Source organism: Gymnoscopelus microlampas (assembly GCF_963454915.1).
Source record: "Gymnoscopelus microlampas genome assembly, chromosome: 13".
Classification (NCBI taxonomy): Eukaryota; Metazoa; Chordata; class Actinopteri; order Myctophiformes; family Myctophidae; genus Gymnoscopelus; species Gymnoscopelus microlampas.
Window position 1 is genome coordinate 39,031,347 of NC_139950.1, and position 144,179 is coordinate 39,175,525.

At 42.4% G+C, this 144,179-nt stretch overlaps 2 protein-coding genes across 2 annotated transcripts in view; one reads left to right on the forward strand and one right to left on the reverse strand.

Annotated features, from left to right (window-relative positions):
- Positions 1 to 10,024: 10,024 nt before the first annotated feature.
- Positions 10,025 to 96,492, reverse strand: plpp4 (phospholipid phosphatase 4; the record flags this gene model as incomplete). Its single annotated transcript, XM_084076602.1, has 7 exons — positions 10,025 to 10,239; positions 14,490 to 14,660; positions 33,237 to 33,361; positions 34,664 to 34,727; positions 37,637 to 37,727; positions 43,156 to 43,264; positions 96,404 to 96,492. The coding sequence occupies 7 exons, from the start codon at positions 96,490 to 96,492 to the stop codon at positions 10,025 to 10,027; spliced, it is 864 nt and encodes a 287-aa protein (XP_083932728.1).
- A 39,556-nt stretch (positions 96,493 to 136,048) lies between these two features.
- cdh23 (cadherin-related 23) overlaps positions 136,049 to 144,179 on the forward strand; it is a 306,429-nt gene continuing 298,298 nt past the window's right edge. The window contains exon 1 of the mRNA XM_084076986.1: positions 136,049 to 136,123. The gene's annotated coding sequence lies outside the window, so the exon portion shown is untranslated. The remainder of the gene's footprint in view (positions 136,124 to 144,179) is intronic.

The following is a 144,179-nucleotide window of genomic DNA, read 5'->3' on the forward strand; positions in this document are numbered from 1 at the left end:
CTGAGATGCGAGAGGCCCAAGGGACCGGATGGGGCGGATGTTGCTATTGGTTCAACGACTCTCAAGATGGGGTCTCTGAGAGGGAACATCTCAGCACTCGTGTTGGGCCCTGACAAAACTTGTTCAGTTCTACTACGTACCGTATGTAGCACAGGGCCCTGGAGGAATTTCCAGGAACATGAATTAAGCATCTAATAGACTGCTTGATGCCATTGATCCATTATGAATGTTACTTTCGCTGTAATTTATGTCAAGTTGGAGGCGTAGTGCATGTGGCTGTCTGTCATATACTGTATGTTTGTAAAAAAAATATGTGTATTGCAGTTAATTTGAGAAAATGCCCATTTTTATTAGATTACTATCATTAGTCTAGTCATAAACATAGCCCCTCTATGTAGCAGTGAGGATCTTAGTGTGATTTAATTCATTAATTGTAGTTACGGTTAGGGTACTGTTAGTGTGGTTACGTTTAGGTATGAGTATGGTGTGGTTAATATTAGGTTTAGAATGTTCTGAGAGCAGTTTCTACATAGCGCAATAAAGGCCATTGAGCGGACAATACATGTCATTGCCTATTTGCAGATTTGGCCATATATAATCTTAGATTACTTTTCTCTTAATGTCTTCATTGTTAGATTTTGTGTCAAACGTCAGTGAAACGTTACCCAACTAACCGGAATAATTGAGTCAATATTGGCAAAAAAATAATTGCTTGGCTAATAAGTCATAGATGTTTGAAATTCTCTAGGGACTATTTGTGGCTATAGTTGTCAGACAATAATTTTAAATTGCACTATATTGCAATAATAACGTAATTTTATTACAAAAACATTACCACACAATGGAATTAGAGCAAGTGAGTCTGATATCCTCAGACAGTGCGCCATGCTCTGACTCAATACGGAGCCCCATAGATTCTGAACACTTAAAAAACAAAAACAAACTAAACGTTTTCACCATGTTATGCTCCACATGACGGGTAAACAGATTCCAATTTCTAAAATTAAAACAGTGATTTTACATCACATGGTTCAGGGGTACTTTGAATAGGATTTTTCACATTATTGTAATAATTAGTCCCGTAGCTATTTGTAATGAGGCCTGACCAAGTCATTAGCCAGCACTCTGCATTTACATTTACTATGTGAAGGGAATGAATTAGACTTGCAAAGTTGCAATTATACTTCTTTTGCCCCGAAGTAACGATTTAAGGAAGAGGCACTAATGCACCCAGAGTAATGGGAAATGTAAATATGCAAATAACATACAGAAGCTAAAACAAGCACACAAACACAAAACTTTCCCTTTAGTGTTTATTTTTGTTCTTTATTTTAGTGAGTCAGGTGAACTCAGCAGAAATCATTTGTTTTTTTCCCTCTTTGCATCATCTGTCATTTATATCCCTGTTCAGCACGCTTGTCAGTTGAAACTCTGAAAAGAGGATTCTGGCTCTGCTAAACAAATCCATAGTTACGGTTCATTCTGATGACTCGTTTATTTGCTGCTTGCTTCAGACTTCATCAATAATGCAGACATCACTGTTTTTCAAGAAATATACCAATTAAAAAGAATAGAAGAAAAGTCATTAATTATGAAAAGCTTGAGTTGCAATGCATTGAAAAGTTGTGCTGTTCAAAGGTAATACACATTAATTCCTCTAATCCTGTCGGTGATGAGGGGTGAAGGAAAATATCTTCAAACGATCCATTAATGATATTTAATCACTGGGGTTTCTAAATGTCAGGGACATTACCTTACAGTATGTTGGTACAATTCCAAGTTATTCCATGTGCCTCAACAGTGCAAAAGCTAAGTGCACATCTCTTATGGTAACATCTATCCCACTGGGGATAGTGGGCACTATTTTTAATGCAGGTTTATGAGATCTCCATTGAAATGCGATTGGGAGCAGTAGGTGGTTGAAAAGTACTGCGGGCGATGGAGTGTGGTGTGAGCACTTGAAGGTTATTGCAATGTTAAGTGATATTAGATGCCTGTTGAATGTCTCTGTATTACGTAGCTTCCATATCTGTAGCACTCATCTCGACCCAGGGTAACTTGTCCTTCAAGGGTGGTTTGCGGCATGAAAGGCATGGCTGTGATACAGCATGACAACCACTTGCGTTCTTCAAGGAAAATACCCCTTTTTTCTGTTGTAAACATGTTGATAACAAAGAGAAAATATAATTCTTAACTATGTTTAGGGGTGTCACGATTAACTTACCTCACGATTCGATTAAAATTGCGATTCTGCGATTAATTGATATTCGATTCGATTCTGCGATTTATTGAGATTTTCTACCCCTAATCACTTTGCTTTAATTATACTAGAACATTTTAAAACAATTCTGAACAATATAAACCATGAAAAGTTGAATCATACACTTCAATGCAGCCAGATCATGTCAGTCAATCTTTCTGACATTGATTTCAGACAAAGTGCCAGTGAAAAAGGTACTACCTTATAAAAATTAAAAAAAATCGATTTTGAACATTTTGAAACGATTTTAAAATCGTGGCATTAAGAATCGCGATTTATTCATGAATCGATTGTTTTTGACAGGCCTAACTATGTTGGTAATGTGCACTGGTACTTGGCTGCGTTTTAGCAGTCTCTGTTGTGGTAACAGCTTGAGTGATAATTATTACGTTCACTCCATGACACTATGGTTGCAGTAAGTAAATTTAATTTAGTTTAATGAGTAAATAGGGCAATTAACCACTTAAACCCTATATACTCCATTGACAGGGGTCCTCCGGGGGTCTATACTTGGCCCCCTCCTTTTTTTCCTCTACACCAGATTTCTTCATCAAAATTTGCAGCGCATTGTGAGCTTGTAGACATGCTATTTTTGCTGAATGTTTGTAATTTGGGGGGGAAAGTGAAATCGATATACCTACTGATCCACACCGAGTTCCTAATTGAGCAGATAATTCATTTGGTTTCCAAAGCGTATCAAGAGTTTTGACTCTACATTTGTAGGAAGGACTTAAGCATAATTCACTTAAGGCCCTGTATCAAAAGCATTACAATGCTCCACATGTCCTAGATTCTTCTCTCTCCTGGCTCCCAAACTGTGAAATAAACTCCCCATTGCAGTCAGAACTGCAGACTCACTCCCAATTTTCCACTCCATCTCATCCCCTAGCACTCCTCTCTTCTTATCCCTTCTTGTCAACCTTTCTTCAATAGATGCTAGTTTACTATGCAGATATACAGTATTTTTGTCACTTGTTCTCATGTTTTCTTACATTTGTTTTAGACCACAAATGTTAAGAATGTTATTTAGATAGCATGTTATGTTACAGATGCAAGGCTCATTGTTTACCTGGTATCCTAATTTCTTTGAGGCACTGCATTATTCTCTTTGCACTTTACTTATGCAGCAATTTACCCTGTTGTTTGTTGACTAGAGTTCATGCTTAATCTGCTTATTCCTATCTTGCTCGCAGCTCTTGTAAATCACTCTGTACAAGAGTGTCTGCTAAATGCCCAAATGGTAAAATTGTAAATTGCATGACACCAAAGTTGTTACAATTTCAAATTTCTTAAAATGTACCTGCCATTTGATTTAACAGTCTCTTGTTCAAAATATTCACTAATATTCATATATTTTCTATCCTCCTTTTTGTTTTTATAATTATTTCCTCAGGAGGAGAATTTTTCTTACCCTTTTCCCTTTCGACTTCTTGTCCTTGTGCTCTTTACCAAGTGTCATTGGCCCATAAATACGCTTTGAAAAAGACACATAATTGATGAAAGCTAAATACCACCTTAGGTCTTTGGTTTCTGCATGATTCGCTTTTCATTACTTAAAGTGTCAAGGACCCAACATTAAAGCTTTTGGCTATTTCATTTCCAGCCTTTCAAAAATAACTGGGATATAATCATAGAAACAATAGCCAATTTACAAGCTCACAACACGTCGCATCACCAAATGTCTGAGCTTGTAGATCTGCTATTTTCTGTACTTTTTTTTAACAAGGGGGATGCCCATTCGGAATGATGCCCACATATGCAATACCCACGGTACCCTTTCACGCGTTGTCACAGTACCCTTTCTCATAGTACTTGGAGGCAAATCTATGACGTCAGTAGGCAGTACTATGATGACATATTGGTAATGTCAGCGATCTCCATACATGGGCATAAATGGGACAACGAGAGATAGTACTTCGCTGGTATTGGATGCCAAACTATGATGTCATATAGCTCCATATATGGACATAGAAGGACACAGACAGATTGATGACATCAGGGATCTGCATACATGGGGGATTTGCATATTTATAGACGTGTTTTGGAGAACCTCTGATCTGACCAACTCCACACCGACCAGCGCACTCCCTCGGGTTCTTGGCAACACGCATGGTGAGGTTGTAGATCGGTCGGACAGTTCTCGAGATGCGCAAAGGACAGATATACAGATCACAGATATACAGAGATTCCGTGCATCTATAGAAGGATTTTTTTTTTAAATAAAAACAAAAATAATAAATTAATTAATGTAAACTGCCTATAATGACATGTCCAAAATAGGACATCAGGTTGAAAGTGGGTAGAATGTGTTTATTTTAGGATATAGAATTTTCCTCTGTATTGGAAAATGATGTGCACATTCATAACTATTTGTATTGTTGTATACAGTATATTGCAACAATAACTGGTTATCACAAAATCCCAAGGCACATCTGGACTTGTCTCATGGCACACAATTGTGCCTTTGCACATTCACAGCCTGGAACCACTGATATAATGGACTGGTGAGATTTCAATGGCAAAAAAAGTATGACAGGCATCCTCAAGCATATTCACAAGTTTATTGGAAACACGCTAAACAAGAATGCAGCACAACTGATGTACAACAGCACAACACACACCTTCACTGAGAACAGAGCAATACGCACACACCCAGCTGATAAGGTAGTTCTGCCTGCACTGACAGGTAGTCCATTGAAAGTATAAGTTTGTTGAGCAGGGAAATTTACCTCTCAAACATCTGCTGCTACGTAATAAGGGTGCTCATTTGCATATAGTAAGTTATGGTAATAATATCTATCTTCGAAACACAAGATATATCAGCTTAATATGGACATCATCAAACTTTGGAGCTTGATGCCTAATTTATGCTCCGTTTTATGATGGTGTCACGAGCCAAAAATAGGAGATCTGCTATTTTTGGTGAACGACACCACCCTACGATGAAGTATAAATCGGGCTTAATGGTATTGAATCCATGGCAACGGCTTGCGCTTGTGTGGCGAACAGTTCCATTTTACAGCCACGGATGCAGCTTTCAAATAGCAAGATTTTCACAAGGGACACAATGCTCCTTTGTTGTTGTCACGGATGGTTTTCACACAGCTGCAGTCTTTTGTTGTACATAAAATATATAAACAGCAAAACACAGTTCAAAGTGCTCTCAAGGCCAGACATGCTTATCCATAAAAAAAGTCTTTTTTTCCACAAATGGGACTGGCATGCCATGGACAATGATAAGTAAGCATCTACTACACTCTTTGTTCTCCAAAGAAAATACATCTATTCATTATTTTATTTTTTCATTTGTTTTCCCTCAATTCATGTAATGATAATATTAAAAAAATATAATAATAATGATAATAGTAAGCACTGGTCACCCTTAAGCATCGTAATTTGAAGAATGAGAAATATCCATCGACAGTAAACTTATATATCTATAATCTTTTTCTTCAGTTATGGTAACTGTATTATGTACCAAGTGACACAGTTTAAAAAAATAATGTTATGGTTAATTTTTGGTGGCTCAGTCAGGCAAACCATAGGTCTGTGGAATATAATGTAGTATCTGATAGATTAAACATCATCTGATCAGCCCATGTATTTAAAAATGAAAGAGTTACATATTGTAACCTGATAGACATTGAGCCATGTAGGCTACTGTTAACCACTTAAGCCCTATTAATACTTATATATGATGAATAGCTGAAATAGCCAATCGACAAGCTCACGGAGTGCCACATTGCAACACGTTGTGAGCTTGTAGATCTGCTATTTAGCAAATTTGTCAAATTTCCAATCTAATTTAACTTATTGAAAATACATATATTTTTTTAAATCTTTGAATTTGTATTTCTTTTATTTTATTAATGATGATAAAGTCTTTGAAAATCGTCACTCATATTCACATACCCAAAATAGGGATGCCAGAGCAAAAGTGTTTAACAGGCTACAATTCACTTGCAAGCCAACTTTCAAGATGATGCCTTGGAGCTGCTGGCAATCTTGGCACCGCATGTAATTCCATAGGGCTGATGGTCCATTCTCTGTCTCATATCAAGTGTGAGAAGAGTGTGATGCCCAGAGTCTAGCACCTTTGTCAACGGTCCTCCATCAAATATGACAGGAAAGGCTATGCCTCTTACTTATTTTGTATTGCACAAGTGATATAGTCCTCCCCTAACGTACAAGGGGACACACATTGAATACACTCAATCTAACACACACACACACACACACACACACACACACACACACACACACACACACACACACATTTATGAAGCTGCCAATGGATCGCAGATTGTGATAGAGGCTTGCGTGTGACTGAAGTGACGATGAAAAGAATGTTAGTCTTTTCTCATCCTTTAGAACAGCGTAGAGCGTACTGAGCCCATTTTCTTTGTACACATAAGACCATCCAGGCACTTGTGGGGTACAGCTAACTCATTAGCATGCAGCCAGACTCTCGTTCTTCCTAACGAGAGTTGTTAATTTATACTAATTTCAGTCCATTGACACTAAAGATAGTCAAATACGTCAAAGCGGACTTACTTAAAAATCACAACGAAAACTACAGATTTTGTTATTTGGTTAAATGTGAATTTACGAGTGCGTACCCCACCAAAAGTGTTCTGCCGCAGTAGTATTTACCCTCCTGCACTTTTGGTTTGTTAGTTTCTAGGTATGGTGAGGTGTGATGCCATCCCAATTATGTCACAGAAACCAGACAACAACAGCAACAGTAACCAAGGGTACAAAAATCCATCAGTGCACACACAGCTGATAAAAGGTCACAAATTGTTTGACTCTAAATAGAACCTATTATATGAATACATGTCTTGTGTCCTATAGAAAACAAGCACCATGGGGTGCATACAATCTATTTTGTTGAATAATCTTTGGTATGTGCTACTGTTCAATCCTTTTTTTTCTTCTTTTTTTTTTAACCCAAGATATCATCATCTGAAGATTTGCAGCTCCATCCACTCCTTGTTTAACTTATAACTTAAAAAGGCTGTATCTCGCTTCCTAAGCACTTTTTTTTACTTTGAAAAAAGAAAAGATTTTTTTTTTGTAATGGCCAGAAATAGATAATAATAATTTGGGCACTCAATGAGTTAAATAATAAATAAGATGTTTGATTTATTATACCACAGTAGGCTTAGACCCATTTACAATGCTCAAGCAGTGTTGCCATGTTTGCTTATTATACACGACTTTGGGCTTGTTTTTCTGTAAAGTCGCTTGTAAATATTGGTAGCGTTTTTTTGGGCTTGTTTCTGAAGTTGCTTATTTTGACTTGTTTCCTAATGTCCTTCAAACTAATGGTTCTCAAACATTTTCATGTCAAGAACCCCCAAATTAATGTATTTGTCCACCGACCCCCCCATCTTAAAAATATTTTGTGCCAGGGACTTACAAGATTTGTGTTCTTAAAATGTTTCCAAAAATATACAAAATGTTTCCCAAGATTCTCTTTAGAATATAGCAGATCTACAAGCTCTCAAGTGTGAGCTTGTAGAACGGCTATTTTCAAATAGCCAATATATTATATTTGAAATGCTCATGTGGCCTATTAGTCGCTTCTTTTGGGCTTGTTTTCATAGACCTCGTTGCTTATTTCTCTTGCGAAATCTAAAAATGGCCAAACTACAAGCTGACAACTGTGGCACGTTGTGAGCTTTTACTGTGAGTTTAGCCTGCCCAGACTTGCTTTCACCATGCCTATTCTACATGCTTGTTATTTATTGCACTCATTGAGCATCAATTTGAATACAGAGAGAGAGAGACAGAGACAGAAACAGAGACAGAGAGAGTAGGTGATAATGTGTGTAGGGGGATTATAAGAGCTAGAGATACAGTAGGTGGAGAATATTTGTCAAGGGAGGATGACATTACGCTATACGTTCCCAGGAGAAGGGAAGAGATGGAAAATAAGAAATGGGGGAATGGAGTGTAGGAACCTATCTGGGGGAGATTGTCCTTGTCATGGGCCAATGCTTCTCTCCAATAATGCATTGTTCTATATTTATCATGATGTTACCATGGACAACCAGGGACTTTTAGAAGCAGGAAGGCAGAATATAGCATTTATATCTAGTCTTAGAACAAGTCGTTAGCTTCCACTCAAACTGCAGCTTTCGACCAAAAAACGACCATACTGGCATCTACGTTTCACTGTCTACTCACATCTCCGGTCATATATAATACTGTACATAAACATAGACCATTTCCCTGTTAATGGCTTCATTCTTAGACGTCAAGTTTGTTTACATTTTGACCAAAGTCAAATGCTACCAAACGTACCTGAATGTTTGAGTCAATGTTTAGTCATATATAACTGTGGTTAGTAAGTTGTTGCTGTTTGAATTTCATTCATAACCAGTGTTCATTTTGAAAGCACGTTTTTGTTTAGTTTTAGTCATATTTTAGTCACCTGAAATGTCTAGTTTTAGTTGACTAAATATTATAAGATTTGAACTAAAACTACAGTTGATTTAGTCAACCAAAATGGCAGGCCTTGATGGCGTCGTAATGCCTGATTTATACTTGTGTATAAAAACGAAAATAGCCAATCTACATGCTCACAACGTGTCTGCGACGTGTTTCTTAGTCTTAGATCTCTTGTCCACTAGTCCTCTCCAACATTTTCGTCTTGTTTTTATTTGTTTGACGAAATTGTCAGTGTATTTAATCATAGTTTTTGTCATCATAGCTTAGTTTTTATTTAGTTTTCGTCAGTGAAAAAAGGTAGTCGACAAACATTTTCCGTAGTTTTGGTCTATGGAATTACCACTGTTCATAACTCTATCTTTTCTCCAGGACCTAAGGCTTTTCAAATTGGTCCACACTTAAAATACCTGCAGTTATATTTAGTCTGTTGTAGTACTGTACCTACAGTATCTCAAGAACGTTACTACCAGTTACTGCAAGTAGATTTTCATACCTTAGTGAAAATTAACTGAATCCAGTGGCTTCTTTGAAAATCAAACTATAGTATGTTCTGGAAAATGGTTGACAGTAATGTCAAGTGTACCGTGAGTCAAAGACAACATGGGCTAAACATGCCACACCACTGGTATGCTCCTTTCCAATGTAGTTGGATTTCTTGCACCAGTTTTAAATTAGTTAGATGATTTAAAAACTGACCCCTGTAACATAACGCGATGTGTGTGTGTGATGGTTCAGTTGCTGTGCATCATGGATTGTTTGCTGTGACATCTCATGGGATTCTATGGGGCCGCTCCCCACTCCACAACCCTCCGGAAACCGAACATCAAACAGACTGCAGTGATGGAATACCAGCTAACCCCATTTCCTGCTAAGCCATAGTGATACAGTACAACTTCAACAACGCCCCACGACATTTTTTGCTGTCTATCCAACAATGCTTTTGTTCATTCATTCACAGCCACTGAGTGTATACCCTCAAACATAAAAACTTTTCTCAACATGTTTTTTTTTTTTACCTGTTTTCCCTCAGCAGTGGTGGTGTCCCATATCCCTGGAATCCTCTCATACATAATTTCTAAATATAGACTAGCATCGCTGCTGATTCAGGAAGGGAATAACAACGAAAAGAAAATGATGCACAGTAGGTGTGAAATGGATGGAGAGAGAGGGGGAGGGAGGGAGGGGACGCTAGTGTTCACTGGAATGTGTATAAGTTGTTGTCACTCAGTCAGTCATTGGGGATGGGGTGGGAGGGCTTGTGGCTGGCTGGGTGAGGGTTCTAAGGGTGGTCTGGCTGCTGGCCGTTAGTCATACTGGCCCCTCAGTTAGCCCTTCCAGGGGCAGGCTGGTTGCGTTGTCAGTGGGCTGCTGGGGGTCATCCTGCGGGTGGGAGCGTAGTATGTGGGTTGCAGCAGTAAGACTGGCGTAAGGCAGGTGGCAGTCTGTGTGCAGAAATGGTGGGTAGTGCTGCCGGTAGCAGATATAAGCAAACAGCAACCCGATCACTCCTCCAACGAAGGCATCTGTGAAGTTTCAAATACACACGTTCAGTACACACACGTTTTCATTTGCGACCATATTTGCCAAGGTTTAGTATTATCGAGGCTTTCTGTCTGACAACAATGCCAGCAACAGTGAACGTTCTTTGTACGTCCACAAGGAGACAATTATTGTCAAAAACAACTTTTTGAAAGCACTCTCTAGTGCATCAATGAGACTGACCCTTGCCTTGTGATTTCCCTGACAGTTATCGGGACATAAACAGGAGGAGCTTTCAAGAGTATTTATTCAATTGTTAGGCAACGTTTCGACCGTAACCGGTCTTCATCAGGTCTTAATACATTACAAGGCAAGGCGTGTTTAAATACAGGAAGGAGAGGCACAATCAATGGCAGCTGTGGTATTAACCTACAAACACACCCACCAAATCTGCAGGCTCAGGCTGAATACAGTGATGCCATATAGAGAGCTTGTAGATCTAGGGAAGAGCAATACAGGGGCGGTAACGCCATTACAAAAAAAGGAAAAACATATTTCCAAATAAGGGCATTCAGGGTGGACAAGTTAAAAGGGCCAACACTAAAAAGTTCATGTGCAATACATTTACCATTCATAGCTCAAATGGACACATGAAAATTAAAAGTAACTCTATAATAAAAACGCCTAAAAGTAACGACCACTAACAAAGTATGTGTGCAGCAGAAGCAATGCAAAGAGTAGATAAGTAATAAAGAGGACAAAACAGAACCAATGCAAAATGTCAGGTATACAGAGAAATAATAAAAATAGAAAAATAACTAGAAAAAGTGCTCCTCGGAGCACAGGTCTCCGCCAGGTCAGGTAGGTTATTGCAGCCTCCTGGTGGCGCTATAATAGGCCAATGTTTAAAGGGTGCCATTTGTTCTTAGGCATTGCACGGCAATCGGACACAGCATTCATGGTTTAAAAAAAGTTTTTCTAAATTAGACCTGCTGGTGGTGCTATAACAGGCCAATGTTAAAAGGGTGGCATTTGTTCCTCAACATAGTGTGAATGTGTGTGCAAAAAACGCAATCGGACGGTGCGTTCATGATTTTGTTCAAAACAAGGCACTACTGCAAACTTTAGATGTCAATCTTAGCCAATTAGGATGGAATATGAAAAATCAAACACATCCGTCTTGATCACATGACTATGGAGATCATGTGTACCGATTTGCGTGAAATTTGGATAAAATCGGAAGGAGTAATATAAAAAAAAAAGTTTTACATAAGTCTGCAGGGCAAAATGCAGGGCAAAGGTTTTATCTTGACCTCTAGGGAGTGCGCATACAAAGTTTTACACAGATCGGTGCAGTTATAGGTAAAAACATGAATCGGCCTTTTATAGCGCCACCATGAGGCTGATTTGAAAATGTTCAAGTGGCATTTCTTCCTCGGCATAGTGGAAATATGTGTGCAAAATTTCACGGAAATTGCATCCTGTGTTCATGATTTGAGGCATTTCGTTGAAAACGAAGCACTCCTGCAAACTTTGGAAGCCATTTTTAGCCAATCAGGATGGAATATGAATATGTTTAATGACTATAGAGATACTGTGTACCGATTTGCGAGATTTTGGGACAAAATCTGTAGGAGTACTGTCAAAAAATATGTTTTGCACAAATCGGCCTCCTGGTGGCGCTATAAAAGGCCCAGGTGAAAAATTTGGGGCAGAAGTTCGGAATTGGCATCCAGGGAGTGTGTTTGCACAGTTTCGCTGCGATCAAGGCAACGGTGGCGGAGATTAGCTGGTCACACACACACACACACACACACACACACACACACACACACACGGATGGACGGGGACGGGGACGGACGGAGGGTAAAACATACTCTCTCGTGTGTACCAAATGGACCCTTACAGGGCTGTAACTCTGAGAGTCATGGGGGTCTGTGAAATGAAAAAGTTTGAGAACCACTGTAGTCTATGAAAACACCGTTATACTGTCAGGGATACAGTAAGCTAGTGCACTGAAGCCGTTTCCATGGTTACCATGCACAGTACGCCCATGGTGTTTACTCGCGGAGCGCTTGTTTGCCTGTCTTTTCATATAAAGACGCTTCAGATGCAATCATATACGCAGGCAGTGTCAGTCTGCCTCTGAAAAGACCTCTAAGGAGTGGGTGAAAGTATTTTGTGCTGGCTTCCTACAGCTGTAGTTACAATGTAAAAAACAAAAAGTAGTATGTAGAATGACATGATAACATTAAATCAACAGCCAACCAGAGTTTTGGCCAGTCTCCTGGCAACATGAGATACTTTTTACTTGGGTTGTTGAGAGAGTGATGCAACCAAACTGAAAGTCCAGGCTATGAATGTGTTCTACTGAGTGCTGGGCTCATGTTGCAGTGCAGACAGTACTTTGGACAGGCCCTCTAGCTCAGTGGATCTGGACAGGCCCTCTCGTGAGTGGGTTTGGACAGACCCTCTGGGACAGTAAGGACAGGCCCTCTGCGTCAATACAGTAGTATGTTATGACTCACAGGGGGGGTGGTGGATATGATCCAGACTCAAATGTTACGTATGCATCAAAATGCGGTTGCCTGATGATGTACTGTATATTGCATGTCAGCTGAAATAGAGACGTGAGAGTTGTATAGAGTTGTAAATCAAAACAACTGATTGTTTCCTGCTTGTGGGTGAATTGAATTACAATAGAGCATTGATATTGATTTCTACAAATAAGTAAAACCCTGCTACGTACAGTTGTAAAATGTTCATTGACTTCTGTCAACTTAAGTTAATACCCTGTAACCTGGAGCTGTATATTATGGTGCCATCATCCAGATAGTGACTGGAGCACCAGCACCGACTCCCAACCCCCCCACCCCGCCACGCCCCTGCCTCCTCACTCCCGAGACCAGAGTATGTATTAAGGGGAAAGTGAGTGTATTAGTATCCATCAAGCATGGCTCAGTAGTCAGGCTAATGGGGGCCCACTTGAGTTTAATGGGCCAAACTGCTGCAGCTTACTTACTGTACAGGGATTTGCTGAAGGATTCTTTTGTGTTCCATTAATGAAAACAAAAAGAATGGGTACAACTTGAGCAAAGAGGTTGTGGGCTCAAGAACTTTACAGGGACACACAGGGAGTTCATTTTGTGTCTGGAAATAGTTATGTGCCCAATTCTTGTGATAGTGGAATCCTGGTCGTTTAGAAAGGTTTTCTACGCTGTCGCCTTACAGCTAGAAGGTCCTGGGTTCGATTCCCGCCGGGGACACTGTGGACACTGGGGGCGTGTCCTCTCCTCACGCTTCATCAGTGCCCCTACCGTAGGTGGGGTTGGTGAAAGGGCCTCTCTGTGTGGAGTTCTCCCCATGTCCCCTAGGGTAGGTACCCTCATAAAAAACATGCAGTAATCCTGGTTGCTATACCGCCTCTCCCATGACAGCCGGGGCGCCTGATGGAGGGGAAAGGAACTGGTTGGAATAACGTGTTCCAATTCCAGGTGCTATGTCCTACCGGGGAATCTCCCCCCTGTCAGGTGATAAGAAGCGGCTTTCTAGCTCCTCATGCATTGAAGGAGGCATGAGCTCAGTTCTGGGCTCTCCCTAGGCTGGCAGAGCCCAGGATTACATACTATAGGCAATTGGCACTGCATGGTGGAAAAGTGGGTTTCAAAATCATGGGGGAAAAAAGAAAGAAAAGTTTTCTGTCTACTCTATTCCATATGGTATTCTAAGCATAATCAGTAGAGCATTACATGACTGTTGTCACGTCATGTTACTAATCCCCGATCCCATCCCTGTCTCTGCCTCCCTTCTTACCTCTCTCTCTCCAGCTCTTTCTGATGTGATGTGAGAAACAGATGGTTGGAATCATTCTCTGCCTTCAAGCCCTGATAGCTCATAATGCCACCTCATCCGTGGCAGCTTTCATTAAATCAGACCCACATACCCTATAGCTTATAGCATTATTAGCAGCACATTTTCACTTTAACACCATGGTGTTTTGGTTAAACAAGTGCATGGTCTGCCCAGCAAGACTGAGGCTCTTATTGTGTACTGTTTTATATACGTACATACATTTTGTTTTAGCAGTATGATGTGTGTGATGTGTTCATCATACCCATCGTAACTTTTTAAGTTTGAACAACCTTTTGGACAGCCAACCTCCACAAGCAGATTGAAATGTGAATTATGTTGAGTGGTCATTGAAATAATTTTTCATTGAGTCATTGAAATAAAACATTATACTCAAATCTAGATCCATTTCTCCTGTTCTGATGAAGTGAGTTGTGGAACAAACCTTGCCAGTGGTGTTTGTAGTCACACGTGCGGGACAAAGCGATCATCATGGCACTGTAGAGGGGCAGCACCATGGCACAAAGACGCCAACTACGCCCCCGACCTTGGTCCGTAAAACACTGCAGCTTCCCTGCCAGGTAGAAGGAGGTGAATCCAAGGCCAGAGAATGCAACTGGAAAAGAGAGATGATAGCAGAAAGGGAGAGAGGGAGGGGGAGATAGATCAAAGGATTGAGCATCAAATAGTATATCCTTTTAAAGCAGTGGCTCTCAAACATGTTTATGTCTAGGACACCCAAATTGATATATATTAAGCCACAGACCCTTGTTTGAAAATATGTTGTGCCAGCCAGGGACCACAGAACATCTTTGTTGTTTTATTAGATTTAGTCAGAATTCTACTACTGTCATGCTGTAGGTGGATAGAGTGAAACCTATATGATCTGAAGTGTCATTCTCATACATTCTCTCATTGGGCTAACTTTGAAATAATAGTGAAATTAAACCGTTCATCTTTTTTTCTGTGGAGCCACTGGAACCCCTTCAAGGACCCCTGCGGGTCTTCGGGCCCCACTTTGAGATGCTTTGTTTTAAAGACGGAAGCCGACCATGTCACAGAAAAAATATATTACTGTATCAGCATAATGCCAAGACCTACACTGTAATATAAAATCCAATCAGCAGAATGTCGTGACTAGACTGTATGACACACTTTCCCCGAACAGGGCCAACTACAGTATGTTCTTTTATAGATGCTTGGTAAGTGGGATGCACCATGGTGGATTCAAACCCCTGCAAACTCTGCAGTGGTAGGATTCAGATATTTTAATGAAGATTCGTTCACACTTTTTTTAATCGACATTATAGGCAAAGCGTTTCTGTTGTGCTGTAGAGTAATTTTTACATCGCACAAATCAGCATCTGTCTGTTTTCATAGGTTAAGTCAACATTGTGGCTGTTCCTGTGTGGAATAATGATGCAATAGTTCTGGTTTTGGTCTCAACACCCTTAATCGCCTACTAGTTGCTTACTATACAGTGTATGTGGTAACGGTGGTCTAACGCAGTTGTTTTATGCATGCCCCCCATGTGAAAACCTTAGGCTCAGCCTTCAGATTTGTTCTGGCATTGTTTCTCAGGGTGAAACACGGATGTAATGATCATTGCGTGTCAGCTACTGTCAATCAATTACCTGCACAATACAATACTGGGCTGATGAAGAGAGCTGGTGTGATTATAATAGACCCCACACAGCCCAGCAGCCATACCTCTTTGCTAAACTGCCATCTCAGAGTTGGCACAGGTCCATTCCCACATGTTATACCGTAAATGCCACGTCCGCAGCTTCTTTCCTGAAGCTATCAGGCTGCTCATTAACCCTTCCTCCCAATATGTATTGTCTGCGTGATTCATTGTTGTTTATTTTGTAAACTGTTGCTGTCCTACGTTTCATGTTGTACTTTAGCCAGGCCTAATTCCTGTGTATATCCTACATACTATACAGCACTGGCAATAAAGGGCTTCTGAGTTCTGAGTAAACAGAGCTACAGTATGTAGACAATACAAACATAGTGGAATGATGCAGTATTAAAAATTGGCACGCAATGGTAGACGCATATTGAAGCAATGAGTTCAATGACTTCAAGGAATTACAATAAACTAGAACAGTTCAGTAAATCAGCATCGTTTGCCCTTTCCGGAAGTGATGGATAACATAAACAATGTGTACGTATTTACTCGTGTAGTGATTGATAGTCTACTGTACTATGCTGTACTGTACTTTTCATTCAGGCTGAGATGTTACAGTGTGCTGGTGTAGTAGTATCTTGTGCTGTAGTCGGCTGGTTTCCCATAGATTTACAGTGATATAAAGGAAAACCTATCAAGGCCATTGCTGTCTCTTTCCATGTCCCTAGAAGCTCTAGCTCCCCTACAATGGAAATGAAGGGTATGTTGAGTGCCTTAATGGACCTCGAAAGTGAGGTTCCGGAAGTAAACATAAAAGTATTTTCAGCTATAATTTAGATTTACACGAGGTTCCTGGCTGTAAAATGTGTTCCTTTTGAAGTTGAAGCTTCACGTCTGTATGCAATCAATCTAAACAAAAACCTGTTTAATTTGCGATGTCATGGAGAAAAACTTCACAACCTACACCTCTAAGCAACAGTGTGGCATCTCTTTTTGGTGGAGTTCACACTACTATGGGAATGCCCATCAAACATTTCCCCCCAAATTGACATGTATTTGGCTGTAGACCCCCATCTGAAAATATTTTCTGCCAGCGAAAATAGGCGATCTACAAGCTCAAAGTAATGGGACGCGTTGTTTCTCAAACAAAGTATAAAATAAGGTAAAAACTGTAAAAACTGTTCCTCGTTTTGTTGTGGATCCCCTGGAACTTCCTCAAGCACCCCTTGGGGTCCCCAGAACACACTTTGAGAACCACTGCTCTAAAGATATGATAAAAAATATTATTGGAATTTAAATCCTATATTATGCAATTGTAGAATTGAGAAAACAGAAGAAACAGTTAATTTGCGCAAACATATCAGCACTCAAATAGTGCCTAAGAGTGCTCTTCAGTGTGCGTAGATTCTGTTCTTACCAAAGAACAGATCACAGCTAAGAAAATGTTGGAGTCTACCAAAATCTTCTTCAGAACTGCGTAAGTGGGTCCTATGAACAAATGTCCTCTTAAAGATGGAGTGCCATGATATTTTTCAACCCTAAAACCTGATCATAAGGTATTATTATTATGTAAGGATTTTTTTTCAAAAAAAAAAAGTGTACAGAAATTGTTTAAAAAAATGTTTTTATGTGGACACGCCTCCAGTTCATTAAGTATGCCTGGTTCTCACCTTAGCACCTCCTCCACCACCTTAGCACCACCCACCTGTCCTAGTCCCTCCTCCTCCTCATGCCCACACCTGTTGTGTTATGATAATGAGGGGGAGGGTATGTTTTTTGGGGGCTCTGTGATGTCACTAAAGGGCTGTTTCTCTATTGGCACGTTTGACCCTCAAGATTTCAGCCTCCAGGAAGAAACTCCAAATAATCAGAGAAGACATAAAACAACATAAAACCACCACCGGGGGGCTTAATGAAGTTCTATCAACCTCATAGACACATGAAAAACAGAAAAAGTGCAAAAACATGGCACCACCTCTTTAAGAACGGTTGGTGAATGAGGCCCAATGATTTGTTCCATGGATAAGGAAGCTGTATGGTTCAGAACCATGGACAGAGCTCACCTGTCCAGTGTCCACTGTACTACTCAACACCATGGACAGCTCACAGTTCATGTGGTTCAGAACCATGGACAGTACAGAGCTCCTCTCCAGCACTACTCGGCACCATGGACAGCTCCACTCTCATCAAACCTAGCATTGCAACCCACAGCTTACTGTATTATCGTGATTAGAAAAAAAAGCCCCTTCCTCTGCTAATTAGACTGTAATATTGTGTGTGTGTGTGTGTGTGTGTGTGTGTGTGTGTGTGTGTGTGTGTGTGTGTGTGTGTGTGTGTGTGTGTAATACGTCTATATAAATATATATTAACGTGTTATTGACGCGTTGACACATGACCGAAGTAATGGTGTTAATATTGTTAGCGCATTAACCTCCCATTTAAAAAATAGTCTCTTTTGACCCTTTGAAGCATCCGTAGGTCTAAGATCCACATGGCTTCCTGATCTGAACACTCCCTCTGCGCATCTAATCCAATCACAGCAGTTCAGGATTTGCTTATACGGCCATTTCAACCAATCACAGTGACTTCAGAACGCGTACATTTCTGCCTCTCACTGGGTCTGTCACCACTCCCCAGCCAGAGCGCACGGCCAGCGAGAGACAGCTGACACTCTATGTTCTGCGAAGCTCATTTCCCGGTCACAAGCATTTGGAAGTTGTCTTGTGTCTCTTCCAAAGTACCAGTGTTTCCTTGGCTTCACAGCCGACAAAATTTGACACCAACATTGGTCTCAAATGCAGAAGAAGAGTGTACTTCCGGGTGCTTCATGCGCTGCGAGCCTGCGTGAGCAACTTCATTGAAATGAATAGACCATTCTCCAGTTCTTATACACTCTATGGCGTGCACGGGTGTACGCTTCTTCTTGTTTGGAGTTTAACGGCAGGTTAATCCATCCTTAAGGCCTTTGCAGACAGGATGCGATTAGTCAATCAGTTTTTACCGCATGTGAAAAGACGCACAAATCGAACTGGGTTTGATTGGAAAAAAAACGCAGCGTCGCTTTGCATCGCCGCGCGGTAAATTCGGAGCCGGTGTGCATGAGGTCATTGAGATTCAAGTGTTAATTAAAAAAATTATGTTGTCCGTTTTTTTCGTTCGAAAGATCGCACCCTGTCTGCAAAGGCCTTTACTGTTGCATTGCTGCCACCTACTGTGGCAGTAATGCACATGTGGCAAGTGTATAGGATTCATTGGTGCACGCATGTGCAGTAGGGCCGCCACCTACTGGGCAAAATCAGGGGCAAAATTTCAGTTTGAATCAAAATGTAAAAACAAATACGATACTTAAATGCATGAAGGGCCTATTAAATGTCTGGACTCATGACTTGTGCAAAGATTGTAGACAATTGCATTACTGGTGTGCTGTGAGGAGGCGAATAAATAAATACAGGACTTGTTACAAATTAAGATATACGTGTAAAGGTCACACCCACGTTCGTCCTTAAGCCTGCCTATCTAATGCTGTACTGCAGTCACAAGTTGCTACCAAAGAGCTTGGTGGCAAAGTCACAGCTTAAAAAGCTGGAAAAAAATAAAAAGCCCTGTGTGTGTAAAAATGGATTAGATTAGATGTCCTTTATTGTCCACAAGGGAAATGAATTCTGCTCAGGTCAGTACAGTACAGACAAGACGATAAATACATATAGTAAATCATTTAGATAAACACCACAGTAAAAAGGCACCACAGTAAAATGTGTAATAGCAGGAGCTAAATTCTAAAATATACATTCCATTTTTGAAAGATTCAGTGAAGTCAAGAACTTCAATGCCCTCTACACACTCAGGTTGTGTGTGTGTGTGTGTGTGTGTGTGTGTGTGTGTGTGTGTGTGTGTGTGTGTGTGTGTGTGTGTGTGCACGTGCGCGTGTGCATGTGCATGCGTGCGTGCGTGCGTTCGCGTGTGTGCGTGCCTGTGTGTGTGTTAGTGTTTCGCGGGCTGACCGTGGCCCGCAGGTCCCGCAGGTTGAACCGCAGGGCGAGCGGACGGGTTTATAGATTACGACGCAATTATCGCAGGCGGGTGAAGCTGGTCAACCCACGGAAAACCCCCACCAAAACACACCTTCACGCTCTCTCTCTCTCTCCCTCCCTCTGTCCTCCCCTCTCTCTTTCTCTCTGGAAAGCAATTGAATGGACTTGCTTGTGTGTTGTTTTTTTTTGCCGGGTTGCGGGACAGGCTGGGTCGTTGATTTATATTCATTTTTGCGGGACGGGTTGGGGCAGGTTGGCTTTCTTCACCACCCTCTGTTTGTAGAGCCGTTGGAGGGGTGGAGCACTTCTCAGAGCTTGGACCCCAAGGTGTTCACACTCTGCAGGTTGGCCTTGTTGGTCTCTGAGAGCACCCTATACCAAGCCAGAGAAAAAGGTTATTAGGCTTTCTATATGGAAGATATAGAAGGTCTGGAGGATGGGAGGGCCAATGTCCATTCAGTACGCCTCAGGAGGTATGTCCGCAAAGATGGCCTGTGTGTTGTTGTTGTTGAAGGTCAGCCCACTGTTGATGGTGGTCCCGAGGTCCTACTAGCTGCTAACCCTCTCCACAACAAGAGCCTACAAGGATCTCCTTTGTCTTTTTCATATTCATCCAGAGAATAGCTTCTCTGCCTCCCCCCTCGAAAGGGTCAGGACTCTTGGAGGTGTTGACTAGTTCACACTGTCCAAGCCCCTTAGGTATCGTTAAAACAGGGCTGTTGTTTAGCTTACAGAGCACATAGAAGCTTTCTTTCCCAATCCGGTCAGTGCACATTGAACAGTCAACAAGACTATAACGACAGACAGATCTCTGTGCAATCAAAAAGTGCATTTTGTCTCAGCCAGTTAGTTCACAGATCATATGCTCCTAGTTAGCACGAGGACTGTCTTCCTGTCTTGTCTCATATCTCTCCTCTCTTCCTGTGCATTGTCCTGTCCTAAATAAATCATATGCCAAGAAATAATACTTTACAAAAGTGCAAACGTATGATGTATGATGGTATGATTTAAGTACCAATAACTGAGCTTAAGAAAAGACAGAGTAAAGAGTACAATGATGATTGAGGCGGGCTTTATAGTTTGTGATATGCAGTTCATATTGTGCAAGTAATGTACAAATGCATTCATATACCTGTACAACAGATCACCATGGTCAATTAGGCTACCAGTTAGAAGAAAACAGGACTGAAATAAAACTCTAGCTTCATGCGTAGATTTGTAAGAACCTGAGGTTTAAAAGAACCCCCCGAAAAGTAATAATATCCATTCCAAAGTTTCCTCATGCTTCCTCCAACATTTTATCAGCATTTAAATCTGGATTTAGTTGTAAAAGTTCAGTCTGAATAATATGAACCCAGCCTGCAATTTGGCAAGAGCTTCTGTAATGAAGGAACCAGCACATTAAATCACTGTATCATTTGCATAAAAATGACGGTTGGTGCGATCCACATTTTGACCATTTTGATATGAATTGAAAACTAGAAAAAGTGCTCCTCGGAGCACAGGTCTCCGCCAGGTCAGGTAGGTTATTGTGGCCTCCTGGTGGCGCTATAATAGGCCAATGTGAAAAGGGTGCCATTTCTTATTAGGCCTTGTGCAAATTTTTTTTGTGCTAAATTAGACCTGCTGGTGGCGCTATAACAGGCCAATGTTAAAAGGATGGCATTTGTTCCTCAACATAGTGTGAAGGTGCGTGCAAAGTTTGACCACAATTGGACGGTGCATTCATGATTTGCGGAGTTTTGTTCAAAACAAGCCACTACTGCAAACTTTAGATGTCAATCTTAGCCAATGAGAATGGCATATGAAAAATCAAACACATTCGTCTTGATCACATGACTATGGAGATCATGTGTACCGTTATGTGTGAAATTTGGATAAAATCGGAAGGAGTAATATAATAAGAAAATGTGTTTTACGTAAGTCGGCCTCCTGGTGGCGCTATAAAAGGCAGATGTGAAAAATGCAGGACAAAGGTTTTTCCTTGACCTCTAGGGAGTGCGCATACAGAGTTTTACACAGATCGGTGCAGTTATAGGTACAAACATGAATCCGCCTGTTATAGCGCCACCATGAGGCAGATTTGAAAATGTTCAAGTGCCAAATCTTCCTCGGCATAGTGGAAATATTCGTGCAAAATTTCACGGAAATTGTTCATGATTTGAGGCATTTTGTTCAAAACAGAGTACTCCTGCAAACTTTGGAAGCCATTTTTAGCAAATCAGGATGGAATATGAAAAATCTGAATGACCCGTTTTGTTTAATGACTATAGAGATACTGTGTACCGATTTGCGAGATTTTTGGACAAAATCTGTAGGAGTACTGTCAAAAAAAATGTTTTGCACAAATTGGCCTCCTGGTGGCGCTATAAAAGGCCCATGTGAGTGGGTTGAAGTTCGGAATTGGCATCCAGGGAGTGTGTGTGATCAGTTTCGCTGCGATCAAGGCAACGGTGGCGGAGATTAGCTGGTCACAGACGGACGGACGGACGGACGGACGGACGGACGGACGGACGGACGGACGGACAGGGGGTAAAACATACTCTCTCGCCATGCCTTTCGGCCTGGCAGAGACAATAATAGCAGACATAAGACTCTGGGGTACACGATTAAGAATATTTAGCCAACCACAGATGGGCCAATAAAATTGGATTCCCAACCACCCCACAGATATACCAATACTACAGAAAAAGAGTATCACTGCCACAGTATCAAAAGCTTTGGACCGGAATATAGAGGTATTTTCAGTGGTAACTGAAAAATATGTTTGAGATTTTCAGCACTTAGTTGATGTTAGGTTGCATGAATAAGAGCAGCGCTGGTGTTCTAATATTGAATGAATGAAAGGCAGCGTGACAGAGCTGGTGAAGGCAGTGCAGACTCAAGGTGATTAGTTTGCTGCCATGGCGGGCCAAACAGCACCCATCAGCACCCATCAGCTGGCCATTTGTCACTCGATCCCAAAACAGGCAGCGAATACTAAGGATGCTGAGATGTGTGTGTGCAGCCCTGCAGAGAGCGCAGCCAGGAGAAAGAGGAGAGTGAGGAAGAAAAGAACAATGGAATGGATGAGAGGGCTGAGAGAGAGTCCAGCTGTTCCTTTGGGCATCCTGCTGGCAGAGGACGATTTGGTTCCATTAAGAATGAAGCCTTTTCCCCAGTTCCTAAGTTGTTTTGATGACCTTCACAGTATAAATCTCTGGAATAACTTTCCAAGTTATTACTACGTTATTACTTAAATGTTTTATTATATTGTGCTGTACTTTCTTTTACCTTCTTTTTACCTTGTGTTCTATTATATCTGGCTGCACTAATTTTACCTCACTGTTTTTAATATATTTTCTTTCCTTTTTTCTTTTACAAAAGCCCTTCTAGGGATGGGTGTTGCAAATTAGCATAAGCTCTAAACACTATGATACTATCTCAGTTTGACTGTGTACACTGTGTGACTATCTAACCCAATCAAATAAACCAGAAGGAAAGAAACAAAGAATGGATGATACTGCTGATACTCTGGTTTTTCCATTTCCACAAAAGTGTAATGTCATGCACCTCAGGCTCCTATGCATATATTACCTCCGCCCCTGTCAGGCTCTCAGGACAAGCTAAGGAAATGCAGAGGAAGATGCTCAGGAGGCAGGAGTGAAACCAGAATGAGACTTTACTTTAGAGCAGGGGTTCTCATACATTCTTATACCAGGACCCCATTTTATGGGGGGAAATTCTTTGGCGAACCCATACTTGATTTATAGTGCATTGGTTCTCAAAGTGGGGTCCGGGGACCCCCAGGGGTACTTGAGGGGGTTCCAGGGGGTCCCCAGCTAGATGATGGACAGGAACCAAATGGACCCTTATGGGTCTGTAACTCTGAGAGTGTACAAATGGAACCAAATGGACCCGCGGGTCCATTTGGTTCCATTTGTACACTCTCAGAGTTAAATTAACATTGGTTTTACAATGTGAATTGGGGTCCCAGAGGTATAAATGCCATTAAATTGGGGTCCGTAGCCTAATGCATGTCAAAATGGGGGTCCTTGAAAGTAAAATGGTTGAGAATCACTGCTAGAGAGCCGTAAAAACCTTCTCTTATTGGGGTCCCTGGCTTATCTTTTCAAATGGGGGTCCGCGGGGTAATAAGTGTCAATTAGGGGGTCCTTGACATGAAAAAGTTTGAGAACCACTGCTATAGTGCATATTAAAAAATTAAGTGTATTTCAAAATGAGCATACGTTGACTTTCGGTGCGTCTGATGAAGATGTCTGACCGGGGCTTAACAGCCTCAATTTAAAGCAGAAAGTGCCTGTGTGGTCTGGTGGCTCAGCCAGTTGAGTCATGGACCCTGCGCTCCCTGCTAGCTGGGTTCAAATCCTACCCCCTTTGTGTCTCTCATGGCTGTCCTCTATATGCCCTTGGTTTTGTGGTTTCTGAACAACAAAGAATAAAATGCTGAAAAGCCTTTAAAAAGAAAGTAGCTTTAGTCCCAAAAAGAAGATGTGAAGGCCCAGAAAGGCCATTATGGTAATTATTCCACATGGATATTAAAGGCTTTGAAAAGTTATTCCCACAAAACAAAACAGGAGGGCGTCTAATGACAGTGAGCTTGTGGGCAGCACTTGAGTCATCTTCAAGATTATAGTAAAAAGTTCACTGGAGCCAAGTGATGCAGTTCTTAACCTCTCTGAAATGAATGGGTAATCTTCTGGCACAATGCAAGAACAAAGACTGATAAGAGTCAGAACATTAGAAGAGGATGATGACAATGAAGATGGGTTTCACAGTGTGCTGACAATGTTATCTAAAAGTTATCTAATGCTATCTAATCTGTTGTTTGTTTCTGAGTCGAGGCTGAAGCCAAAGGGTGACCGTGCCTTTGCTGTCAGGGCTCTCTGACTCTGGAATGGCCTGCCTGATAAATTAGGCAGCCTTCTTTTAAATCCCTTCTTAAAATGGAATTTTAATGAAAGGCCTATCCATAATTTAACATTAACATTTTTGACTGTTTAATTCTTAATGTTTTATTTCTGACTGCACTTTATATTTTATACATGTCGTCATGTTTCTTTTAACTATTTAATTTGTAACCCTTGGAGTTATTTTATTGTCATTTAATTGAGTTATTGTTTGCAAGGGGAATGTGTTGGATATAGTTTACAGTATGTGATTTGTGTTTTCGGTTACATCATGAATGATGTTGGTAAATACAAGGATTTGAGTTGGGTTGATGGTTGGTGTGTTATAAAGGAAAGATTGTTCCTGTCGAAAGCCATTGTCATGGCTCTTCCTCATCAGAGGAATCCACCCGTCATTACATTGGTGTCAGACTGCATCTAACCTAAAAGAGTCTCCAGGAGACAGCCATGACTCCCCACCATTCATCATCTCCGTTGACGACACGCTAAAGGGCTGGGCTTTAAGCTATCAGCCTCAACATCATCAGGCTTTGATGACAGCATACTACCCAGGGGATGGGCAAAGCTGCCTTATGGAGATGGAGGACTTCCAAGTGTCTACCTTGCCCGTGTCCAGACAGTGGCTCAATTCAACAGATGTATGGACAGCTTCATTGTCATTTTATATGGCAGTGGAGGGGCTGGGAGTGCAAGTGCACTCTTTCCTTTGTGGAAGGGGACGAGCTTCACAGTACACTGACTGCTCTCATGGCCGATTGGAATTGTTACGAATCGATGCAGTCATAACAAACCAACAAGAGGAAGTGGTGCTGTATGCCATTATGCATGCACATTGGCCCGGCAGGTGAGCCAGTAGGATACAACAGCAGTGACAACACAGAGAAATGTGTATGGGAGGTATCAATTGGCATAACAACTAAATTGGGGAGGGAAAAAAAAGTTAAAAAAAACAGAACAAAAAAAAAAAGCACACCACCACCACCCAAAAGGGGCAAAAACAGGCTCGGGAGTACAAATGATGTGGGGGAACACTTTGCCTCAGACGCACAGGGGTGGGCTTTTGACCCATTTGGGAAGAAGAGCCTTTCCACACTAGGTGACCCTCATGCTGGGGCCTCGGCGCCTCTGGGTCCTACTGTAGATAAGCAATGCTTGTGTTGGGTGTGTGGGTTACTGGAGACAGTTCAACCCCTCAGGTGGGGGCTGTGTACAGTAGGTCAATCATATTGACGATGGGGGTAAATGCAGGAAGCACACCTCTTGCCATGTATTTCAGTTAGGTTCGTACTTTGTGGGTTATAAATAAAAGTGTTCCTATCAAAAAACATTATCATGGCTCTTCTTCATGCTTTTTTCTAGTTATCCTACTATAATTCTAGTAACGTCTGTAGTGGTGAGTAGGTAGGTGAAGCTACCCGGTTCTCCTCAGTGGCTGGAGCAATTGCTCTGATTTTGCACACAGCCATTGACCATTACCATCTGAACTTAACTGTGAAGCCCGTTTTTCAATTTCATCAAATCTCAGCTTCTTATTAGCGTTTTTGTGTCAAACACTGTCGCCATGGTTACGGGGCTGCCCAGCTATGGGACGAACTGCCTCCCTGGTTGCCAGATCATGTGCGCATATCCCAAAAAAACAATCAAGAGTGAGAAGAACCCTTCTCTCGCAGAAGATATTCATTAATCTTACTGTGGAGCCACAAGTTACTGCATAAACGGAATATGAAATAGGCTGCCAAGTAAGCGAAAAAGAAAATATCAATCCAATAGTAATGTGTTTATTCAGATTGAGGGTGCAGGTTAATGTTTCATTCACAATTGTCTCAACAGGAAAATCTGCTTCATGACGTGAGGCTATACCTCTGAGCTGGACTAGATTACTGCATGGCTCATCACCTGTCACAAAACCCCCCCACAAAAAACATCCTAATTAAATTATAATTACATTTATGCATAATCAAAAGTGCTTACAGAGCAAGAGGACAACAGAAGAGGGAACACATTAAAACAGAAGGTGAACAAATAATGATGGCGCGTGCGTGCGTGCGTGCATGCGTGTGGGAAATTTTACAGTAATCATACCCTACTTAGAGAAGAAGAAAGGAAATGTGGCTATTAAGACGAGAACAATGTTTTTTAGGCCATTGAAAATGGCCTAAAAAAATCTCTACTTGTCTGATTCTCAGGCATGAACGATATTTTATTTTTAAACTAAATAATCACATTCGAGCTACACGGATACGATATACTACAATATTCGTTATACATTGGTTAAAGTAGACGATCTGCGGCGCATTGTGAGCTTGAATCTTTTAAAAAATTGAAAAATGTTCGTCGATGACAAATAGGGATGCCAGGGCTAACATGGTTAAGCAGTACAGTAGGTTGGGTAATAAATGCATGCTTGTGACTCATTAGCAATGTATCCATGCAAAGGCTACAGAAAAGCTCTTTTAAAAGTACTTTCAATTACCTAACTGAGCAGAGACAGAATTTTGCATTAAGCCAAACAAAATTTGCATTTTCCTGAACATTTCCTCCATTTCACTTCTTTCTGAAGTGGCCCCTTGACCCCTGCATGCACCATTGGGAGAACCCTCCAACTATGTCAGAAGCGTTGCATATTAACCAGCCACCTGCACTGAGTCTAACTGACAGGAAATCTTCATTAGCATTCTGTTATTGTACCTCAAGCTTTGGATATTACAGGCAGACTGGAATGCACAGTCATGGCCACCTGAGCAGGTGGGCAATTGAGTCTTGTACAAATCCCTAGATGAATCTGATTCAAATAATGGAAAAACGAATTATTTAATCAATCAATCAAATTTCACTGTCATAACACAAATACAGGGTAAAAGTAAGGTGAAATTCTTTGTTTAAAAGAACGGAGAATAAAAGCGAAGAGCATAAAAAAGCATGAAAGATCCCATTGGTGCGCCGTTTGGTGCGCCATCCAGAATAACAAATGTGCCGGTGCCTTCCCCTCTGAGCTGCCAGTAGCTCAATTGGTGCTAGTGTTAGCAGCATATAGATTGTTTACTGATTGACACAACAGAGCGAAGTCATTCCAGCTCTTAATGTGCAATCTCACAGCCTGTCAGAAAGTTTTTAGTTGAGAAACGATCCGAGCCGGCAGCGGAGAGAAAGAGAAACTCAGCTGTGTGTGTGTGTGTGTGTGTGTGTGTGTGTGTGTGTGTGTGTGTGTGTGTGTGTGTGTGTGTGTGTGTGTGTGTGTGTGTGTGTGTGTGTGTGTGTGTGTGTGTGTGTGTGTGTGTGTGTGTGTGTGTGTGTGTGTGTGTGTGTCGCGTATGCGTGGCTTGTTTTCATAGACCTGGTTCCTGATTTGTCTCGCAGAATCTGGCAACACTGCTAGTGGCTCCCCATTGGCTTAGACCTGTTGCTTATTTCTCTTGCAGAATCTGGCAACACTGCTAGGCCGCCATAGCTTAGGAGGACGAGACCGCCTGTTCAGAGTATGGGAAAGTATCGCTTAACCCATTTAGGGCGGGAACCCCTATTTGTAACTATACCTTTCAAGACGAGAACCCCTTTTGGGGTTGTTGTTGCTATGTTCAGCATTGCAACATATGTATGTCATTTTTGAATGAATATATGAAGTTTTTCAGAAAACGTCAGGATTTAGAAGCCGTTTTTAGGATCGGCCTCAGGTCTAAATGGGTTAAAGGACAGCCAATGATAGAAAACATGTCGACAATCTGTTGAGAATCTGTTGAGAATCTGTCGAACACATGTTGTCTCTTCTTAGACCAGCTCGCAAGCTGGTAAAAACCTGATCTATGTGCACATTAGAAGTGAGTAGGCTACAGTGTCTGTATATGCAATAATATGGCCAATGTCATGACATAGACCATGTTATATTTACATTGCATTTTGTGTGATTGGAATCAGTATAGAGAGTCCTCCTCCCCTCAGTAAAGAGATGGATGGATGAGGGTCAGAGAGTGGGGACAATTTTAAATTCATTCGGTGTATACATTTTAAATCCTAGCCCCAGACTATATTGCATAAAGCCCCAGTGGTGGCCTACTATGTATTTTTAAGGCGACTTTCACCATTTTATGTTAGTTGCAAACTGCTCTGTTATATTGTTGTTTATATTCATTACAAATCCTTACATTTTGGTGGGTGCTCCTAATTTTTTTTCTGGTGCTCCTACGTTTTTTTAATGGGAGCACCAGTTCTACCAAGTGAAAAAGTTCATTTTGAGCCCTGTCATTGTATACACTATTTATACTGTCCTTGACATAGATTAGCACACCACCGCCCGACCATCAGCCCTGTTTTGTGCCTGTGTACATATCATAGCCACGTACATTTAATTTATCTGAAGGGAAGTTTTCAATTTGCGGCCAAGTCTCTGTAAGCTGGACTTTATAAAGTCCAGATTTGATTCATATAGAAGATGTAGATTTAGATATAGTTTCCACTTTTGGGAATAGCCCTTTGAGTATTCAAATATCTGTCTAATAGCATGGTTTAGCCCAAGGATCCTATACAATGACGTATGACATGGTTCACTGACAAATTTGAAACTATGGTGCTATGAAAGCCAGGTTTATCTGCCTTTTTGAATACTTTGATGATACAGTTTATCCATTGTGCATCAGGTTTTATACTCCCAGTTGGCCAAAGAAGAACGTCTGCCCCAAATCTCTGCTTATAACTCTTGAACCTGTACTGTAGGTTGTACAATCAAAATATTTTTTTCCAAATGGATTTCTTAGAACTCCCCCATATAGGTCCAGTCCATTTGTGCCAGACTTTTCCCGCTACTTTGTGTTTTCTTCAGAACACACTTTTTGCTACTACTCCTAAAAAAAAAATCCAAAACTCACACAAATCGTTACACATTATCTCTGGAGTCATGTGATCAAGATGTATCATTCAGATTTGTTCAGATTACATTCTTATTGGCTATGACTGCCATCCAATTATTGCAGACCCTGGATACGCAACGCGGAGTGGCGGAGATCTGCGCTCCAAGGAGCACACTAGTGTTCACTTTATCTGTAGTCAGGCCAAAAAGAAGAGAATACAGGGTTTATGGTTTACAAAATATCTACTTTGCAATAGTTTTTAATGGCTGCTCAGAGAGAAAGCTTTAATGTTTGTTGTGTTGAGTATGAATAATAAGTAGGTGGTTACGACTGTCTGTCCCAGCTGAAGCTTATTGGTACCTGCTTGGTTTATTGCTGTCTGGTTACGGGTACACTGAGTCTGGGTGGGTTTGTTTTTATCTGTTTGTTTTTCACTTTTTGGATCCTGTCTTATCCAATTTCTGTTACTCACACGCACTTACCTACAGGGAGAAATACAAAATCTAATCTAAAAAAAACGAATCTGCTGTAAGAGTTTTGGAATGCAATATCTCTCGGTAAAAAAGGCCGATATAAAATACAACAGCCCAAGATATACAATTTTGTCTTGGCTGCCTAAGAAACCTGTTTGTGTCATACTGTGTATAACCTACTCACAATCACATAAGAGCGTAAATAAAAAAGTGGGACATGCTCATTATTGTACTGTATGTCCTTCTAAGTGAGGGCACTCACAAGCTCACAACTGGTAAACTGACATGAAGCGCAGTCAGTGTCTGTCGCCAAACCTCACCCACCATCCCACTGGGATGGTGGGTGAGGTTTGGCGACAGACATTTGGTATTTTCTGGACTGGAGAAGTGGCTTAGTTGGTTTGATTAGGCTGAATATAAAAAAGGATGTGATGCAGGTGGATCAAAACATCTTCACAGCTTTGAGTGCACTGGACTATGAAAGGCAAAAGCTTGATACTAGTCCACTGCACTCTATCTGCATACATGTCTGCTCCCGGTTTTAAACCCTACATAAGAAATTAATCGCATTTCCAGCTTGAGGGAGTCATACCAAAGTGAAACAGACGATCATCATTTATAAAACAAGTCTGTGATTTTGAAGTGTGGCTCCACCAGCTGAAGTGTGCTGAAAAGAGAACTGGACCGGCATGTGACTTGCTATACACCGGTAGACCTGGTCCAAGCAGGTGGGCAGTGGCTGGTGCAAATTGTAGTCCTTAGACAGACCCCCTACTGCGCCAATCCATACAATAGAGTCCTCAGATGAGTCCGGTGCTCTAGTTAAAAGCCTAAGCCTTCTAAAGAAGTGGCTCTTTAGACGATTTTTAAAAGTGGCCAGAGAGGTAGCCTGTCTAACTTCCAGAGGAAGATTGTTCCACAAAAGTGGAGCCCTAACGACAAAATGCTCGATCCCCTTCTGTAACAAGACATGACAAATCACAGGTTTACAGAAGTAAAAAAAGTGGGTGAAATTCGTTTTGTTCAAGTTCTATCCTTTTTGTTATTTCCATAGGAAAAAAAGGAAAGGGAAGAAGAAGAAGGGGGGAGAGATTAATCAAAGAAACAAACAAATGATCTACATATTTACACATAGTACCTGAGGTAAGATATAAAGATGCGTGAGCATAGCAGCATCTATCATTAAATGATCTGTCTGTCATTAAATGTTTCGATGAATTGAGTACACAGGACCCCAAGGGACACAAGCCATAGCGCTTTCTTGGGTATAATCCTCTTAGCTCTTAACTGTACTTTCCTGTGCTTTTTGGGGCAAACTGATAATAAAGTATTCAATCAATCAATCAATATTCAAGGACCCCAATGGAAACAAGCCATATAGTGCTTTCCTCTTAACAGACCTTGTATTGAACTGTACTTCCCTGTGTTTATCTTTGCAAACGGTTAGTAATAAAGAATTCAATGAATCATGTATAGCTGGTAGTGTGGCCGTAAGATACCGTTTAGGGACAGACAGTGCCAGCTACCTTGTGCGTAATTCACAGGTAGCGGGTAAGGCTAACGAGTAAGATAGGGCCCTAGGTCTTCCTTTAAGACTGTCTGCCTCCATTCTCTGAAGCATAATGTGTGGGCATACTCTGTCATACATACTGGAAGGGGGACACAGACAGGAAATTGGATATGGGTGCTCCCTGTCCCCACTGTACAGCTCTGTCAATCACAGGCCAACTGACTAACTACACAACACCATGAGGCCATTAGAGCTGGCTTGTCGCAATATACTGTGTGTGTGTGTGTGTGTGTGTGCGTGTGCGCGCGCATGCGTATTTATATTTACAGTATAATAAATATAAGTAACACTGCGGTAAAGAGAGACGTCCACAACAGCTGTAGTGCTAATAAAAAGTTGACTGTGCAATTATCAGGTACACAACATTTCGCTTCACTGTTATTTATTTTGTCTTGCACCATCGACTACTGGATATGCACAACATAGCTCTTTGATACAGTTGCATTGCACTTAGAACTGTATGTATTCCTACACACAGTCTGCAGTCTGATGGATTGTCGTCAATTAAAATAAGCAGTCTGCCATCATTTAGTTCTCTTAACTAAATTGCTCATTGCTCATTGCTTTTAATGCTAAAAAAAAAGGGAAGTCTTGCACGCACACTCCCACTAAGCCAAGGAAGAATCTCCACCAGCGCCACCATGAGGCAGATTTTTGCTACACACATTTTTTGCTACTACTCCTACTACTCACACGAATCTGTATACATTATCTCTGTTATCATGTGATAAAGATGTATTTCTCATATTCCATTCCGATTGGCTATGATTGGCATCCAAAGTTTGCGGGTTGGCTTGTTTTGCACAACAAATTATTAACGCTACGCCCGATTGCTGTGCAACTTTTCACGCACATTCACAGTAGGCCAAGGAAGAACCTTCGGCCCACATTTTTTCACATCTGAAAATTATATTCAAGTACAGTACTTGAGTACATGTACTTAGTTACTTTCCACCACTGTCAGCATTAGATTAATTGCTTACTCACCTTCTGCAAAGATGACGAAAGAGAACACACTTTTGTTCCATAGGCCCACATTGTCTTGGTTTCAGAGAGCATGGTGGTAAATATGAACTTTTGCCCCAAAGTCTTTATATTCCATATAATGTCCGATGTCCACGTCCGTGTTGTTTACTTTTTACTGATGGGACAACATACGTTTGACGCAAGTCGTCAAGGGGCCTTCATGGAAATCTGTTTCCTTTCAAAACGATGCGCATTTCAAAATAAGAGTTTTTTAAACTAAGAAAGATTGTCATTTTTGCAAAATATTTTATACAAATATACAAATGATCCTTATTTTTTTTATATGCTGTCCAAACACAATGGCTAGAGACTGTGATGTTCAATACAGTACTGTAGGTAGGAGTGGGTATGTATTATGCAAAAAGATCTCTTTTCTTCACTGCAGTCTCAGTTTCACTATAGGTGAGTATTTTATTGGAGGTCAAGGACCTCTCTCTCCACAGCATACACCTCCACATAGTACCAAGCAAGTAGCTGTTGGACAAAAGCAAAACCAGCATGTTGAATTATTCAACACGCTGCAGGACTCAAGATGGATCAGTTGTTTGGTGAGATGCTCTGAAACACACACACGCCGCTCCCAGATAAAGCTAGGCAAATAGCAACGGCCATTACGCAGTTAACGTGTCAGCTCTGATGTGTGTCTCAATGTGTGGCAATGTGTTCTCACTGCTGGCAGTGGTGCAGTTTGAATGGATGACTGTTACTCACAGGAGGAATGGCTGCTTGGGAAGCTCTTGCGTCCCTCGGCCACAAGATCTGGTTCTCCGGTACAAAGCATCTTAGCGTTCACCTGTCCATCTGGGAAGCAACGCTGGAAATAGTCTGGCCTGGGCCTGAGAGATAAAAAAAAAACAGAAAATAGAGGAAAAGCAAAAAGGAAACATGACATACAGTTCCAATGTAATAAGACTTAAATTATGTTTGACACCAATTGGTCCCTTCAGTTCATATTTATGAATAAAACATGAGATGGTGTTTTCCAATGCTCGGCCATACGTGTAGTCTGTCAGAGCTGGGAAGTCTGAGGTGGAACTCTGCACAGCCAGTAACTCAGGGCCGGACTGGGACCCAAATTCAGCCCTGGCATTTTGGTCCGGACCGGCCCACCACCCCCTGGGCCGTTTTGTCAACGGGGGGGGGGGGAGCGTTTCACTGCGTCAGCCCAGCCCTGCACATGAACTCTGCAGCCGCACTGGGGCCCCTGCTGGAAAGCATCCCAGCCCAAACATTAACGTAACTAATAATTGGGCCGCGCCACCCGGAAATGACCGTAATATTTCCTAAAACAGGAGCGAAAATATTTTTTCCCAAAAAAAAAAGTCCGCCGCTGCAGTAACTGGGCATTGAGTGTGACTGTTTGAGGCTAGTGGTTCTGTCCATGTCGCCTACCCATTTATTAAGCAATCGAACCTACTGTATAGTAGTCTCTCTATTATGGGGTGAACATTTGGAGAAAATAGCAGATCTACGCGTTGTGAGCTTGTATTCTGGATATTTTCAGTGGTTATGAAGTATTAAGTGGTCATGCCGTTAGTCTGATATCTGCTGCCTATTAATCAACTGTTTGAATGCATGCAATGTCCTATGCTAGTGGTTTACAAACCTTTTGGGCAAATCCAAAGGCACACCTAGCGAAAACAAGCTCACAACACGTTGCATCTTGAGACATTGTGAGCTTGTTGTACTGCGATTTTGGATATTTGTGAAATTGTGTGAAGATATTTTGTAAATGCAAAACAAAAATAAAAATGTCACAAATTGGGGTGGCAGGTTGAAAGTGGTTAAAATATATTTTTTTTAGGCTATACAATGTCCCTATACCTGCATACTCTAATCACCTCTGCGCTGATTTATTGAAAAAGGTCGATGTTTTGGTCGCAAGGACCTTTCACAAGAGAAGAGAAAGAGAGCGAGAAAGGTCCTTTGGGCCCGAAATGTCGACCTTTTTCAATAAATCAAACATCGACCTTTTTCAATAAATCAGTGCAGAGGTTAGAGATCAGTGTGTGTGGAGGAATGTACTTTTTTCTGTAGACATTGGATCTTTGGGGGATTAGATTCCCTGCACCACAGAAGAGCCAGAGCAAATGGTGTGTGTGTGTGTGTTGCCTTCAATTATTCTGTGCATACTGTACCTTCCAACAATCAACTTGATGGTGTTTGTGAAGACTCCATTCAAAGCCAGAGCCAGGGACACAGCTGGATGGGAAGGACAGATTAACACAATGTCATTTTACAAACGTCAGTGGCTTCAGAATTATCGTTGTGGAACGGCGGATGAGGCTGACGCTGCATTTTACCGCACATTAATTTGTTTCACAGATAACGCATGAAATGCTGCTGGCCAAAACGTTTAGCTCAGTTGTACCATCCATGCAATGAAGTTTCTGGTTCCGTACCCACTCTTCTGACATAATGAGCAAATAAAACAGACAATTACAGGCTTCACGGGATTCGTCACGGCAACGGCGAGGATTGGAATTTAGTCACGATTGACGTGTAAAATCACTCTCATTATTTCTCAGCGTTTACGGGACAGCAGCATGGCGGCTGACGCCTTAAGGCTGATTTAGAAGGGGTTTGCGTTGTGTTGCGCACAAAACACCCGACCTACAGGCTCACAACACGTTGTGCTGTGCCACAATGTGAGCTTGTAGATCTGCTATTTTCTGTGTGAGACACGATGCACGCCCAAGTATAATTCAGGCTTTTGGATCATGGTGGAGGAGTCACGTACAAGCCCTCCTCCCTTTGCACAGGGGATTACTGTCTCCCATGGTGCCTAATGCTGCCTATTCATAACCCGCTCTAAATTAGATCCCACTGAGAGTGAACTGTGAACATCAACCAAGAATGATGAGAGTGAGGTGATAATTTTCCTCATTAGCAACTTCTCCCTGCTGGTTATAGGAAAGGGAAAGTGTCCAGGAAGTGTCCTCTCAGCGGTGCTAGAATCAGACGACTACCATATTAGAGCCCACTCTCACTTCACGCCAAGTGCTGCTTTATCAAAGAATAAATCTCCATTCATACTCGGTCTGTACTTAACCTTGTCTGTCGCTGGTTGATAGCTTGGTGTTGCATTGAAAGTGTACAGGGCATTTAATTAGCAATGCAACTACACCCACTGTGACTTATCATCAGACAGCGTCTGCCCTCCAGATTCAAACCCAGTAGCCTGCAGTAGAAACTGCATTCGCCCTTATGTCCCCGGCACTCAGCCGAGCAGTGTTTGGTTACAGAGCAGCTTGTTAATTTGTGCAAATTCAATGCCGTTGAAATGAAAGCGCAGAATGAGATGTGTTCAATTTGAGCAGTTAGCCCATGAACTGAAATAGAGCATCAGCTCACGCAGCGTTTTCCCTTTCTCAGCCCCCCGTACAATAAGCTCTATTGTGACAGACTTATAGGGACTTTAACTCAACTGGTTTTGTTTCCTCACATAATACTGTAGACCAGCGAGTCATTAACAGTGACACAGTATGGATAGGGGTAGAAAACAGAAAAAAACGTTCTCTTTTAAATCAGTAGTAGGCCTATATAATAAATACGTCCAATCTGAATAGACCCCAGCCTGTGACCCTGTCTGGCAAGCTGGGGGAAATGAGGACTGCTAATGTGTTATTAATAACTTCAGTAATGGAACATATTGTCTACTCTATAGGAAAACAAAGCAAGATCAAATATTGCACTGTATACTGTATATATTTAGACCGGGAACCCCTATACGTAACTATACCTTTCAATCCGGGAAACCCTTTTGGGGTAGTTGTTGCTATGTACAGTACTAGAGGTGCGGGCCGCTGCTCGGCCCTTCCGTCTAGCCGCGACGCGGGGCTCCCGTCTAGTAGCCTGTACGTTCATTGCAACAGCTGTGCGCAGAGGCGAAAGCGAAACGTAACGTTGGCTTGACGCAGAGAGCATGGTCGAGTGACCATCAGTTTGTATTGAGAGAGAGAACGGAGAGAGCATGGTCGAGTGACCATCAGTTTGTATTGAGAGAGAGAGAGCATGAGGACCCGTATGAAGCCAGACAGACCCACAAACAGCTTGGCAAGGCAGACGCACAAACAGCCACGCATGCGAGCGACTCTTGTATATTAGGATATAGCAACATATATATTTTTTGTAATCTTTGAATAATTTTTTTTAAGTTTTTTCAGAAAACTTCCAAAAATCTAGAAGGCGTTTTTAGAATCGGCCTCAGGTCTAAATGGGTTAAAACGTTCAATGCACAATATCAGCGACGCTAACCCTGGCCTGTTGCAATATTGGCTTGTTACAGATCTTGGTCTGTCAAAGTATTGAATCGTGGCAGATGACTCAGCACATTAATGGTCACTTTTTATCAGCCGTGTGATTTTAAACTAGACAATAGCACAAACATTGATGAAAAACAATGTTCTGTGAAGCCATCATTTGAAACACGGCTGTAAATGAATGCAACTTGTTCAGAAGAGTAGACTCCTCTATCTTGTTCTGACTAATGCTGTTTTCCCTCATTGCAATAAAGCCTTGTAGTAGCAGCAACTCTGCAGGCTGTAATGGGTCTGTTAAGTACTACACAGGATTGTAATCTCTACCCCGATGCACTGAGCCATTCCCTCTCTCCCCTGCCCTCCTCATCTTTCTATGTCTCTTTAATTGGATTTGTGCTAAACTTTCTTAATGTTCCCAGGCACAGACCTCCCCACCTAACAGGAAAGGGGGTAAAAGCAGCATAAAAGGAGTGCCTGGACCACTGGTTGAAAGGCACAACAAATTGCACGACATTTTAAAGGGATTTAAATGCTCACTGTTGCCACGGTTTTAAATACTCTAGCTCTCTGCATGGTGCCATATTGACTATAACCCAATGACCTGTGTCATGAAGCGCACATTCAACAGTAAAGTGGATGTACAATTATCTCTTTCCTCTAGATATAATGGAGGAAATATCAGCAAAAAAATAAGCTCTCTGAAGATTTGTTTGAATAACTTTACAGAGATTCTAACAGCAACTGAGTTGTAGTAATTTGTGTGGTATGCTGACCTTGTAATATGCAGAAAATGTATAGTGAACAACAATAAAGGAATAAGTCATGATGCAAGATATTGGATACACTTACCTAAACACGCCTCCTTGATCTCTGTCTTATCTGTCCTCCGAATAATCTTCACCACAAATATTACTGCTAGAGGGGTGAGGAAAGAAATAGCCTGAGAAGAAAATAAAGAAGAAGTATTTTCAATGATCCCATCAATAAGATAATATGCTAGTGGATTCCAGAGGCCCTTCAATATGTCTTCCAGGTTTGTTCTAAAAAACCTCAGGGGAGTAACATGTCAGTAGCTATTATTATGTCAGTATGATACATTCAGAATGTATCATATACTGTGTGTGTGAGTGTGTGCGTGTGCGTGTGCGTGTGTGTGTGTGTGTGTGTGTGTGTGTGTGTGTGTGTGTGTGTGTGTGCGTATATGTGAATGCGTGCTTCATGACACTGCTTATAGGCCTACAATAATAAGCAGGACTTTAAATATTACAATAATTTCTGCAAAGAGGGGTTCACAGAGTTGCAGTTTCAGTAGAACTAGCGAGAGAAATGCTATATGAACACATTTCTTGTCACATTGCATTCTCCTCAGAAAACACTACGTAGATTTTAGAAATAGAATTACTTGTTTTCATAACATCAGCGTCAGTGCTAAGTTTGATAAACAGGTACACTGAATAGTTACTTTTAACGGACCACGGGGGAAAAAACCCTGCCTTGTTAAAGTTTGTTTTCTTCCACTCTGCAACCAGCAGCTTTGAGTTCTGTGTGAGGGGGTGGAGTTAGCTGCTTTGGCCGACAGTTTGAAGAACCAATGGAGTGAGCTGGTTTTGTCAGAAGCGCTTTTTAATACTTTTCATTGATTCAATATTGTTTTAACCAACACACAGATGTAAAGGGTGTCTAATACCGTTAATTTATGAAAAAAAATCAAAAGCTGAAAAATGGAGTTAGCTGGTTTCTGCCCGACAGCGACGATACATTATGTATATGGGTAATTCTTCATGTCTCGGAAAATGTTAATTATTTTCAAGCCAGATTCAATCAATTTTCTCTGCCTTAAGCAACAGCAGCCGGGAATATAAAGAGCAGGTCTCTGTTATTGTGTCACTAAACATTGAATTTCCCATGAGTACAAGATCCCTAGTTCATTTGTGCTAAATCATTTTTATCGGTTCAACTATCTGTGCCCTTGAGGATTTATTTCTTCTGCCAACTATGAAACTTTTACTTTCCTTTCCACTCTGAAGTAGCTGGACTGTATGCACCCACGATTCTTCTCATTGACACTCGCAATCATGTTTACTGTCAAAATGGAAATTTGAATGAGCACTATTGTATTTGTTGAGTGCAGGTACAAGTGAAGTAGTTCTAGGGGACACAAGTAAGAAAATATATACTAGACACAACCCAACTTACTCATACCAGAGTTCCACAGTGCATACTGACACATGTAACAGTATGCCCCTGAGAACACTGGACACCATTTTTGAAATATGTTTTTATTTTTTTATTGGATTTTATATCTACATTTATTTTTCAAATGAGAGGCCAAATACATATAATAATTTCTTGATTGCATTTAAGGCCCAATATTTCTACAAATGCTACAAATTGCTACCAAACCTTTGACCGACATTCATTTTGGGGATAAACAAGAATTGAAGGGTAAATCTAGGTCTGATAATGATGTACCGTACATGTTACTTTACATTATTTATGGCCATTTTCCAAAGATTACATTTATTCTTTATTTTTTTTTACATTTTGAAAAACAAAAACAGCCAATTTAACGTTGAGGTGCCTATAATGCTTTCGTGCCCACTGGACCTTTATCCCTGACACTATAGTGCATATAGCTCCACTCCAATTATAGTAGGCTAATGTGCAACACAGGTGTGGGACTAATAGTGCTTTGGATTAAAGCACACCTTGAGGAAATTACACGGATAGAAATTACAGCTTGAATAAAGTACATTCTCAAGTCGTGCTCCAACTCATTCTTAAAGACAAAAGCTCTTACAATCTGAACACTCCTACAGAGATACATGCTCAACATGACTCAAACCAAGCTCACATATATTATTCTATCTGTATGTTACGCCCCTGCTCAAAGCTGGTCTCATAGCGAGGTTTACATTAAAAGGCTTAAATATAGTTTCACTTTGACTCACTCCAAGGGTAGCCTGCCCTACATGGTAATACATAATGTAAAGCAATCTGTTAGGTAACAGATAAGCACATCTCCAAGCAACACATGACAAAGTGAGTGATGTCGTTCAGGCAATAACATGTTGGTTATCATAATATACCACAACATATCACTGTATCCCTGTGCTTCAATTCAATTTCATCTTTTTTATTTGTACTCAGTAACGATGCAAGGGAATTTACTAAATCAAGCTTAGGCTTGGGTTGCCATGGAAATCAATTGGCTAATTGGGCCACGGCCAAAGCCTTTTCTGGCGGTTCTGGACAACGGTCACAACACTTTACATGTAGAGCAGGTACCTTACTCTGTAATTTACAGAGGCCCCACAATCCCTCGTGAGCAATAAAAATGTATAACGGAGAGGAACCTTGAAACTAGAACCTGGCTCTTGGTGGGTGCGGCCACTTGGCCTGGCCTTGAGAGGTTGAGATACTGCAGCCCTGTATAACTCACTTAATGAAAAACAGTGTTCAGATTGTTGGGATGTTGTAATGAAATCACACCACTGTTTGCCTCAATCTGACATCAGTGCTTCCACATACAAAACAGAATTTATGGGAGTGATGAAAAACACTACGATAGTGTGTGTACTGTGTAATAGCGTGATAGTGTTATCAGGTACCGCTTCGAGAACTTAAACCACTGCACAGGCGTCCTTAGGGTTTTAATTATAATTTTCTGTCAAGTTTCAAGTTTAGGATGTGAGTCATGGGGGAAGCAGTGGTTAGCGTAAGATGATGGTGGCCATAGACTGCTTGCTGGATCTTAGTTGCCATGGAAACATGTTTCGGTCCTTGGAAAACATCAGTGGGGAAAGTTTTGTTGCTCTGAGGTGGGTCTCCCCTCTGATGGTGCTAAAATAATTGGGATGAAATTGCCTTGTTTTCATGCTGGTAGAAAGAGACCCAGAGACATGACTAATGATTTAAACATGGAAGCTTTGAATGAAAATGTCATTACACAAAATGGTCCCTTTGTCGAGGGAGGTGCCTGGCCCTAAGACCAATTTCACATTTGCGTCACCCGGTGACATTATCACAGATGTTGGAGTATGAAAGAGTGTGTGTGTGTGTGTGTGTGTGTGTGTGTGTGTGTGTGTGTGTGTGTGTGTGTGTGTGTGTGTGTGTGTGTGTGTGTGTGTGTGTGTGTGTGTGTGTGTGTGTGTGTGTGTGTGTGTGTGTGTGTGTGCGTGCGTGCGTGCGTGCGTGCGTGCGTGAGTGCACCAATTTACAGGCATTGAGCAATCGAATTGGAGAGGTCAATTTGCCTGACTCTGGTTGCTGTGTGAAGCTGAATTTATAACTTTCTCTCTTTGCCCCAGTATAAATAATACATTCCATAAAGCAGGCTCTAACACAGTAAGTAGCACGCTAATCCTATGTATCACTAACTTGTAATGGTCCCAAGGATAAATGAAAAAGTGTAACATCTACAATAATAAACAATACATATTTTGTAGTATACAATAAGTTATAGCAAGCCCTCATTTGCACATTTCATTTCTGTACTTTACAGTTTTGCTCAGCACCAAAGAAAAGGGGATGTGCGTAAAAAAAATCAATAATGAATGTGTACTATGAAAATGAGAAACTCTTGGGGCTGGATCCAGGCTGGTACAGCTTAATGAAAGTCTTAGTGAAATGTCACGTGTCACGTTACTGGAAATCACTCCTGATTATTTTTATTCCCTGATAAATTTCAACCATTTCAATTTTCAGGCAAATGACATGGATGAGGAGCGTCTGCCACGTGTCAGCATTAAGTACACTTAACTCAAAGATTCATATCATCACCAGGGGTGCCTTTTCTCTGCCACTGACATTTCAGCAGCCTGTCATTGCAAGACTTTCATTGGCATTCAAGTTTGTGACTTCTGTCATTATTCTTTATGGAAGACACTGAAATGTTAATTAAAAATAATTGAACATACTGTACTAGCAGTGCATTCATGTGTCGCTATACTGGTTAGGCCATCGGGTGACTAAATGATTGTTAAGGGAAGCATGGTTAACAATATTCATATTAATGTGAATATCCTGAGAAAAGGATCCTGAGGTCCACTTGAAGTATGTTTGGCTGTCAAAGTAGAACGGTTATCAATTAGTCTGATAATTAGTCAGTACTCAAATACTTTTTTATGATTAATTCAAAATTCAGTTTGTGAGAAAATACAGTTATTTCATTAATACATATTCAATTTTACGAGTCATTTAATAGTATTCAGCTCATGGAGAGTGATGGCTGCTTGCTTGATGCAGTGGAGAACCGTTGTTTATCCATGTAAAAGTTCTGTATACGATCAGCCTCATCCACATCATTAACATCCCATTTGTTCCCAGGGCAACCAGTGTAATTAGGTTGTACTATGTCAGGCCTTCACCTTATACTGTATAGCTGTTAGAAAAGTCAATTTTGCTGTAACATTGTGCTCATTCAGCTGTGCCATTTTAGATGGTGTATCTTCCTATAAACCGTTTGTCATAGAAGGGTGCAGCTTTGTTTTTGTGCATTTAAGTGCATTATGTTTGAGAGGCTGGAACATCTGGTTTGGTTTTTGTCATTAATTTGCAAAGCCAATATGATCCTGTAAACTTCATAGCTGTCCTCAAAATATAAGTGGGCTAAGAAAATGTTATCCCCTAATAGCTTGCCCCCAGAGATGCAAACAACGCACTCCCTCAGCGAGCTCCGCGGCAGGAGACCTATTTCGGTGGCACTGGCATCCTCTAAAGTAATAGAAGTGTGTTCTGACTCCATCTATTGCAATACTTTCCATCCACAGCCAGGTTTTGGTGATGCTGCCTCTTAGATATTAAAGTATGTGTACAACCAGCAGCAGTGAAACTCGTTAAGTGTTAGTGTAGTTATCTATGCACATAAAAGAATCATTTTCAGCAAATCATAACACAAACATTATTCTTGTGAAGCAGCTTTGTACTTATAGTTGAAGTATTTATAGAGATTGCTATTTTCATTTGGATCTATCTCGATTTGTCCTCTATAGAGGGCCCGTGCCACTGACACAAACATGGCAATTTGTGCAGCTTCAATCACAAATTGCACACTTGCTATTGATAGCACACACAAAAAAATGACAGCAATGCCACGATCAGCGTGAGACTTACAGTAGCTCTGTAACGTGTTTCCCATAGCCTATTTATTGGAAAAGACCTACTTAAGCAGTGACAAAAAGGGGTTTTAGAATATTGATCTACCAAAATGATTTCTGAGCATTACTGATTGCTAAGACTTCAAAAAAAGCTCAGGGGCAGTGACAATAATATCGCCGATGGGGAGGTCTCTGACAGTATTGATGATAAACTTGTGAGAATTGAATTTCTGTAATAGGAGAAAATGTGTAATCAGAGAGGCTACTTACGAACATAACCCTTTTGGGTATGTGATCTGACTCCACCAGAGGGTTTTTGTACAGCCAAAGCTCTTCTGGTTGGATAACTCTCTCAAAAGGCTCCAGGAACTCTGTGAATCTGTGGCACAACATAATAAACATTGATTACTGGTGCTGTTTGCATAATGTTTTCAAAGCTAATCTTTATTTTACTGTACCATAATGTTGTGTTGACATAAAACATAAAATCAATAATCATCAGTATCATTGAGTTCTGCTGTTGTTCTCTACTTGTTTTGCCCAGGGATCCAAATGTTAACAAATATTAACATTAAGTCAAGACAGAATATGCAAATAACACCATATGCTCTGATCAAGGCTCTGGCCAAAACGTGTTAGCAGCCTGAAGAAGCAGCTTTAAGAAGCAGCTTTAAAAAAAAGTGCACACAAATAAAATGCAAGGCTGAGCCTTGCATTTGTTTTCTATTGGAGTACCACTATTTCCCCGTTGTTGGTATTTTCTTTCATACAGAAGGAACACAATATTCCTCCGATAACAAATGTTGTTTGTCCATTACCCTGTCAGAACACATCAAAGCCAAGTTTTGGTCTCAACCTATAGGGGCTGAAAATCATTGCAGTACAATCAGAATCGGAGACGGTGGTTGTAGTTGTAGTCCCAGGGTCAGTGAGGGGCAGGGGGCTTGTTTGTGGAAAACTGTTCAAGTGGTTCAAGGTTTCTTCTAGATAGACTGGTAACTCTTGCTGGATTGCGTGTCTTTAAAGTGTTGTCTGGGATGAGTTGGGTCAGCAATTATCTGGACATTCCTAAAGTCTACCACCATCTCTGCAGTATGTAGTTCAGTGCAGAGGAGAGCGCACTGGAGAGGTCTGGAGTGCCGAGATACATTTACCCGGACGCAGTTGCTGCTTCCTGTCTGTAAAGGAAGTGAGCGCAGTCAGGGATGCTCAGCTGGATGAGCTGGTCTTGGAGCAAGAGTTGGGAAAATAATGATGAATGCTGAGCTGAAAACAGGATTCTGGCGTAGATTCTAGGGAATCCGTGAACAATACAGTGCAATGCGATGATATTTTTTTATTCTGCTTAGAGGGGCAAGGAAAGGCAAGGCTCTTTCACCTAGATAACCTAGATTAAAGAGCCCTACTGTTTACAACAACAAATTAGCATGCCCCTGCGTTCTCTAGCTTTTTCCTGGCCACTCAGCGATGTGCCAGATGTGACCTTATTCTGTGCGTTAAGGTTTTGTTCACTCCACTATAACATATTTCAACCCCTTGTGAGTTAAGAATATTCCCCTTGTGGAATATTAAATATTCCACAAATTGGAATTGGAAGAACCTAGTATAAATATGGAGGTAAGAGAGGCATGTGGTCAAACGGTCACCAAATCTCCGGATTACATACTACAATTTTGGTGGATAGGACCTGAAATTATTTTTACAAAATGGGGGGAATCCCCCTTAAAATGCTTCACATATAGGGGGAATTTATACACTTAGGGGGATACCACTTGTGAAGGTCTTACATTGTCCGTCTCAGGTTGCATTTCGTTGCTCTGCTCCAACTTAACCATAACCATAATTGTGTTCTTATTCTGGGATGAACATTTGACAAAAAATAGCAGATCTAGAAGCTCAGGGGGCGGGGTAGATTTGTGTTCATACAGCAACATGACCCATCGTGCATGTCTATCATTGGCCTGTCCTGACAGACTGGAGTGTTGTGATCACGTGGCAAGGGAGAGCTCTTGAAATTGAAGCTCACACAGAACAAAATTACCTGCAGTTCCCATTAGTGGCCCCGCAGATGTCACTATTTCACCTCCTTCGGGCTGCAGAAGCAATTCAAGTGAACAAGGTTTTGAGACAGACACACACACGCATGGGCGCGCGCACACACACACACACACACGCACACACACACACACACACACACACACACACACACACATATATATATATATATATATATATATGTCTATATATTGTAATAGGCCTATTTGCTGAATGATTAACATATTGTAAACCGCAGCAAAAGCTTGAAATTGAATGAAAATAAAGTGCCAGATACTGAAAAGTACTGTTAAAATAAGGGTGCCAGTATAGAGGAAAGGCCATTGGGTCACCAAAATCTGTACATTTCACTGCAAAGTAGGTAGAGGAAATGCCGTAAGGTCATTGAAATTGTTAGGTTATATCCTCCAGGGAGCATGAATGTGCTCAGTAACTTTCATGGCAATCTGCCCATTAACCCATTAACCCTTCCATTGTGTTAAGGTCATTTTTGACCCATTTTCAAGTTTAAATAGGTAAAAAGTACCCTTTACATTTCTGTATTGGAACAAGGCTTCCTGATATCCTCAGAAACAGCTATTTTAACGCAACAAAATTAATTGCCACCATTTTTGGTAATTCTGATGGTCTTAAAAAAAAAAGTGACACTTGTGGTGTTAGCGGGTCAAATTTGACCCGGCAGAGAAGTGTGGCTGAATTCCCCCCAAATTGTCAATATTCAATATTTACATGTTTCAAAGTGAGAGAGACTTGTCCTCAATTAGCATTTGCTATCAGGAGTAAAATAAAGTTTGAGTTTATGAAAAATAAATGACTTTTTACCTTCTATGGTATATGGGTCAATTTTGACCCTTTAACACCACAGGTGTCACTATTTTGAATAATATTTTTTTAAGTTAAAAAACTAAAACAAGTTTTTTTTTTTATGTGTGTTCTAATTATTCTTAATTGTTCTATTATAGCTAGATAACATCATTATCCATTGTCGTCATTATAGGAAATGTAATGAGTGAATTTTAACCTTTTTACAATTGAAAACGACATATATTGAAAGATGAAACCCTAACCCAACATAATATTTTAAAAAGTGTTTACATGGATATAAATGCATTACAACACAATGCAGCCTAAGGTTCCGATTCTACAAAATGTCTTCTAAATCCTAACAGTTTGTTTCATGTCGAGGACCCCAAAATGTATGTATTTGGCCGCGGACCCCCATCTCAAAATATTTTGTTCCAGGGACCCCCACAAGCAAAGATTTTACAAATGTTAGCTTTAAAACAATATATATTCAAAGACTTGCACACATTTTCTCGATTTTTCAAAAATAGATCTACAAGCTCATAGCGCGGCACTCGCTAGTCATAATGTTAAAACATACATGGTCAACTGGCAGCCCGGGGGCCTCATGCGGCCCCCACCTTTACTTAGTGCGGCCCACAGGTTAATATCGGAATACTGATGTATTATTGATTTCAGCTGTTACAATTCCAAACATGCAAACACGACCCGCTTTAATTACTTCAGTCTATATTAGTTGTTGTCTTTTTTTTTGGTCCAATGTATTCGTATTGAAGTTCATAAAGTTAACATAAGTATAACTAAATGCATTTGAAATTAAATTAAAATAAACATTTTCAGGATTCCAATTAGAAAATAGCTAAATAAAATCTGAATTCCAATTCAAAAACAGCAAAAATAGTAGATCTACAGTACAAGCTCAAAACGTGTCGCACTGTGACGCGTTTGGAGCTTGTATATCTGCTATTTTTGCGTGACATAAAATGGCCCGACAGTATGCAATGTGGCCCTCTGGAGTGAGTATGGAAATATAGTGGCCCTCCATCATCAAAGTTGCCCACCCCTGTGTTAGAACAAGGATATCTTCATATGCATGTTTGCAATACAAGTAGCTGATTACAAATGAAACAAAGGAAAACCTTGTAGAAGAACAAAACAACATTCTAGCAGTATCTCAGCTGATCAGTATGCAACATGTAGGAGAACAGACTGATCAATGCCTCATTTTACACCTTGCTGAGTCTCCGCGCACGATTCACCTCAGCCGCATTACATTTACCCTAAACATCACCAAATAAATTACACTGTGTGCTAATGACACTATTTGCTTCATGAATAACTCATCCCTCCCGTCCCTACCCGGCTCATCTGCTCCGTTGCTCAGACTCACTGAGAATGTTATTAAAGTCCCAGAGGATTAGGAGCTGATACTGAGATATATAGTCAGTGAAGACATATCCATGCCTGCCCATCCAACACACACGCAAACACACGCACACAAACGCAGAGCCTCCGCTGCATCCTAAGTCATTAACTACTGCCTGCATTTATCCAAAAAATAATAATATTAATAATGATTGAACACACTCACACACACACACAGGCTAAGCAGAAAAAAATGAAGAGTGATCTGTGGAGGATGTCTACATGGGTTGGTTTCATTTTGCTGCCCACACAATCACTGCAATTTAAGTAAATTAAAGTTATATCAAAGCTCAAACCAAAGTGGAAATTGTATTAGAGTCTCTGGGCTACATTCTGGGCTACATGAAAGTTGTGTACAATAGTACACCCCTACCCTTGCCCCGTTCAAGGCCTCCCTCAAAACCCACCTTCTCAGACTTGCTTTCCCCGCCTAACTCATTTAAAATCTCCTTTTCTGTCTTTTAGTCTTAACTTAAAGGGCAAGACCACTTTGGTAGAGGTTTGGGTTGTGTAGTTACCTTGCCATGATGTAACTCCAAAGGTGGAGAAGAAATCAAAAATAATTGCTAAAATGCTAACTTCCTGTTGATTTTGCTATTTTTATTAAGAAGAAAACCGGGACTGGATCCGTGGATCCGGATCCTGATCTTCAAATAGTAAAATCAGCAGGAAGTTGACATTTTTATTAAAAAAATAAACAGTACTGGGTTTGGTGATGCTCTATATTGTCTGAATTAGCTTTGATTGTGTTCGTTTACATGCTAAAATAGTGACTTTGAGAGCTGTTTCAGTGTACAATGTAAGTCAATGAGGAGCATATTTTGAATTATCAATTTCTAATCAATGGAGCAATTATTTTTGATTTCTTGTCCACCTTTGGAGTTACATCATGGCAAGGTAAATACACAACACAAACCTCTACCAAAGTGGTCTTGCCCTTTAATGTCTCTTTGCTAAATTCTTAGCCTTTTAACTATTTCTCTCCTAATAAAGTGTTTTGTAAAAGACAGGTAATTTTATGTTTGGTTGCGCTCTGGTGTTGCACTCTGAAAATAGCCGATCTACAAGCTCACAACGTGTCGCGCTGCGATGCGTTGTGTGCTTGTAGATCGCCTATTTTCAGCATGCAACCAAGTGTAAAATCAGCCATTACGACGCCATCAAGGCACCGCCAAAATACATTTTAGTCTTTAGTCATCAACTAGTCGACTATAATCTTATGATATTTAGTCGACTGAAACTAGACAAAAACAAAAACATTTCAGGTGACTAAAATATGACTAAAACTAAAGTGTTGTAAAGCGACTTTGGGTACTATAAAAAGCACTATTTGATGTATTATTATGGTTGAATATAAATGGCCAATTATAAATGGATAGCATTGAAATAACACTTATTCTAGTCTTAAAAAAAAAAAAAAAAGGCCATGAAAAGTACCGACCTGCTCATCAGGAGAAGTGTCAGTGTCTTGCTCAAGGACTCTTTGACACATAACCAGGAAGAGGCGCGGGCATCGAACTTGGAACCTTCCTGCTCCTAGACTGGCACTTAACCTCCTGTATACCACTGCCTCCACCAAAGCAAAGTGATTAACAAAACGAAACCATATTAGTTTAAAATAATAGAAAATATTAAAGTTAAATAAATTAGTGAATTAGTTAATTGAGCAGGAGGAAGCAAAAACAACAGCAACCCCAAATCATGTCATGGAAACATGTAGCCGGTTTAAGAGCAACACTATGCATGAAATACCCCACAAAGTGGAATCAATCAATCAAGTAACCGTCATGGACATGGGAAAATAACCTTCCTGTTGGAGAAATAGTATCAGAATCACCTCCAATGGATCAATGCGTCCCACACATTCTTCTTCTTGGCTTAGCATTCAGATTGGATTTTCGCCTCACGTTCCCTAATTCATACTTATAAAACTTCATCAAAAGAGACTGCAATGGGCCCAGAGCCAAACACAGCCAGTATTAATCATCATGTTGTTATTCCTGCAAGAGGTGCCTGTCCCGTCGCTGAAATTAATGTTATTTCTATTGTGATTTAGGGGACCAATATCTCAGCAATAAAAAGCACCTCCTTTCCACACGGAGACAGGGGATACATTTGTCAGTGTGAAGGTGAAAGGACAGTGTTGATCATCATCCCATTAGTGGAGCTAATATCAGATCTGCTGACGCTAATGACAGACTCCGGATGCACCGCAATCTAACATGCTGTGCAGTAATTGGATGTGCTTCGGTTCAAAGCACTCCCACTCTGTGTGTGTGTGTGTGTGTGTGTGTGTGTGTGTGTGTGTGTGTGTGTGTGTGTGTGTGTGTGTGTGTGTGTGTGTGTGTGTGTGTGTGTTCTTTTTTTCAAGGTTCAAGGTGTCTTTATTGCGACGTCTTGTTTACAGGTACATAAAAGTACAATAGTGCGTGCATGCATGCTGTGTGCTGTAGTTGAAAATAAATCATAAACGTCCATGCAGAAGGAGAATGCATACGCCTAACCTTGATTATAATGTAGCAAGCAGATCACAGCTGATTCCATCATTTGCTGTTCTTTGACAAACAGCTTAAAGGGTTCTCAGTTGATTCAATCCGGGTGCAACTGAGCATGTTCATAGCAGAGGCACAGATCACTGTTTTTGTACAGAGGCTAACTTTCATCAGAGTTGCATCAAGATGCTGGGCCCCCCTGACAGCTCATAGCAGAACCCCAGGGTAGGCCTACCTGTTGGCTCAGCCAGTTAGTGTACAGGTGATATGCTCCTACTAGTGAGTGTGAGGACCCAAGTTTGAATAAGACCCCCATCTTGTCTCGCATGTCTCTCCTCTCTTTGCCCTTGGTTTGATGTCTCTCTACACTCTCCTGACTGAAATATAGCCTAAATATAACAATAAATAAATAAATAATAAAATGATAAAAAGAGCCACACAGTTTTTGAAAACGTTAGACTACTGTATGTCCAATGTTGAAATGCCGTCTCAGGTAATGGTCCTCTTATTAAGGTGTTGTTAACATTCAATTACGGTAGCCTCGGGTACCATGCGTTGTTTTTTTTTACATTCAATGGACAGAGGGTATACCATAAGTCCACGTTCATTAAAGGACCATTTGTTGGAGTGGAATGTTTAGCTCACTGACTATGGCTCACGGTACAACTGACATTACCGACCATTTCCATAGCATGCTGTGGTTTGTTTTATTTTTCAGTTTTATATTGTACATACAGTATGAAAAACAACTTGCAAAGAATGGAAACTTGCAATCCATCACACTAATATCATTGTATTTTTAAAAAAAAATAGAAAATAAGAAAACTAATAATAAAAAACTAATAATAAAGAAAAATCTATTTTTGTTGTTAAAGCCATGTTATTGCGTTTTAATGCATTTTAAAGCACAGATTTATTTGAAAAGTCTAGCTAAGAATTTTCCCTGGATAAAAGATTGAAGGAAGATATTCAAACATCCATGACTTATTAACTGTGCAATGATGTTTAGCCAACAATGACTCAATTATTCAAGTAAGTTCATTAACTTGAGATGATAGAGAACAAAGGAGTGCTTTGGGATATGGAAGCTGTGAGTGCAATATTGAAGGTGCTCTTTCTCGAAATGGTGTATTTAATTATCCTGGTAAACCCCTCCCTCCGGAAATCTCATTTCCATTTGATATCATATCAGGAAGGAGTCTGGCCTGAGCGCCTGTCTGGGTGTTTCTGCGGAGTTCATAACATGATCTCTCCTATCACAGTGTCCTCACTCATTTTTCTATGATTGACAGCGCATGTTGGCCAATCAGGTGGAACCCGAGTGACCCCGAATGGAGGCGAGTGCAGCCTAGCGAAATGGAACGGCGGCCATTAACAGCTTTAAAATTAAAGCTGTTTTGTCTGCTGTTTTAAAACTTCGAAACGCTCTCAAACTTATTTTTAGTGGCACGGAATTTACTTTTAAGATATTTTTGTGATAGCATTTAGTTGTTTAACTTCATATATGTGGTCAATTAATCATGACAGAGCCTATTTGAAAATAAACTGTCAGGGGCGGGCAGTGACACTCATGTATCCGACCAAAATAACCTATTTTTGGCATGGCCCTTTGCGTCAAGTTGCTCTGTGGTGGTGGTGGAACGAACTGCTGTTTGGCTGAAGGGGTGGTGGTGGAATGAACTGCTGATTGGCTGAAGGGGTTGTCAGTCAACAGCATTTCTCCCGCCCAGCTCCCGCCCACAGCCAAAAAGCCAAACAGGCCCCCATAGTCCATATTCACACGGCGGGCCATTTTGGAATTTAACATTGCGTTGCTGTGGCATCTGGGGTGGCATTTCATTGACTTAATGGCAATATGGCCGCCGTGTGAATATGGTCTATGCCAGACTCACTCCGGGTTTACCAGGCTAGTATTTGATACCTTACTGAAGTAAAGATTCAAGGCATTCTTATCTTAGACAGACGTAAACAAAAAAGAGTAATAACTAGAAAAAGTGCTCCTCGGAGCACAAGTCTCCGCCAGAATTGGCATCCAGGGAGTGTGTGTGCACAGTTTCGCAGCAGCCGGGCCAACGGTGCCGGAGATTAGCTGCTAACGGACGGACAGGACACACACACGAACGGACACGCGGACGGACGGACGGACGGACGGACGGACAGGGGGTAAAACATACTCTTTCACCATGCCTTTCCGCCTGGGGGAGACAATTAAGCATACGTACATACAAATAATACATAATTGTACAAAGAGAAAAGGAGATAAATGTTGTCAGATTGTTTCTGGCATGAAGACTCACATTCACTTTGTTCACTTATTATTTCATTACTCACAATAAACACATGCAAAGTTGTTGGGATATTAACATTTCATGAACTAAAAGAAGAATCAAATGAATACACCTTAACTCTGCAGGGAACACGAGTACATCAAAAATGAGATAAATCATTTCCAGTACACATTCGGAAATAACATCGTAACGATTTCCATGCATACGTCCATAATATTGGGCATATCGTCGGATTGGCGGTTCACACACATATATATATATATTTTTGTATATTTATATATTTCCATTTAGTGACAATCTCAGCTGCTGAGCCGCTTCCAAGTTCAATAAAGTGATGTCAAGGATTTTTCTCCGACTGCACAAATCGGCATCGCCAGGCACGCATGGCAACATGTGTTGTGTGTGTGACGTAGGCTGGTCTCTTATCAGCCTATATAAGGTGTGAAGATGTCTTTACACATTCACTTTATCCATACAGCCGACTGCCACTAGAGTGAAGAGCCAGTGATAGAGACAAAGAGACACAAAGATAGATGTCCCAGTGTTGCCAGACTGAGGTATTTTGTTCTGTCGTTTTGTCAATGTGCCTCCGTCTCTCAGGTCCTCCATAAACAAGTGAAGAGGAGCCACAACGACCTCTGCCAAATGATGAAGAACGGACAGATTCCTTCAACAGCAGGTCATCAAATAACCAGATCTGCAACCAGCCAAAATCAAGGAGACACAGATGAACCAAGATCTCCCCGAAATCATCAGTATACAGTTGTTGTAACTCCACCAGAAGTAAATACTCATCCACTGACAGGAAAGAAAACCCACATCTGTAAAATGTGTGACAAACGTTTCAGTACTTTAACTAAACTGACTATACACCGCCATGTCCACACCGGAGAAAAACCTTTTGTTTGTAAACAGTGTGACAAGAGTTTCAGTCAATTAGGTAATCTGAAGACACACCTCCGTATCCACACTGGAGAAAAACCTTTAAGCTGTAAATGGTGTTCTAAGAGATTCATTGAGTTACGTGATCTAAAGAGACACCACCGTATCCACACAGGAGAAAAACCTTTCCACTGCAAACAGTGTGACAAGAGTTTCAGTGACTCAGGTTCTCTGAAGACACACCTGCGTATCCACACTGGAGAAAAACCTTTCCACTGTAAATGGTGTGACAAGAGTTTCAATCAGTCAGGTGACATGAAGAAGCACCAGGGTATCCACACTGGAGAAAAACCTTTCCACTGTACACAGTGTTCCATGAGTTTCATTGCGTTAAATAGTCTAGTGAGACACCAGCGTACCCACACAGGAGAAAAACCTTTCCACTGTAAACAGTGTGGCAAAAGTTTCAATATCATAGGTAGTCTGAATGCACACCAGCGTATCCACACTGGAGAAAAGCCTTTTGCCTGTAAATGTTGTGACAAGAGTTTTAGTCACATAGGTAATCTGAAGAGACACCTGCGTATCCACACTGGAGAAAAACCTTTCCACTGTAAAGAGTGCGACAAGAGTTTTAATGAGATAGGTAAACTGAAGATACACCTGCGTATCCACACTGGAGAAAAACCTTTCCACTGTAAAGAGTGCGACAAGAGTTTTAATGAGTCATGTAAACTGAAGTTACACCAGCGTATCCATACTGGAGAAAAACCATTCCACTGTAACGGGTGTGACAAGAGTTTTAGTCACTCAAATAGTCTGACGGCACACCAGCGTATCCACACTGGAGAAAAACCTTATGCCTGTAAACAGTGTGACAAGAGTTTCCGTCAATTAACTGACCTGAAGAGACACCAGCGTATCCACACTGGAGAAAAACCTTTTGTTTGTAAACAGTGTGACAAGAGTTTCAGTCAATTAGGTAATCTGAAGACACACCAGCGTATCCACACTGTAGAAGAACCGGGCCCATTTTGATCGTCGCCCCATGCCAAATGCCCAATGGTCAGTCCGGCTCTGGAGGCAGAGGCAATTAAATCAAGCATAGGTATAAAAGCACGTTCTAGACAGGCAGACAGCCTCCAATATTTTGGGCCTCACAAGCTGACACCGGTTACATCTTGTGAGTAAAGTCTGCAAAATGGGTCTGTACTGTTGCTGAGTGACAGTGCAAGGTGGGTTGTCCTCCGGGAGTGTATGTGTGTACAGACAAGCTACAGTTGGTCCATTGCCGGTCAGTTTAACTGTATAAAAGCCATTGATTGAGAGCCTTTTAGTGCAGCAGTTAGTGAAACAATCGTTCACTTTGTGATACAAGCACCGAATTTGCCATGAATAACACCTAGGACCTACTTTTTCAGAAAGGTCTGAAAGACACCTAAAAATCCAAGATGGTGGCCATTTGTTTGTTTTTTTTATGTTTTTTTGGGGGCTTTTATGCCCTTATTGACAGGACAGGAGGCTGACAGGAAATGGGGAGAGAGAGATGGGGAGTGACAGCAAAGGCTGTCGGGATCGGGACTTGAACCCGCGACACCCTGTCAGGTTGCACTGATCCTAGGTGCCTGGACAGTCAGCTGCATCAAAAGCATCAAAAGTAGCAGTTCTGCAAGCTTGAAACAAGGCACAAAGCGACGTGTTTTGCGCTTGCAGATCTGCTACTTGTGCTAATTTTGAATCCTGAAACAGTTTTGGACATATGAGGTCTCCACCCGATAGAGACGATATATACCCTGTTGAAAATAGCAGATCTACAAACTCAGAACTACAAAACTCATTACTATGATACCATTTTTTTTGCCTTCCTGAATGCCTGCATATTCACCTTGTCTAGACGAAGGCAGCAGAACGGAACTTTCTGTGGGAGGAGGTGGCACAGGGTTCACGAAACTGAGAGGAAACTACAAAAAGTGCTCCTCGGAGCACAGGTCTCCGCCAGGTCGGGTAGGTTATTGTGGCCTCCTGGTGGCGCTATAATAGGCCAATGTGAAAAGGGTGCCATTTCTTATCAGGCCTTGCACGGCAATCGGACACTGCATTCATGGCTTGAGGCATTTGTGCAAAAAATGTGTTTTGCTAAATTAGACCTGCTGGTGGCGCTATAACATGCCAATGTTAAAAGGGTGGCATTTGATCCTCAACATAGTGTGAAGGTGCGTGTAAAGTTTGACCGCAATCGGACGGTGCGTTCATGATTTGCGGAGTTTCGTTCAAAACAAGCCACTACTGCAAACTTTAGATGTCAATCTTAGCCAATGAGAATGGAATATGAAAAATCAAACACAACTGCCTTGATCACATGACTATAGAGATCATGTGTACCGATTTGCGTGAAATTTGAATTAAATCGGACGGAGTAATATAAAAAAATGTGTTTTACGTAAGTCTGCCTCCTGGTGGCGCTATAAAAGGCAGATGTGAAAAATGCAGGGCAAAGGTTTTTCCTTGACCTCTAGGGAGTGCGCATACAAATTTTTACATATATCGGTGCAGTTATAGGTACAAACATGAATCCGCCTGTTATAGCGCCACCATGAGGCTGATTTGAAAGTTTTCAAGTGCCATTTCTTCCTTGGCATAGTGAAAATATGCGTGCAAAATTTCACGGAAATTGCATGCTGTGTTCATGATTTGAGGCATTTTGTTCAAAACGGAGTACTCCTGCAAACTTTGGAAGCCATTTTTAGCCAATCAGGATGGAATATGAAAGATTTGAAATACGCGTTTCCTTTAATGACTATAGAGATACTGTGTACCGATTTGCAGGGTTTTTTTGGACAAAATCTGTAGGAATACTGTCAAAAAATATGTTTTGCACAAATCGGCCTCCTGGTGGCACTATAAAAGGCCCATGTACAAAATGTGGGGCAGAAGTTAGGAATTGGCATCCAGGGAGTGTGTGTGCTCAGTTTCGTTGCGATCAATGCAACGGTGGAAGAGATTAGCTGGTGACGGACTGACGGACGGACGGACACACGGACGGACGGACAGGGGGTAAAACATACTCTCTCGCCATGCCGGAGACAATAATAATATTTCTTCTTCTTCGTAATCTAATGGACCAGAGGAAGGTAAATTAAGGAAGGGACACCGACAGCATTTTCTCTATCCAGCAATTCCAGCTGGCAGATTGCAGTTCCGGCTGCAGCCGGGAGTTCGATGGAATGCAGATGGCAGTCAATGAGAGCCAGGTGTACCGGCTTATAAATAATCACCATTTCTGAATGATTGAGACATTTGTAAAATACTCGGCCCAGGAAAATAAAAGACGACATATCACACATTGTTTTCTGCTGTATTGCTTTTCGATGTGTACACTGTATAATTGTATAGAGGTATCTAAAGAGGAAAAAGTAAGTTTATGAACGTGCCAAAGTATCGCAAGACTGTCCATCATTGCCAGTCTGACAACCAAATCTTGTGATACTACCGAGGCTGAAACGATACCTGCCGTTGTTGCCTCAAAAATCGAAAAACTAGTGATAATAAAACAACCTGTGATATGTCTTAGTTTATATTCCTGAACCGATTATATGACAAACGTGGCAATCGTTCAGAAATTGAGTTTGTCCATAAGCTGGTCCAGCCAGGCTCTCATTTACTGCAATGCAGTGAGTTTGCTACCCATGAGCGTCATGGCGCATGCCCGGCGTCCAGCACGTCCCTTCCTTAATTTAACTTCTTTGGACAAACCTATGCTATTTTTGTATGTTTCAGGTTAACATATTTTTAACAAATAAATAAATCACGATTTAATACATCGCTTGTGCAGGGTCAAGTGAGGGGGTTGTCAAGGGGCAAGGAGTGAAAACTGAGATTAATATGGTTTCTGAGTGCTTAAATGACTGCAATGACAGCCAGATCAAGTCATTGCAATGCAAGGATTGTGCCTTCTATGGTAAAATATTCTGGACAAGAAAATCCAACATGTATCCACATGTAAGTTTATACACACAGGACAAATTCATATTTTTTTAATTTGAATGCATTTCATGAAACGGAAATGATGTTTGTAAATTAACTGATATCAGAACGCTATAAAAACTTAGCATTTGTTAGTGTACGTGTAGGTGCATGGAGAAACGATGGAAGTGAGGCAGTATCTCAACAGCATACCACAATCAAGCAGCACTGACAGGGTGCACAACTGTTGAATGCTAATTCCTAAAGACCTGGTGAAATGAAAAATACATTTTTCACACTTTTAGAGCCTATCCGTGGTTATAATATGGACATACCTAACAATAGATGGCAACAAAAAAGTTTTTTTTTATATCAAAAGTCCCTATAAGGTCAATCCTAATTACTTCCTGAAAAAGGCAAACATACTGCATGATGACATGGACTCTTATGAATATAAATGAATCAGTTTGATTCACATAGCTCACGTTCCTCCAAACACACCTGATTGTAATTACAGAGCTGCTCCGTTTTGAATCTCATTCCAGATGACGTCCAGACGGTGCATTATTCATTTTAAACGTTATCAGCACACTGAAATGTGTCTGATAAAATGATAGGTTAGAAATAAGCAAGGTAATTACAAACATGCGTCACACAGTCCCTCCATCTCTCCAAGTGTGGGAAGTGTGAGCCGAGAAGTTAAAACACTTGCCTCTGCGACCAGAGATGCAGGAAGTGGGATTTCACCATATGCCAAAGCTATAACGGACGGGACCATCTTATTAACAGCGAGGCCGTAATGGAATGGAACTGAATACAATACCCAATTTACCATTACACCATAATTTAGACTTATTAAGAATGTATACCATTTTGTCCCAAAATTATCATAGCGTGATTTTTGTGACTAGCCTTTACGGTTGCGGTTTGGACCAAATTATGTTATTATTAGGCAAGAAAGAGGCAAGAATTCAGTATCTGCCAGTTTGTTTAGGAGTAATAAAGTTTGGAATCCTGAGATTACCAAGTGTCTTGGCGAGTATATGCAAATGAATGCCAATTAAGGCAATTAAGTCTATTATCTTTAGTATGGTCTTTTGTGAGGTTGAGATTAATGTTGGATATTGAAGAGAACGGTTTAAGGAACCCATTGGTGAAACAAGTATTGAGATATCTCAGTCGTTGAGGAGTAATTCATGTTTTTAGGAATTTCCCATGATGCTTTTAGACATTAGCAGTACTTCTTGATCCATAGAAGAATTGTCAGTGCAAAGAGTTAGGATGCCTGTTAAAATTGTCATCAATAAGAACCGGGATGGATACAATCAAGTGCAAGAACAAAGAGCAGATCAATAAGGCATTGAACATTATGTCTTTTAGAGAGCGGCTAGGGAGTTTTCATCTCGATGAAAGAGAAAGGAATAGTGTAATGATCAGTGGAGTACCTCTGACAGTGACGGAAGACACATTTCTGGATGCTGTTGGTGTGTGTCAATTGAGAAGGCTAACTCGGTTTAGAGAAGGTTAACGGGAGAAAACAAAGTCTGTACATATGACATTTGAAGGGAAGGTATTACCGGAGAGAGTGTCCTTGGATTATGACTGTTATTGGGTCAGGCCATTTGAGAGAGCACCACTGACCAATTAGATGTTTTAAATGTCAGGGGTATGGACATGTTGCTGCCGTATGGGGGGGAAACAGAAGGTGTGGGAGACCACTGCGAGGAGAAGTGTAAAGGAGATGAACAAGCTACTGTAGGTGTTTATATTATAGTGGGGAACATTATGCCGGATCAGCACAGTGGGGAATAACTACATTTTATAACTGAAGGACATAACACGTAGCACTGGTCCTATAAGTGACTGAAACACATCACTGGGGGTAGATTTACAAGCTGTCAATACATCTCGTTAGATATGCATTCTTCCACACGTGAAACAGATAAAGTATATTACACATGTCAGGGAGTGTTGTTGCGATAAATGCGCAAAACCCTGCCACATTTCCATTCAAGAAAGGGTATAACAGATAGACATCACACTCATGGTGTTATACCAAAAAACATATATCAACATAAACTACCAAAATTAACAACATGACATTACACTACACATAAAGGCCCACCACATAATCCCCCAATGCATTCCCATAGTTAAACTAGAAAAAGTGCTCCTCGGAGTACAGGTCTCCACCAGGTCAGGTAGGTTATTGTGGGCCAGAAATGTTCGGAATTCGCCAATTAGGAGGGAATGTGTGCGCAATATTGCATGTAAATCGCATGCTGCATTCGTGATAGAGACAAAGAGACACAAAGATAGATGTCCCAGTGTTGCCAGACTGAGGTATTTTGTTCTGTCGTTTTGTCAATGTGCCTCCGTCTCTCAGGTCCTCCATAAACAAGTGAAGAGGAGCCACAACGACCTCTGCCAAATGATGAAGAACGGACAGATTCCTTCAACAGCAGGTCATCAAATAACCAGCTCTGCAACCAGCCAAAATCAAGGAGACACAGATGAACCAAGATCTCCCCGAAATCATCAGTATACAGTTGTTGTAACTCCGCCAGAAGTAAATACTCATCCACTGACAGTCTGTACTGTTGCTGAGTGACAGTGCAAGGTGGGTTGTCCTCCGGGAGTGTATGTGTGTACAGACAAGCTACAGTTGGTCCATTGCCGGTCAGTTTAACTGTATAAAAGCCATTGATTGAGAGCCTTTTAGTGCAGCAGTTAGTGAAACAATCGTTCACTTTGTGATACAAGCACCGAATTTGCCATGAATAACACCTAGGACCTACTTTTTCAGAAAGGTCTGAAAGCCACCTAAAAATCCAAGATGGTGGCCATTTGTTTTTTTTTTTAATGTTTTTTTGGGGGCTTTTATGCCCTTATTGACAGGACAGGAGGCTGACAGGAAATGGGGAGAGAGAGATGGGGAGTGACATGCAGCAAAGGCTGTCGGGATCGGGACTTGAACCCGCGACACCCTGTCAGGTTGCACTGATCCTAGGTGCCTGGACAGTCAGCTGCATCAAAAGCATCAAAAGTAGCAGTTCTGCAAGCTTGAAACAAGGCACAAAGCGACGTGTTTTGCGCTTGCAGATCTGCTACTTGTGCTAATTTTGAATCCTGAAATAGTTTTGGACATATGAGGTCTCCACCCGATAGAGACGATATATACCCTGTTGAAAATAGCAGATCTACAAACTCAGAAGTCAGAACTACAAAACTCATTACTATGATACCATTTTTTTTGCCTTCCTGAATGCCTGCATATTCACCTTGTCTAGACGAAGGCAGCAGAACGGAACTTTCTGTGGGAGGAGGTGGCACAGGGTTCACGAAACTGAGAGGAAACTACAAAAAGTGCTCCTCGGAGCACAGGTCTCCGCCAGGTCGGGTAGGTTATTGTGGCCTCCTGGTGGCGCTATAATAGGCCAATGTGAAAAGGGTGCCATTTCTTATCAGGCCTTGCACGGCAATCGGACACTGCATTCATGGCTTGAGGCATTTGTGCAAAAAATGTGTTTTGCTAAATTAGACCTGCTGGTGGCGCTATAACATGCCAATGTTAAAAGGGTGGCATTTGATCCTCAACATAGTGTGAAGGTGCGTGTAAAGTTTGACCGCAATCGGACGGTGCGTTCATGATTTGCGGAGTTTCGTTCAAAACAAGCCACTACTGCAAACTTTAGATGTCAATCTTAGCCAATGAGAATGGAATATGAAAAATCAAACACAACTGTCTTGATCACATGACTATAGAGATCATGTGTACCGATTTGCGTGAAATTTGAATAAAATCGGACGGAGTAATATAAAAAAATGTGTTTTACGTAAGTCTGCCTCCTGGTGGCGCTATAAAAGGCAGATGTGAAAAATGCAGGGCAAAGGTTTTTCCTTGACCTCTAGGGAGTGCGCATACAAAGTTTTACATAGATCGGTGCAGTTATAGGTACAAACATGAATCCGCCTGTTATAGCGCCACCATGAGGCTGATTTGAAAGTTTTCAAGTGCCATTTCTTCCTTGGCATAGTGAAAATATGCGTGCAAAATTTCACGGAAATTGCATGCTGTGTTCATGATTTGAGGCATTTTGTTCAAAACGGAGTACTCCTGCAAACTTTGGAAGCCATTTTTAGCCAATCAGGATGGAATATGAAAGATTTGAAATACGCATTTCCTTTAATGACTATAGAGATACTGTGTACCGATTTGCAGGTTTTTTTTGGACAAAATCTGTAGGAATACTGTCAAAAAATATGTTTTGCACAAATCGGCCTCCTGGTGGCACTATAAAAGGCCCATGTACAAAATGTGGGGCAGAAGTTCGGAATTGGCATCCAGGGAGTGTGTGTGCTCAGTTTCGTTGCGATCAAGGCAACGGTGGAAGAGATTAGCTGGTGACGGACGGACGGACGGACAGGGGGTAAAACATACTCTCTCGCCATGCCTTTCGGCCTGGCGGAGACAATAATAATATTTCTTCTTCTTCTTCTTCTTCTTCTTCTTCTTCTTCTTCTTCTTCTTCTTCTTCTTCTTCTTCTTCTTCTTCTTCTTCTTCTTCTTCTTCTTCTTCTTCTTCTTCTTCTTCTTCTTCTTCTTAATTCGTAATCTAATGGACCAGAGGTCTGGGGGGAGACAAACCCAAGGAAGGTAAATTAAGGAAGGGACACCGACAGCATTTTCTCTATCCAGCAATTCCAGCTGGCAGATTGCAGTTCCGGCTGCAGCCGGGAGTTCGATGGAATGCAGATGGCAGTCAATGAGAGCCAGGTGTACCGGCTTATAAATAATCACCATTTCTGAATGATTGAGACATTTGTAAAATACTCGGCCCAGGAAAATAAAAGACGACATATCACACATTGTTTTCTGCTGTATTGCTTTTCGATGTGTACACTGTATAATTGTATAGAGGTATCTAAAGAGGAAAAAGTAAGTTTATGAACGTGCCAAAGTATCGCGAGACTGTCCATCATTGCCAGTCTGACAACCAAATCTTGTGATACTACCGAGGCTGAAACGATACCTGCCGTTGTTGCCTCAAAAATCGAAAAACTAGTGATAATAAAACAACCTGTGATATGTCTTAGTTTATATTCCTGAACCGATTATATGACAAACGTGGCAATCGTTCAGAAATTGAGTTTGTCCATAAGCTGGTCCAGCCAGGCTCTCATTTACTGCAATGCAGTGAGTTTGCTACCCATGAGCGTCATGGCGCATGCCCGGCGTCCAGCACGTCCCTTCCTTAATTTAACTTCTTTGGACAAACCTATGCTATTTTTGTATGTTTCAGGTTAACATATTGTTAACAAATAAATAAATCACGATTTAATACATCGCTTGTGCAGGGTCAAGTGAGGGGGTTGTCAAGGGGCAAGGAGTGAAAACTGAGATTAATATGGTTTCTGAGTGCTTAAATGACTGCAATGACAGCCAGATCAAGTCATTGCAATGCAAGGATTGTGCCTTCTATGGTAAAATATTCTGGACAAGAAAATCCAACATGTATCCACATGTAAGTTTATACACACAGGACAAATTCATATTTTTTTAATTTGAATGCATTTCATGAAACGGAAATGATGTTTGTAAATTAACTGATATCAGAACGCTATAAAAACTTAGCATTTGTTAGTGTACGTGTAGGTGCATGGAGAAACGATGGAGAAGTGAGGCAGTATCTCAACAGCATACCACAATCAAGCAGCACTGACAGGGTGCACAACTGTTGAATGCTAATTCCTAAAGACCTGGTGAAATGAAAAATACATTTTTCACACTTTTAGAGCCTATCCGTGGTTATAATATGGACATACCTAACAATAGATGGCAACAAAAAAGTATTTTTTATATCAAAAGTCCCTATAAGGTCAATCTTAATTACTTCCTGAAAAAGGCAAACATACTGCATGATGACATGGACTCTTATGAATATAAATGAATCAGTTTGATTCACATAGCTCACGTTCCTCCAAACACACCTGATTGTAATTACAGAGCTGCTCCGTTTTGAATCTCATTCCAGATGACGTCCAGACGGTGCATTATTCATTTTAAACGTTATCAGCACACTGAAATGTGTCTGATAAAATGATAGGTTAGAAATAAGCAAGGTAATTACAAACATGCTTCACACAGTCCCTCCATCTCTCCAAGTGTGGGAAGTGTGAGCCGAGAAGTTAAAACACTTGCCTCTGAGACCAGAGATGCAGAAAGTGGGATTTCACCATATGCCAAAGCTATAACGGACGGGACCATCTTATTAACAGCGAGGCCGTAATGGAATGGAACTGAATACAATACCGAATTTACCATTACACCATAATTTAGACTTATTAAGAATGTATACCATTTTGTCCCAAAATTATCATAGCGTGATTTTTGTGACCAGCCTTTACGGTTGCGGTTTGGACCAAATTATTATTATTATTATTATTATTATTATTAGGCAAGAAAGAGGCAAGAATTCAGTATCTGCCAGTTTGTTTAGGAGTGATAAAGTTTGGAATCCTGAGATTACCAAGTGTCTTGGCGAGTATATGCAAATGAATGCCAATTAAGGCAATTAAGTCTATTATCTTTAGTATGGTCTTTTGTGAGGTTGAGATTAATGTTGGATATTGAAGAGAACGGTTTAAAGGAGACACACCATGAATTTCACTTTTTTTTATTTTTTTTGTATTTTTTTGGCTCCCCAGTGTCTCTTGTACCCCAAAAAATATTTTCTTTTAACATTCAGTCATTCATTCTCATTTCAGAGATTTTCAGAATGGGCGTGTCTGAACAGGCCATCTCAGAATGGCAAGTTTGCTTACCTCACCAAACTTTCTGCCCATGTATTTTGACAGACAGAATTGCTCAGTACCGCAGTACAGCACCCCCCTAGCCAACTGGACGTTTTGGTATTGCAGCTGAAAGTGCTTTATAAGCCTGAGAGAATTGACTTGGGATGAGTATATCTGAGTGTTGATTTAGGCTCAAACCTTTTGAAAATGGTTTGAGGGACATACACCATATGATATTAAATATCAAATATTTTTTTTAAATTCATGGTGTGTCTCCTTTAAGGAACCCATTGGTGAAACAAGTATTGATATATCTCAGTCGTTGAGGAGTAATTCATGTTTTTAGGAATTTCCCATGATGCTTTGAGACATTAGCAGTACTTCTTGATCCATAGAAGAATTGTCAGTGCAAAGAGTTAGGATGCCTGTTAAAATTGTCATCAATAAGAACCGGGATGGATACAATCAAGTGCAAGAACAAAGAGCAGATCAATAAGGCATTTAACATTATGTCTTTTAGAGAGCGGCTAGGGAGTTTTCATCTCGATGAAAGAGAAAGGAATAGTGTAATGATCAGTGGGGTACCTCTGACAGTGACGGAAGACACATTTCTGGATGCTGTTGGTGTGTGTCAATTGAGAAGGCTAACTCGGTTTAGAGAAGGTTAACGGGAGAAAACAAAGTCTGTACATATGACATTTGAAGGGAAGGTATTACCGGAGAGAGTGTCCTTGGATTATGACTGTTATTGGGTCAGGCCATTTGAGAGAGCACCACTGACCAATTAGATGTTTTAAATGTCAGGGGTATGGACATGTTGCTGCCGTATGGGGGGGAAACAGAAGGTGTGGGAGACCACTGCGAGGAGAAGTGTAAAGGAGATGAACAAGCTACTGTAGGTGTTTATATTATAGTGGGGAACATTATGCCGGATCAGCACAGTGGGGAATAACTACATTTTATAACTGAAGGACATAACACGTAGCACTGGTCCTATAAGTGACTGAAACACATCACTGGGGGTAGATTTACAAGCTGTCAATACATCTCGTTAGATATGCATTCTTCCACACGTGAAACAGATAAAGTATATTACACATGTCAGGGAGTGTTGTTGCGATAAATGCGCAAAACCCTGCCACATTTCCATTCAAGAAAGGGTATAACAGATAGACATCACACTCATGGTGTTATACCAAAAAACATATATCAACATAAACTACCAAAATTAACAACATGACATTACACTACACATAAAGGCCCACCACATAATCCCCCAATGCATTCCCATAGTTAAACTAGAAAAAGTGCTCCTCGGAGCACAGGTCTCCACCAGGTCAGGTAGGTTATTGTGGGCCAGCAATGTTCGGAATTCGCCAATTAGGAGGGAATGTGTGCGCAATATTGCATGTAAATCGCATGCTGCATTCGTGATTTGAGGCATTTTGTTCAAAAAGGATCAATCCTGCAAACTTTGGAAGCCAATGTTAGCCAATCAGGACGGTATATGAAAAATCTGACAGATCTTTCTTGATCACATGACATATTGATAATGTGTACCGTTTTGCGTGAGGTTTGGACAAAATCTGTAAAAGCTATATAAAAAAAGAGTTTTACAAAAATCCGCCTCCTGGTGGCGCTTCAACAGGCCGATCTGAAAAATTTGAAGAAGGGGCTCTGCTCTGGCATCCAGGGAGTGTGTGTGCACAGTTTCGCTGTGATCGGGCCAACGGTGCCGGAGAGTAGCTCCTCACAGACAGACGGACACACGGACGGACAGGGTGCAAAACATACTGTAGTCTCGGCCAAGCCTTCGGCCTGGCGGAAGGCTTGGCCTTACAGCATTCAAGTGTACGGATATTTGCATCACGGATGCAAATATCGGAAAATCAACAGAGATTCAGCAGGCATGCCCCGAGCATATTATTGGAATGCAACTACATTCAGCGAGGCCCGCCTCTGTCGCATCATCAGTGTGCCTGGCCCGACAGATGATTGGCTGTGGGTATACAGCAATCATCCCATCTATCAGCCTGATTGGTTCATGGATTTCAACCACTGTGGATCAGCCAGAGAACCTCCCATCTACCAGTGGCCCCTGATTGGTGCATTCCAAGCCACTGTGGACCAATCAAGTTGTATCTGCTCCTTTGCTAGTCATAAGTCACCCTACTGTGGGCTATGGGCCATGGGGCCCATACGGCACAAGCCTAGTTCCTGTTTCTGTAGTGTGAGGCGGCTTGATGTACAAGCTCATCCCCCATCCATGATGAAAAAGTACACTCCCTGGACATACTGTAACACTAGTACAGTATGTCTCAGGGGCTTTCTGTACCCCAATCCAACCCTTGATGCTGAGTGTCAAGCAGGGACGCATTGGTTCCCATTTCTTATAGTCTTCGTTATGACCTAGCCGGGGAATTGAACCCCGACCTCCCAATCTCCAGGGTGGATACTGTTACCACAAGGTCACTGAGCTGGTGCCTTGAATATTTTCTTCAATTTGGTAGTTTTTAATGACCAGAGATTAACACTAAATCTAAAAATAAAGCTGTTAACAAGAAAATGGTCTATGTCTAGTGACCAAAGTTATCAATAAACAATAGCCTCGCGTGGCCAGACAATATCACACGACACACTGCGTGGATATTAGTCTGGTCCCTATCAACGATAGATTTCTTTCCAAGGGGCGGTTACAAAAAACATCCAAACGGACTCTATTGGTTAGACCTAAACCAATCAGAGCGGTGCTTCATTGTACGAACCAATCAGAGCAGTGCTTCCTTGTACGTCATTGCTCCAAATAAGGTGATAAACCCGCCCACATTTGGATACTGGGCCCTGATTGGCCCCTCACGACTTCGGAGGGAGAGAAATTAAATCTCTGTTGAGGGGGGCCAGACCTAATCTGCCGAGGGCTAAAGTGCAATGCAATTTTGCAAAGGCAGATTCGTCTGGAACCAGGCTAAATAAACAATGACGTGTTGACACTGGTATGGTTCTTTAAATGGTTCTGCAAATTTCAAAAAAACGATTTTTAGCAGCCTCTGCTGGTCATTACCGTCACTGCAGGCCGTTTGTTTATTACTGCGTTACCCAGAATTCCATTCGTTTTCACCGGAAGACGGAAGTGTTTCAAAAAGCGTTCTTTTAATTGTTTTATACGATCTGTGGATCGTTTCTCTTAGCCAGTGGATCTTTAGTTACCGTGCGCTGTGTTTTCTTTTTCTGTTTTTTTTTCGTTCTTCAAATCATACAATCTCTTAAAATCAGCGTGAGTTTCCTTTTGTTATTAGCGCGGTAGTTCCAGGCCAAACAGGAAACCGGTGCAGTAGTTCCTGGCCAAACAGGAAACCGGTGCATTTCCGCTTCCATTTTCCGGCAAGATGACGTCATTATCGCGGGAACGTCAACGCCGACCCCGTTCAATAGAAAATATATAAATAAAAGGCTTTCGGGGGTGAAATTCATGGAGTGGGTGTTGTGAAACATTTGCCACTCACAAAAGATATACAATTTAACTTTAGTTTTATTGAAAAAGTTACCTAGCATTACTTTAACATAGATATAGATTACATTACCCTAGTGCTGGAGTTAAAGCTCTAAGCCTGACCTTTTCTGTCCCGATGGACAAACTTTTTTATCACTTTGCAGCTCTCCTCTACTGGGGATGTGCAAGTGCACGCCAATTTCTCGCCAATTTTAACGATCCATCTGGTTCCATTTGTACATGCTCCGAGTTAAATTAACACTCCTGTGTGGGTGCTTTCATCATCACTGCACCGTATCTGTCTGCTAGATTGATTTGCCAAACCCGGTAAGGCACACAAATTGGATGGGCATAAAAGTGAGTTATCTGTTGAGATTGCAGCTCTCCCCGACAGTAACACATAGCCTACTGTACTAAGTACTAAATAAATCGGGCCTTGTACCACCAAGAGCATCCAGACTGGCTGCATCACTGCCTGGTGTGGGAACTGTACTGACCACAGCAATGCAGAGGGCCCTGCGGACAGCCAAGCGCATCAGTAGATGTGAGCTTCCCTCCATTCAGGACATCCACGACGGACATTGTTGTCAGCAAAGCTAGCATGCAGGGTAATCAAAGATCCTAGCCATCCATCCCAGCCACAGACTGTTTCAGATGCAACCAAGCGGCAAGTGGCTTTGTAACCACAGAACCAAGGGCAGTAGATTGCTAAATGGCTACTTCCCCCTGACAATCAGTGTTGTGAACAAACGAGTCAGGGAAAATAAAATAAATACGCTTGGGAAATGCTAATATATTGAAATCAGGCAACAGAGTCGTACGGTGTAGCACATGACAATGATGGGAGAGTATACAGCCATGGGACTAAAAGTTTTAAGTTTTGCTACATTGTAAAAGGTTTAAATTGATTAATTAGATAAGCAGCTGATTTGGATTGAACTATTATTCTATAGGTGAGGTAAAAGCTTCCCTATCCCCAAAAAGTCTGAAAGTGATTGTTTGGGTTTCATTGTGTGTGTGTGTGTGTGTGTGTGTGTGTGTGTGTGTGTGTGTGTGCGTGTGCGTGTGTGCGTGTGTGCGTGTGCGTGTGCGTGTGCGTGCGCGTGCGCGTGCGCGTGTGTGTGTGTGTGAGAGAGAGAGAGAGAGAGAGAGACAGAGAAACACAGAGAGAGATAACACATGTGCAGTGTGTGTGCATGCACATACACGTCCTTATGAGCATGCATGTGTGTACAGTGTGTTTGTACTTTTTTTATGAACACAATGGCTATAAAGCCAAACACAGATGCAGAGTAATTTCATCAGTATTGATCGTGTTACACAGCCTCCTGCCAGCAGGGGTGGTTACTGGCAGCTCCCACTGCTCTTATTAACCCATTAAGACCGGGAACGCATCTGTGTCAGTTTAAGATTTCAGCTATAACCATTATTTTATACTTTGGCTATTCAAAAATAGCAGATATACAAGCTCATGAGCTTGTATATCTGCAAATCTTTGAATATCCAGTTTTTAAAGCGAACATTTGTACAGTAACTGTCAAATGTCTCAACAAATGACTGAAAAACTATTGTTGCTATATCAGTGGTTCTCAAACTTTTTCCATGTCAAGGACCCCCAAAATGATATGTATTTGTTCCAGGGACCCCCAGAAGCTAATATTTGAGTTAAAAATGTTCGCTTGAAAAATATATATTGTATTCAAAGATTTGCACAAATTTTCACAATTTTTCAAAAATAGCAGATATACAAGCTCATAGCACTATGAACTTGCATATCTGCTATTTTTGAATAGCCAAAGTATAAAATAATGGTTAAAGTGGTTACACAAATGCGTTCCCGGGTTTTAACGGGTTAAACTACAGTCACACAGAATTTATCTGCAGGTGCAGAAGGTGTCTGGAGCAGCCGTTACTGTACGTTACAGAGTCCACTTTAGTAGTCAGGGCTGTGACCTTGGGGGAAGTACTGTAAGTAGCAGGTGGCGATAATGTCCAATGGCACGGTGCCATACTGTAGCTGTCATTCTAGCTCATTCTCAGTCGACAATGAGCTTGTCCTTTCTCTGTGTATTATGCTTGCCTACTTGGTTGCGCGTCGTGACTCGTGTTGTTGTTGTTGTTGTGCACGGAAAATAGCACAAGCTCACGACGCGTAGCATCCGCAACAAACGCTAATTTTGGCAAGAAACACCGTCATACGACAAAATATAAAAACCTGTAGACTCAGGCTCTGGCTCGCCGAGCATGTTTTTGTTTTCTGAGCACGGAACACACAGCTCTGTACGGAAACGTCAGGCTGTTGTCAAGTCATAATAAAGACAGCTTTTATTTATCTTCATCAATCCAGGGTAGCGTGGTAGTCATACGGTGTTGTTTTCTGACTGTGTGTACTACCCACGCAACACAACACACGCTTGATTGCCATATCTGAGCATATGGGGCACAGCAGGGGGATTGGCTAAGATTCGGAAGACCCAGTTGTGTGTGTGTGTGTGTGTGTGTGTGTGTGTGTGTGTGTGTGTGTGTGTGTGTGTGTGTGTGTGTGTGTGTGTGTGCGTGTGTGTGTGTGTGTGTGTGTGTGTGCGTTGCGCGTGTATGTGCGCATGCGCGCGTGCGTTGCAGTGAGCGGAAGGGAAGCGTCCAGCTCTGGGGTGTAAGACATTTTTTTTCCCCCTGTGGGAAACTACTTCATACTTCGTATTATACTGCCTTCCATTCAGAGCATGATGGGTCCCGAGTGCCACTCACCCAACTCATTACACCCATGGTTCCGTCTTAGGACAGGGAGTAAGTCAGAAGTCGGCATGTGTGAGATTTACAGGCTAAGAGGGGCAGAGGCCGTGCTTAGTCCTGAGGGAAATTCCCCACTTCTCCTCCTTTCTTCAGTGAATCTCGGTTCTTCAGTGAATCTCGGTTCATTTGCTGCCGGTAACTCCCCATTTGGCCTCTTAAAGACCATCAAATCCAATTTGCGAACTTGGCTCTCCGAGGCATCAGTGGTGGAACACAACAACCAGGGTAGTAGAATACTTAGGTAAGATTATAAAGAGACCGTGTAGAGGCCATGATGGAACTGTATCCTTTTATACGATCCACCAAGGTTAACGTCCTTGTGATTCCGGATCTCTTCATCATTGCTACTGTATGGCAGGCAAAGATTGTGACATTTTCTGTCATAAAACCCATATTAGACCTACAGTAGATGCTAGAGGGTCACAGAAATGGGAGAATTGTTGCAAGGAAGGTACATAGAGAGGTGAGATGGGAGCTGGCAGCTGGAATTAAAGAGATAAGAGAGAGGAAGAGTGTGAATGTGAGAAGGCGACATGATGGAAACTATTGTCACTTAATTTGATTCCTGACAGAGTGCTATCTCTATAGTGTCACACACATCCAGACAGCATTGGACTGGATGTTTGACATGTTCACACATGGACAGACACACACACACACACACACACACATACACGCACGCACGCACGCACGCACGCACACACACACACACACACACACACACACACACACACACACACACACACACACACACACACACACACACACACACACACACACACACACACACACACATTTTCTATGCATGTCTTTAAACAGAGTTTATTTTAGAAAAGTGTTGGGAACTCTGGTGGCTGAACAATTTGGAAACAACATGGTACAAATCACAGCAATGGTTTTGGCTCAAGGCCTCTGTCGCTAATCATCATCCTTCTCGACCACGTCTTCATGCCTTCACTTCACTAGCTAATATGTTAAATGGTCAGAATCAAAATCTGAATGTATTTATTGTCATAAGTCATAACACAACGGAATTGAGTAGCAGTGCTGACAGTGCATTCACACATAACAAGCCTGTCACGCCCATGCCCGCATGGGAGCTCACACACTCACACACCTGTGCCCACTTCCACACCTGTGCCTGTTTCCACTGAGTAGCCAAGCTTATTTAAGGCCTCACTCTTGCCACTGTTCTATGCCTGCTGATCAGACCAGGGTTACTTTAGTCTAGCTCGCTCTAAACCCTTTATTCGGAACCATGTATTCTCTGCCTGTTTTGACCCCTGCCTGTATCTGGATTGACCCCTGCTTAACCCTTCTGTACTTCAGCCTGTTAGGACGGATAACCTGTGTTTGGATTTGGATCGGACCCACGGACTACGGCTAAGCTTTACCCCTTTTGGAGCAGACGCCACGCTGACTGACCCCTCAGAACTCCGACCCACGCTGCCCCTTTGACTACTCTCTGCTTGGCCCCCTTTGCCCCTGGTTGCCTTCTTCAAGAATGCGACCAAAACAATTCAAGGCTTCATGGGGTGAGTAATTGATAGAGAATATGTAATTTTTTGGGGAGAAGTATTCCTTTTAAGTTTGACTTGATGAACCTGAAGCATCTACCATAGGGCAGTAGGTCAAACAGATAATGCCTACATTGGGATGACTCTTTCAGGATGTTGATTGTTCTACAGAGGCAGCGAGAAGATGAATATGTCATCTATATCAGTGGTTCTCAAACCTTTTCATGTCAAGGACCCCCATATGTACTTGGCCGCGCTTTGAGCTTGTAGATCTGCTATTTTTGAATAGCCAAACTATGGTTAAAGTGGTTAAAATGATTGTGACGCTTTATTAACTAATTTGGCTGGGTACCCCCTGGTACCCCCACAAGGACCCCTTGGGGTCCCCGGACCCCATTTGAGAACCAAGGATCTAATAGAGAAGGACAGTGAGCACTCAATGATCTTCTGGGCGGTACAAGGACCCCTGGAGGGCTCTCCTGTCCACTGCTGAGCAGCTGGCATACCAGCTGCTCAGCCAAAACCTTGCCTTTATGTCTATCTTCACTGTCTTGTCTATAGAAAAACTATAGAAGAGAAACTAATCTCATGAAGTAGATTTATTAATTCCAGTCTGAGGCTGTATATATTAATGCATTTTGATGCCATTTTGTCACCATCAGGAGGCTGTCCGGAGCTTGTGGGTCCGTGTAATGTGCTGTCAAAATTATTTAAATTGCGTACAAATCGGAAAAGGAACATTTCCATGATTGATGGCCATGTGTCACAGCAGGCATTTCACGTGTATAAAACCAACACACTGAATTGATGTCATGAAAGAGTAGAGCACACAGAACGTTTCCCTGCAACTTACGCTATCAGTTCTATCAGTTCACGGTAAAAAAACAACAAACAAGCCAGCGGTCTGCTGCGGAGCCAAATCGTGTACATTTATCATGGCTGGATTCAATCAAGGACACCTGAGTGTCCTTGATCTAATAAAGCATCGATATGGCCATTTTGATTCAACGTGGCCACAGTGGTGGAGCAGACTTAGGATTTGCCTTTATTTAATTACACTGTTTTATTCCTTTCTTCTTATCGAACACGTCGCCCAGAGGATGGTTCTGCTGCCTTGACAATCGATTGTGTTTATCTGCAGGGTGTTGGTGGTGAAGAGTATAGAGGGGAGAGGTGTGCTTTGAAGTACAAGTTTCCCTCTGAAATATTTTAGAAGCAATGACCAGCTGTTTCCCACGGGCCTCACCCAGGACAGAAACACCATCAACACAAGGTGCCCAGAGTTATGAGACTGCTGGTTAAGGGAGAAAACAGACAGATGGAGCAGAGCTCCTGGGGGACAGCAGGTATCAAGTCTGAAAGTGAGGCTCAGCAGGGGTTTGAGGTGTAGATATACCATAACTGGTGCTGGTAGCTGGAGTAATGTTATGCCTTTGAAGATAAGACGCATGGCAGTTCTCACAGTATGAGGCCAAATGGACTTATTTACTGGCCAATTATTTGTATTCAAAATGTTAGCTAAACATTGCACCCTCTATAAGTGGACGTTTGAATTTCAATAGCAAAGCAAAAAAGCCTACTGATTTTTTTTCCCGGCTACATTTCGCAAATCAATTTGCACTTTAAAATGGATGGGGAAATGCAGGCAGTAAGTTAACTTTGACAAAAAAAAAATACATTAAATAAATCACTACCTACTGTATGGGTTGGATTACTGATTATCTCAAGCCATTTTTAAGCCATGAACTGAATCCAGCGGCTTCCTCGAAAATCAAACATACCACACAGTATGAGAACAGTTTTGTTCTCATTAATTCTGCTGCATTAATTCTGCATGTGTGAATGGGTGAATGTGAAATACATTGTAAAGCGCTTTTGGAGAAAAGTGCTATATAAATGCAGTCCATTTACCATTTACCACGTTTATTACAGGGAGTGATCGAGTGTCTTCATGCTGTGTTCACACTGTTGCCCAGTCGGCCATTGAAGTGTTGTAAAGAGCTCTATTGAAAAGTGGGCGTACCCGCAAAGATGACCCTGTACTTGTGCAGTAGTAACCAACATACATCTGGATAACATAACAGCATCTACCGTATTTAAAACAGATCTCTGGCATGGTCCTTTAAAGTCAAACTAAGTGAAGTGGGAAACATTGGCTTTTAGCCATGCAGGTCAAACAGGAAGCTCAAGAGAAAGTTCATTAAGGATCCCTTCTTAAATATACCAAAAGACTGAGGAAACAACACAGTCATTACCAAGCTTAGTTAATTAATGCAATTGATTGGTTGAGCTGAAAGCAGACAGCCAAGAAAGTCTGATACTGGCTTTGTATGATCAGATCGTTAATTTTCCGGTGTAGTGGCAAACACTCAGAATTCATCAACTAAATGTCAATATTCTGACCTGGCATTTCTGCATTTCTCTCTGTCCTGACGTGTGTGTGTGTGTGTGTGTGTGTGTGTGTGTGTGTGTGTGTGTGTGTGTGTGTGTGTGTGTGTGTGTGTGTGTGTGTGTGTGTGTGTGTGTGTGTGTGTGTGTGTGTGTGTGTGTGTGTGTGTGTGTGTGTGTGTGTGTGTGTGTTTGTGTCCTCTGTTTAAGAAAGTAGGTAGCTGCTGATATATTGCACTTGTTTTAGAAGAGAATGCAATTAAAGACTTCTGGTGATTAGTAGTTTCGTTCCCTACCTATGTTGAATACACTTATTGTAAGTTGCTTTGGATAAAAGCGTCTGCTGAATGACTGTAATGTAATGTGCGTGCGTACGTAGTACATGCGTGCATGAGACTGTATGCTCTCTCTCTATATATGTATATACTAGAGTTTCGGGGGGCTACGCCCCCCTCAACCCCAGCCGCGCACGGGGCTTTGCGTTTGTTGGTCCCTCCGTGTCCCTGTGTCTGTATCCGTGTAGCTGCAGCACAGAGTGGGCAGTATAGATGGGGATTATGGCTGTTAGAGGCATGTACGCGCACGGGGCCCGCGTGGGCGTGTGTATATGGGGGTAGACAAATTGTCTAAGTAACATTTGCAAAAAGGGAAAAAAAAAAAAAAATTGTAAGAAAGTGTAATGTAAAAGTTACAAAATGATGAAAAATAAGTAGAAGAAATTATATTTTGTATGTTTCGCGGACCACCAGGGGGTCCGCGGACCCCCTGGTGGTCCGCGCGGAAATCGTGGGATGAAAATTTCCAAAAGGGAAAAAAAAAAAAAAGAAAAAAAAAATATGAAGGTGGTTGCTTGTTTTTCTGAACGCTGGCGAATGGCAGCCCTTTCTGCAAGATGGCGGCCGCCTGGTGTTGTTGTGAGTACGTGTATTTGGGGGGGGGGCGGTCCTGCCATTACGTTAGTTACTGTAGTTGCTGTGGAGCTACATAGTTCTCCAGAAGACACACACAAACATACACCATCTACAATGGACGAACTGAGCAGCAATATAGACATTCACCACACGAACGTGCATTGTTGACAAAGTGATTGCACAGCCGCTGCAGGCATGACAACCAGGTTAGCGTTAGCGACATGGCAGCTATCACAGCGCCCTGTCCGTCGTGCTGCAACTGCCTGTGATGGCTACAGCAGTAACAGCAAGCTGTCTGCGATGCCATTGTCTGGAGACTGCTCTTAGCGTGACACGACCAATGAGAGTGAGCGCTGTAGTTGTTGCTAAGATACGGTGGCGTCTCTGCCCCATAGCTTGTAGATCTCTCACACATGATTGGCGTAGGCTGCGTTGCCAGGTCTGACTTTGTGTGTAAGCAATGGTCGGCTTATTTGTGCGCGCCTTTGGGCTCGTTTGCATTGAGCGCACGGCAGCGCTTGTTTAGCGTACGTCAGCGCGACGTGGCAACGGACGTGGCAACGTGAAAGGTGATTGGCTGGTGAAAAGAAACACCCGACGTTACACCAGAAATGGTGCCTGGAGAAAATGGTGACCAAAAAAAAAGTGTGGAAAAAAAGGAAAAAAAACCCGCAGCGGCTGCCTGCTGTTGTGGTGATGAGGTCGTGCGCACGGTAAACGGTACGAAGCTGCCTCCCCTTCCGTTTTGTCCGACATTTGGTGAGTAGAATTAATTATGTTGCGCGGTGGAAAAGGTGTAGTGAACAGTGAGATGTCCCCTACGCGAGGCGTAAATTCAGTGCGGCCGGCGTGGCGAGTCAGTAGGCGACATGTGGTCTGGCGGTGCGTTGTTTATCCGATAACAGAGCTGTGGGGTGTCACCACCGAGGGTGCGGAAGTTGCTCGCCATTTATATAGTTAGATAGATATTTAGCTCCCTTTTGAAAGTAGGGTAAGAAATATATGTGGTAAATATAGGTCCTAATGAGTTGTGGGCTAACAACAGTAATGGTATACTGTAACATCTCAAGGGGCAGAGCGATTGCTGAGCAAACGGTCTGCGTGTCGAGGTGTCACTGAGCAAGACACCGCTAACTGCTCCCTGAGGTGCTGCCCCCGTAGCACCCACTGCTCCTGGTGCTTAGGATGGGTTAAATGCAGAATGATACCTCATTTCAGTCTATATGCAAATATACAGTGGTGGAAAAAGTACTCACATTTTGTACTTAAGTAAAAGTATCAATACTGCAATGTAGAAATCTGCAAGTAAAAGTCTGTAATTCAAAATTTACTTGAGTAAAAGTACAAATGTATTGGTAAAAAAGGTACTTAAAGTACCAAAAGTAGAAAGTACTCATTATGCAGAATGTACCATTTCACAAGTTTTCTAATGTATTAAAATCTTTTGAAAATAGAAGATCTACAAGCTCCCACATACCCTAAAGAGGACTCCATCGTAAAAGAGATCTTGTATCTCAATGGGATTTAACCCAGTATAAATAAAGAAAAACATATCTGCGCTTGAATAGGACCCCTTGGAGTCACAGTAACCCATAGCCTCATATTTTCAGTGCTCAGGATATTCCAAGTCATGTGACAAAATGCCGACGTGATTGTGGACAAGACGATGTTGCCAATTTGCGTACCGATAGGGTGTGAATCGATTATGATCCGTCCTCGTCAACATGGTACACGAAAGGACATTGGAACAGTTGCACTCAGGTACTTGACAACTCGTCCAAATATGACAAGTTGCTAGTGGGAATGCACATCATTTGGTGTTTAGATGATGTTGGGGAGAACTGTCTAACACGTTGGTCCCAAATCTCCCATATAGTAGTTCAATTGGGTTGAGAGCTGGTGACTGTGAAGACAATAGCATATGATTCATATCATTTTCAAACCATTCAGCTACCTGGCATCCCCTGTGGATGGGGGCCTTTTCATTTTGGAAGAGACTACAGTGCTCCCATTAGGATGTAGTGTTAAAAGTGAGTGATAAGGGTGATCGCTACAAAATAACTTTGTATTGATTTTCAGTGACCCTTCCCGCTAAGGGTACAAGTGGACCCAATGCCAGGAAAATTCCTCCCACTCACTGAAGGACTAAGGAGTCAAGCATTCAGGCCTGTACAATTATTTTAGTGTACACCACATACTGTATGCATTCGCCCACTTGTGCCGAATATGGTTGACTCATCTGACCATATCACTTTTTGCTACATTTCTGTCGAGCACTGCTTATGGTTTTTGCACCGCTGAACTCTCAAATGTGGATTTTGTCTTTGAAATGAGGGGTTTATGCACTGCAGCAGTACTATAACATCCCTCTCTATATAATTTGTAGTCTGTACATAATATTTGATAGTTTGTACATGATACTTACAGTATGCCTATATTTATACATATATGGTTAATTAATTCCTACATATTATTAACCCAGTCAGACTTAATATCTGGCCAGGCCAGACTTTAAATGTAACACCCCTAAATTTCCCCTCGGGCTCAATAAAGGTGTGTGTGTGTGTGTGTCTGTCTGTCTGTCTGTCTGTCTGTCTGTCTTGTCGACAGACTGTTCTTGCTGACACAGTCTCATAATGTCCTACAATGACATTCTCATGCACCTGAGTAACAGTTGTCATTCTCTTCTGTCATTACATATCACACAAATCGACAAATGCATGAGCGTTACGGTTATGGAATGTGTCCTTTTCTGACCCTGCTTACTGATGTCTTTCGCATTGATTGAAATGCAGAGGTAACCTTAAGTCACTGTCAGCCAGTTGAGTAGTCTTTGTAAATGAAGCTCCTGCCATCCCTGTCCCTAGAAGAAACCCTCTTTCATATTCACTTAGATATTCTTATCTTTCCATTTTGATCCAAAATCATGGTCTGGACCTGCTCAGCATTTGTATACAGAGGGTGTTAATTGCTTAATTGTCTCATGAGTCCACCTGTATGGCATATGCATTCATAATGTCTCCACTCATTTATTCAGGTGTTTCATAAATTTGTCACCTCTCCGTTAAATTTGTCACCCCTCTCTCTCTCTCTCTCTCTCTCTCTCTCTCTCTCTCTCTCTCTCTCTCTCTCTCTCTCTCTCTCTCTCTCTCTCTTTCTCTCTCTCTCTTGCTCTCTCTCTCTGTGTGAGGAGTTGCAGTCAGAGCCTTAGGTATACGTGTCATGAATGCTCAGCACCAGCCCTGTCACAAGCACGGCGAAGAGGGGGGGAACAGTGCAGACGCTGAGTGACACTTGCCTAGTGCTGGCACCCCTGGAGATTTCCTCTCCCGCTTCGGGTAAAAGAGAAGAAAAAGAGAGAAATGTCATCCTCTCCTTGTCACTCAAATCCCCCGGCAGGGGCGGCAGGGAAGAAATTGCAGGATCAATTTCTTTCTCATTGTATAATTAACCTTTAACACTGGCCAAATGAAATGGGTGCATTATAGAAGAAACCCACATAATGGGGAGATTTGGCTGAATATGGTGCTAATATCGGTATTCAGTGCTGCGATGAAAGCCTCGGGACACTTTCCAAAAAGGTCAGGGGGCTGTCTTTGCAACAAGGAGGGGAAATGCAGTGGTCGGAAACTAGCCAGACACGACCAAGAGACATATGAGGTATTGGGGAATCACAGAAGCGCAGTGGGGGGGAACAGCAGGAAATACGGCTAACCCACAGCCAGGCTGCTGTGTTCAGGTGATTTCCCAGCAGGCCTTGCAAATGTGCAATAGTTCCTAGTTGCTTATTCGCTGAGCATGCTGGGTAATCAGTGCATGACTTGGAGCTCACCTTCAGGGGTGCCCACACTTTTTTTGACCTGAGAACTACTTGTAAAATGACCAGCTCAACAAGATCTACCCACCAAAGAATGTTTTACCTGAGGGGGCGTTGGATTACATATAAGACAAACACACTTGGAATGGGAAATAGTGGGAGGAAAAAATTGTCTTCCTCCCATTCTGTATGGAAGCTTTTGGGTTCTTTGCCTTGCACAATTTTAATATAACTATGACATGCTACTGGTGTTTGTTGCTCAAAACACTCTTGAAAACAAAGCATTGCATTGGGGGTTTGACTATATAGAAGTTGTGAAGGGAGCCGACAGGCCCTTCTTGATGTCAATCAATCAAGTCACTTTAATACAAGTGGCAGATGACAAAGAGGAGGAGTTTTGTGATTTTTATTTATAAATATTTTTTTATATTTTAATTATCATTTTTTAGGGGCATGTCATGTGGTCTACCTGCATAGCCTTGATCTACATTTTTACTTTTTTTACTTTTTGGGTAGCATGGCATGGCCAGACTAATATCACTGCATAGGCAATTTTTTTTTGCAATGGCAGATTCGTCTGGAACCAGGCTACTTTTTGGGCACCCCTGAGGTTACACACATCACACTATTTTCTGGCTACAACTCTAAATATGAAACAGTATAAGCTACTTACTTATAGGTCAGGAGGTGATTATTAATTGTTACAAAGAAAGTATAAAATTATCCCTTCAATTTAAACCACCCCATGATGTCTGGTAAAACCATACACTATGAGGGTGGAAGAACAGTATAACTCTGAGAGTTATAGGTCATCCGAGGTTAAATCGTCAGGGCTATCATACCACTCCTCGCTGAATTTCTGAAGCACATAATAAAAAGACAAACTCTCTCAGGCATAGAAAATTGTATCTGCAGCCCAAACAACTGACATCTACAGTTATGTCTATAGCGAGGGAGTGTGTGATGTGTTCATGGAGGCAGGCAGTTTTTATACGCACGCACACACACGCGCACGCACGCGGCTATACTCTATTTGGTCTTTGTGGATAATAAATACTGTATTGTATGTATCCTCCGCCATTCACTACATGCATACAGTACAGTATGTATGCATACAGTAAACATGTACATGACTGTTATTTAGGCAATGATCACACGGATACTACTCTCTAACTACTTTAATTACCTTTCCTAAATCCTTTCCCTAATCTGTCCTTGGTGGTTAAAGTTTTGGAAGACTCTCCTATCAGTCTGCACATACTGCCTGCAGAGGTGAATCCTAAAGTAGTTTGGTTTGACAGCAAGACCCCAGGGCCTGGGAACAACATGTCCATCTCTAGGGGTCTCTCTCTCTCTCTCTCTCTCTCTCTCTCTCTCTCTCTCTCTCTCTCTCTCTCTCTCTCTCTCTCTCTCTCTCTCTCTCTCTCTCTCTCTCTCTCTCTCTCTCTCTCTCTCTCTCTCTCTCTCTCTCTCTCTCTCGAACACACACACACACACACACACACACACACACACACACACACACACACACACACACACACACACATGCAAACAAACAAAGTGTTTTAGTTGACAGCAAAACCCCAATGCCTGGACACACTGTCAATTTCCAGCCATTGGATGCACACATATTCACACGCACGCGCACACACACACACACACACACACACACTCACACACACACTCATGAGCACCCCCCCACACACACACACACACACACACACACACACACACACACACACACACACACACACACACACACACACACAGCCCTTTAATATAGTCAACTTGAGAGAGTTGGTAACATTAGCAATACATTTGGGCCCAAGACACAACAAAGTGAGGACGGTTCCTCTCATCTCCTCTTTTCCTCATTTGAGTGGAGGGTAGCAGTGACTAGAATGGAATCGGTTCAAGGGGATGCACCGGAGGAAGGTGTGTGTGTGTGTGTGTGTGTGTGTGTGGGGGGGGGGGGGGGGGGTCAGTGAGAGAGAAAGGGGAAAGCAGAGAGGGAGAGAATTGGAGGTGCAAGAATAGAATGGGCGTGACACAAAGACGAGTAAATTGGTGGAGCGATCTACCCGAGTGCTGCAACTTGGCAGCTTCTGTCACCACCACACTTCGTCTGCCCGGGTTTCTCTCCACAGTCTGTCCTGCCTGCTACTGAACACAAGCCTCCATTCAAAGACCCATATTTCTGGCTCTACACTTGATCTGTCTTATAGAAGAATTACTCATCGTCGCATAGCGAGGAGCTACAGTTCTATATTTGTACTGTGTACTGTAGTGGAGTTCCACTCTAAAATGCCCTATGTCTATTTTGGAAACAAAGTAACAAGCAAAACCATATGGTGATAATCAACACCACAACATATCAAATACATAAATATTCTATAAATTAGTGCTGATTTTGACAGCATTTTTTTTATTTAGTTTTAGTCATAGTCTTTTGAATCAAATTACTTTTAGTTTAGTCACATTTTAGTCATCTGAAATGTTTTTAGTTTTATTACATTGCTCTCTCACTGTTCACATATGGGATCAGCGCCCCCTGGCGATGATATACAGAAGCTTCACATTAACTCCCTCGGGCCAATCCTCATTGGCCCGGTGGGCCGTCAGTCGCTTTCCGGAAAACCCTCCCCCGAGGGTATAAAGGACCCGGAAAGCGGAAGTTACGTTCTCTTTCGCTTCTTCTGCCTCGATGAACACAGAGCTACTACAATCACATCTACAAAAACAGAACGAGCCTGCGGGGAATTCGACGATCTCGACAGCGACGAGTCGGTTTCTCAGTCCACCGAGAGTCCCCGGAGCTCGTTACTCTCCCTTTCCCTTCCACGGAGTGGAAAACTCTTTCCTCGATCTACACAGCGGACGCTGCAGCTAGCTTAGCCTAGCTTAACTAGCTTTCAGGCCTACCGGCTTTTTAGCTTAGCCTAGCCGGCCGGCTTGGCTTCTTTCATTCTTCATCAGCATGTCTCGGCGTGCTCTTCCCACCGCGACGGATCGCCACGACCGGGGTCCCGCCATGGATTTCCCCCCCCGTCGCCGATGCAGCACCCGCACCTGTGCCCAGCTGCTGGACGAGTGGGACACCCACGACCATTGCATTATTTGCCTGGGTTTCGCCCACGCGGACGCCGCGGCCTACGAGCAGCCTCCGAGGTGCTCTGACTGTGCTAGCCTCCACCCATCGGAGCTTCAGAATCGCCTGTTCAAGGCCGAGAGGTTCTATCTTCCTCCCCGTACCACGTACGAGGAGCCTGAGGAGTACGACGCGGCCTCCCGCTACTTCTCCTCCCGCAGACAGCCCGCCGCTTACACGGCCAGAGAGGAGGCTTTCTCTCGCCGGGCTCGCCCGTCTGCAGCAGCCGGCTCCGCCCGGGCCTTGGACCCCCCGGATCGCTCTCTCCACGGAGGGGACGGACGCAGACCTGGAGTAAAATCAATCGGTCCCCGCTCCCGTTCTCCCGCGAGGGGAGACAACGCAGCGGAACACAGCGGCGGCCCTCACCGAGCAAGCTCCCACTACTCTTCCCCGGCGAGGAGCGGGTGCTCAGGCAGAGATGACGGTGAGGACGAGACCCTCGCCACCTACCAGGTGGAACAGTACGACGACGGTGATGATTACCAGGTCGTTGACCAGGTCGAGGGGGACGGAGAGGTCGTCATCCTGGAGACGGAGGACCGCGGCCCTCCTCTCCCAGCTATCGGCCCACCGCTACCTGCGACGCCACTCGCCGATGCTGTACCTACGGTAATGGTGGAGACGGCTACAGCCCAGGTTGAAGCTGCACCTCCCCCGCCTGACATGAGCGAGGCTCCTTTGCTGGAGATCTACAAACTGGCCACCGTGAGATGTGGCCTCAGATGGCCCGCGGACGAGGCCGAGGTGGCCCCCGCCAGCGCTTCCGAGTGGCAGGGACTGGGCTCCGTGGAGGAGAAGGTCCCAAAGAAATGTAAACTTCCCCTGGCGAAGGGCTTCGCCGCCGGCCTCACGGCGTCTTGGAGCTCTCCTCTGGCTCCGGACTCCGATCCAAAAAAGCTGCGTTTTGAGATCGACTGCGCGGGCGCAGGCGAACTCGGCCTCTCGGCCTTCCCGCCCATGGACCGTAGTTTGGCCACCTTTATGCTGCACAGCCAGCCGCGCAGCCAGAAGGCGCCCTTCTCTACAACAAAGGAGACACCGTGCCTCACCACCGAGAAGGACGTTGCTGGATCCGCTGCCACGAGGGCGGTCTACAAGGCAACAACATCAAGCGCCAGGGCCCTCAATGCTGCTGCTCTGTTACAGGGGTCCCTGATGGTTCTTATGACGGAGGCGGGAGATGTCGCTACATCACAACAAATGGCTGAGATGCGACGCCTCCAGCGGGAGATTATGCTCCTCAATAAGAATACTACCGAATGGAACGGTAGAGTCCTGGGAATGTGCGTCACTCACGAGAGAGGACGTTGGCTGGATCACGTCTCTTTCAAAGGCCCGGACGACAAAAAGCACCTCCAGAACCTTCAGATAACCGCCGGCAACCTCTTCCATGGCGCCATGGTTTATCTCCAAGAAAGCACCGCGACACGCAAAGCCCAGGACGAGGCGGCCATGTCCTGTTTACAGGCTCCTTCTGGACCACCTCTCTCTCGGCCCCAGACCCGTCCCTCGCGGCAGCCAACTAGGGGTAGGATGCCACAGGTCCGTCAGACCGGTTCGCGCCCGAACCAGTCCCATTCTGCTCCACCAGCCGCTGGCAGAGGCGAACAGCGCGAACGTCGGGACGATGACCGTGGCCGCGCGCGCCCCGCCAACAACCGGCCTCAGAGAGGCAGTCACAGGGGTCGCCGCGCCGAGCAGAATAAATGACACTGTCCAACCCTGCCAAGTGAGCAGGGACAATTTCTCCCCCGGTTCCCTCTCCCCCCAGACGGGGGATTTTCGACTGGATTTTGTGGCCACGGGCCTCCATCCACGCTCACCGAGGAAGAGGAGGAGATGTTCGACGGAGCGAGTGGAGACGGCGTTCGATCGCTCCCGAAGCCCCGCAAAGAAGCACACACACCCATATGTACATTTTATGAAACACGATTTTGTGAATGTGCATGTTCCTGTGTCACCTGCCGCTGTATTTGTTCAAAATGTTGTTATGAAAACAGATTCTGTATTAAACAACCAAAAAATACAACAAAGCACAACCAAAGTACTAATGAGCCACCGTTCATCAGGGACCCCTCACGAGGGGTCCCTGGTGAGCGGGGGACACAACAAAGGCAAGATGGCGGGCCAAAACCGTCATCTCCTACACGGGTCACGCCAAAATTTTTCTTGGTCCACAAAACGCCCCAAGTTAAGACTAGGCCCCAATGTTGTTGTTTTGTCACAAGAGTCGGCCATTTTGAGGAAACACGTGTTGGCGCACACATTGGCTGTGAGCGAACACGTGACGCCTTCCAAGATGGCCGCGCGCATGAGCCCTCATGTAGCACCAAGCATGCTAACCAGGCTAACAAGCACAGCCAAGACGAAGGCTCTCACACTGGCCGCGCATGCGTACTCAGGAGTAACAACAAAGAGGGTTGCCGAGCCAACGAGCACGACAAAGATGGCGGCGCTCGTACACCCGACACAAATAATAACCCCTCCGAATCCGTTGTCGCTCCGCATCGAGCGATGGAAAGAATGCGACGCCAACCCTTGGGTGCTCCCTACAATAGCACGGGGCTACAGGCTGCAATTTTCCAGGAAACCACCCATGTCCAACAAAGTATTGTTGTCACACGCGAGTGGCCAAGCGGCGGTAACGTTACGAGAGGAGATTGCATCACTCCTGCTAAAGAACGCCGTGCGGGAAGTACTACCGGGAGAAAGCCGTCTAGGTTTCTACTCAAGATACTTCCTCGTCAAGAAGAAAGGAGGGGGGCTACGTCCCATCATGGATCTGAGAGCTCTCAACAGGTATTTGAAAACCTTTCAGTTCAAAATGTTGACGGCAGCAGCGTTACTACGCACGGTCCGCCAGGGCGACTGGTGGAGCTCAATAGATCTCAAGGACGCCTATTTTCATATCCCTATCTACCCTCCGCACAGAAAATTCCTGCGTTTCGAGTTCGAGGGTCATGTGTACGAGTACCTGGTCCTTCCTTTCGGAATGTCTCTAAGTCCCAGGGTGTTTGTGAAATGCACTCAGGCAGCGATAGCTCCCCTGAGGCGGAGGGGTGTCCGCGTCGCGACCTACATAGACGACTGGTTGCTGAGCGCGTCCTCGCGCCAGGAAGCGTGCCACCATACCAACCTGGTGGTGTCGCACCTGACCTCCCTGGGGTTCACGCTGAACCTAGCAAAGTGCGTGCTCACTCCGTCCCATCAGGCTACCTTCATAGGTATCGATCTAGACGCGGTTTCTCTCAGGGCTCGCCTGTCTCAGGAGAGGATAGCCTCCTTCCTGAGGTGTCTGGCCATGTTTCAACTGGGACACAAGGTCCAGTACAGGGTCTGCATGAGGGCGGCAGGGCTTATGGCCTCGGCCATCTCTCTAGTGCGCCTCGGCAGGCTACACATGAGACCTTTTCAGAGGTGGATGGGCTCACTCCGGATCCCAGCCACTCAGGGCTCTCGCCGCACGACGGTGTCCGCGGAATGCATGCGATCCCTCCAATGGAAAGTACCTTCCTTTCTATCGGAGGGCGTCCCGGTGGGGAGGGTCATCTCGAGAAAGATGATCACCACCGATGCCAGCTTGACCGGCTGGGGCGCGACTTGCGAAGGCCGGACGGCCAGGGGTTTGTGGGACCGCAATACGAGGACCGCCCACATCAACTTCTTGGAGTTGATGGCGGTTTTTCTGGCAGTGAAACACTTCAGGCCCCACATCGGGGGTTGTCACGTTCTGATCAGGACGGACAATACCACGACCATGGCCTACATCAACAAGCAGGGAGGCTTGAGGTCTCCTACTTTGGACGGTCTGGCACGGAGGCTGATACTGTGGTGCGACACGCACCTGAAATCAATCAGCGCCTCTCATGTACCTGGACTTCTGAACAGGGGTGCCGATCTTCTGTCCAGGGGCAAGGTTCGCTACTCGGACTGGTCACTGCACCCCGCGGTGGCGGACCAAATCTGGATCAGATTTGGACGGCCTGAGGTAGACCTTTTTGCATCAGGGGAGAACGCGAAGTGCTCACTGTTCTTCTCAATGAGCGGTCAGGCCCCGCTGGGCCTGGACGCCCTGGCGCACGAATGGCCAGGGGGGCTGCTTTATGCGTTCCCTCCACTGGAGCTGATCCATCCCACTCTGGAACGGGTCAGGCTCCGAGGCCTGACGGTGTTGCTGGTGGCTCCGGCAGGGGGCACTTGGAGGTCGGAGATAGCTCCCCTGCTATACGAGCGGCCTTGGCCCCTCCCGCTGCGAGAGGACCTGCTGCAGCAGGCCGGGGGCGAGATTCATCATCACAGGCCTGCAGACCTAGACCTTTGGGTCTGGCCTGTGAGAGGGACAATCTGACTGCGACAGGGCTGCCACCTAGGGTGGTGGCCACTATTCAGGCCGCTAGGGCACTCTCCACTAGAACCGTCTATGGGGCAAAGTGGAGTGTGTTCGAGGAGTGGTGTCTGGGAAGGTCCCCGGTCGTGGTCCCGTTCCAGGCCTCGGTCGCTGACGTCTTGACTTTCCTACAGGATAGATTGGATCTCGGGAATGCCTTCTCGACGATCAAAGTGTACTTGGCGGCCATCTCGGCCAACCATGTTGGTTTTGGTAAGAAAACCGTGGGACAACAGCCCCTGGTGTGCCAGTTCATGAAGGGCGCGTTGCGTGAACATCCTGTCTCACGATCCTTGTTTCCCACGTGGGACTTGGTCCTGGTGCTCGACTCACTCTCTCGTCCTCCTTTTGAGCCATTGGAGACGGTGGAACTAAAGTTCCTCACGTTCAAGACGGTGCTCCTGGTTGCGCTGACAACAGCGAAACGGGTGAGCGATATGCATGCTCTTTCGGTGGCTCCGGAGTGCATGAGGTTCGCTGGTGATGGCAGCAGGGTTGTCCTCAAACCTAACCCGATTTTCGTTCCAAAAAACCACCTGGCGGTGGTTATGCCAACTGAGTTGGTGGCTTTTCATCCGCCTCCTTTTGCCTCAGATGAGGATAGGAGGCTACACTGTCTCTGTCCAGTAAGAGCCCTGCGGCTGTATGTCCAGAGGACTGCGGCCCTGACCCGCCCCAGCCAGCTCTTCGTCTCCCTGGGCCCTGGGCCTGGGGGACTGGCGGTGACTAAGTCCACAATTTCCCGTTGGATTGTGGAGGCCATCCGCCTGGCGTACGCTAGTAGGGGGGCCCCAGTGCCTGAGGGTCTGAGGGCGCACTCTACTAGAAGTGTATCGACGTCCTGGGCCCTCCTCAAAGGAGTGTCTATTCAGGACATCTGCACGGCAGCGAGTTGGTCGTCTCCTTCGACTTTCGCTGTTTTCTACAGCCTGAACGTGGCGTCGTCTTCTATGGCGCACACGGTTCTGGGCGTGGCTTCCACCTGAGGGTGGTTAGGTGCTTAGAACGGTCTTACAATCTGTTCATGCCCCTTACTTTAGTGTTGATGGCCGAAGGTTGGGCCTTAGATTAATAAGGCGGACTTCGGTCTGTCAGGGCCCCCCACTAACTAGACAGGCTGTGCCTGGTTTTTAGTTTATAAGGCAGACTACGGTCTGTCAGGGCCCCACTAAATGTATTGGTCTCTGCCTCAGACCCGGGGGGTCTGTTGGCACCTGGATGCCGTGGGCCCCGCCCCTGGGGGGGCGGGGCCCTGGTTCAGGTTGTGGGTATCGTGATTTGCGGTTACATTCAGGGGGTTTATGTCTCCCATATGTGAACAGTGAGAGAGCAATGTAATAAAACTATAGGTTACTTACGTAACCCCGGTTTTATAAATTGCGAACGAGCTGTTCACAAAAACACCCTTCTTTTTGCTCGGCAGAAGGAAGCTGGTGTGAAAGAGAACGTAACTTCCGCTTTCCGGGTCCTTTATACCCTCGGGGGAGGGTTTTCCGGAAAGCGACTGACGGCCCACCGGGCCAATGAGGATTGGCCCGAGGGAGTTAATGTGAAGCTTCTGTATATCATCGCCAGGGGGCGCTGATCCCATATGTGAACAGCTCGTTCGCAATTTATAAAACCGGGGTTACGTAAGTAACCTATAGTTTTTGTCTAGTTTTGGTCGACTGAATATAAGATTATAGTCGACTAAATCTACAGTTGATTTAGTCGACTAAAATGTATTTTGGCGGTGCCTTGATGGCGTCATAATGGCTGATTTTACACTTGGTTTCCTGCTGAAAATAGCAGATCTACAAGCTCACAACGCGTCGCAACGTGACGCGTTGTGAGCTTGTAGATCGGCTATTTTTTAGTCTTTAGTACATTTTAGTCTAGTTTTTATTTGTTGACGAAATTGTCAATATACTTAGTCTTAGTTTCAGACATCATAGCTTTGTTTTTATTTCGTTTTTATTTAGTTTTCGTCAGTAAAAAAAGGTAGTCGACGAACATTTTTCGTCATAGTTTTAGTCGACGAAATCAATACTGGTATAAATACATATGATATAAAATAGTTATTATCGTAAAGTTATTATAGTCTTCCAAGACTTTTGTTAACTACTGTAGCCTGAGGTGCCATTTGTTTCAACGTTGTGCAATACACCATTTTGCCTGTTGATCTTCATTAAAATTATCATATTTTTTATTTCAGTCAGCTAGTTATGTAAGACTCCAGAGAGGTATAACCAATCCTAAAACAGGATTATTAGATATGAGTGGCTATAATATTGTTTTAGGGTTTATTTTTCTTCATCTGTAAGCCAAACTCCATGCAACATTATGGTAATCTAGTTGAAGATAACCTTCATTGATGCAAATCCTCTTGACTGTGAGTGCATTGTTTGATGTGATGATACCACACAAGTTCCTCCAGTGACTGTAATTTGATTAAGTGAACCCCCATAAACAGCATCTGATTAAGTTTCTCAATTTCACTGTGTAATGGGAGCCATGGGAGGGGAACGGGAACAGAGGATGTTGGGGGGAAACAGTGCAACTGTTCCAAATATGATGTACTGTTGATTTTCTATTCATTAAAGCTCATTAATGATATCCAAATAGCCTACATCGACGTCAGGGGGTAAGGCATTCCTCACGTTATGAAGTTTGGGTGGAAAGATTCATGATTTTGATCACAAAAAAAAAGGCTCATTACTATCTGCAGGCTGCTTGCCATAAAACATTTACAGCAGCTTAGACATGGTGTAATTAGTCCAAAGCAATGACTGTGCAAATACATCTGCGCTGCTGATAAATGTACAACACAAGTTGATTAGGAAGCAGGGGAATTCATTCAGGAGAAGATAACAGCACAGTAGAAACTTTGTGAATGTGTACGTGGAAACAGTCCTCAACAGACTGTAAACGACACCACATAAGGGGTGGCAGTGGCTCAGATGTAGAGTGGCCGGATGGGAACCGCGAGGTTCCCTGTTCGATTCCCGGGCTCCCCCAGAGTTGGTTTCAAAGTGTCCTTGAGCAAGACGCTGAACCCCCTAATTGCTCCCGATGAGCAGGTTGGTGCCTTGCATGGTTTCCTCTGCCATCGGCATGTGTGTGTGAATGGGTGAATCTAATGCACAATCTATGTAAAGCGCTTTGGATAAAAGCACTATATAAATGCACCATTTACCACTATTTATTGGTGCACACCGGCGATTGTTAAATTAAAGAAAATGAACTAAAGCAGCCAAATGTCAAAACAAAATGATGCAGTTAAGAACTCTGGCAAGCCGTGGCCCCTGAGCATGATCTCATTATCATTGCTGCCTCAAAGCCCAACAGCAATCAGAACAACTGCTTACAGGTATTGCCTGCTGTGCAGGAGCACCACCCGGGTGGCTCTGCGCTTATACAGCCTACAGCTAAACCAAACTGTAAAATCCTGACTGTTCATTTAAATCAGAGAGTGTACAAATGTAACGGGTCCATTTGGTTACACTTGCACTACACTCTTGGAGTTAAACAAACAAGTTAATAAGGCATGCACATGTTCTCCCCGTGTCCCCTAGGGTAGGTACCCTCACAAAAAACATGTAATCCTCGTCTGTATACTGCCTCCCCCTGGTCAGTTCTGGGTTCTCCCTAGGCTGGCAGAGGGAGAGTAGTGCCCAGGATTACATAGACAATTGTCACTGGGTGAAAAAATGGGTTACAAAATCGTGGGATAAAAATGTAATTAAAAAGAAATAAGGCATGGGCATCCAAAGATTAAAATGTCATGTGCTGGGCATAAACAGACATCAAAAAGGAATATAGACCGCAGACTGGTAGCTCTTCCGAGCTCCCAGGCTCAAAACGTCACCTGGGTGGTTATTCCAATAAGTATGATATTTGGAGCTTAAGCTAGGCTGCAGACTGTGTTTATTACACTATTGGAGTTACAAATGTTTTTTTTTTTATCTTAAAAACAGGATCAAGAGGACACAAGGAAAATGACACATAGAGAGCATGTAAATTCTCCAGGGCATATCAGGGTACAAATAGGTGGCTTGCTGAGATGGCAGTGAGGACATGGGGAGATAGATGCACTGTAATGTGCTGATAGGACAAGTGTGGATGTTGAACGTCAGGGCTGTTTAGTGCAGAGAAACCCAGATCTCTTCCTGCTCGCCCTGTGATGCCTGCCTGCTATCGTCCCTTTACAATTAATTACTCTCATCACTCTCACAGCGATCTGCAGGCTCGCTGATCCGTGGTCTCTCTCCCTCTCTTTCTCATCCCCCTCTCTGTTGTGTTTCTGTTGTGTTTCTCTCTCTCATTCTGTCTGTTGTATTCTATCCACCTATCTCTCTTCTCCGCCCTCCATTCAAATATTGATATCACACGTTGATACCATCCCTGCCGTGTCCTACCCATTCAAACATCTCTATCGACCTTTCCCGTTTCTCTGTATATGAATTATTTCCGTACATTTATATTTCAACATATGTCTGATATAGTGCTGTACATTCCTCCTCTATCTTACTACTAGCACTTTCTCATACACACTTTTGCTGTGTCTCTCTGTGTTGTATTCCATAGTATGTGTATCTGTGCATCAGACAGTCACACACTTCTACACATTGCTCCAGTTCCAAACAGAAAACAATGATAATTGGCGTGGCTTTATTGAAACAGGCAACTCTTCTCAAGCTACTATCAGCATCGCTTCCCAACCTTGCATTTTGACATGTTAGCTGTCAGCTACTGTAGCTACCTTGAGGGCATGTGGGCTTACAAAAGCCAATTAGTACTGCAACAAATGTTCCATCTGCAGTCTCTACTATGAGGTCTGTAGTGTAGCTAAGCTACACTATAGTAAAACATTACTACCAACCCCCAAAAAAGAATTTCTGGTCAGTTTGCATCAACAGCCTTTCTGAATTCATTTCTGTCCTTCTCTTCAACAACAAGTCAGTCACTCAAACTTCTCCACATCTCGAAGATAATGAGGGTCAGGGAATCATTGGATGACGTGTGATTCACTCCCTGTATCGTAGGCTGTCAAACTGAAGAATTACAGATGAAAAGAGGGAGAGGGAGAGAGAGAGAGAGCATCACTGCCACACAGCTGCCAAATGAGCCGATTACAACAGCTAGAGACGTGTAACATCTCTTAGTGTTTGCCACCAGCAATCCGTGGCAGCAAATCCGAGAAGACAGGAGACAGACTGAACTGGGAATGAACTGCACTTTTACAAGGGAGGTGTGGTTTTATTGATGATACGTCTGTTTTTCATTTGAATAGGGCAGTGAACATAGGTTAATTCAACACGGGTGCTTGAGTGAAATTTTTACCCGGAACATTGCAATTACTGTAAGTGGTCAGCACACTGGCTAGCCATCAGTTTTGAGTTTCAATAGAACGGTATGTTCATAGTCATGTGCTATTTTAGGCAAGTTTGGAATAACTCAAATATTGTGTTCAGCACAATGTTTCTCTGTGATGTTTTAATGGCGACATTAATTGAGACAAAAGGGATTAACTAAGGGTTTACGGTAGTTTTACACTTGCAGTATTCATCGACAAAGAACCACAGCCTTTTCTTTCCTTAAAAGTCAACTATGATGTACGGAGACAGCCTAACAAACTCCCTTGACAGCTGTAACGTTCTGCAGGCAAACATTAACCTTCCAAATAAAATATTTTCAACCCGAAATAAATAAAAGCACAAGAGACCTGTCCTCAAAGCTTGAGCTTAACAATCCCTGTGTTATTATTTAAAACTCTAAGGCCTGACACTCTGTTGCCTCAGTCGGAACATCTCCAAAGGCTTTTGGAGCCTTTCTAAGGCTGTTCATAAGACCTCTTCTGAGGGGAATGGATACTACTTGTATGTGTGTGTGTGTGTGTGTGTGTGTGTGTGTGTGTGTGTGTGTGTGTGTGTGTGTGTGTGTGTGTGTGTGTGTGTGTGTGTGTGTGTGTGTGTGTGTGTGTGTGTGTGTGTGTGTGTGTGTGTGTGGTCCTTCCTGTGTAGACTCCTTTGTTTACATGCCAGCTGGTTGAAATTTAACAAGTGTCTCCATCAAAATCTCTTGTGTTTCTAGACACAATAGACTACTCTAATTGTGTCAAAATCAATTAGGGATTTATATTATACCAGTACTGGAGGTGGTGACATTACTTGCATGCTAGAGCTTCTATCACTGTAGAAATTCCATATAATTTCTGTCAGTAAAACGACAAACTTCGTCTTACAAGTCTGCTCTATGAGTGGATGCCTGTATCGTGTTGTGGAGTTCTCAAATTAGTACAAAGGGTTCCTCTCTGTCTGCTGCACCTACGGTAAATATCCAATCTCAATTGGTCAAATCTCAAAACATGGATGGGTGTGCTTTATTCCGTATGACTCTGTCTATCTCTCTTCCACCTCAGTTGTTGTACGTTATTTTTCTCTCCATTTGTCCTTCCAATAAACGCCTGAGATTTCGGTGCTTATTGGAATACACAGCCATCCATCATACGCCATGAAATGTCAAGGTGGCAGCTTCAACACTGAGTGTGCTGTGGACTTATTTGAGGACACAAGGAGTGTCTCACCGTTGCTAAAGGAATACATAACATCTTGGTATTTGCCTAAGGCTCAGCCCTTGCTTGTTTTTGCTGTGGATTACACGCAAAGTGAAATAGCACCAATCTCATTATCCTCTCTTTCTATGATAATCAGCTAACCGATGAAAAGTTATTTGATCCCTCTGCCCTGTTTTTGCTCTGTGTTTCCAGTTTTTGTTTCATTCTTTGTTAAATGTCACATAACGATTTCCATTTAGATTGAAGTTTTGTTTTACTCTCTGATGGTGCATGGAGACCTGCGGGGTTCTTTCCATTCTGTGATGACCACGTGACACAGAGGGGTGATAGAGCACAGTTAAGCAATCGCCACTTGTTTGGCCCATTGTTAAGGTCAGCACACCTCCTAGGGCTGGAACAAGACAGACGACAGCAAGGTACATATTTTAAGGGCAAAAAGACAAGGTGCGATATTCCTAGGTCGGTCCTCTCGGACAGAAAATGGATCTGAATAATGCATAGAATTCAGTACTGCTCATTTTGATTTAGTTCCATACAAACAGAGCCAGTTCTCTGAAGGGAGACAAATTTCTTCACGGAAGAGTAAAACAATTGGTGTGGATCATCCACACCAATTGTTTTACTCTTCCGTGAAGAAATTTGTCAGTCAATCATCGAGGTCCAATGACAATATACCTAAAATAAACAAAAGATAGCATAGATCAAACCATGTTTGATCCAGCAAAGCGTACAATTAAAAGGTGTCCCATATGCCTTTGAACAATCTGTGCTCTCCGACTAAAGATAGTTCTCCAATCTCCAATGCACATTCTGAGCTCTCAGCTCTCACAAAAAGATCCCTTCACTATTTTTTTTCATTCATTTTAGCACCCCTTGTTTCATGTCCAAATTACAAATGAATATGAGCAGCAAAATGAGCATTCCCACAATTAATTTCTCCCAATGAATTGAATGACTGTAGACAATAAAACTAGCAGAGCACAGCAAAAATAACAGTCTCGTGGGAGTTGCAAGGTTTTTAGGCCAGGCATTTTTATTTGCAAACATACACTGAATTTTCCTATGAGGATTAGTAGTAGTACTAGTTGTTATTATCATCATTATTATTATTATTAAGCTGCAGTTTTATTACCCAGATAAAACCACAGAATCAGAAATGTCCTTACATATACCATGTGAAGGTCTTTTGTTTTCTTTTCTTTTTGTAGAACTAAAAACAACAACATTTCCCCCTGTGTGCTCTGCTAACAGTAACAAGGATCACCTACTGTAACCCCAATTATGTTGACTTGGTCCTGGGATCTAAGGTGAGACAGGAGCAAAGAACTGCTACCCCTCCAGGCCAGAAAGGTACTACTGTCTCTCATCTGGACACGAACACTTCTTCCATGCAGTAATTGGTGACATCTTCAAGGAGTTTTATTCAACTAAAGCCTATGGCAAAATCCCACTATGCCACACACTGCCATGTCGAAATTGTGTAGCCTTAATCCCTCTTTGCTTTATAGTAGCTATAACAGTGCTTCAGTCCATGTTTCCCAAGTCACTGACTCATATTAAAGTTTACTCTATGTAACATAATTTCAGTAATGGGCATATCTGCCGCTATCATTGCTTTTGTACAGTAAATGATAGATAGATTAGCTGAATCGTGGGCGTTGTGGGTGCCTGTTGACATTGCAGTCCATCTCCCAAGCATTTGTAGTCTATCTGAGAGGCATGTGTTTTTTTGAAGATACTGGCACCCCACAAGGGGGAAAACATGCACACTCAATGTGAGTGCTGTGCTTGTGTGTGTGCGTGCACATTCAGCTGTGTGTCTGTATATATGAAGGCATGAGAGGCTGCACGCACAATCCATAATGAAGTTGAAGATGGCTTTGTGATGCTCATATTTACTATGACTTAATGGAGTGCTCTCAAAACAGGGACAGGCTCCTGCTGTAAATAGAGAGAAGATTAAGTCTGCCGATGAGTCTCCCAGATAGTTTATTAGGTTTAGCGTGCAGTGTGCTACAGGCCGGTGGACGGTTAAATTCAATTCATTACAGTGATCAAGGCCCTGTGACAGGGGAGGCAACTGGCACAATGGCAGAATGCTGCAGTCAGTTGATATAATGATACGGGAAGAAATTGCTTTATCTACGGTGCCTGGAATTCAAATATGCAGCAACATACAAACACATGACACGCGTGTGCAGGCACATAATACACCCAAGCTTGCGTGTGTGTGTGTGTGTGTGTGTGTGTGTGTGTGTGTGTGTGTGTGTGTGTGTGTGTGTGTGTGTGTGTGTGTGTGTGTGTGTGTGTGTGTGTGTGTGTGTATACACATGCACACACATACATGCGCGCGCACACGCACGCACATGCACACGTGCACACACACAGGATTACAGATCAGGAGTGCTTTGGTATCATGACAGATTTTTACTGACACATTTAAATATCTTATTCATTCATTACCTTGATCACAACCCCTAGAGTTGACTTTGTCCACTCTACAACATGGTGGGATGTGCCATATGAGATTGTTTTACACGGCTCTGTGATCTGTTAATAGTGACAGCCCTATGGAGGCTGGCCACTTAGCCCAAGGACAGATGTTAATGATAAGAAATGTAGGCTGGCTGCACGCTCTCCAAATCAGAAAAGCCATTTATTTTTTTTCTTAAAGACGATAACCAAAACTGCAGCCAATTGAGTCATTTTTAGAGAACAAGACCTGGGGCTCTTCGGTTCACGTCAAGCAGAAAAATAATTGAGGTACTCATGATGCAAACGAGATTTGATAACTCCAGGTCACACAAGCAATTAATAATTCATTGACACATTAGAACAGTTTGTGTTTAGTCAATTTCATGCTTGATGGTGGCAACTGAATCTTCCCGAATAAGTGTTGTGTTTTGAAGGGGGTTTTGGTTTTAACACACGGGTCCCGCTGATGAACATTTCCACTCGGTTTCTCTTTTTGTCATCAGACAAGCACACACTCAAGCGCGCACAATATCACAAACAGCTGCTCCTCTCTAAACAGGTGTGCGGATGTTATATGGGGGTTTTCCCCGTTAACATTAAATAATGATTTGTCGATGCAACCTGTTAGAGAGAGTAATAGGGAGCAGTGGCTCTGTAACACGGGGTATAGATAGAGATCTGTCCATGGTTCTGAACTGCGAGGTGAGCGCGGGAGCTGTTCTTTCAGCACCACACAGCGATCAATGAACCTGTCAGACCATGCAGGGGTATTCAACGTTTTTCAGCCCAATGACCCCCTAGCTGAGAGAGAGATGAAGCAGGGACCCCAACATTGTTTACAATTGTGTTGCAGATTAAACTTTTTTCATATATTCCATAGATAGCTTCATTGACTATCAGTGTTGTGTAAATTCATGTTTTTTTGTTCATTTCAGACATTTAACCACTTAAACCTCCAATACTTGATTTGCTCTTTTTTTCCCCCTACACCAAACCTCTTTGCCGAAAATAGCCAATCTACAAGCTCACAACGCCTCGCAGCGTGGGGCTTTGTGAGCTTGTAGATCTGCTATTTTCGGCTAATGTTCCCCTCAGACACAAAAACCTATAACACAAAGATTTGGAGGACCCCCTATAGTAGCTCCGAAGACCCCCTAGGAGTCCCGGACCCCCTGTTGAAGACCCCCTGCTGTAAACTACAGAGCTGCACGATCTTAATCACGATGACAACTTTAGCCATAAAACAGAACGAGCTCATTTATAACCAAACAGCAAAGATAATGTCCAGGTTCTGTTCAAAACACAATGCAACTCGATAATAATACTCACACGAAAACTCCGAAAAGCAGAACTCGGATTCCAATCTCCAAAGCCAGCGCTCGCATGTTTTTCCTGCGGTCAGGGGGCGGAATATTCATGGTTCTTCTCGACACAATCCGTGAAGTTGAATAAACAAAGGGGAAGCGGTCAGTTCCGAGTCCTGTTGTTCACTTTGTAATCCACCATGCAAGTGAACAGAGTCACCTGAAGAGGATTCTTCCTCCCACGCCTCCTTCGCCCTTATCTTAACCCGTCCTTCCGTCCGTCTGCGGCTCAGTCTCAGTCTCAGCCTCAGTCTCAGTCTCAACCCCCAGGGTGACTTTTTTTTATCGCAGCCTCCAGGTGCTGACAGCTGTTTTTCTTCAGCGTCCCTCCTGTGTCAAAGTTACCTTCACCCGCCGCTTTAATTAGACCCACTCCACTCGTTTGGACTCCAATCAGGGGAGCAGTGGAGCATGCAGCTACACGCACCACGTCCCACGAGGAATTAAGAGAGGTGCGTGTTGGTTAGTGTAGCGTGGAAGTAAAGAACAGTCAGTCAGTCAGTGAGGGGAGAAAGATGCTGCTGAGCGTGTCCGTGTGAGTGAGGGAGTGCAAAGAGTGGGCCTGAATGAACGAATTTGGTTCTCTGTGAGGAGGGGGAAATACACCCTCCCCCCTCATCCTCCCTCTCTCTCTCTCTCTCTCTCTCTCTCTCTCTCTCTCTCTCTCTCTCTCTCTCTCTCTCTCTCTTCTCTCTTTCGCTCCCACGCTCTAGCTCACTGGTTTTCAACCTGTGGGTTGGGACCCCACATGATTTTTTTGGTGGGGGGTCCCCAGATGACTGTGAAGTGACAATTTAAAGATCTAGTGAAATTAAACATATGTTTTTCTCAATTTTAGAGCATATCCGTGGTCATCATATGGGCATACCTAACAATAGATGCCCAAAAAATTGGGGGGAAAAAAACTATTTTTGTGTATTTTCTTTATATCAAAAGTCCCTAAAAAGTCAATCTTAATTACTTCCTGTAAAGAAAATGTGCTGCCTGATGACATAGATCAGCTTTCATGAATAGAAATTAATCTTGATTTCGTTCACCTGTGTGATTCCCATAGCTGCACGTTCCTCTTAACACAGTTGATTTTAATTACAGAAGTTGAACTACTCCGTTTTGAATCTCATTCAAGATGACATCCAGACGGTGTATTACAGTCTCAGTATTGTATTGCTGTATTGTTGTATTGTGCTTTCTGCTTTGGCAATGTAAACGTATGTTTTCTCATGCCAATAAATAGCGGAGCAGCTAAGTGCTACGATCTTTCAATTTATGATACAAGCGTGAAAATTGGCGTGAGCAGTCTCCATGGGTCACTTGACAAGAAAATTGTCCGAGGCAGTTGTAATTTCAAGATGGCGGCCATTTTTCAAGATGGCCGACACCTTAGTGGGCAGTTAAGTGATATGATGGTTTATTTGGTGATACAAGCATGAAAATTGGCATGAGCAGTCTGTGTGGGTCACTTGACAATAGGCCACCCACAGCTACTTGAAATTCCAAGATGGCGGCCATTTTTCAAGATGGCCAACACTTTAGTGGAGCAATTAAGTTATATAATGGTTTATTTGGTGATACAAGCATGAAAATTGGCATGAGCAGTCTCTGTGGGTCACTTGACAATAGGCCACCCACAGCTACTTGAAATTCCAAGATGGCGGCCATTTGTCAAGATGGCCAACACTTTAGTGGAGCAATTAAGTTATATAATGGTTTATTTGGTGATACAAGCATGACAATTGGCATGAGCAGTCTCTGTGGGTCACTTGACAATAGGCCACCCACAGCTACTTGAAATTCCAAGATGGCGGCCATTTGTCAAGATGGCCAACACTTTAGTGGAGTAATTAAGTTATATAATGGTTTAATTGGTGATACAGGCATTAAAATTGGCATGAGCAGTCTCTAAGGGTTGCTTGACAAGAAAACACTCACATCCACTTGAAATTTCTATTTTCAAGATGGCCGCCCCCTGGATCCTCAAAAGATACATTTTCTCATAGAAATGTATGTTTTTTTTTCATTAAGGGCAATTATACAATTATTGTTATTATGCTAAAGAACAACTTTTAACACATCACAATACAGTTGTGTTGATTTGTTGATCATAGATAGATTAGATAAGAGTGAATATCCGCACTACCAGGGCACACTGGTGATATATCACTGCTGTTAAACTCAGAGTGGGGTTCAATGTCAGCTAATTGAAAGTTAGTACCCCAAATGCTGTCTAATTTACCCCAAAACAATTAGATAGCCGCACCTGAATTGACAGGTTGTGCCAGCGCGGGAGAGCCGAGCCAAGGTTAATGGGGTTTTAGTTAACCGGATGGTGTACAGATCGCACAGGATTTAAATGGCATTGGATGAACGATCGGACTAAGTGTAGGGTTAAGGCACGAACTTCGTTGTATCCCATACATCAAAGTGCTTGGTAAAAGGTGGTAAAAGGATAAACCCTCGGCCTCTGCCTATGCTGCAGACATGGCAGAAGCCATCATAACAGTTGAGAAAACTAACTGGGACAGATGTTTCATTTCTCAGCAGGTCACCAAGGAAAAACTCATTCAGCCGAGTTTATTCAACAGAGATCAAGATCGTACTGGTTATGATACCATTGCAAGAAATGTTCCATTATTTCATAAGATCAATGCTCTGCCTATCTTACTTAGTCTAACCCGACTAGATGAAGGTGATGGCATAGAAAGCACATTGACAAGAAACAGAGCAAAATATAATTTAAGCTGTAAACTTAGGTTCAACAACACAGAGCTGGAAAGGGCCCAAAAGAGAGCATCTACATCTTGATCTCTTTGCCAGAAAACAAAGACATTATGACTTGATCCCACAACTCAAGCAGCACTCAAAGAGCATGCCAAACGTGCTTCTTATGAGGCTGGATACGTGTGGGGACAGGCATTGAAGCGACATCCACAAATGCCGAGCCCATCTGACTGGGGATGGGTGGAACAGGACGAGAAGTGGAAAGTCTTCTGGACTCCACTTCCACCTATTGCGGAGAGTTGTTGGGAGTTGACCAAATGTGGGTGCACCAAGGCATGTACTGGAAGGTGTAAGTGCTTCAGATAGGCCTATGGACTCAGTTGCACATGCCTATGTAGTTGCCCCTGCTAGAACCTATTTGCATGTTTATTTTGCCAGAGTTGTTCCCCGTTGTCCTCTGTGTTTTCAAGTGTAGGCCTATTAGTGTGTAATTTTCAGTTGTTACTTTGTAACATTGCTTCCACTGCCTTCCACTGCCATACGTAACAGTGAAGCACATTTTCAGTTTAGTTCCTTAGTATAGGTTTGTCATGGTTCTGTGGCTACTGCCATTCAGCATTAGCCATTGCTCAATTATAATGTTGGAGCACTGTCCATTCAGCACCACAACTGTGCTAATCAGCACCACAACTGTGCTCATTTATTAGTCATATTTTTTGTTTCCCCATTTCTTAGTATTTATTTGACACATGTAATGGCTGTTAGTTAAAAAATAAATCCTCCCTTGTGACTGTTACCTTGTCGTGGTAAGGGAGCTTGTGTACCTCAGTGAACCCTGAGAGCTATGCCAGGTGGAGGCAACTCCTACAGGTTTTACCAAACTGGACAGGTTGTGGGCGAGGAGTCAGACAAAACACAGTCAAACAACCTCTCTTGACAGAGCTTTTTGAGGAACCCAATACATTTCTTTTTTTTTTTTAAACTTACATTTTTATCCCACGATTTTGTAACCCTAACCCAGTGCCAATTGTCTATGTAATCCTGGGCACTACCTTCCCTCTGCCAACCTAGGGAAGCCAGGGCCGAGCTCATGCCTCCTTCAATGCATGAGAGCCAACTGACCTTCTTGTCACCTGACAGGGGGGAGTTTCCCTGGTAGGACGTAGCGCGTGGAAGGAACACGTTATTCCAACCAGTTCCCTTCCCCTCCATCAGGCGTCCCGGCTGGCCAGGGGGAGGCAGTATAGTGACCAGGATTACTGCATGTTTTTGTGAGGGTACCTACCCTAGGAGACACGGGGAGAACATGCAAACTCCACACAGAAAGGCCCTTTCGCCAACCCCGCCTAGGCTAGGGTATGAGGAGAGAACACGACCCCAGTGCCCACAGCGTCCCCTGTGGGAATCCAACCCAGGACCTTCTAGCTGTGAGGCGACAGCGCTACCGACTGCACCACCGTGCCCCCAACCCAATACATTTCTATGAGAAAAAGGTATCATTTAAAGATCCACATGGCGGGCGGCAGTCATCTTGAAATTTCAAGTGGTGGTTGTGGGGTTTCTTGTCAAATGACATTTTGAGACGGCTCATGGCAATTGTCATGCTTGTATCACCAACTAAATGATTTCTTAAGCTTAACCGCTCCACTAAGGTGGTGGCCATCTTGAAAAATGGCCGCCATCTTGAAATTTCAAGTAGCTGTGGGTGGCTTATTGTCAAGTGACCCACAGAGACTGCTCATGCCAATTTTCATGCTTGTATCACCAAATGAACCATTATATAACTTAAATGCTCCACTAAAGTGTCGGCCATCTTGAAAAATGGCCGCCATCTTGAAATTTCAAGTAGCTGTGGGTGGCATATTGTCAAGTGACCCACCGAGACTGCTCATGCCAATTTCCATTCTTGTATCACCAAATGAACCATTATATAACTTAATTGCTCCACTAAAGTGTTGGCCATCTTGAAAAATGGCCGCCATGTTGAAATGTCAAGTAGCTGTGGGTGGCCTATTGTCAAGTGACCCACAGAGACTATTCATGCCAATTTTCATGCTTGTATCACCAAATAAACCATCATATCACTTAACTGCCCACTAAGGTGTCGGCCATCTTGAAAAATGGCCGCCATCTTGAAATTACAACTGCCTCGGACAATTTTCTTGTCAAGTGACCCATGGAGACATGCCAATTTTCACGCTTGTATCATCAACTGAAAGATTTTGCCAATAAAAAGCATTTAGCCGCTCCACTAAAAGCCCTTTGAATTTAATTGAATTGTATTACTCATTGTAAACTTACTCAGCACACTAAAATATGTATCTGAAAACATTTTAGGTTAAAGATAAGCAACTTGGTAACAAATATTCTACACAGTTGTCATCTCTCTCTATAACACTGCACTGGGTTCTACCCATAGACTGTATAAATGAGATGGACAAACCCCCTCCGCTGCTTTCTACAGACCGAAAATGAATCCTTTGCTGCAGACTGTGGCTCCGCCATCTTTCACTACGCGTCAGAATGAGTTCAGACCATTATTGGTTGGGTAACTTGTCAATCAAGAGCGGGGGGCGGGGAATGAATGCTATTGGTTGTGTAGCGTGTCAATCAAATCATCCCGCCCCTCCTAGAGAATAGCCTACTTTATCGTCAATTTTATAATAAATAGAACCATAATTTAGCAAAACGCATATCCTGATGATTGAAAGGAGACTTTAAACTAGCGACTGGAAGCATATATAATTTATGACAATTTTTATTACAGTAAGAAAATCGAGTCTGAAAGTTGGTAAAAACCCATCGGCTTGCGTTGAAATAAATTCTTTCTGAACTCACAGGTCGGCACGGGTGAAACAGCGCCTCTCGCTGGACATTTACTAAACATCCGGGTTGGCCTCATAGTAAATATCTCAGCCTTGCCCCTTGGTTCTACCGTGCAATCATAGCCTGAAGGGATGGACAACATTCTGATTGGTTGAGGCCGTTTCAGGCTGAAACTTCAAAATAAAATGACAAAAAATGTCATTGCACTGGATCTTATGGTCTTAAAATATGGAATTTTAAGACCTTTTTAATACCTTAAAAAAAGACCATTACTGCCTCAAAAGTCATCAATAAACTTTAAAAATCTGATCAAACATTGGCCAAATTGTCAAATAATATAAGAAACAGGCAAAACATTGGAAAATAGCAGATCTACAAGCTCACAACGCCTCACAACGCAAGTCATTGTGAGCTTGTTGATTTTCACAATATTTATTTGTTGAACCGAGTCAAACTAAATGTAATGCCTCAACTCCTACAATTCCAAGTGCTTGTCAGGGTGGGGGCCCCTAGTTCAAATATGATTATTTGGGGGGTCCCCAGTTCAAATATGATTATTTTGGGGGGTCATGGCACATGAAAAGGTTGAGAACCACTTGAGCTAGAGTCTAGCTCAACCTTAAAGCAGCTGATGACAAGTTTATCTGGATTCATTCACAGTTAAATCTCTTCACAGATTAGTGAGAGCATTTTGTTAATACGTATGCATCTAGAATAATGCTCACTGTGTAGCCAATCGTCTTTGATCACTGCAACACTACACATATTGTTTCATTTATTTTCAGGCTCTCTTTTATTACTATTTCACATTTGTATAAAAACACGGAGACGCTATCCCAATGGCTGTGGTGGAAAGTAACGTAAGTAAAATGTTGAGGTATTTTTTACTTTACTTGAATATTTCCATGTATGTTTCCATATTCAAAACTTTCACTTCTACCGCACTACATCTCAAAGGCAAATATTGTACTTTTTACTTCACTACAATTATTTGAAAACTTTAATTACTAGTTAGTTTGTAGATTTGGATTATCTTTAATTTACATAACACACATTAACCACTTCAGACATATTTAAACGTTGGCTATTTGAAAATAGCCGATCTACAAGCACACAATGGTCGGAATGCGACATATTGTGAGCTTGTAGATCGGCTATTTAAAACATATTTTAATACATTTTAGACATGATATGATAACTTGTGAAACAGGACATTCTGCACAATGAGTACTTTCTACTTTTGATACTTTAAGTACATTTTGATACCACTTTTGTACTGAATTTTAACTGTAACAGAGTATCCTATTTTTACATATTGATACTTTTACCTCAGCAAAACATGCAAGTACTTTTTCCATCTTGATGAGGCTCACAGCCTCATCAAGTTCAGCATGCATGGCACGGGCCTGTAAATGCACCCGAGAGAGACGGTATTAGTCAAAACGTCAATATGGGGCATTAGTTTGAACACTCAGCCTGACACATGATATTGCATTACTGTGTCCCACCGCGCCAGGACGGGGAGCCCTGCTCTGCCACAGTGCTTCTCTCTGTTGGCTCTTTCCAGTGGCGTAAAGTAACAAAGTACATTTACTCAATTACTGTACTATAGGTACAATTTTGAGGTATTTTTTACTTTACTGGAGTATTTGCAATTTTCAGTACTTACTTCTACTCCACTAGGCTACATCTCAGAGGCAAATATTATACTTTTACTCTACTACAATTATTTGAAAACTTTAGGTACTAGTTACTTTGCAGATTTAGATTATTATTACAAAACATACGCTAACCACTTCAGCCTTATATATATATTTACGCCATTTGAAAATAACCGATCTACAAGCTCACAATGCATGCAATGCATGCATTGTGAGCTTGTAGATCTGCTATTTTCAAAAGATTTTTTATACATTTTGAACATGTGAAATGGGACATTCTGCACAATGAGTACTTTTACTTTTGGTACTTTAAGTATATTTTGATGCCAACGCTTTTGTACTTTTACTCATGTACATTTTGAATACTGAAAATGTACTTGTAAAAGAGTATTTCTACATTGCCGTATTGATCGTGATTGTGAGTACTTCTTCCATCACTGGCTCTTTGCCAATATCCAATCAGACCCGTTTCAACAGAGCCAGCGCCTGGGGTCCAATAGGTGCAGTCAGACAGTGATAAAGGAGCATTGGGCTGAAGCCGACCTGCAGGCTGCATGAGAGAAACCTGGCTCGCACTTCACAGACACACATGAATATTTCATGCCCTCTAAAACCTGGCTTCCTTGCATTACCTGCCTGGCCCTGCCTGCATGGCCAAAGAATGGCGGGGACGTTGAAAGCCCTGACCCAAAAAAAGTCTTCCATAAATAAGGCCTTTCTGGGTCACACAGACTTGACACGACGCACGATTGAACCATTATGCTTTTCTTTGTAGTTCATCAATTCTGCATGATGAATGGTCAACAAGATGTTGAATGTGATAAGTCAAGTGTGACTGGGGAAGAAGCACGTGCATCCCCCACATGGCCAGTGTCCAGAGAAGCACTACCCCTAGGCGGTTGTGTTGAACCGCTTCGTCTACTGTCATTACATTATTTTTTATTGTGTTACCTTCTTATGCTGTAGGCCTTCAATGTCCTTGAGTATGAGAAGAAACCACATTAACCGTAGCTTCCCTATGGGCGTGTCATAATGGGCATATTCTGCAACATTCTGCAGCAGATCTACAAGCTCATATTGCGTCATGCCATGCGTTGTGAGTTTGTTAATTGGCTATTTTTGCTATTTGCCATTCAGTGAAGTATAGGATATAGCGTTATATTATTAGTATTATTAATAATAATAATAATACATGCATGCATGGAAGAACACAGACAGAGGAAGAGGGAGAAACAGACAGAATAGGTTTTGATCTATATCCTTGTCTCTGTATGTGTGATCTACTGATAATCTTTGTTAGCTGACTAATGAGAACATAAAAACATGGAGAAATTTCAGATGGTGCAGGAGGGAAGAATTAACTTCAAAGCTTCGTGGCAGGCATATAGCTGTTTACAGCTTTGAGGGAGTTTTATCACGCTTATTATTACAACCTAAATTGTCAATGTGATTGCACCTCATGGCATCACAGCAATGATTCTAGTCAGAACCCATTTTGAGACCTCATATAGGCATCTAACAACCGAATTAATGTTGAATAAGAGACCAAAGAAAATAGCTCGACATTACCCTGCTCAACACAATTAACATTGGCCTACAGCCTTAGCTGACTTCGTTATAGGAAAACAAGTTACATTGCATCACTCAAATTGTTTGGGTCCATCCTTCAGGGAGCATACGTGCACTCAGAAAGTTTCAGTGTGCAAGTGGAAACTTTGGCCTAAGGATGGCGTGACAGAGAAGGTCCTTGCATCACCAAAATCAGTCAGGGTCACCCTCCGGGGAGCAAGAAGGTTAACAGCGAGCTTCATGGCAATCCAGTAGTTTTCAAGATGTCTTGTTTAGGAGTAAAATGTTGGCAAGTGAATGTTTTGGCCTAATATAGTGCTAGAGGAAAGATCACTGAGTCACCAAAATCAGTAGGGGTCATCCTCTGGGGATCATGATGATGCATAGCAAATTCTATGGTAATCCAGATAGTGTTAAAAAAAGAAAAAAGAAAAATGGTGTTTGGGACCAGAGTGGGACCATAATCGTGGACAGACGGATGGATGGATGGATGGATGTGTGGGGTGGGCAGACTGTCCCTGCCGCTAATGTGCTCCTGATTGCCCACACAAATACAGCATAGGTTGGAAGAGTTTCCAGTATCTCATGACTCATCCTCTTACAGAAGCAGTTGGTTGCTTGGTTTACTGTCTGAGATGCAATATAATGTTGTGCTTTATTTGGCCCAACACACTCATCATTACTCCCCACAGGCTATGCGTCATGGGAAAACATCAGTCAGTTTATAAGACATATTGTTACTGCCTGTGCAGCCTTTGTATTTGTATTTTTTTAGTTGACTGACCTACATGGAAACCTGTATATTTATCTGCCTCAATGCGACACCAACAAGTGTTTTATTTTATTTTATCCCCATTTGTGGTGGGGCTCTAAGCATGGCTGTGTCAGTCAGCCATGTCGGTCAATACGTTCAACAATATACCTTGAAAACTACTGGCTGGATTGCCATGAAATTTGCTATGAAGAGATCTTAACATTTTCGGTCCAATAATTCCCACCAAGTTTAAATTCTTTACTGTGACCTTGACGCTTTTTTAGTCAAATGGTAAGCATCGCTTTGGAGCAGCTTTCCAATTCCCACTAAGATTCATGAGAATCCACCCATCCATTCTCAAATTACTTTCCTAACAGACAGACCTTGGTTGACTTTGACCTTTGAACCTTTCGACCCAAAAGTTAATCATCTATTCGGAGCAGCCTACTGATAATTTCCACCAACTGTCATCAGGGCCCGTGTATTGGAGTTAGTTGTAAACAATCAAAGAAATGAGCAAGAAAACTAATGGATTGGGGTGCCTCTGTGATGTGGAAAGATGATATTCTCTCCCAAAATAAATGCATAGCATCTCAACAATCAGCAAATGATGTAGTTTTTAATATGGGCATGATATACTGTATATTTACTTCAAATGAATACAGCAGCATTGGTCAAGGGGTATCCAGACCTAATAGGCCTGGGAAAATGCTGGCAGATGCAAGAAAGACCATTCCATCTTTGGGCTGGAATATCCATCTATTACAGGAAATATTGTAGTGACACATTTATAATTGAATACAGTATAAATGAGTCTTCTGAATTGCAACATTGTTTTCATCTTCTCTGACCAAAAGGTTATGAGTGATGTCCAGTAATGAGACAAAGTGGATTGATGTAGATGGGAAACAATTTCAGTGGAGCAGCTTGAACAAAGAATTATATATCTGCTGCCAAGATTCAAACAGACCTGTCACAGATACCCAGACATGCCAGGGCCAGTTTTTTGTCCTTGGTTAGGCAGTAAGGTCTTTCCATTGGCAGCGGTAAAAGATAAAAGACTTTCCAGCAATATATTTAAATTATATTGTAATAATATGAAGTGTATAATTAATTAAAACACACCGTAGTCAAGGACATCCTTAAACATCCATGATGCAATATGTAATGCAACACTTCCAACGAATTGCTTGGCAAATGAGGTTCAGATCATATTGAACAGGACATAGTGTTCTTTTTTACATAAAGAAAAAAAAAACTCATTATTGAATGAACCATGAGAAGAATTTAAGTGAATTAACCAAAGACACGCGTGCACACACACCTTATTCTCTCCTCGACCCCATTACTCCAAACTGACAGGTACTAATTCTTCCCTTTCATCATATCACCATTTTGGAGGCCACATTATTATGTAAGGAAAACTATTAATAAATAAAGAATAAAATGAATAAATATCACAAATAAGGTAAATGTAACTTTTTTTATCCTTGAAAATCTTCCCTGTTTCTCCACAAGTCTGTAACTTGTATATTTGGCAGAGCACGTTTAATTTCATAGGATATTCTCTGTGCATGCAACCGTGGAAAACCTTTTAACCACTTAAGCCCCATTTTATACTGCTGTGCAAAAATAACCAATCTACGCTTCACATCGCAACGCTTCACATCGCGTTGTGAGGTTGTAAATCTGCTATTTTTATAACCAGAAGTATATTTGTGTCCTGACAAATGGCTATCACATTGGGTTACACAGTAAATACATGTTTCACTCTCCTATTGATTGGCTGGTCTCTTGATATAAGGATGATCAGTCTGATAAGAGTGTATTAGAACCATTTTGAGGCCTTGAACCTGTAAATCTTTGCATTATGTGTGTATTACATTGGCATCTGGGTGCACAAGTAAAACACTGCAGAGGACAAGATTTGTTCCTCCAACGAACACAACTGGCAGTGTTAATGGTTGGAAAGCCACAGAGGATTGTGCCCTTAAGTTCAGTGTATTTATTGGCAAGTGCGACCACACGTTAGGGCATATAATTTGTCTCTGCATTTAACCCATCCGAACCATTAGAAGCAGTGGGCAGTCATGTTTTGTGAATTATTCACTTAGATCAATGTGGAGGCCGAGGGGATACTGATTTGTGTGTGTGTGTGTGTGTGTGTGTGTGTGTGTGTGTGTGTGTGTGTGTGTGTGTGTGTGTGTGTATGTGTGTGTGTGTGTGTGTGTGTGTGTGTGTGTGTGTGTGTGTGTGTGTGTTGGGGGGGGGGCTTTTAAACTACAATCGTAAATTGGACACGACTAGAATGGGCTGAATGAGCTCTCAGACAAAATAATTACTCCTTCACTTGGAGAATTGTGATTGTTTTATGTCTGACGAGACTTCCTCCCATCTGAAAAATATTATACCGACTACTTCCCCATTCTGTTTGACAGTAGACTAGTTTTGTATGTTTTAGGGGTGATAGACATAAGGGTAAGGGATTGTACTCTGGGGGCTGATTTGTCTGACCATCCTATGGAGACTTTTGAGGATTAGGACTGAAAGAAATGATAATGGTGAGGCGAATCCAGTAATAACATGGGATGCTCAATTTAAACTCAATTTAAATCATGACTGTTTCCACAATGAGTCGCTCTTTTGGAATTGTCTAAATATTCAACTGTATTGGCAGGATTGATTGATTGATGTATTTTATTTAGTAAGACATGAGAATAGTACATGACAGTACATAACAGTACATGGAAGTACAAATTCGCAATACAAGGTCTACTAAACTGGATAGCTCAGTTAAGCACGTAGCTTGTTTAAGATGAGATCCCCATTTACACAAATCATGTTGACATATAAGAGACAGACAGATATACACACTACTATACAGAATGTCATACAATCAGTTTACAGGTTACTGGTATGAAGAGTGAAAAATATGTACTGTACAAAAGAAGAAAGAGAGAGAGGGGGGGGTAGGGGGTAGGTTAGGTTAGGACATGGGGTAGGTTAGGACTTGGACAGGGGCCATTTTTGAATTGCAGCCTCCTGAAGGTGTATCTTTAGGGCATTTTTGAAAGTGAGTAGGGTTTTACACTCCTTTACTCCTTTTGGTAGGGCATTCCACATTTTTGATGAATAGCATGAGAACGAGTTCATTGTCTCCGCCAGGCCGAAAGGCATGGCGAGAGAGTATGTTTTACCCCCTGTCCGTCCGTCCGTCCGTCCGTCCGTCCGTCCGTGTGTGTGTGTGTGTGTGTGTGTGTCATTCTGTCTTGTCTGTGTACAGCTAATCTCTGGCACCGTTGGCTTGATCGCAGCGAAACTGTGCACACGCAGTCCCTGGATGCCAAAGCCGAACCTCTGCTCCAAATTTTTCACATGGGCCTTTTATAGCGCCACCAGGAGGCCGATTTGTGCAAAACACATTTTTGAACAGTACTCCTACAAATTCTGGCCAAAAATCCCCCAAATCGGTACACAGTATCTCTATAGTCATTAAAAGAAACGGCTCATTTCAGATTTTTCATATTCCATCCTGATTGGCAAAAATTGTCTTTCAAAGTTTGCAGGAGAACTCTGTTTCAAACAAAATGCCTCAAATCATGAACACAGCATGCAATTTCCGTGAAATTTTGCACACACATTCCCATTAGGCCGAGGAAAAAATGCCATTTGAAAATGTTCAAATCAGCCTCATGGTGGCGCTGTAACAGGCCGATTCGTGTTTTTACCTATAACTGCGCCGATCAGTGTAAAACTTTGTATGCACACTCTCTAGAGGCCAAGGACAAACCTTTGCCCTGCATTTTTCACATTTGCCTTTTATAGCGCCACCAGGAGGCAGACTTATGTAAAAGACATTTTTTGATATTAAGCCTTCATATTTGATCCAAATTTCACGCAAATCGGTACACATGATCTCTATAGTCATGTGATCAAGACGGATCTTTTTGATTTTTCATATGCCATCCTGATTGGCTAACATTGACATGTAATGTTTGCAGGAGTGGCCCGCTTTGAACAAAATGCCGCAAGTCATGAATGCAGCGTCCGATTACGGTGAAACTTTGAACGCACATTCACACTATGTTGAGGAACAAATGCCACCCTTTTAACATTGGCCTGTTATAGCGCCACCAGCAGGTCAAATTTAGCAAAACACATTTTTAGAACAAAATGCCTCAAATCATGCATGCAGTGTCCGATTGCCGTGCACGGCCTAGGAATAAATGGCATCCTTTTCACATTGGCCTATTATAGCGCCACCAGGAGGCCATAATAACCTACCTGACCTGGCGGAGACTTGTGCTCCGAGGAGCACTTTTTCTAGTTCCCTTTGTTGTGCCAAATCTGGGTTGAACATGTTTTGTGGAGCTGCCTCTGGTGTTATGATCATGGACTTGGATGGATGTTCATTCCTCAAGGGTACAGTATACTGTGCTTTAAGATACCTCAGTCCTATTCCTTGCTATTGTAACCTGGTGTGGCAAGGAATTTACTTTTAGAAAATAAATTATTACAACCCCACGTTGAAGATGTTATATCAAGGAAGAATTCATGTAAAATTCTATAAACTAGTCCATACCCGGGGATGTGTACAGTCAAAGTATTAACAGAATTTGGGTTATGTGCTGTGCAGCAAGAGTCCCAAACCTTTTTGGCCCCAAGGACGACCCCTTCTTCCCATAGCTTGGGGGGTTGTAACCATGGCGACGTCTTTAAGTGTGCCGACGATAGCTCCCATAGCCCGAATTTTTACATAAAAACTTGAATTAACGGCTTACATTTTGGGAAAGTGAAAAACAGGCGTTGCTGTTTCTTGCACATGCTAATGGTCAATGGCTGTGTGTAAATACAGATCAATTGCTCCGGCCACTGAGGAGAATCACGCAGAAGAGATTTTGTGGACAGACACAATTTTGGGGACAGACAGAGGTTTGGGGAATTATTGTATAACTAGTCCATACCCGGGGTTATGTGCAATCAACGGCTGTAAGCATGGCCAGGCGCCTGCCCCCCCCCCGTTCCGTCCCGTCTCAATTCCCCGAAACAGACATGTATTAATAATCAAATCACAGAAAGGTAAACGCTACAGGTACTGTGCAATGAGGCAGTGTTTATTCACAATCTAAAAGCACAAGAGCACTTACAATGATTAAAACATAGATCACAGCCAAATAATATAGCCAAGGTACACTGAAGTTATCATTTAAAACCCCTGATATACATACAGATCACAGACACAATTAACTTCAACCATAGAGTCAACAGCCAGTGGGCAAATGACCACCATTGACAGGGGGAACTAAGCTAAGAGCTGAGCTCAAGAAAAGCTACACCTTTATCCATATAAGCCTAGAAGCACACCCACACAGCAAACGTACAGCATGCAAATGGGAAAGGAGCGCCCATTCACACATTCACATCAATAAAACAAACCTTCTGGGGAAGTGGACTATATTAGTGAGACCATTGTGAACCCCGCAACAGATCGGCTGCACCACTCAGAACCCTCTTGACTCGCAGCATTCAGTATCTGAGGGTGGAAGATAAACAAAAGACAAAACATAAATTAATTCAGTGAGAAATGGCTCAAATAAATACATATTAAAACTAGAAAATGTGCTCCTCGGAGCACAGGTCTCCGCCAGTACTGTTCCTGACTAATCCTGTCTTACCTCACTTCAAGAGATATAAATGATATTTTGAAGTGACACACCTATTTATAGGACTCTATTTCATCATGCGTCTCGCTAGCCAATCAAAGCACACCCTTTCAACATATTGTCACGTGAAGCTTGACCAATGTTAGCTTGGTGGACACACGGAAGAACGAGAACGAAAACATAGTCTCCTGGCGGAGACAACTATTGCCCGTGGACACAGTGGTTAATCTCAAGTGCAAAGGGCTGACAGGGCTGACAAGAGCCTATTAGCGTCTAGTAAGACCTAGAACATTCTAGTCTAGCCTATTCCAGCTGGACCCAGCCCTGTATAGCCTATTACAGTCATTTAACTACCCCCATACCCTAGGCTATTCTCCCAGTGGGCTGCACTTTGTGTGCTGGAATGTGCCGGACTGCTGGGCTCTGGTGGGCTATAATGGGCTATGCTGTGCTGGCCTCTGTTAGGTTGTACGGGGCAGTACTATACTATAGCCTAGAAATGTTCATGTAAAACTATTGCCGGTGGACACAAACCCATGTAAAACTATTGCCGGTGGACACAAACCCAGGTAAGCCCACCAGATCTGGGCTCTGGTGGGCTAAAATGGGCTATAATGGGCTCTGGTGGGCTGTGCTGGGCTCTGTTAGGTTTACGGGGCAGTACTATACTCTACACATGCAGTCAAATAACCACATTATAAAAATAAGTTGTTAGTTTGTGTACCTGAAGTTGTGTTGTGTCATAGCCCCTCGCCACATGAGCATGAGTCGCCACCTGAACTCAACCCGAGTATAACAATAATGTGGTTATAGTACCAGTCTGCAACATGATTAAACATACTGTACATGTGACATGTTACTCACCCTGGCAGAGCACAGAATAAAACATAAGCATGAAACCCCACAGCCAGCACCACCAAGCAGCAGTGTTGCCAGATGGGAAATGTTGAATTATCGTGCCGGAGGCTTAAAATTATCGTATTTGAAAGAAAACTATAGTACACAGCCAAAAAAGAGAAATCACACGTGTAAATAAGTAATTTCATAAAAAATGCGTATTTAGTGTCGGAAACAACCTTGTTTGAGACTCCTACGTGACAAAACGCATCACATATGCTGCGTGGAAGCAGGCAACTTCCTGTACCTACACAAATAAAACCCTGAAACTGGACTGGAAAGACGTAACCAGTGTTTTGAATGCCTCCAAGTACAGATCTAGGGTCAGTTACTTTTTCCTGACCTTTACTGATTTCCTGACTTATTTTGAAAAGCCAAATCGGATCCCGAATCAACAGCCAGGGAATTTAGTAAATTCACACACTTTTTTGTGATATGGCAAAATTATCGTACATTTGGGCATTCTGGAATTATTGATCGTACATCGTACAGAGGTTTTGTAGACTGAAGGGCATCTAAATAATCACACTGATTGACAATGAGGAAGTGACAGTGCAGCCATACAGTATATTGTGTGGCCCTTGATAGGCTCAACTCTGACCAGCTACACTGTATGTCTAACTTACCCGAGGAGCTGGTAGGAGGGATTCAAATATTTCGAGCAGCTACAATAGCAAGAAAGCAATGAAAGCAATGACATGTCACTGGACAAGCAAAGAAAATTGGATTGGATTGAAAAATAGGGGAAATTTATATGATGGAAAAACCCACTTTCATTCTATGGCTACAGGCTATAGGTGATGTCCAACTCAAAATAGTAGCATAATTATTTGGAAATTATTTGTATTCCTCATTTGTTTGATCTATGTATTTATTCGACACAATAAATACATACATCATAAATGCACAAAGTGACGACCCGAGGGAGTGCCGCGCCTGGCATCGAGTCGGTCGGTCGATAGGTTGTTGTCTAGATACGCCCATATGGATATAGGCATACATGGAGATTTGGTTGTCTAAACTACAGACAGAAATCTCCATGTATGGGCATAAAAGGTAAAAGGCACAGAGACAGATAGACGGGCACAACACTCAGAGACACTACTATAATGTCTGTCATTAGATATGCCTTTAAAAATGATGTCCCGTGAAAATGAAATGTTTAGCAAGACAAAAAGAGGTATACTCATTCACCTGACACCCTCTCTGTGGCTTTGTTTCATGAAATGTTCTGTTTGTTGCTTGTTTTGGTCAGTGTTACACCAGTCCCCAGAGTGCCGCATCCTGGCAGAGGCGGGCTCTGCTTTTACACTGGATGAATGACTCTGCTATTAGAGGGGACTCTGGACTGGGAATTGGAGCGGAAATTATTGTGCCTTTAAGAGAGAGTGAGAAAGAAGGGCTGGGTGGTGGGGGCAGAGGGGCAGGTATATATATATATATATATATATATATATATATATATATATATATATATATATATATATATATATGCTCTGAGGTCAGTTTCTCAATGCTGGTCTCAGGGCAGCTTATAGCCTTCTACGGGTATAAATGCAACAATGTTAATTTGCTGTTCTCAGGGCACTTTCTCAAAGCTGGTCTCAGGGCAGCTTAAATGATATACATACAACAACATTCATTTGCTGTTCTGAGGGCAGTTTCTCAATGCTGGTCTCAGGGCAGCTTATAGCCTTTTACAGGTATATATGTATGCAACAATGTTAATTTGCTGCTCTCAGGGCAGTTTGTCAATGCTGGTCTCAGGGCAGCTTAAATGATATACATACAACAACATTAATTTGCTGCTCTCAGGGCAGTTCCTCAATGCTGGTCTCAGGGCAGCTTAAATGATATACATACAACAACATTAATTTGCCGCTCTGAGAGCAGTTTCTCAATGCAGCTCTCGGGGCAGCTTAAATGATATACATACAACAACATTAATTTGCTGCTCTCAGGGCAGTTTCTCAATGCTGCTCTCAGGGCAGCTTATAGCCTTTTACAGGTATATATATATATATATATATATATATATATATATATATATATATGCTCTGAGGTCAGTTTCTCAATGCTGCTCTCAGGGCAGCTTATAGCCTTTTACAGGTATATATATATATATATATATATATATATATATATATATATATATATATATATATATATATATATGTATGCTCTGAGGTCAGTTTCTCAATGCTGATCTCAGGGCAGCTTATAGCCTTCTACGGGTATAAATGCAACAATGTTAATTTGCTGCTCTCAGGGCATTTTCTCAATGCTGGTCTCAGGGCAGCTTAAATGATATACATACAACAACATTAATTTGCTGTTCTGAGGGCAGTTTCTCAATGCTGGTCTCAGGGCAGCTTATAGCCTTTTACAGGTATATATATATGCAACAAAGTTAATTTGCTGAGGTCAGTTTCTCAATGATGGTCTCAGGGCAGCTTATATTCTTCTACAGGTATATATATATGCAACATAGTACATAGAGAAAAAGACAGAGTGAGTGAGTGAGTGTGTGTTTGTGTGTGTGTGTGTGTGTGTGTGTGTGTGTGTGTGTGTGTGTGTGTGTGTGTGTGTGTGTGTGTGTGTGTGTGTGCGTGCGTGCGTGCGTGCGTGCGTGCGTGCGTGCGTGCGTGCGTGCGTGCGTGCGTGCGTGCGTGCGTGCGTGCGTGCGTGCGTGCGTGCGTGCGTGCGTGCGTGCGTGCGTGCGTGCGTGCGTGTGAGACAGACAGACAGACAGACAGACAGACAGACAGACAGACAGACAGACAGACAGACAGACAGACAGACAGACAGACAGACAGACAGACAGACATTATCCCCAGCGTTGCTTACAGTTATTTACAGGCCACATCGATATTTATTTCAAACATGACTCTGAGTTATTGCATTTATCTAATCTACTCAGCTCATAATTGGTTCTGACCCTGCCCCCTCAATGCTGAGCTTGTCTAGTGTGAACATGTTGTTGGTCAGTACCGCAGAGATGACTCATGTGTGAAAGATCGTTCCGGTTTCAGACTGGATACAAAATTATTTACCCATATCAAGGTCAAAGGAAACTACATGGATTTTCTCGAGCTTGAGTTTATTCGTTAAGCATGCGACATCCTATTTATAGGTTCTGCACCTGTTCACCTTCACACCATAGCTATTGCACGCTCGTTCTGCCTGTGTGACTGCTCAAATGAGACTAAAAACACAGTGCACACCATCTGGTTTGTATAAAACAAAGACTGTGGTGTACTGTATACCAATGCTTTCATTTCCACATCAGCACCACACTTATGATACCGCAGGAAACCTCCAGATATTTAATTGGTAAAAAAAAGTATGACTGGCACCACTTAATTGAATGATTAACAGCTTTTACTCCAAACAATCCACAGTATGGAAGCCTGTATCAAATACAAAACAAAATTGTGCCTAAAAGATGATGATAAAAGAAGTCATGTTGCATTTCATCACATCTGGACACATTCATGGTGCTTTCCAAATTCCAGGAGAGTTGGTGTTACACAAGTGTGCAACTGGCTGATTGTTCACTGTGCATCAGTAGACTATAATTTAACGTATGTGAAAAACACAAGGATTATTTCAAAAGAGTACAATGCTTAGCAGGTATAATGGGCTTACAGTACTGTGCTGTAGTATATTAGTTTAAATGTTTCAATACACAGAGAGCTCTATCTCTAACAACTCCTCAGAGCGTACATCTGGCTAGAGTTGACCAACAACCCATTTTTAAATGATGAGCAAGTCTCAGCATGAGCCTTCAACACTTCAACGATATTAAGTTATTCATCAATCGTCTGTCACCCTCGCCCTTTCCACTGGGAAAACATCCCCTATTTTCATATAGCTTAGAAACAGAGACATTAATTCCTGAGTCTAATTAGAACATATCGGTGAGGTGTTAAGGTAGTGGAGAGAGAAAAGCTGGAAGAAATTGAGGTGACAAGGAGCTTGGGGAGAAGTAGGAAATAAAGGACCTCAGTGATTTGTTCTGAGAATCAACACTGCTGGGACATTCTTTCCTTTGCACTCACTGTGCTCCCCATATTCCCATCAAATTAATTATTGATTAGCAGTTTTGTAGAAGAGACAGGACAAGCTTGGACATTCTAATCCTGTATACCTTCATTTATACAGTACAGTTTTCAATTACTGCGATCAGCATTCACAGTAAACCTTATCATTATGACTACAGTAATATGGAAATAATTAAACACAAGAGCTTTAAAAGAGGCTATCTACCCTAACCTGAGCTCTCCAGGTAGGCTATTCCAGAGATTGATCACAAAGCCCCTGTTTCTCTAGTCGATAGCCTAGACCTAGATAAAGCCAATAAAGCTGAATACTAACTCTCTTGGCCGTAATGTAAGTAATGCATACCATATCTCATGAATTAAGCACCGTTTCCCAACAGTGAAGCCTCTCTTTGGAGGTAGTCCAAAATGTTAAAAGTCTTTTATACTCACATTTTTTGGGTCATTATTGTCCACATTTGTAAAGATTTTTCAAAAGTTTCAAAAATGGTGAAAATAGCCACGCTGTGAGCTGTTCTTCAGCCCCTCTGCAAAATAAGAAAGTATATTTTGGAGATATCTTTTAATGATAAAAAGCTCATAGTATTACTGGTGTGAATTTGGAGCACAAGATCTGTATTGATAATAACACCCAGGTTTCTGACCTGCTCACTGGGTTTCAGAGACAGTGAAATAAAACAGGAATGGATCTCCTGTCTCTGGGCATTAGCACCTACTACTAAGGATCTCATTCTAGTCTTTGTTTAGCTGTGAGACATCCAGTGGTTGATGTCATTACTTAAAGGACGACTTCACTCATTTTCAACCTACCTTCGTATAATTGGTCCTCACTAATGCTCATGATAATAAGGTACCATTTTTGTCTACTCGGTCTGTGTCTCAGAGGAGGGCTGTCACTGTTCAGAAACCCGTCTACCCGTCTACCAGTGACATCATCAATGGGGAATCCAAGCTAATAGAAACTGCAGGCTTTCTATTCCTGGAAAGTTAGTATGCTATAATGGAAGCCATTGTTCAAAACATAATAATTAAATCTTGTTTGAAAAATAACACCTGCCTGACGATGATGTCACTGTAGGCGGGTTTCCAAACTGTAGTCCTCCTCTGAGACACAGAGTGAGTAGATTTAGTTTTTACCATTTTATCATGAACATTAGTGAGGACCAATTATATGAAGATAGGTTGAAAATGGGTGAAGTCGTCCTTTAAGCCCTATCTTACACTTTATCATTATGATGGTGTCACACCCCAAAAATAGCCGATCTATACAAAATTACAATGTATTTGAGCATTGTGAGCTTAGATTGGCTATTGTCACTATTTTTGAAGATTATTTGCAAACAATTGCCTTCAAGGACACGCCCAAAATAGAGACGGCAGGTTGAGTTGTTGAGTTGTTAACACAGCTGACAATCTCATTCCAGGACTGACTGTGTTTCTGTGATGGTACCGTGTGGGAGCATATACAGTAGGTAGTACTGGTAACTAAAAAGTACAGGTGCTGCTTTACGTGAGATAAAAACACCTACACACAATCTACAGGTATACAGTAGGCTACAGAGAGTAGAAGAGAGTACAAAAGCACATGCAATGTTTTAAAGGAAAGAAAACAAATAAACAAAGGCACTGTTCTTGGAAAGTATAAAGAGCCTGTATTACTATGGTTACTGTTAAGGTTTTTTTCAAAGCTGCCTGCTTCCTTCACTCCAGCAAGCCTTGTATTGCTGTTGAAGCAAGAACAACAACCACTCAAATCAATAATGGAGAAAGTACACACTCACTTTTTTCTCTCAACTTGTAAAATATATTTGAGGCAGAAATGGACCCCTGTAATAGAAGTGATGGCGTGCGTGCGTGCGTGCGTGTGTGTGTGTGTGTGTGTGTGTGTGTGTGTGTGTGTGCGTGCGCGTAAAGGGTTAGGGGTGGTTCTGCATCCTGGTCTATATTTTGATTGTGTTTGTTTGATTGATGAGACATACCTGCATAACGTGTAGATCACCTTCATGAGAACAACAAAATGACAACGACAAACAAGATACCACTTACAGTATTAGGACTGACCTTTGGGGCCATGCATGTCTGGAGCATCGTTCCATTTATACTGCTATAGGTTGGCCAATCAGAGAAGCCAATGCAGACTCTTTCTGAGGCCACGTTTACACGGCAACTATCAGAATAGAAAAGGTAATGTGCCGATGCGTAATCTTTTATTCTGCATTTACACGGTGAGGCAACAGTGATTGAAAACGCCTGCCAGGTGGCTAGGTGGCGGTGACGCGCTGCCCGATAGACCAGTCACGCATGCGTAGAACCACTCCCGTTCTACTTCCTATCACAGCTGTTGTTTACATCGCGCATGTGTCGTGAGCCGATGTGAGCCATCCCAGTGAGCCATAGTCGGCTATTAGACCTCCGTCTATATATAGACGTCTATACGCCATTTCAACGGCTATAATATAGGCGGCCTATATACAGTATAAATGCTTAAAAAACAGCTAATCAATGTCTAGACTAAGAAAACATGTCCTTTTTAGACCAGTTATAACCCGGTTTTAGCCTAGCCGTTAGACGTATTTTAGACGTCTAATAGCCTGAAAAATGCTCAGTGGGATGACGTCACACGTTTTGCAGTTTCCCCCGTTTTGCCCGTTTACATGGAGACGCGAGGCGGAGTGTTTTAAAACATTTCCACTCTGGAAGGAGGTTTCACTTTATTGCGTTTTCAACCCCCGAAAACACTGTTGCCGTCTAAACGGAAGGCACATCTGATATTTTATTTTGCCGTTTTCTCTAGAGACCGTTGTCGTCTAAACGGGGCCTAGACCCACGGGCCGACAAATACAGATATTCGTGATTTTTTGGTTCTTGGAAACTGTTGGTCCGTCCAAATTGCAATTTAGCTCTGCACACCTCGGGGTCATATGAGACACAAACGGCAGGTATGTGACACACAGACAGACACACACAAACACAGATTCCGTAAATTATAGTATAGAAATTATAGAAGGGGCCAAAAGCCATGCTGCAGAGTAATACATTCTGGCTGTGTTTTTGACAGACTATGTTTAAATAGGATATGGCACGATAACTTCTGCCAATTAACATGAACAGTAGACCATGGCTGGTTTCACTTTTTTCAAATATTACCAGGAACAGTTTTGCATAAAAGTATGAGAGGTGTAATTTTCTCCAAGGAGAGAAGAGAAGAAGCAATACAATTCTCCCTCCCCAAGCCCCCGCTCTGTTTCTCTCTCTCTCTCTCACTGTCTTTGTCTCAATTCCACATGCTCAGGCACTCCTTAATGAACTATCACTTTCACTTTCAGGGTATTTACTTTAGAAACAAAAGTAATTTTCTGAAATAAGTAAAATGAAGCATTGTTTCAGAATGTACTGCCAGGAGACCTCTCTTCCTCCACATTCTGGTGGTTAACTTTAATCTACAATCCAGGACTTATTTCAATGAATAAATCATATTATTAAACCAATATGTATATAGTTAATACAATACAACTTGACATGTGCAGATATATTGATGTTGTCTGTCTTGTTAAAGTTGACACACACACACACACACACACACACACACGTGCACGCGCACGCGCACGCGCACACGCACACACACACACACACACACACGCATATGTACATACACACCCCTATTCTACCCCTTCCATGGACCCTGTCCCGGTTTTGTTTTTTTCAGAAACACCCATTGTAACCTCACTACCTCATCACCTTCCCCTTTTGGTACCAGTAATAGGTCCTTTTCACACTGCAGCTGTTATTTCCACTGTTAAAATGGATATTTGTCAGGTCTTAGTCAAGTCTTTTACTTTTAGCTGAGTCAGGAGAACAATGTCCCTCTACGGGTGGAGGTGGGACGTGGTGGGTTGCCCCTCCCTCTCTCTCTCTGCAAATGTTTTAAGTCATACTGAGGTTTTCATTTCACACTGTTAGTAAAAGGGTCAGTCACTGTAAGGGCCATGCACACACTTGACTCTCTTAGCGTTAGCTCTCAAGGTTTGCAACGCTTCACTTCCATGCCCTGTTCTCCTGTCAGATCTCATATTTTTAACTCACAGTCTGCGTATTTTGTTAAGCCTTTTCGGCCACCTTTTCTCTGAGCAGTCTCAAAGTACTGACGACATGTTCAACACATTTATCAGTAACTGCCAGTCTAACCCTGACTCCACTGCACCCTTTAGATTTAAGTTGCCTGAATATAATACCTTGGCTGAACGAACATACTCAATCCATCAAGAGACAAAAAAACTGAATGTCAGTGGAGGGCAAATAGATTGATGAGGCTGTTAAAGAGGCTAGATCTGCATATTTCCCCGATATTATCGCTAATAACTGTCACAACCTCAGAGCTTTATTCAATGTGATACATTTTATTCAACCCCCACCTGTTCTTGATATTGAAGCCTCCCCCAAAAGTGTAAGGAATTTCTCACGTCCTTTTTCAATTCTAGAGGATCGGGCCGCAACGCCTGACTGATATGCCCATATAGAGATCTCTGTATCGGTCAGTCCTTGTCCCTTTATGCCCATATATGGAGATCCTTGCACCGATCTCGCTGCCTGTTAACTCTTTGAAGAGGTTGTTCCCGTCTGCGTCTTTTACAGGAGCAGATTGGCTGGTTTTCTTGCCACAGAGTTGCTTGGTGATTTTATATACAATACTCATTTCAGCTCTTGCAGCTGCCCATTATGATTTGGCATTTGTGAATACAAATAAATGTGTAAGTGATAACACATGTTATAGAGGCTATTTTAAATGGATATGAATCCAGTTGTGCCTTCACTTGCCCTTTGGTGTGCCTTGGGCAAAACAAGTTTGAAAACCACTGCAGTAGCTTCCCTTAAGGCCTTAACTGATCAAATCTGAGATTCTCCTATTTGGCCCTCTAATTTCCACATCCCTGTTACAGGATAATCTTGGTGCCTGGAGGTGTATTATCTGACTCTGATCTGACCTCGGTTTTAACATTCAAGAGAAGTACCAGGGCTTTGTCTGAGAATAATTAATTTGTGAACATGTTCTTGATGTTTCTGCCATGGTTATGTGTCTCAGTCAGGCGGCAAGGAAGCCCAGCTGGATTTGAAGCCCAGGAAGTAATTCTTTTAAGCGTGCAGTGCCCATTAATGGGCCAGCAGATGTTGCTATTTCAGCTCCTGCTGGCTGCAGAAGCATTTATACTCCATTCAAGTGAATGAGGTTTTGCCCTGACTCTACACTTGATTTTATTACCGTACCATTGTCATGAATACTTAAAGTTTTCAATAGCTAGTTTAAAGTCTTTTTTCAATTATCATGATATGCGTTTTGTTAAATTATGGTCCCATAAGCTTATGGTCCCATAGGCTTCTACTGGTTCTTCTGAGTTAAAGGCATTGTAGGGAGTTCAGACATAATCAAAGAAAAAAACTGTTGTCAAACACCGCCCCTCCAGCAGTTCTTTTCCCCGACCACCAGGGGGTGACGCAGGGGGGACTTTTTAAATGAGTCATGCCCAAAATAGGTTGCCTTATGCGGATACAATTCGCGGAAATGCCCGACCCTACGGTTCTCTGAATTTATATTTTTAAATAGGCTCTTTCATGATAAATTGACCACATATATGAAGCTAAACAACTACATTTTATCCAAACGATTTTTTAAAAGTAAATTATGTGCCTCAAAAAAGAAGTTTGAGAGCGTTTTAAAACCGAAAGTAAAAAGTTGATACGGGCACGGACGCGCACGGACACGCACATGCGTGCGTTAATTTACGACCCGGACATAAACAACATGAACATAAACAGAAGGGAAAATACGGATTTCAGACAGAGGACTGTGTTTCAATGAAGGAAAACACCCCAGCATCATTATATAGTGGCTGATAGAGGGGAGAAAATGCAAAATATATATATATACATATTTTTTTAATTCAGGCTTAATGTTCCCTACAATCCCTTTAAGACCCGCCCCAAGCCCCCGCTCTGTTTCTCTCTCTCTCTCTCTCTCTCTCTCTCTCTCTCTCTCTCTCTCTCTCTCTCTCTCACTGTCTTTGTCTCTTTCTCAATTCCACATGCTCAGGCACTCCTTAATGAACTATCACTTTCACTTTCAGGGTATTTAGGGTAGTTGCAGCCAATAGCAGTCGTTTCCGGTTGCTTTTCGGGACCGGAAGTTACAAGATGGCGGATTTGAATTAGTCGAAAAAGTGGCTTCAAAACAGGTCTGTAGAAACCAATGGGTGATGTCACTGTTCCCTTTGTCCATATTTTGTAGCCCTTCTAAAATCCCTTGACGGACAAGCTAAAAAAGTTCCCCTGGGGACATAATGACAAATCCAAAAATGGCAGCCACTGTGAGCAATGTCATAAATCCAAACAAAGAAACACACAAATAAAACCAAACTTAATGGAATTTAAGTCTGAGTGTTGAATTCAACGTCAAATTTGACTTAAAGTATGGGCTTTAAAGTCTTTTGAGGCCACTGTATTAGTTCACCACTGGAGCTCATGTCCTCAACCTCTGACCCACTGTATTACACCAAAGGTACCATTTCCTTGTACCTCCTGTCTATCTTCTGACAATCACTTGGTTGTTCTGTATCTTGCTCACATTTCCCCTCTCTTTTCTCTCCTTTGTGTCTCCTTATCTTTGTCCTCTCTCTCTCTCTCTCCCTCCCTCCCTCCCTCTCTCTCACTCCCTCTCTCTGAGGAAACAATTACAACAATTAAATGAAATCGTGTGTCACCCCCTCTGTTTTCTCATTCCTGTCAATCCAATGTACGTTCCAATCTGTCATAGAAAAATAAAAACAAATGTAAGAAAAAGTTACAACCTGAATATAGACTATATATTAAAAAACGTTCAGAACCCAAGATATTGTCATCCGAAGATTTGCTGCTCCATTCACTTGCTGAAATGAGTGTTGTATACAAAATCACCAAGCAACTCTGTGGTAAGTTTAACTTTAAAAGGCTGTATCTCGGCTCCTGTGTACTTTTTTTTTTACTATGTATTTTTGGCCCAGACATGTTATTTTCAAAGGCAAACAATTAATGTCAAGGAGGTCGCGATGACCTCGTTGACATTTGTGAAACCACACAGTGTAACCCTCAGTGATTAGCACCCATCAGGGGATCGATCATACAGGAGATAAATATTCTGTGACAACTTGAAAATCTAAGATAAATTGAAAAATCTCTGACACTGGGACAACACAGCCAGAAATAAGTCTGGCACTGAATGAGTTAAGTTTTTTTTGCCATTGATTTAGATGATAATGTGGCATGTCATTCATCCTGCTAGGCAGACCATATTAAAGTAATTAAAATGGTTGGCAGCCTTTCGCAACAAGAAAAAACAAGGAAAAGGATGGAAAGTGGAAATTGAAATAGGTGCTACCACCTGATTTAGCATTTCAGAAAATAATTGACCATATAATTAACAAATTGAAGCTCTAATTAGCTCTATGTAATTGTCACAGTCAATCTGGCTACCTCCACAATACAGTAGGTTAAGTATGCAGTAGACAGGATGCTGAGTCTACGGTATACTATTGAGGGAACAATCTCCCTCTCCATCTCTCTGCCTTTTATTGTGCTTCCATCACAGAGGTGATCCCTGTCCCCCACTAGGTGTTTGATTAAACCATGACACACACAGCACCCCACTATTTCACACCAAGCCGTCCCACTGTTCTTCCCTTTTGTTTTTTGTTTCTTCTTCATCTCCCTCATCTATTGTACACTCACCAGGACATGCCGTTTTCAAGGTCTCCCACAAACCTATATATTTGAAGATGCCCATAGAAGCCTCATATGTGCAAAACCATCTTTGTCAACCAGATGAAGACGTAGTAGGAAAAACCTTCCACACAATTAAATAGAGCTGGTAATCTATTAGATCCCTGTTTCTCAAACAGTGGGTCGGGACCCATTTTTGGGACTACAACCCATAGTAAATATCTCCTTTTTTCCCCCCCTTTTAAAAAGTTCAAACAAATAAACCAAATAATTCCCATGATTACTTTTAAGAAAAGTTATCTGCTATTTTCACTATTTTGGGTCCCGGGCAAACGTCTTATTTTGGGTCCCTCTTTTGGGTCTTGAGCTAAAAAGTTTGGGAACCCTTGTATTAGATTACCTGATGAAGGTCTCAGGACCGAAGCGTTGTATTTTCCCAATAATCTCAATTGTTTTGCATTATGTAGACGGTGTGCACTGTGCAGGAGTTTTTTCTACTATGTTTTTGGTCCTAGTTTGGTCCTCTCTTATGCACCTGTCACTTTGGTGCAGCATTGTGCAAAAGGCTTGTTTCTCATTGAACCAGGTGAAGACAAAACACCTCTCTGTGTCGAAGATATTCGTGGCACAAAGAGATTACCGCATGATCAATTCCGCGTGACACCATGGCAGGTCACATTACTCCAAAGGTGGTAGGGTCTTATCGCTAATGGGGGTTCACATTAACCTGGGCCAGTCATTTTGTTTTATGCTTTCATGGTGCAAGAGGAAGCCAGTGTGGCAGCAGCAGTATAATAGGCCAAGCTTTCTTCAACCGCCCTCCTGCCCATTTTGGCACCGGCTTCTTCCAGATGACAGCTGGGAAGTCATTAACAAAGCACTACATTGCTCAGAGAGGAGATGCTTCACTGGCTAGCTGTATTAACACACTGACCGCCACACATGGGAATTTGGTTCAGGCAACAGCTACTTGCCTGTACGCAATATGGAGAAATACCTTATTTGTCTGTACTGGTTCCCTATAGATTTTTAAGGAACACATGAACACATGAAGTATGTTTCTGCTGTGGTTAGGGACAATACAGTCAATATGTTAACTTAACATCAACAACTCCTCCCAAAAGCCAGAAAGCACAGAAGCTGGTCATGTTAACCAGAAGATGCTGACAATTATTTGTTTCTTCAGCTTTTCTTGCCTTTCTAGTCACAGTGTAGATCTAGACATGAAACAGGGAGAGAGAATTGGGGAGTGTCATGCCTCATAGGTCCACCAGGACTGGAAATCAAAACAGGGACTCGCTGCCAGGCATCAGAACAGATGTGGTATGCGCCTTAACCACTCTCCCCAACAGTAAGTAATTATTATAAGTAGACATTATCTAATCAGTTTACATCTGAGTGTTAATCACTGCAAATTAAACGACTAGAGCTCTGGATTCTATAGTAGCTTCGAGACTAAACATTTGTATTAATACGTCTTGTGTACGAGTCTTGTGTAAAAAATATCCACAGGCGCTACAGCTCTCAGGCCACGAGGAAGGGCATTCCAGAGTCAAGGCGCTACAGACTGAAAGGCTCTGTCACCTTTGGTGATTGACCTGGTACGAGGAATGACCAATAGACCCTGGTCAGCTGACCTCAGGGTCCTGCTGGGCACATATGGTTCTAGCAGGTCAGTTAGATAGTCAGGTGCCTGGCCATGCAGAGCTCTAAAAGTGAGCACCAGGACCTTGAACTGAACCTTAAAAATTGCATTCTGCCCCGCTTCCTGTAGTCCACAGATATTTGGCTAATACAAATGATGAGAAAGACAATTTAAACATCATATGTAAAAACAAAATATGTTTAAAGCCTTAAACATATAATGTTGTCGTTAGTAGGAATAAACACAGAAGCAGGAAGTGGACTAAGAACAAGGGGGTATCAGTACAGTTCCAGATAGAATGTCCATAGGGCCTTGGGCCCCGCATACCGAACTTCTTCAGTCTCTTGTGCCTTCCTAACCACATGGCCGGCGGTGTGTATATCTCAGCTGAGTTTGTCAGTGATGTAGGTGTAAGAACTTTGAAGTATGTAGACGAGGTGCATTCTCTGCCCCGCTTCCTGTAGTCCACAGATATTTGGCTGATACAAATGATGAGAAAGTTAATTAAAACATCCCCTTGAGTCCCTCTTTAGAGGCACATCTTTTCCTTGCTTGCTTGCTTCTTCCTCCTTTTATTATGCACTTTTAACAGCACAGGTGTACACACTCCATGGTTTTTTCTCCTTCCCTCCCCTATGCCAGACAGGCTGTAGTTTCATTGCGGTATGGATGGCTGACGTCTCACAGTGGATGTCTTGTTATTGTGTTTTTATGTTATTGTTTTCTTTCAGTTTCAGGTCCAGCTCCAGGCTGAGGAGCTGAATGCAGGACACCTTTGTTGATCTGGGGGCTAGATTTATGTTGGCTGTTGGTTTCAGTTCCCTTTGTCACACAGCAATCTTGTTTTGTTCTTTCAACCTGGTGTCCCTATACAGTAGGTACAGTATAGGTTAAACAAAAGTGTTGTATAATAAATTCCATAATATTTAAAAACCTTCAGATTGCAAAAATACCACAAACTACTGTACAAGGGCAATGCATCAAAGCATTGTGAGCTTGTAGACCGGCTATTTCACTATGTCACTATTGATCAAATGACAGATTATATATACTGTAGAGTAGGGCTTAGGTGATCAATAAACCTTTCTTCGGTGCACCTTAAATAAATCTGATGTCAGTTGTTGTGTTGCGGTTTGCGAGTCAGCTGTAAGTAACATATTAATAAGGACTCAATAGTCAAGAATTCTGAGTTGTTAGTGTTGAACTCCTTTAGGCCTCTTTGGTGTTAAATTGTGCATATCGCGCCTTTCAGGAAAGTGCTTTAAAATGTGCATAATATTCTCACAGTGGTGGTGGAGAAAATCATGCAAGGAACCACTCGGGAGCAGTTAGGGGTTCAGTGTCTTTCTCAAGGGCACTTGAAAACATTGCCAGGAGAAGGGATCGAACCAGGAATCTTTTAATTTTGAGATGGCCACTCTACCTCCTGAGCCACTGTTGCCACAGGTCATAATTGTGTCACCACATGAGTTAGCCTTCTGGAGATTGCCTGGTTGTATATTGTGTGTGGTATACACATAAAGACATCCACTGTGAGATGTCAGCCAGCCATGCCGCGATGAAACTACAGCCTGGTATAAGGAGGGAAGGAGAAAAACCATTGAGTGTACACCTGTGCAGCTAAAAGTGCATGATAAAAGGAAGCAAGCAAGGACAAGATGTGCCTCTAAAGAGGTACTCAAGGGGATGGTTTAATTGGCTTTCTCATCATTTCCATTAGCCCAATATCTGTGGACTACAGGAAGCAGGGCAGAGAATGCACTCCATCTACATAAACGGCACCCCATTGGAAAGGCTCAGCGACTTCAAAGTCCTTACACCCACATCACTGACAAACTCAGCTGAGATATACACACCGGCCATGTGGTTAGGAAGGCACAAGAGTTCGGTATGGGGCCCAAGGTCCTATGGGCATTCTACCTGGAACTGTACTGATACCCCCTCGTTCTTAGTCCACTTCCTGCTTCTGTGTTTATTCCTACTAACAACAACATTATATGTTTAGGGCAGTAGTGCTGACAGATTCTTCTATTAACAGAATCTGTCTCGAGAGATAGTGATAGATAGGAAATTTAATGAATGACTGCTCATACTCTCATATGTTTGGGCTTTATGATGCAGTTGCTTTGCAGTGAGTGACTACAGCATTTTCAACATTTTGGAGTGAGTAAGGCAGTGCTCAGGGTTTGTTTAATTTCTTAATGCAATGTGTATTTGTGAAAACTTTTAGTAAAGATCCGTTTGTTGTATACTTTGTTGTATACTTGTATTTTGTACATTTTTAACAAGTAGTTACCACTTTGAAATGGCCAGTGGAAAATTGGATATTATTGTCGCAGTGTGTTCTTAGTGTTAAGGCTTAGGAGGCATATGCTTCTTCACTAACCCTTGCCCAAAGCACTGTCTAGTTCTAGATACTGTTAAGTGGCTACTGTGCTTTTACCTTGTGAGTTGGTGCCAGAAGCATATAGGCAGCAATTCCAAGGGTAGAAATACAGAGGGTAGAGAAGCAGTTATGTGTAATTTGCCAGAGAGAAGCCAGTTCTATTGATGATGTACTCAGTAAGTTCAGACTGCAGAGCATTTGCGACAGTTCATTCCGTTAGAAGAAAGAAACATGTGCCAGAGGTTGTTTCCATCTGTTGGAGTGAACAGGGTGTAGCAATTGTGGAAAATTATTCTGTGCTTGCTGAGGAATATATACTGGCTCATAAAGTTGCTCAATGATAAGCCTTATGTTGAGACTAAAACTGTTGTTTCTCCTCGTCCCACTTGCTCTTCAACATCTTACAAGCTATACTTCTAGCTTCTAGCTTCAGCAACTTCTAGCTTTGATAACACAAGTTATCCTATTGAAAAGACTCTGGTCACGACGTTATATGGTAAACTGCCCCCTATAGGAGACATGGGAGTGATGGAGACTCAGTGGAGAAATAGATAGGAGAGACAAATACAGTGAATGACATTAGTTGTCAGCTTTATAGGGAGGGGGGGGGGATTGTTATTTCTTGTGTCTTACGTTGGTGTTTTTCTGTTTCAGACTGTTGAGCTGTATCGCAGATAAGCCCCCATTCATGTGTTTATGTTGTGGCTGACTCAAACCACAACACAACGGACACATCAGAATCAATCAAGGTGCATTAAAAAGGTTTACTAACTAAACTAGATGGATGAAAATAATACCAAATTAAACAAAACACCATGCAGGTTTGCTGCTGTAAAGAAAGTGAGAGGGAACTGGCTCTCATCATTCACATTCAGCTCATCATTTCAGAGCTGGACCTGAAACTGAAAACATCAACATAAAAATTCAAGCCAGAACAGTGTTTCCACCACATCAAGCTCAATGAAGGCAAGACTGACTGTCTTTTCATCAGCACCCTGATAGCTCCTGTTTCAGCTGCCAACACCTGAGAGAGGTCTTGGACAGTCAGCTCTCCTTCAAGCCAGGCACACATCCCAACACTTGTTTCTGTAGGTTTGCACTGTACAACATGCGGAAGATCAGAACCTTCTTCACCAAGGAGTCTAATTCCAAAGCCTGATTAACCCCCCCCCCCCCTTTGTAGTGCAGACCCACTACAAAGTTTCCACCACTATCTAAAAACGTATCTCTTCAGACTCCATCTAGCACTCCTCATTCCTTTTTAACGTATGTTGATTTTACTTGCTCTCGTTGGCTATCTGTCTGTCTGTGTGTGCATCCCCGAGGACTCGAGGGACCAATTGGGAAGTTGGTCGGATCCCAGAACCGTTGAAAATGGATTTCCATGTAATTACATCCATTGGGGATCCCTCGGAGATTCCGTTTGAATTGATGTTTGATGTTTATCTGGCAGGTACTTTGTAGCACTTTGTCTTCTTTGCACTCGATTTACCCTTTTGTCTCGGGTTCATGACACTTAATATGATCTTGCACTTTGAAAATCACTCTGGATAGGAGTCTTTACTAAATGCCGGCCGAAATTGTTATGAATACAGCCTAAAAGCCTTGTGACCATGAAGTCTCTGACTAAACATAGTGGTACACGTACATCCACACAAACGGTCTGTCAATACGAATGATTTTTGGTTTTTGATATGTGCATATATGCCTAGGGTCTACATATTGGCTATTGCCCTGCTTGTGGCCTGCCTGTGTAACAAAAGGCTCTAGAAGTCAATTAACACATGACTGAATCCTAATATAGACTAGTTTACTGCTGATGATTCCACAATACATTTATGTTCACTTACCTGTAGGTAGAATCTGTCTGAGGACGATTCTGCAGCTACGGGCACTTGTGTTGTAGGGCTGTAAATAGTTGAACACTTTACTTGAAAGTTCTCACTAAAAACAGCTCAAACATTTTTCAACAACTCTAAAATAATTGTTTCAGTGCATTTCATTATACCTTTATTTCTTAATTTACCCATGTCCCCACCCAGACTTTTAGTCTTGTACTTAGGATGTTACTGAGTTTTTTTTATTTTAATTCTTTCACAATACCTGCTATTTCCATCACGTAATACAAATTCCTTGTTAAAGTGTTGTCCACACCCCAGACTTTAATCTTCTACCTATGATTTTACAGGGGAAAATATTCCAAATGAACTAATGCACTAATGTACAAACATTTTTTTTTCCAAAGAGCTTTCACTTTGCAACCACAGAAACGACGACATAGTCTAGCACATGGCAAAGATGTCTAGGTGTTTAAGTTTTTCTGTCATGGAAAAAACACTATAAAGATGCCCTGCAGTGGAGGCATGCCCCAATAACAACACTTACAGTAACATCAAACTGTGCTTCGCACTTCTCCCTCTCCCAGCTGTCTCTGAATGACAAATTGTAAATTCTCTAACAGCGCTTTGATGTGGATATGAGCTTCCCACCAGGAAAGTGACATTTGAATACGTAATGTCGGATGATCAAGAGGGGAAACGTGGAAATCTGGATGCAAAACGAAATTGGAAACCATTTGAAATTAGCCACAACTGAAGCGTGCACTTTCACACATTCATGCCTATCATAGGTGTGCAGGTGTGTGGTCCTGTTTATTGTATATTGCCGGTGTTAATCAAATAATGGCCTGCGTGTCTCCCTCTCTCTGTTGCTATCCCTCTCTGTCTCTGTCTCTGTCTCTGTCTCTGTCTCTGTCTGTCTCTGTCTCTGTCTGTCTGTCTCTCTCTCTCTCTCTCTCTCTCTCTCTCTCTCTCTCTCTCTCTCTCTCTCTCTCTCTCTCTCTCTCTCTGTGTTCATCTAACAGGCATGTGACTCTACCAGCCTGCATGCTCTCAAAAGGGGCTGTTGAAGACCCTAGCATTTGCCATAAGAAGTAGCAGTCTTTGAGAAAAAAATACACTAAAAGACATTTGGAAACAGGCATGAGAGTCTGCCTGGTGGAGATAATTATTGCCTGTGAGGTTTATAGTGTAGCATCCAGGGCTTGATAATGACTGGGTGAGTTGTGTGCCTCAGTGCGCACACAACTTGCTATTCTCTTGATATTGTTATCAATTTGCATTGGGAATGAGGTACGTGGAATGATGATTGATATGTGCTCACCTAACCCTCTGTCCCTCTCTTCGATCTTGTGTTCTGCACCCCTTTGTCCCACCCTGCTACTATTCTTTCTTCCTTTCCATAAGGGGGTTTGTCTTCCCTGGGAGCTACGGGGGCCCCCTTCGAAGCTTCCCTAATTATGCAAGTACATCATCGATACCCATAAACCTGTAGTGTGGTTCTTACTAACACATTATTGTTTATTTCATGTAATTAACATGCAGAAATGCTATCCAGTCTAAGACAGACATTAGCATGCTTGAACATCGTTCTAATTTTAGCCAAGACTGTATGAGATATTATTTCCATTATGGTAATTTCCATCAAAATGAGGAATGTGCAATGCAAAACCCCATTGGAAATCTGCCTTCCATAATGTAATCTCTACTCCACATTTTCTAGTTTTAATACATAAAATAACAGCTAACGCTTCATGCAAGCCATCAGAAAGGTTGCATTATATCTTTGTGATGGAAATGGCATTTCTGTGTTCCTAGTTAGCAAAAAATAAAAGACAATCAATATGTTTATTATTAATAATAATAATAACAATAAACACACATATTCAACTAGAAAATGTGCTCCTCGGAGCACAGGTCTCCGCCAGGCGAGGTGGTAAAACTGTTCCTGATTGATTCTGTCTTACCTATTTATATTACATATTGTGATGTCACGTGAAGCTTGACCAATGTTAGGTGTTCACAGACCATGTGCCCATGTATGGAGCTGGACGGACACACGGACGGACAATATTGTGATGTCACTGGACGGACACACACACGGACGGACAAAGTGAAAACATACTCTCCACCATGCCTTCGGCCTGGCGGAGACAATAAAATAAAACCGTTCCGTGAAAATGTGTCCAAAGTTGCAGAATGACCCACGAATAATGTGGTATGAATTATGCCTTATTCACTATTATGCATTATATTTTTAAACACCTTGAGAACCTTGCAGCCTACATGTATGCCTGACAGGCACACGTTCTTCTCAGCAAGCTGAGAGGTGCCAGTCTACTCCTACACCATCAGTTTTGCTTGTTTCCATCCAACAGTACCCAGCTGGTATGTGTGAACCCTGTCTGATGCTAGGCTCATTAATATGAGCGCTCCCAAGGCTGTGTGAGTTCTCCCATTCTATTCACTGCACACCAATAGTCACACAATTCACACAGCTGCTTGTCATTCTTAACACCATTTTACTTTTTTGTTTTGTTTTGATCATTTGTTTTAATAATACATAAACAGATTTATACAGCACTTTTCTAAGTACTCAAAGTCGCTGGGGGTGTAGCTGGGTTTTGAGGGCCCTTTTGGGAGGGTGGGGTGATCTTTGATATGGGGTGTGCGTTCCACAGGGAGGCAGCAGCAAGTGAAAATGCCGTATCACCCTAGGTTCGACACTTGCTCCTGGGGATTTCCAGAAGGTTGGCATCACCGGACCTGAGATCCCCTCCCAGACCTAGGAAGGGACCTAATGGTGGAGGTCAAGTCCACACATGCAAATACTCTGCGGTTCATATTCTAACCTGAGCTGGAATGTCCAGCTTGAACAGCACCCACACAATAGGGTTTGTGGTGTTAATTCTGACAATTACAGGGTATTAAAGTAGCTGAGCGGTTAGTATGACAGTCTCATAATCGAACCTTGGGTTTGATTCCGGCTGGAGACCTGTGTTGTATTGTCATTCTCCTTCTCTCTACCCTTGATTTTCGGACTCACCACTGTCTTTTGGTGCAGAGAGGTTTATGGATATCAGCAGACAGCTTTCTCTTCTTCAAAACATGTTTGAACTCGTAAACATACTTTCAGATTCCTCCCATGTCTTTCATCCTCAGATTCATCCTCTTTCCTCAGGAAACTCTTATAGCATCCCCAGATGCAGGCTTTACAGCAGAACACACTTACTTATTCTACTGACTGTCCATCCAACTACTCAATAGGTCATCAAAACAAAGTTTTTCTGCATGGTTGTGACTGACTGCAGCTGTATCATTATGTGGAGGCTGAGTGTACTCGTAATACTATATGGATTATTCCATAACTAATTGTAATCAACATAATATTATACAGGTGGGTTACAAGTTAAAGGAAAACCCTGAATAAATTATTGGAGATACATAATGAATGCAGATGTTTTCATACAGTTGCACTGATTGAACTAGGCAACTAACATCCTATCATGACCTGGGGCATGTATACACATGCTGAGCAGGCCCAGTTCACCTTGGTTTTTGGATCAAGAAATGAAATATGGAAGAGGCTTCATTATTTTGGTGTAGCAGAGTGGCTCAGAGTATTTGCCTGAACACCACAAGCATAATACAGGTATCTCCTCTGGGTTCCAATCCTGGGCGCTACAGGGGCACGCATGGCCGGATTTGTATTCACAAAGACGGCTCAACTGGCTAGTGTTTAAATGGGAACAGTGGCAAAAGTACTGTTTGAAAAAACTGTAATAATTTTGAATGTTTTAACACAAATCCTCTCTTCTGGGGGGTCCCTGGCACAAAACATTTTCAGATGGGGGTCTGCGGCCAAATACATATCAAATTCTGGGTCCTTGGCACGAAAAAGTTTGAGAACTTGAGAACTAAAAACACCAATGTTTCGGACAGCGATCGATGCTGCCTTCTTCAGCATCTACTTTAGTGCTTTTACCGTTGGCCAGCACCTCAAAAGGACTGGCGCCTCAGTCTTTTGTTCCCTCAACCTTAACACCAACCCTGAATCCAACCCTAACCCCAACAATAGTTGAGGGAACATAGGCCTGAGGGAACTTAGAGCTGAGGGAACCTAGGGCTGACCCTCTGCATTTCAATCTATGGGAAAGACGTCAAAGTAGGGAATATATTTTCTTTGTTGAGATGTGAAGATCTATTGTCATATCTCCTGGGTGGCTAGACTGGGTCACACTGATCCGTACCAAGGTAATATAGCCTGCTATGAGGCCTTACATTTCCTTTAGGTGATTTGGGAAGGATAAGACAATTGCAAGTTGCAAGTTCTACGGATTAGACAATAGCGTATAAAATGTACATGGTCGAACCTTAGTCCCAAGGGAAATTAAGTAAGAATCCAAGGTTTTCAAATTGACAAACCAAATGAGATAAATGGCTGACCCTATACCTTGATGAGCACCATTATAATGTAACATGTTGTCTAAGTTCAATCAACATACTGTACACCACTGCTTCCCTTATACGTACTAAATCAATAAGTGTCCGCTTTGAGTGGTTTTTGGATGGTAGTGAATTGTGTGCTTTCAATCCACCTCTACAATTATTAAGTTGTATTGTATTGCTTTATTGAAGACAATAGCAAATTTCCCCTGAGAGAAGATGAGGTCAATTCCTGAATCTTCTTTTGGTATTGCACAATACACCTGAACACCAGCTTATATGTAGGATTGAGTTTTGACCACAAGAGGGCGCCGAAAGACCGTCAAAGGATTCATGATACAAGCGCATCGTTTCTCTAATTCCTATGTGTGTAAACTCAGTTTAACCAACTCAGTAGCCTATGTAAAGTGGCAGCTGAGAGCTGACAGTTGGCAGGATTTTACTCTGGTCTTAATTAATCGTGTTAAATGTTTATTAAATGTGAAGTAAAAACAGAAGTCTCCCTTTTCTCGCTCAATATCTGAATTGTCTGAATGACAATGACCGACAATGACCGGTGTTTCAGTTCACTTAGAAATCCTCGGTTTGTACACTAGATGGGGCTACTACATCGACAATCTTCACATAATCCTCCAGGTGAAGACAAAACCTCCATGTCTGAATATACATTCATATTAGGCTATTCTAAATAGCCTACTACGACTTTATAGGGCTAATTTAGAATACAATAAAATATATATATATATTTTTAAAGTCACAAGTTGACTCAGATGAACAATTTTACAGGGTTAAAGTTAAACCACTTTGTTCCGATATGGTCTGCATTGGTCTCCACTCCATTCACAGGTTTGTGTATGGAACAATATGCTGTATAGAGCATTGACCAGAAGATTGTTATTTCTCTAGGTTTCACTTTGGTAGGCTACCCTATGAGAACAACCAGTAGTGCAGGCTAATTGAGGCTAAGTGTGAAACAGGTGTGTACAGTAGATGGGGCAGTTAGCTGGTATTTGCAGTAGCTTGCTAGTAGTATGGCTACTTTATACTGAACATTGTTATAGTCGTGGCGTGCTGGCAGGAAAGGGGGGAGAAGGAAGTGGGGGGGGGGCACAGAGGGGAGAGAGAGAGAGAGAGAGAGAGAGAGAGAGAGAGAGAGAGAGAGAGAGAGAGAGAGGGGGGGGGGCAGGGGGTTTGTGTGGGGGAGAGAGGGAGGGAGGGTGAGAGAGAGATAGGGATAGAGCAGGGAGTGGGGAGAGAGAGAGAGAGAGAGAGAGAGAGAGAGAAGGGAGTGTGTGTGTGTGGGGGGAAGAGAGAGAGAGGGAGAGAGAGAGAGAGAGAGAGAGAGAGCAGGGAGTGGGGGGAGAGAGAGAGAGAGAGCGAGAGCAAGTCGCAGACACTTCGCGTCGCATCACAGCAGGACAGTCAATCGAAGCTCAAAGCACTCAGTCAGCCACCGACGGACACGGAGCAGGCAGGTAGGAGGACATTATGGAAACGGAACGAGCAGCTTTTAAAAATGAGCAGAAATTATAACAGGGGTTCGGCTGAGAGACAATAAGCAGCCAGCAGGTGCATGCTTTATGAAAGAATAGCGTTTAGTCTATCCATTATGTTTTTGGGAGTACTTAAAAACATGACCCACTCGTTAAACTGTGCGTTAATTCGTCACTTATCCCCCCGAGGCGTTGATAGCAGTGCAGCGCAATGCCAATGAATGAACTCATTAAGAGTTTTATAACTTGTTTTTATTACCCGAATCTTGGCAGACAAGAGACTATAGGACCCGCAAGGTAATTGAAACAAAACAGTGTGGCGTTGTAGTTTTTGTGTGATGTTATGTTTTTATTTTTTCTCTCCCGCCTAGGGAGAGAAAAAGAAAAACATAACATCACACAATTAAGTGTCGGTGGAATATCCCTCGCTTTGATGTACAGTAGGCCTATGATATGACAGTGATACGGTCACTAGTGTGTAGTAGTGTAATGTAATGTGTGCTTTGAGGTGTCAGGTGCATGCATTGTCTTCAGGTTGCCCCGAGAGACCTCAGAGATATGCCTGCTGGGAAGCGCTGTAGTGTCGCCCCGCACTTATTTATTCATGTGTCACCTGAACGCAGCACTGGCGACGCAACGGCAGGTTAAAGAGGATCATCGAACGTTGGCTCACTTTACGAATGCATAATTGCATTCTCATTGCGTGTGAGACATGAATGCTCTCTCCTATGGCTATGATGACAGAGCCTAAAGAGAAATGCTAATGAAAGCCACATTTTTGCTTCTACCCCGTTATTTGCTTTTACTTTTTTTTGTTTTGAGGAATGTGGGCTCTCTGGGCTTGCCTCTGACTACACTTGCATTTCTTCAGCCCGGTTGCATCTTTCACATTTTGAAATAACTTTCTTTAGTAGTTCTGTCCTCCCTGAACCAGCGGCATTTGCATGATAAATGCCGCAGGTAACTATGACAGTCACCTTGTTCCATATTAATTTGCCTCTGGAGCTACGGGGTATATGGCAAGGGTGGTAATACTGGAAACGGTTATTCTGTTGCAGGTGTTCACTGCTGACAAAACAGTGGGCATTCCAAATGACACCCAAGAGTTTAAATGTAGTGTTATTTATTCCCCTTTACACTGGATTCTTACTTATTCATATTTGTGCTGTGTCATTTGATCTGAATCCAGAGGTGCCAGAGAAAATATTTGAATCTGAATTTAATCATTTTGTTGTCAGCCTTTTGCAGATTATGGAACAATATGCCATACGTCTACACCTTTAAATACACTCTGCATAAATATTCTTAATTATAGCCTACAGCGCCTTGATCCCATGGTTAACAACATTAATTTCAAAGGAGAGGCCCCTCAGGCCAGGGTGTATTGCCAAGTGCTCAGTCCGGTCTCTGGGGGGGATCTGTGTGTGTATGCTGTTGTTGGCTAAATGCCCCGAGTGATGTTTTGATTAACTTTTGGCCTTGGTAGTCCTGCCAGTTAACTGGCACAGTATCACATAGGTTGGTTGGTATAGGCTATGTAAGGCCAGAATTACAAGGACACACTTTTGGATACCAGTTAAATTGATTCATCCTGCTGAGGAAGATGGAGACCGCATGATGCCACATATTCTGCAGAAATGCACTAAGTAGGATTCTGATATACCTTACTCAGTCTGACAACACACACCTGCATGCACACGCACACACACACACACACACACACACACACACAAGCTCAAGTTTGAGGAATGGGTTATTTGTCTACACAGTGCATAGTGTGTGATTGTGATGAGTTTGAGATGTGATGCTATCTTTTCTCTCTTTAGGGCCCCGTTTTCCCATGTCTTGTTTGAGGGGAAAGCGCACGTTTTGACAGTTGCCATTTTCTGAGCGTCTCTCTTCACTAAATCCGTTCGGAATACGAGAGCAATGAGGAAAAAGAGGTAGTGGAATAGAGGGGCCACATATGTGACACAGTGACAGCCTTTTTGACTGGCAGACTGAAATGAAACCTAGTATGAGGGATAGAGGAATGAATTGCAGATCCAGCGACTTACTGGTCTCTCCTATGAGGTCTCAGAACGAGGAGGAAGCATGTGTAATGTATGAAAATGAGATAGAGAGAGAGAGGATGGAAGAATGACCAAAAGGAACAATGGTAACAGTGGTGAGAGAGGAAGGGAGTAATGGCGTGACATGAATGGAAAAAGCTGCAAGTATTGAAATGAAGCTTGTCTTTTTTTGTCCTGTGATGTTGTTGGGATTTCTGCAGCCTATTTTTGCTGTTACTAGTGTATGTGAAATGTTCCACTGGTGCAATGTTGATAGCTGTCTGTCTGCAGATGTGAAATCATGAGATCTATGTATTTCTAGGATTTCAGTTTTTTTTGGGGGGGGGTACATTTATGTTCTTTCTTTCCTTTTTTCTTTTTGTGTGATCCTGATTACATGACTCGCGATTATGATTGCAGTCATTGTATGCTTCATGTTTCCTTGGTTCCTCTCCCATTTCTCACTCTCTCCCTCTGCTGGTCCAGCTGTGCGAGGTCATTAAATCAGCCAAGGCAGCCAGGCAGAGACAGACAGACCTGAAAGCTCTGGCCTCCTGAATGGAACCCATGTCTTGACCACAGCGGATCAGTCTTACAAATACAGTGAATCAGATCTTTGATCTCATGGAGAGGGGAGGATCGATTCAATACATATTTGGAACCTTGACTCTGCCCGATGAACTCGTTCTTGTCTAGGTGCTACAGAAGCTAAGAGTTCCTTACTGTCCAGTGGTGAGATAGAAAAGTCAAATGAGCATTGCAAATTTCCTTGAAGTGAAATGGTGTTAAACATTTTGGTTTTCATTCATTACTGTATTATTTAGTGTTGGGGTACGAAGGCATTTTATCCTTACATCTCCTTATCAGGGTTTTTGGGTACATTTTTAGTGGACAGAGCATGGAAAACATCTTTGTGCAAAAATCTGTACAGCCTTGCGATTTTTGGTGAAATGAATGCACCCACAATTTCTGTGTGTGTGGGCGCAGCAGTCCGTATATTGCAGATGGGTAGCGCAAGCTGAAAGGTTTCGATAAGAGATTTTTGTTTTTTTTCGTTGAGCTTATTGAATCCAAATAATTTGCCTACTCAGCTATCAATCAACCCTTTACCATGTTCAGTTGCAGCCCCCTCAGTCTCCACACAAAGCAACTGTATCATATAGAACAAAACAAACCAAACACACACAGTTTAATGGCAGCTTTGTTGTGTGACGAATCCTCATTGTTGGTATTTATATGCATGGACGCCTGCCCTGGAGTGTGGCTGAATCAGGGGGGAGAGAGAGATTGAGGAAGGGACTCGGGACTGGGAGAAAACAAGGTGGGAGTGCAGGGTTGTGTGAGGAGAGAGGTGAAGTGTTCAGGTACAAAGGTCATGTGCACTGGAGAGGAGCTGCTAAATGGTTTGTTTTGATCTGTCAGCCCGGGATAGCGGCAGAGTACAGCTGGCTGTTGCCGGGGTGGAATGATGTGGACCCTAAACAAAGAGAGAGACAAAAGAGATGAATGAGTCTCTACAGGCTATCTCGTGCCCTTTGACACAGCTGTCTGTGTTTATGTTGTCTGGTATACACATGGGCCTCCAATGGGACAGCTATGCCAAGCTCATTACAGCCATTTGCCAAGTGGGGAGAAAGCTTGGCCAAAAAATGTGCGTTCTTGAGACGGTTTAAAACGGACAGCAATAACAACCTATGAACTTGTGTCCTTTTCCCTGGATAACTTAATGAATAGAACATAAATTAATCTGTAGGTCAGCTGTGACCTTACCTAGCTAGATGTAATGTTTATAGTTATATGGACAGATAAAAACGTGTGGGAATATCTCTTTGACTCCTTCCATCGTTACCCAACGCTAAGCTAACCTGTATGACAACATGAGTGTTTGGGTGAAAGTGTCTGTGAATTATTTTAGAATTCGAGGGCAATGGTTCACATGATAAAATCTGTAAGCATGATATTGATATAGACCTTGAGTGAATAGAAGGAAGTTTACTGATCATTGTAGAGACGGATATTCCACTGGTGCCGTATTTGCAAAACATTGCACAGTTGTGGAGGATTTGTTTAACATGATGGATTCCCAAACTGCCGTGATTAGCTTTTTAGACCATGAAAAACAACCACTCTGCAACTGCACCCCTACCCCCAAATCTAGTGATGGCAGTTGGACCAACATGAATTTTGAGGAACATCTTGAATCCTCCTGTTGGCTTGACAGTATATACAGTAGATTTTAGCATTTAGTGGAGAGGGTCAAAACACAACCAAAAACCTGTCACAAAGTGCATCATTATCCTTCCACCGAAATTGCCTCTCAAAAACACCATAAAAGCCGTCAGCTGGAGAGTGAAGATCATTTTGTCAGTCTCATCTCAGGAAAATAGAAATGTCAGCAGCCGGCAAGGTTCATGGCTCACTACATTGTTGGTGCTACTTTCAGAGTTGCATTAACACTCAGGATTCTGCTGTGTAGACCCCATTATAACTACTTTTTCATTTTTTTCTTCTTTTTGTAGGTTATTTTAAGATGTTCAGCCACCACATTACTTATCATGGGAAACACATTTTGAGAGTCCGAGTCTGTGTGTGTCAATTTTATTAAACTGTCTTCTACTCCTTTGATGTGTATTGCCAATGCAAATGTTGGAACTTAGCTATCACATTATTAAAAAACACGATGCGTCCCTTTTTTGCATATCATCAAATCCTTGGTGCTGTGTTTGAATGAGAGTTAATTAGCTTGATTTATGATGTCCATCTATTACAGTCACGCGTGTAGACGTGCATTTGGAACCTGCGCAGCATGCAGAAAGCATTGGAGAGCTCCCAGTACGGCGCAGCAGCTGTACTCTGTGCAGGATTGTTCCTCCAGTCAGCTTTCCCTTCTCAAACCGTTGCACCATCAGCCTCTGTCTATTGTTCCCGTTTACAGATGCAGCTCACCAGCACTCATCTGACAAATTCTGTTGAGTGTTTCTCCCCACTGTTGTCTCAATGTGTGGCACAGAGGGGGGCCTCTATACCGCCATTTATTTATTTATTGCCAGTTGACGCCACACTGATTTTCCCTCCATTACTGATGATGGTGTGTGTGTGTGTGTGTGTGTGTGTGTGTGTGTGTGTGTGTGTGTGTGTGTGTGTGTGTGTGTGTGTGTGTGTGTGCGCGCGCGTCAGTGGTGGAAAAAGTACTCAAAGGTTTTACTTAAGTAAAATTATCAATACTGCACTGTATAAGTACTCTGTTACAAGTAAAAGTCCGGAATTCTAAATTTACTTGAGTAAAACGCTCACAACGCGTCGCAATGCGACGCGTTGTGAGCTTGTAGATCTGCTATTTTCAAATAGCCTAGGTATAAAATAGGGCTAAAGTGGTTCATCTATGTTTTATAATGTAATCATTTATATCTGCAAAGTAACTAATAACTAAAGTTTTCAAATAATTGTAGTGGAGTAAAAGTACAATATTTGCCTCTTGAGATGTAGTGGAGTAGACGTAAAAGTATTGGAAATTGGAAATACTCAAGTACAAATACCTCAAAATTGTACTTAAGTACAGTACTTAAGTAAATGTACTTAGTTACTTTCCACCACTGACTGTGAGTGTGAGTGTGAGTGTGAGTGTGAGTGTGTGTGTGTGTGTGTGTGTGTGTGTGTGTGTGTGTGTGTGTGTGTGTGTGTGTGTGTGTGTGAGTGTGAGAGACTGTGTGAGTGTGAGAGACTGTGTGTGTGTATGTGTGCGAGCGATTATGCTTGAGCGATTGTGACATGGCCCTTGGAATGTGGTGCCTCGAAGCGTTCTCCTGTTCCTGATAATTACTGTCTCCCCGGGTCCTGCTCTGTGAGCTGGCCTAGCTCCCACCTCACAGCCCAGCCCAGACCAGCTATCTTTTGCTAAATCAAAGTGGCTGCAGGCAGGAGGCTCCAGGGGCACAGCCCAGTGTTTGTCTTGGCATGTGCCCTATAGCCTCTTATTCCCCGTTGCCCTGGCAGTGAGTCAGTTAGAGGTCTTTTATTGATAGATGGAGGATGAGGTTCAACTTCACTCTGTCAATGCTAATACAGTGAGGGCTGCAACTATCGTTTATTTTCTTTGCGATTAGTCTATCGATTATTTTCCATAATAATCAAATATTTGAAAAGTGTGCTTAAATGTTTTTTATTTACATTTTGTATACATCTACAAATCCACACAAAATAGATAAAATAAATATTTTCTAATCGACTAATTCCATTAGTCTGATTTACCACTTTTAGACCTGGAAAGACCTATATACGTTGTTATACCTTTAGATCTGGGAAAGCCTCGGTGTCATTTTAGATGCTGCTATGTATTAGGTTAGGATTTAGAAGGCGTCTGGTCTAAATGGGTTACGCTGTATATTATGCTTTGTCATACAACGGTATCAAGCTAAAACAGCAAAAATAAGCTCACAACGCGCCACAATGTGACGCAAAGTTACGGGTGCGTGTGCTTGTAGAGCAGCAATTCTTTGCTATTTTTGCTGCTGCATTTAAATTACTTGTTTAAGAATACAAAAAACTATTACCGGTATTTGATTGAAGTCATTTTTTTGAATAATACATTAAATCGATTTGTTTGATTAATAGTTGCACCCCTTCTTTGCTCCCTTTGTGCTGCGGTGGAAGCTGTCCTTGTCACCTTCAGAGACTGATCTCTACTATGACATGGGTAGGCTTCCTATTAAAGATGAGCTCATTTTTGCTTACTGACCATTGGTGTATACAGAATTTGCATGCCGTCGGTCACTTCATATAACACCTCACAAAAGGGAGTATTGAAATGACTCAGTCAGAGCATTGACACTGACTCACATCTCATCACAACGCTGTCCAAACGACATTCCGTTGACATCTCACTCTCATCATGCATGTGAGGGCTGCTGAGTCAGGCTTTGCAGAGAGCCACGTCTTTGTGTGTATTTGTCATGTTGGCGATGAAGAGATTTGAAGGGCAGCAAAGGAGGCGTTAGATCAGATCATCAGTGCAGGGCCGTCACCCCCCCCCCCCCTCCCTTTACGCCACCAAATGTTCTTTAATCAGCCTCTGATCGCTTTGCTAATGAGTGATGGCTTTTTTATGGGGACTGAGGGCAGGCAGAAATCTGCCATTGGTTGGCGATATGATAATCCACAGATTTTGCTTCTGGCCGGGGGCCACGCCTCCTTTGAGAATGGGGCTTGTGAACTTAAGACTAGCCAGATACAATTATCACGTAATCAATACTATTGAGTGCTGTAAGGCCAGCAGATACGGCCCTGTGGGCAGGTGAGACGCTCTCTCTGGAGAGAACCCAGCAAGCCGGCCAGATATTACTCTTCACTTTACACTGCCTTGATCACACATTTCTGGCAGATAAGCGATAGGATAGCAACTCTCATTGAACAGACCTGGATTTCAGCCAGTCCCAGTGTTCCCTCAAAACTGTATGTTTGTTTGTTTACTCCAGCAAAAGAGTTCATAGAGTCCATACAGTATTTGAGTCTGGGAAACCTGAACCTCAGATCAGAGGCTTGTTGATAGATACAAAAATATATAGATTTTCAAATGGATGATATGCCTAAACATAAGACTCAGTGGTAGTCAATAACCATTCCTGCGATAAAATGGCAGGAGTGGAGTCAAAATATTTGAAAATTCAAAATTAAACAACTACAATATTATTGGTGTTCTTGGTTTAGACCAAGAACGGTTCCGGCAGAGAAAGTGAGAGCAAAAACGTTTGAACAGAGAAGTTAAAACTAGCCCATTAAGACCTGAAGCCGATTCTACAAATGTCTTCTTATCCCAACAGTTTTCTGAAAAACGCATGTTTCTATATGAGTGGTTCTCAAACTTTTTCATGTCAAGGACCCCCAAAATTATATGTATTTGGCCGTGGACACCCATCTCAAAATAGTTTGTTCCAGGGACCCCCAGAAGCAAAGATCTGAGTTACAAATGTTCGCTTTAAAACTATATATAT